Source organism: Hippoglossus stenolepis, chromosome 14 (genome assembly GCF_022539355.2).
Source record: "Hippoglossus stenolepis isolate QCI-W04-F060 chromosome 14, HSTE1.2, whole genome shotgun sequence".
NCBI classification, from domain to species: domain Eukaryota; kingdom Metazoa; phylum Chordata; class Actinopteri; order Pleuronectiformes; family Pleuronectidae; genus Hippoglossus; species Hippoglossus stenolepis.
The window spans coordinates 13670861-13794902 of NC_061496.1; the positions used below are offsets into that span (position 1 = coordinate 13670861).

General features: G+C 42.9%; 2 protein-coding genes across 7 annotated transcripts; one reads left to right on the plus strand and one right to left on the minus strand.

Annotated features, from left to right (window-relative positions):
- Window positions 1–18455: 18455 nt before the first annotated feature.
- LOC118120633 (cortexin-1) lies at window positions 18456–34279 on the plus strand. Of its 5 annotated transcripts, XM_035175751.2 has the most exons (5): window positions 18456–18601; window positions 22917–23459; window positions 23642–23688; window positions 25654–25710; window positions 31686–34279. In XM_035175751.2, exon 5 carries the CDS (start codon window positions 32803–32805, stop codon window positions 33181–33183), a length of 381 nt encoding a protein of 126 aa, XP_035031642.1. In that variant the 5' UTR covers window positions 18456–18601; window positions 22917–23459; window positions 23642–23688; window positions 25654–25710; window positions 31686–32802; the 3' UTR covers window positions 33184–34279. The 5 variants fall into 5 exon arrangements, with proteins under 5 accessions (XP_035031642.1, XP_047199247.1, XP_035031643.1 ...); XM_047343291.1 differs by having other exon boundaries at window positions 22917–23688; XM_035175752.2 differs by lacking the exon at window positions 25654–25710.
- Window positions 34280–34346: 67 nt separating this feature from the next.
- On the minus strand, window positions 34347–101432 carry fbn2b (fibrillin 2b). 2 transcript variants are annotated; one of them, XM_035175750.2, is made up of 65 exons: window positions 101292–101432; window positions 97798–98117; window positions 89035–89117; window positions 88784–88885; window positions 82487–82582; window positions 82022–82117; window positions 73042–73239; window positions 69596–69721; window positions 65553–65678; window positions 61111–61263; window positions 59897–60091; window positions 59617–59760; window positions 59295–59414; window positions 58652–58777; window positions 58441–58563; window positions 57385–57660; window positions 57211–57264; window positions 56982–57107; window positions 55958–56083; window positions 55543–55662; window positions 54434–54571; window positions 54044–54094; window positions 53759–53884; window positions 53398–53625; window positions 52445–52570; window positions 52222–52350; window positions 51935–52060; window positions 51494–51619; window positions 51204–51326; window positions 50873–50998; window positions 50508–50633; window positions 50054–50176; window positions 49811–49933; window positions 49584–49709; window positions 49353–49475; window positions 48831–48953; window positions 48490–48651; window positions 48276–48344; window positions 48052–48177; window positions 47822–47947; window positions 47557–47706; window positions 47120–47191; window positions 46905–47030; window positions 45814–45939; window positions 45008–45133; window positions 44762–44878; window positions 44318–44446; window positions 44113–44232; window positions 43632–43754; window positions 43354–43506; window positions 43174–43236; window positions 42943–43068; window positions 41988–42107; window positions 41761–41883; window positions 41542–41673; window positions 41295–41420; window positions 40183–40389; window positions 39908–40033; window positions 39672–39794; window positions 39306–39422; window positions 39074–39202; window positions 38827–38946; window positions 38012–38243; window positions 37700–37853; window positions 34347–37274 (listed from the first exon to the last, which is right to left on the minus strand). In XM_035175750.2, exons 2-65 carry the CDS (start codon window positions 97974–97976, stop codon window positions 36897–36899), a joined length of 8613 nt encoding a protein of 2870 aa, XP_035031641.1. In that variant the 5' UTR covers window positions 97977–98117; window positions 101292–101432; the 3' UTR covers window positions 34347–36896. The 2 variants fall into 2 exon arrangements, with proteins under 2 accessions (XP_035031641.1, XP_035031639.1); XM_035175748.2 differs by having other exon boundaries at window positions 43174–43239.
- Between the last annotated feature and the right edge of the window lie 22610 nt (window positions 101433–124042).

A 124042-nucleotide genomic window follows, 5' to 3' on the forward strand; every position in this document is an offset into this window, starting at 1 on the left:
CAGCAACGGCAGTGCATCCGGCCGACCGCGGGATATTCTCACATGCGTGTCTTTCTCCAGACACACACACACACACACAAATGCACACACAGAGAAGTGGTGCGAGGTCAAGTCCCAAGGAAGTAGGGCAGAAGTGTCACGTAGCCTCTCCCACTTGATGGGTGAGTGCTGACATCCCACTGTGGCCTGGGATCTCGGCTGGCAGCTGCAGCAGGACTAACAAGCAGGGTGACAACAGCTTAGGAACTTACATAAGAAATCACAGGTCATAGAACATGAATGTTTCTTTTTTTTCAAAATTAAATCAAAAAACGAATTAAAATATGAACCAAACACACAAGCCAAAGAGCAGAAGAGTAAATATCATGTGGTGCCATCGCAGGAACTAAATCCGTCTTCACCTCCCCGCCACTCATGGTAAATGCTGCATTATTCTATGAGCATAACATTAAATATTCATCTTTATATCACGGATGGAAATGTTCCAACACATGTCAAGTGTGTTTCTCGCCTGTCAGACATCCTTTTATTTAACATCCTGCCCATTTCCTTTCTTCCATCTCATCCAATGCTCCATTAACTATGCTGTCCTTGAGCTCCCCTGGCACTGAGCGTTCTTAAGGACAATTTAACCAGCCTTGTCATTTTCCCCCCAGTCCTCCCTCCATCTAATTATCTATTATAATAGAGTTGCTGCTCAGGCAAAAATATACAGGTTAAGCATATTGCACTATTCTCCTGTATCTGATTATATCAAATAAATAGAGGAATATAGTGGCAGGCAACAATACCCATTTTACTCCTCAGAGCGGCAAAGAAAAGACAACCTGCGCGGTATGAATGTGTGTGTGAATGGGTGAATGGCAATAAACTGTAAAGCGGTCATCAAGACTAGAAAAGCGCTTTATGAATACAAACCATTCACCATTTATCACTCTTTACTTCATCTGGAGTTGAGCATCGATGCTACAACAGTTCTCCGATGTGCCCGGGACACACTGCCTGTATTGTATGTTGAAGTATGGGTGCTCACTCTGACCCAGATTCACCGGTGCAATGGAGCACTGGGCCAGCATGTCAATTCCTGGGCAAACACACACACAGTTATACAGTTGGCCAGACAGACGTGTGAGGAAAGGTAAGCAGGGTATCCCAGGGAAAGAGGAATCATGCAGTGTGTGTGTGTGTGTGTGTGTGTGTGTGTGTGTGTGTTTGTGTGCGTGTCAGAGAGCTTCTGGGACACGGTGTTTGAGCACAGGACAGGTGGGAGCCCTTCTCCTCTTGTATACACACTGTGGGCCCAGGGGTTTTAATTATTGTTAAAAAGAACACTCCTGTTGTGTGTGTGAGACACGTGTGATATTCCTTGCTAGTCTGGGCTTGTCCCACTTCCACTCACAGTCATGTTTCCATCCCTTCTCACTGCCACTGCTGTTTTCATCACAGCCTCTACTGTTACAGAAACACCAATTCTGAATCGTTAAATGGATGTAAACAATTTCAATGACCAACCTTTTTTTGCATGTGAGCAGTTCATCTTTTAATTTAGGTATTTTAGAGCCCAGAACTGGTCTAAGTACCCAGTATTTTAAAGTAGTTTTGTTTAATCCCTATGTGATACTTCAAATTAACCTTTGTAGATTGAGAACATAGATGGACGATGCGTCTTCACTACCTCCCACTGTCCAGTAATGAAGTCGACATATCCAAGATACAATCAATGCCATCTTGCACATTTAGAGCCATAGTCTGCATTGCAATGAAGCCGAGGTATCCAGGTCGAATACACACGCTTGATCGATTATAGCACACAACTACTGCCAATAACAGACGCTACTGAGATGCACAGGTTCCAGAAGAACAACGTCAGCACAAGTAGAAATATCTTCTTTATTAATGGACCACTTCAGAGATTTTCTAACGTGTTTATTAAAAGATTTCTTCAAGGCTAAGAACAAATGTACTGCCTAAACTTCCTGTATACATTTCAGCTGACAGGGCTTTTTGGTGTGTAAAGGAGCTCGCAGATTTTCAACCATTTCTCTAAATACTTGTTACAAAACCTCACTTTAGAATGGGGAACATGTTCTGAATAAGAAAGACTATTAAGGATGAACTGACCCTTTTAAGTGTCTAATGAAGCATCTACTGTATTTTGCAATGACTAAGAACTGACAATTTCCTTAATTTTTCTCAAGAATAACACAACAAAGGGGTTGAGCAGCTTTTGTACCTGTGGCTGACGACACTAAAAGATCTTTGAGGCTTTTGTTTTGGGATATTGCCTCACATTAAAATGACATTTCTCTATAAAAAGGTTATCCTCTTCATCTTTTCATAAAGCCCAACTTGTTATTACAGCTCTAACAGTATTCAGGATCTAATATAGAGCAGCCGTGGGTCTTGCTATGAAAGCCAGCAGTCAATATATCCTTATCTCATTTTCATATATCGCTCCGGTCCCATAAGAACAGACAGCAATATCAAACGTAAACGTGGAGCCAAGTTTGGACACGTGTCATGAAGGAATCAATTTACCTTTAATAAAAACGAGAGGGAAGGAGATAGAGGATCATGGTCAATGAGAGAGAGAGACAGACAGGAAGACGAGGTAGAGGGAGTGACAGGCCCGGCTTGTTTAGCATTGTAAATGAGCGGCAAAGCAAGCAGCACATTTGCAGAAGGTCAGGTGTGCCTGTTCAGCAGTAATAGGCAGCGAGAGTGCTCTAACCAGCCACATCTGATCCAAGCGTGCACGTCCAGAGAGCAGCAGGACGTGCTGGAACTCCAAGAACCAACATTAATGCAGAAACGTGGGATGATGGCTCCTGCGGTCTGGCTGTCAGACGCGGCTCTGTGTGTCTGCATGCGTTGGTGCTGATAAATACTCACTCAGGCTGGATGTCACTCAGCGTATTGGCACACACAGGTCACCTCAGGTCATGAAGACGGACACGTCTCTCTCGGATATTGTCCTCCTCTCCTCCCTCGCTCCGTCTGTCTCTGTCACTTCAGTGTTCAAGCTGCCTGATTGGTGTGGCAGATTAAACTGCATCTTGCTGAACCATTTGACTGAGATTAAATCGATGTAACCACAAAAATCATCTAATCTGCTGACTCTGCAAATATCTGCAGTATAATACCATATTGACACAACTGATTATTTCTCTCTCTCTCTGTTCAGATCAATTACATTGAGATTTGCCTTTGGCATGAAAGTGTAGTGAAGTAAAGCTTAGCCAAAGTTTATTAGGGGAGGCCACATCTTGGCTCCTGCTCTTGCACATATTTAAAATTCAAGTCCAATTAGGGAACTTTATCACTAATCAGCATTGTCTTTATAAACCCAATTACCTGCATGTGTAGTGCACTGAAGGCAGTTTCGGATGTTGATGTCACTGATCATCAGTGTCAAACTAACCACCAGCATCACGATGCAGAGCAGATTATCGTCATAATGAAGCATTAACCTATAAAAACCTAGTCTTCTTTTTCTTATGACATATTGAACAACATGTTTCTTACTGTAAATGTTAAGTGCAATTGAATTGTCCCATTTTTTAGGTTTAAAAAAAATCCCAGCTTGGGGTCTTCCCCGTGTCTGTGTTGTTTTCTCCGGGCCTCCTCCCACAGGTTAAATGGCCATAGGATGAATGAATGTGAGAATGAATGGTTGTTTGTCTCTACATGTTGGCCCCACGATACACTGGCAACCTGTCCAGAGTGTATCCCGCCCCTCGTCTAATGTCTGCTGGGATTGGCTCCAGCTCGCTGCGTGTCAGCAGAAGCGGAACAGTAATGCAAGGATAGTTATCCCTGTTTGCAGGGGTGTTTCAAGGGATTTCTGGTGCCCCAGGTAAAAGGCTCCCAGGGGCCCCTACACTGAACCAAAACAAACCCCATAGCTGATCATAGAATTTAAGGGTTCTCAGAAAATGAACAAACTTAATCAGCAATTCTCGGGGGGGGGCCCTCTCCCAGGTGGTTTTGTTGACCCTGTTGCAACATGTGTAGGATTAAATATGTGGAAATAAGGAGGTGCATATGAATTACCAATGAATAAATACATATATATTTGGCAACTGCAGTTTGAATGCTGCTTCTTCACAGTACAGTTTCCTCACCACGAATACCGTTTTTTTGTGTTTTTTATAGGGGGTAATTTTTCATGCTTCCCTTCCTTTTAAATCACATGCATTAGCCAGTTTCCAACAATATCAATTCCATTATCACCTCTCCCCCCCACCCTCAGCCCCCTACCCCCTCTCTCTTCTTCTAAATCGAATGCCCTGTCCACCCGAGACACCATCAGCAGGCCCGCTCTAATTGCTCGGAGCAGATTCTTTATGAGAATGGTTGATTCTGCTGAGAGGAGGGAAAACAATGGACGCAAATGCTGTTTCTATTGATCAGCCGGTGTCTCTGTCCTCCCTGCAGCCAGCTGTGTTTACCGTTCCCATTCAGAGGTCTGATATGTCACAAGAGTTAGTGTCCTAGACGCCCGTGTTCACCTCTGCAGGAAGAATTTCTTTGGACGAGACGAGGGAAGCATGGTTGTAAATACCGGCTGCTCTCCCAGCCAGACGTGCGCGGAGAATCATCAAACACGGACATTAACTTCTGGCCCATACAGTGCAGACAAGAGGGCAGGTAGAAGATGGTCATCACTCTTTTTTTAAAGATGGGGAAGGAACAGGTGCTTATTGGTCAAATAGCAGAGTGTGTGTAAGGAGAGGAGAGGAGGAGCAGTATGTTAGAGTTCAACATAATCAAATTACAGAGTGTATCTTGACTCATATATGTTCCTCTCTTTCACAGGCCCTGTGGGCAGAAGCTGTGACACATCGCCTCACCCCCAGTGACAGCTAATCTATAGGAGTAAATCAGAACAGTGCTCTGGTTAAAGGAGTGCTGGGGGGGGGGGGCTACAGGTGCTGCCCTGCTGGTCTGCTTGCCCTCGCTGTTCATACCTATCAATAACTCTAATGAAGACTGAGGTCTGGTCAGATGAACACTCCTCGCTGTTGCCATGTCCTATCAGTCATGTGGTGCCATCGGACTGGGGAAACGAGTGTTAGCTTTTTGAAGGTTTTCTTTAGCTTTAAGACAAACTACAGACTTGTCTCAGAGTGATCAGACGTCCATCCAGGACACACAGGCCTGATCCACAGGAGTGAAGGTGGGAGTTGTACGTAGTGTGTCTGTATGTTTCTCTGCTTCTAAATGTGGGTATCTCTCTCTCTCTCTCTCTCTCTCTCTCTCTCTCTCTCTCTCCCTCTGTGTGTGTGTGTGTGTGTGTGTGTGTGTGTGTGTGTGTGTGTGTGCGTGCGCGTGCGTGCGTGCGTGTGTGTGTGTGCGTGTGTGTCCAGCCCACAGCACTCTATGGTTGGTTTGCTCCTCTCCCTCCATCAGCATGACAGGTAGATGAGGCTGTGAATAAAGAGTTCCATCCTCTCATCAATAGTTATCAAGGTCAGGGTCAGGGAGACGGACAGGTGAGGTGATTTATCGCTGGAGGCAGAAGGTAGAGCGTGAAAGTGTGGAAAGGTGAGAACAAGCAACAGGAAGGAATAAAAAGCCCATAGAGAAATTTTAGACATCAAAATAGTGCAAATAGACACAATGACAAGGATGCAGGGACACTCCTTCAGTACACTACACTGGGACATTTTTTGCGACTGACATTTTATTGAATATTAGGAGAAAATAAACAAACAAAGGAAGAAGTGATGATACATATACAACTTTAAACTTAGGACTAAGACTTCAACTACATAAAATGACGTAATGGGACCAAAGGAGCAGATGCATGTGTGTGCAAACAGTTCAGCCATTAGCAGTGGTGGGATGTAACTAAGTATACATTTACTTAATATTATTATTATTTTCAGGTCACTTTTACTATTTATATATCAGCAGATATCTGTACTTTCTACTCCACTCATTTTTGCAATGCATTGTGTTATGTGTTCACATTGTTACTCCTGCCAAGGAGGCTATGTTTCCATCTGCGTTTGTTTGTTGGTTAGCAGAATTACGCAAAAACTACTTTACAAATTACCATGAAACTTGGTGGGGGGTGTGGGATGTGTCAGGACAGAACCCAATACATTTTGGTGCAGATTTCTGATCAGGGTTCAGGGTTCATTTCTCAGAGAATAATTTATAGATCTTGAAGGAAAAATATCAGGCAGGTTTAGGGTTAGTGTGTGCAAAACAAAAATCTGGATATTTAAAAGCAAGAACTTCAATGTGAAAATCCAATGTGGTTCTTTACTTACGGTTTTATTTAAGTAAAATATACTTACGTATTTGGCTGTAAGTCACATGTTCGCACAGGGAGAGATAGAGGTCACTTGTTTAGATAATTGCGAGTCTCATAATCAAAGCTGTTCAACATGTGCTCAAATTATCAGTAATTATTAAACCGCACAAATCTCTTCATTAAGGATTAGTGATGTTAGATTGTGTGAGGACTTGGGACTCGGATGACCTGTGATAAGACGCGGTTCAGCGCCGCTTATTAGCTCAAAGGTCTGTTTCTTTCATGTGGCTTTCTTTGTTGCATGACTGTTTGTAATTAACTTTAATCACTGGATTCATGGATCGAGGATTTATAATTAGCCTGAAGAGCCTTTTGAATCAAGTCACATTATTATAGCGTAACTTGTATGTTTCCTGGGGTCCAGCTCTTCACTCGCTGTCCCCTGCCAAATTACACAAGCGTCAGGCTGACAGGGTTAATCCACCGCACGGTTCTCACGAGAATCCTCCACAGGCTAATCATGCTTCAAAGAATAATTGCATCCATTTAAAAGCAATGCGTGAATGGTATTTGATAATATGAGTTCATTCTCCCCGCACACTCATCTTTCCCAGTGATCCTCCACACCCGACTTTCTGCCAGTGGCAAAGACTCTGTGGGCTCTTTTGTTTGCTCGTGATTGTTTGTAACTATAGATGGATGAGAGGGGGTAAGAGAAACTATAAAAAACAATAGATTTGTACTGGACAATACTGATTTATCTGCCATGTGAACCGATTTCTGTTCAGCTATTTGCAGGTGTGTGTGTGAATGACAGAACACTGCAAAGTAACAGCAGAGACACAAGCTGGAGAAAAGAATTAAGATCAATTCACACGAAACGCAAACTGAGGCATTTTGTCATTAAAAAGTATATTTCATAGTCAGTACAGTTCATTCTGAGAGATTTTTTGTACCAAGCTTGCAGCTTCATTTACTTACTGTACTTATATAAGAATAGTATAAATCTTAGGCTCCCACAAATAACCCCCCAGGTAATGTTCTGTCTGTCTTTTCATTTCACTTGCAGAAAGAAAATGTATATGAAAATTTCCAAAATGTTGAACTTCCTCTGTAAGATGCTGAAAAACTGTAAGTTGCTGTGTGGTATAGACAGAGAGACAGACAACATGACAGCTCCCCAAGAGTGAATATTTCAACCACTAGGCTGCCTCATTCACTATTGTAATAAATCCACATTTCTTTTGTAGACCTAGACTATAATCTTGCCTTTATTTACCCTCACCAGGGGTCGACAGGCCTTCACCCACCCGTGTGCCTCCAGGAGAGTGGTGCTCCATCAGATAGGCCGTGCACTGGTCCACAAAGTGACTCGGACTGGCACCAGTATAGGTATTGGTGCACAAAGTAGCATTGTAGCATGTCACTCAGTGGCTGGAGGTTTTTGTCCTTACACACATGTGAATTGTAGGACTTTATAATACACAGGTTCATGCCTTATATGTCCAATCAATTCAAATGACCACAAGTGTAGTGTAGTGACATATCTTTAGTATAATTAGGGTAAACGTGAGGCAGAAAACTTTATAAACAACAGATTTCAGTTTTGATTTTAACTTCAGTTTCCACTTTGTCATTATAAATTATTGAGTGTTGACAGATGGGCAAAAAATTACAATTTTATCCAATTGAAATCAAATATATATAGAACACATTGAGTGAAGAGAACCTTCTGAAGCGACTGTATATTAACTTTGTTCCCTGCATGAGAGGGGTTAGAGACTGCATTTGTTTTTATCTCCTCCACTTTCCATCACACCTCCTGAACATAATGTTCTTCTGTCTCTGCCTCCATCTATCCATCCTTACAAAAGGCCAATCAGGTAACTGCAGAGATGTTTACAAAGAAGCAGCTCATTGCTCCATAAAGTGTGTGACACAGAGTCAGAGTCGTCAAGCCTGGAGTGACGGATTGTCGCAGGCCTGCCTGGTGGGATAAATAGAGGCATTAGCACCTCTACAGCTGGCCCACTACTGCTGAGGCTTACTGGCCTATGAAATGTGCAGCACTGTCCTGGGCCTTGCCACACTGTGATGAATGTCTTATATTCCTCCACAAAGCATATTAAAGTCAGATTGTGTGATGGATAGCAGGCAGGAGACACCAGGAGAGGAGGAGAGGAAGGTAGGAAGGGGGAGGCTTAAGGAAGTGGGGGATTTTTATCAAATATGCAGAAGGAGGAAATTAAATCCTGGGCTAAAATATCAAAACTGATGAAGAGAGCAGAGGCAATTTTGAATTTTTAATGAGCCCCCTTTAGGCCCCGGTGCAATGTCTGGTCTTTATACGCCTCTTACCCTCAACACAAAGGTTGTGGTGCTCTTGCTTCACGTCACACGGATCAGGTGTGCTACCAGAGGCAATATTCAGATTTTACCCATGACCCACAATTCTCTGAATGACTGCCTTGTATTCACAGCAGCCGAATTTGGCAGGGAACCATGTCGCACACATTGATTGAAGTATACTCCAGGAAAACTTCACATTTTTTAATAGTCTTTGCTTATTTTGTAAAATACTTCAGCTCCACCTAATCTGTACTAGAAAATGTTGTCACAGCATATACACTTAGTAAGTATTACTGACCCAACAAGTTGTTGTGACTTAACAAAAACTTGTGGGAATAATTAAGTCAAGTTATTTACATTGACCTGAAATCTGATGCAGTTGTGATGAATATTATGTTGTTTCTTAAATTAATATTTTGACATGCTGGGACCTAATTTCCTTTCTTGCTTATTGTGAGACACTCTCACAATCAATATGAAGCTATATCCAGAAGCTATAATAATATAATAATAATAATAATAATAATAAATAACAACAACAACAACAACAACAACAATAATAATAATAATAATAATAATAATAACTTCTTTGGGTTTCTAATCAAAACAATCTAAGAGTCATAAATTGTTTGAGGGTCAACAAACTGTATAAAACATGTTACAACATTAAAACAAACATGTACGTAATGATTGCAAATCACCGTAGCTACACGAGAGCGGCTGTGGCACTGGTCGGGGGTTCGATCTCACCTCCAGTCTGCATTCCTAAGTTCTCCTTGGGCAAGACGCTGAACCCATAATTTCTCTGTAGGTGTGTAAATGGTGTCTATATGGAAAGAAATCACTGTGTACAAAAACACTGTGTGAATGTGAGCATCAATAAGTGAATGTGACTTGCACAGTGAAGCTCTGACTGGTCGATAACACTAGAAAAGAGCTGTAATTCATTTACCATTTAACAACAGAGTAACACATCTAAACTAATCAAAGATAACGTGGTCAACCACTGGGCCACTGTGCCTCTCTGGGGTCAGAGAGGATCTTAAACTACATTATCGATAAGCGGATAAATCATCTTCCTGAATTCAGATTAGACTTGCTCTGTGAAATTTTGTCTGCACTCCATTTTGAGTTAGTGGATATGAGTTGGGATTAATTCAAAGACCTTTACGAGATTAAGTGTTGGCTTTCCTCATCGTGAGTTCCCTCCTGACATGAATCACTAGAGTTACCAATAAGTCACACTGCACAAACACTTGAACAGCTGCAAAACAGTTTGAAAAAATGATATATATATGGAAAAAATATTTGTAAAATAAGATTACTAATTCAAGAAGGGTCCATTAATTAATTCCGTAATTACCACAGCACCCAAATCCATTAAAACATAATTTTTTCATTATTCATGCTCTCCACCCACCATTACATAATTTGTGAAAATAGTCATAATTACATGGAAATTTCCATTTTCATGAGTTAGCTGTCACCACAGACCCAGTGCAGTAATTGCTTTTTCACGGTGCAGATGTGATGTCAGTGGGATGAGTGGACGGGTTCCATGTCGCCCAGATGCAGGGGAGTGCTGACAGTGATGATGTAATTTACTGTCGAGCCGCTCTCTCTCTGTGGCCGGAGAATCTGGTCCACTGCTCGTGGGGATCCATCGACTGATCGGCAGGAGATCTCAAGAGCTCAATGTGTCAGTCAATCAATTGATCAAACCCTGATATTTTCAGCTCTCTGTAGATCAGAGGAGGATCGATCCTTGACCTAGAAGTGAAGGGTTAAAGCAACCACATCGACCCGCGCAGAGTCATGAGTGTGCAGTTGTGTGTGTGTGTGTGTGTGTGTGTGTGTGTGTGTGTGTGTTTGTGCAATAGCCTGGTCCTATTATACCTTGTAAAGAAATGCAAATACCAAATTTGAATGTGATGCATGGCAGCAGCATGGCTGGTTGCTCCTCTGACAAGGCTTATCCTTCATTCATTATTAATATATTTATTATTTGTTTCATTAATTTATAGAAATGATCAATCACTTTAAATGCAGGCAGAATTAATCCTCCAGCGATGCTAATCGTGTGGAGAAAATTTGAAACGGAGCATCATCAGTCAACTGGCTCCATCAGAGTCTGTTATCTGAACCAAGTGTCCTCTGGTTTTAATTTAATTCAAACTCTCTCCCGGTCTCCCTCTCTTTCTGTCCCTCTCTCTCGCTCTTTCTCGCTCTCTCGCTCTCTTTCTCTAGCTCTCTGTCGCTCTCCCTCTCTCTCCCTCTCCCTCTCCCTCTCTCTCGCACTCCCTCTCCCTCTCGCTCGTTGTTGTTCTCCAGGAATGAAAATTACTTCATGAGGAGGGGAACTATTTTAGCTGGCATCTCCTCAAAAACCTGTCCAATCACTCTCATACTTCTCCAGCGTGATCACACCTTTAGTGCTTCACACTTCAGTTCCAAAGCTGATATCAAATGGTCATCAGTCTTTGTTTATTTTTTTTTAATGTTTTGAGGTAATAAATAATAAGGACTTTTGCCGAGAACAGGGATTGTTTACTGCTGTTCAGTGGCTATGCATAATTAAAAGTCTTATGAATAATAACTATGAGCATACATTTAAATGTGTCACACTCTGCCTCAGGACAGAAAACAAATCTCCAGAATGCTCTTACCAAGGTCAGAGGTTGAGCTAATGTCTCATTAGAACTCTTTTTCACATCATTCCTTTATGAGTAATTGGAGAGTGATGGACCGCCTCAAGGTATTGATCTACAGTTGTTTGTCAGGCTTAAAAAAAAAAAAAAAAAAGACAGAAGATGGAGGTCAGTGGACGTGATGAAAATGACACACACTCAGACACACACGCAACCATAACCAAACGCTGCCTTACATGACACAATGATGTGTTTTTTGGGGGCCAATGCCTATACTGCCCTTATGACAGATACATACAATACTATTAACCATAAACATGATTTTAAATAGCTATAAAAAAAATAGGAAACAATGTGATCAAATATGCAAAACTTCAATTGCGAAAATCTACATAAAATGCAAATTTTCTTTACATTGTTTATGACGTAAATTTTAAGTTTTCATATCGGTGAATATCAGTAAACATGAATGCAGATTTTGATACGTCTATGAAAGGCTCACATTGGCTGATTAAAATAAATAAATGAATTACATTTTAATAAAAACGTATTAAATTTGTTGTGTTTACATTTGAGTTGCTTGTTAGTTTGAGCCACACTGTTGCCATGCAGTGAACTACACGTGTGTGTGTGTGTGTGTGTGTGTGTGTGTGTGTGTGTGTGTGTATCAGCTTGCACAGTGGTGGCACTAGAACAATCCAGGGTGAAGTTGTGAAACTCTATGATGAATGTTGCTCCAAAACAACAACTGAGATGAAATTGAACCTTTTCACCGATCACCTCCCCTGCAGCAAATGAAACCATCAGGGAAACACAACCTCTGCTCACTGCCGCCCCGACAGCAGAGGACACACACATGTATACACACACACACACAATCCAAAAGTCATTTTTCAAACTGCTGATCGCTCTCAGTTTAAACATCAAACATTTGCTAATATTAGCGATCCAAATAAGCACAGGAACATTTTTTATTCTGTAAACCACTCTGACTTCACTGTGTTAAAGTGTTTGAAATTCTGCGTTGACAGCCACATGTAATTATACATCTAATCCTTTGCTTGTTTAGAAGATGTGTCCATGCATGCAAAGAGAAATGTGCTGATGCAGCACCGTGTTTCAGCCAGAGAAGCATCTTTGCTGAATTTCATTTATATTTGTGCATTTAGTTGACTTATTCAACAGCTCGTGATGGATGAGTACGAAGCAGCTTGAGCATCTTGCTCAACAGCACTTTAGTACCGCACACGACTGCCAAAGTATAGACCCACAGCAACTACCGACTAAACTCACTTGAGCAAGGCTCCTCTGTACCTCTTCATCAGCCAAATTACACTAAATTACACACACCACAGGGAACTGACATGCTCGGGCCTCTGAAGGTCACCGGCTACAACACAGCTTGGATTCCCAGAGGTTTGAATGACTTTCACACACCCTGCTCACTTTACTGCTTCCACTGCTTTCACAGCAGCAGCACCCACTGGGTTTTTCCTGCATATAATTGTGATAATACTTGGGCTGGTGTCCAACCTGCGAGGCATTATCGCCATGAGGGACAGCATCGGGCTTCAGGGAGGGGGAGAAAATTGTCACTCTTGGCAAGAACCCCCCCCCCCCGCGCTCCACCACCAGCACCAACATAGATTATCATCTCAGCTGCAGAGTTTACTCACAGTAAAAAAAAAATCCACAACTACTTTATAAATGATGGAAGGTCTTTCTAAGTTGTAACTCTAGACATAAACATATATTAATGAAATGGACCAGCAGAATTCTTGAATCATTGAAGGTAATTTGTAGAATTTAAATTTGAATTTGTAGAGTATGATATTACGTTATTGTGAACAACATGGTGGTGCACCTGGTTGGAGTGGCTTCTCCCAGTTACTGTCTTCGGAATTTGTAGATGTGTCACTGATCTGTGGAGAATGGTGTTTCACTCCTATGTATATTGAGTGTATATTGTGGGGGTGACAGTAAATATGACTTCAGACAAGGTTTTAGAGTCCAAACACTTTTAAATTCACGAGTCTGGACCCACCCCCTGATCTGGATCCTCGCCAAAGTTTAACCTAAACTATACCGCATTCATCCACCAAGTTTCATGGAAAAGTAGTTTTTGCATAATCCTGCTAATCTCAGATGAAAACATTATGTTGCTCTGGCAGTAATTTGCAGTCAAATTGTATCATTAACTATGGTTGATGGTTTATTTTATCATTTTATACACCGATACAAAATTAAGGAATCTAAACCTTCAGGTTTAAGACAAACTACCAAATTATATATATATATATAGATCCAGACAGATTATGTTCTTTAAACCATTTGAAAAATTGCAGTATATACTCCAAAAATTAGGGGGAAAAGGGTTTGTTAAGTTAATCATGAAAGCAAATAACAGAACATGGGGAAAGTAAACGGAGCCTGGTCTCTGTTGTGGTGGCTAAAAAGGTTAATGAGGAATGTGTTCACTCGGAGAAGAGAAGACAATGATGCTCTTTACGGAAGAGGAGGCGCTGCACGCCCGAGGGGCCGCCATAATGACACCCCTCAGATCTCATTATCAGGATTATTGATTGGTCATGCCCACCTGCTCCTCCACCCACACACAACGAACCAGAAACAAACACCAAACACAAAAGCAGAAAAGATGAATTTTTCACTTGCATTCAAGAGGATTACACACACAGACAGATTTATACTAAATATACTCAGGTGAACATCCAGAGAGTCAACAAGCCTGATATGTGCTTTCAAGCTCCATTCAAAGCCTTCACACACACACACACACACACACTGAGACAAACACCTGAGAGCGTGACTCTCCACATCTGTAAAGCACTTATACACACCTACACAGCCACTTAGCAGGGTATGAACACACACACACACACACACACACACACACACACACACACACACACACACACACACACACACACACACACACACTTTATAATACATAGAACAGAATCTTTTGTGTTGCTGCCATTTTGTTCCAAGAGAAAATTGCTTTAATCAAGAGAAAACACATTTTCTAAAGAAATTGTGGTAGGATGGTCTAAACTGAACTGAACTGCTGTTTTGAATTTGTATGAAGAAGCAGCTGCATGTGAGAATTTGCACTAGCATGAAGAGTTGGAAATGTGAACAAGGGATGAAGCAGCATATAGATTCAAATATGTTTAAGATTAAGATAGCATTTTCACAGATAATTTTTACATCCTGTAGTTGTATGCCTGAATGTGTGAATTTATGAAACAAAAAGATATTCTAGTTTGCTAATGTGATATAAAGTTTGCAGCTTCCGCAAAATCTTTGTGGTTGTGTGAAAACATTTAATGCATATAGCTATCATTTGCACCAATTAAAACAGTTTTTATAGCCCGTGAAAAAATGTGTGTATGTGTCAAATTTGTGCCGGAATATATATAAAACGTTGAGGTTTCACAAAGTCTGGTGGACAGACACACAAACGTCTGATCTATGCATGGGATACTGAAATTAGGAGCCACAAGCATAAAGTGTCACCCTGTGTTTACATCTGAGCCTGTAAGCCAATCAGCATGTTTCCCACTTACCATCCAATCAGATGAAGTCTAAATGTCCAATCAAGGCAGAAGACCCACCCCTTCCCTGCCTCTGATTGGACTGAGAGTACCTGGAGGAGAGTGACTCGGCCCTGGCAGCTCAGCTTGTGGCTCCCAGTTGTCGCATATTGGAGTTAATTTAATGTGAAAGAAAAATGAAATGACTCTTAATTCGATTGCGTCCAATCATTTGACTTGATACAGGCCGCAATACATGAAGGTCTAACTCGATCAGCGTAGGGTACAGCTTCTTCAATCTGTCAACTGCGAGAAGGAATCGACGTCTCCCCAACAAAAATCCCATATGCATCTGTTTCCATCTGCCAAATGTTCTCATCAACTCTCACTGGCCTGTGGAGAAAAATGAACATTTTTTATCTTTTGTCTTTAATGGCACATATATTGTACATAACTGTATAATTCAGTTTAATAGAACAAGTGCAAGTCCATTGCAAATCTTTATTTTAAGGTTAGTAAAGGTTATATATTCTACAAGAAAAGTACTGTTGAGATATTGCATTTGACTCTCAGGGACCATTCAAAAAGGCACAAGGACAAGGTGTAAAATAGGACATTTTCTCCTCTAATATTGAAAGTGTTCAAAAATTGCTAGCAAGTTACAAGAGTTAATAAATTCTGTGTAACATAAGCCACTGGAAAATAGCTACGAAATTAAGGGCACTAACTAAAACAAAGAGGTCAAATAGGCAATAATTAACACAAGTTTAACTCAACCAAACATAACCAAACTAACCTGTTCACAAATGACAAAGGGAGCTTATAAAGACATGGACTAGTCCTAAACTCAGAGGGGAGAAACATATCAACAAATAGATTTTTGTGTTAAACAAATGATAAAGAAATCATAAAAAGAAATCTTAAATCAAAGCCCCCCCCCCCCCTTCTTCAGTCTCTGATGGCCTGTTCCACTTCCTGTGGGCTGTCTTTAAAAGGTCATCTTTGCCAGCTTCAGGCTTTTTACCAGGGGAGCTCAGTGAGACAAACAGAAAGGTGAGTGTTAGCAACAGCAACAGCTCAAAAGACCATGTGACAGAATGTTAACTCAGTTGTGTGAACCCAAACTACAAAACAAACTATCAAAGTGAATAAAGTTACATTTGAAAACAAAAGACTGTGTTTTGTCATTATTTGTAAATGTTTGGGTGTAAGATGTGATCAAACCTAAATAACACTGGTGGGCAGCTGCTGATTGACTTGCTCTTTAATTTGAAAGACATGCTTTACATTCATGGTTTTTATGTATATGTTTCACTTTATATAGGCATACTTGTTCTATTTGTCTTGTTTGATAAATACTTAATGGTACATTTAATTATTTTGTAAGAAATAAATGAAGATTGTGCATCGTTTACTCTTTAACTTTTTTAACTTGTACATTTCCGGATGATGAGATTTGTTTTCCTTTGATATTATGTTATACAAATGTATCTGTATAAATACAGAAGTTTTAAATGTCTGATATCTGGTAGTTATTGCTTAACATCATAATCAAAATTCCATGCTAGAAACTGTTTTTTTTAGATAACTGGTAAATCAGTGTAGAGAATCAGTGTCAGTCATGAAATGTAAAAGTTTATTTAATATAAAACATAATTAGCACTTTTGATGTATGGCATCCACATTCATTTAATAGTTCTATCTGACGACATTTCAATTTTGGTTGGATCTGACTTTGCTATCTGTGTTTGTATTGTCATTCTGACATTGGATGTTTGAGGTTTGTTGGTTTTAAGTGGGTTCAAATCCCTGTACTTGCCTGTTAGAAGCACTTGGCTTATTTATTCAATGTAAAACACAATGAACTCTTTCAATTTGGTTTCAATTTCAGGCATTAACGCCTGATGGCATTTAAATGTGATTTCAATCATTGACATTCTACTTGCTTTGATGCGTGAACATTTGGTATTTGCATCTGTATTTTGGTTTAAAGTGGTTTCATGGCACTAACTCATGCATGCATTTTTTTCTTTTAGGGGCAATTCGGGGTTCAGTATCTTGCCCAAGGATACTTCGACATGCAGATAGGGAAGACTGGGATTGAACCTCTGACCGTCTGGTTAGGGGATGACCGCTCAGACGCAGCCACCCCAAGAGCACATGTGTTAATCAAATATTTCCGAATGGAGCATCAAATAAGCTCCTGGATAAAAAAAGTTCTGAGAAGCAGACTGACCAATTCCCCCACCAATTATATAAGTACTGTGAAGATGAGTCTCTGAGGACCAAAAGAACCACACTAGTAAATCTAATTAAGGCCCCTTACTACACTGGACCCATCTGCCGCTGCTTTCTTGCTCCCATCTCCCACCTGCCACAACACTTGTGCCCTGACCATGGGGGCCCAGGTGAGGGGACTGGCAACAGCAGCACCTGGCAGTGAGATGCAGCAGATGGCACGGATGTCACCACTTCCTCCCTCGTGGAAACCTCTGACCGAATGAGAGGGAAGAGGAGGATGAGGAGAGCAGGGTGGATTATGCGCAGGACTAGAAATGGTGGAAGAAAGGGAAGAGGTGCATACTTGGGACAGAATGAAACTAGGGGCAATATGAATAGATGGAGGGGAACAATATGGTGAAGAGAATCTGGAATAAAATTGACAATTTAGATTGAGACTTTTGAGTTTGTTTTTTTTCAATTGAGGTGCGAGGTCACTTCCTGTGGAACACTGAATTTGGATTGACATTTGCTTTTGAAATTAATAAATATGCTTTTTAAACTTTTGCCCGTTTATCCCTCTGTCCATCCATTTTCTATACTGCTCATCCTTTGAGGATCATGGAGCTGGAGCCAGTCCCAGCCGATATTGGACTGGGATACACCCTTGACGTATCAGAGGATGTAGAGACCAACAATCATTTACACTCACACCTCAGTCAATTTATAGTCTTATTTATACTCTGCATCTGTTTGTATTAATTAGTCATACAACAGTAGTTTTGAGGTGCACTGGTTTGTGTTATTTTTATTTAATGGAAAGGAAGAGATGGAACAAGCTGCTCTCAAGAACAAATCGGTTGAAGAGGAGAATAGACAACGTGGGGAGTTTGGCTAGTCCTGCACTACACTGTGTGAAAGAGTCGCATATTAAATAGGTGCTCATTATTAATATTCATTTATTTTCTTTTTCATTTCCCTCAAACTACAGGTATTTTACATTTGGTGTTTTGGGATTTTATCAAAGTCTGTGGGTTCAGAGAAATAAAACAAAGACATGCAAGTGGCTCTTAAAGTGCAAAATTATGTAATAGGTCAATTATTTGTTAGTTAATGGCACCCTAAGGTGAACCTGATTGTGTTCACAGGCTGGTAATCTTCTCACTGCAAATAAATTGTGCAAATATTTGTTTAAAATCCTGCATAATTTCATATTGTTTCCCATCAGCACACATGTGGTCCAGTGCAGGTGCGACTATAGGTAGTTGTGCTATGCATTGATTATTTATCATTGGGATGAGGCTGCCTTTGTGATTGGCTGTGTGCTCTGGAGGAGGCCGGAGTGGGTGGGGAGCTTTGAGAGCCTCTGCCTGTTTCCCGTTGTGTCTCCGGCTGAAGCCACACTGAGCATCATCAGCAGCAGCAGCAGCAGCAGCAGCAGCAGCAGGAGGAACAGAGAACCTGGAGCTGGAGGAGAGAGGGACGAAGAGCCGAGAGCATCCCAAAGTTTGAGTCTGCAGCTGTTCGTGCTCAACACGCACAAGGACCAGGCTACGAGGAGTCAGGTTTGTAGAATTTTCTTATTTCTGTTTGCAAACACATTGCTTATAATGCATGCAATATACAAATCTGCCCAGTTTAAGTTAGTCATCTGTACTGGACAAGTGTTTATGTGGGTGAAATATTGTACACTATTTCTTGCATGTCCTTTATTTGTATTTAAGTGTATTGAAAAGTTTCGGACTGCGTCATTAATTCCTGTTCTTTTCGTGATGTCAAACTTTGGAAGTTGTCCTCTCAGTACAGATGCTCTATTCTCTTACTGCCCAGTCTAATGTGCCAAACCTCTATTAGCTGATCACAAGAGTCGTACTGCCAACAAGCTGCAGTAAATGCTTCTGTAGGTTTGGAAATAAACAAGACAAATGCTAGAGATGTTGGATTGTTGAGGAACACATAAAGATGAAAATGTCAGAGCAAACACCCTAGACAAGACAAAATGACTACAACAATTAGATTGTTGCCATATCAACTATTCCTCTTGTGCTATTTCCAGCAAAATATTATAGTATTATATATATCACGGTCATTTATATCTTCTGACTAATGCAATAATTTAGCGAATAATATGGGATCAAAAGCAGAGAATAAAATGACGGTGTAGCTTTTTAACCAAACCTTCTTATTTTTATATATTTAATATCCCAAAAGCACCAGGTTAGCACACAACTGACCAAATAAATTATGACAATGCAGCTCCAGAGTATACCATCCTTGGACTGCTCATAAAAACAATTTTAACCTTCCAGAAGAGAATGTAACCCTTCCCCAATCACAATGTTGTGTCTTTACTTTGTGATCATCTAAAGTCAATCATAGCATAATAAAAACACAATTACAATGTGGAGGAAAGAGATAATTTTATGTATTTTGCTTATTTGAAAGAAATAGGTTTAAATAAATTTAGTAAAGTTATCTGTAAAGATTTGTAATGCTGCTTTCACTACTTGTAAATGCTTTCAGGATGAACTTTGCAATACAGTTTTATGTTTATGTCGTTTTTAGACAACGACATGTACAGTTACTTTTCTCCGACTGCTGTACAGCTCTGATCGCAGCTGTGCTTATGACATGCATGAGACGCCGCCCGGCTGCTGCAGAGCTGAGCAGATTTCTAGTTTATTCAAAGTTTATTGATCTTAAACGTGTCTCGTGTCCAATTTGTTCCAAATTATAAACCAATTTTACTTCCTTAGTGATTCACCGGCCAAGTTGATAGGATGTTTCCTGAGAAATGCAAAGGACAGAGATTGATTCTTGTTTTATTTGATGTTTCATGGATTAACCATGGTGCTTGGGTAAGGGTTAGATATCACGGAAATCCCTACTATCCTCGTACATTCTGTGTGTCCTCAGTGTTTAAGGCTTAGATGATTAAAAAAAATAAAAAACTGCACATTGATACACTGAAATCGTATAAATGTTTGCTTCAGCTAATAGAACCTCTTACTCCCAGTGTAGTGCCTGTAGAGTTAGCCAGCAGGTAACGTTAGCAGCCAGTTGGTGTTTCAATTCAATGGCTAATAAGATAGTATGTGCCCATATTGTTCGTTCCTTGTTTTGATTAATAGCAACTTTCTTGACGGCATGTGAAGATGTGCTGCGTTGTTGTCACTAGTCAGAATTCAGGCAAACCCAACACTCTCTTTAAATTCAATCAAGCTGCACCAATTTTCACACACTCATAAATATCGCTTCCCTAAATGTGCCTGATTTGTTTTTTTAACAAGATACATGAAATATTCTCTGGGAAATCAGCGAAAATGTTTTTTCTCGCAATGTTAAAGAAGGTAAAAAAAAATCTGCACCAAAATTTTCATGGAAATACGTTGAGTTTTTTTGTAATCTTGCTTACACACAAACAAACAAACGCACAAACCAAGAAACGAACAGGGCTGAAAACATAACCTCCTTGGCAGGGCTATAAACTGCATGTAAAATCTCTTCCATCCCATAAGGGTCTTAAGAAAGAGACCTCTGTTGGTCCAAAACATATTTTGTATCAACGTGTTGGTACGGCATTAGTCTTGAGCTCTGCAGTATCTGTGTAACAAGAAAGAATCACTTCAGTAAAAGTGCACTGAATTACCATGCTGAGATGCTGAGAGGTGTTTTTTTCCCCCCCTGAGCGCCTCACAGCTCATCAGGGTGGGTCAGATGCATACATCCTGAACAGCTAGCAGTACGCAACTGAATTTAATTTAGAACTGCCACTCAGAGTAAAAATCTACTTTCCCCCCATAATGTCCTTTGAATTTCATTTGCTCGTTCAAATTCGCAAACTCTGTAAGCGCTGTGTCGTCAGTTCATTGATCTGAATCTTTGACTCTCATCAGTTTTGTGTAATTTGATCCAGTTTCTGAATAGAGGTGCAGGTTCAGGTCTGTGCTGCTCCGTATCGTTTACCCAACACAGAGCTCTGAAATCTGTGCCAGGCGTTGGATGCACCACTGCCTTGCCGGACTCCTCAATCTGTATTGTCTCACGTTACAGTGACAACTGCTGAATAATTAACTGTCTTGTTGATGGTAATGAGGAGTCAGAGTTTTTTCTTATCTTGAATCTGATGGAGGTCAATGAGGACAGCGCAAAAAAGCAGCCTGAGCGTTCAGATAATAATGTAAAGGAAACCCAAAGTGAAAGAGCAGCTGAACACTCTCAGCTTTAAGGTCCCATATTGTAGAAAGAGAGATGTGTTTTTTTGTTTATACAGCAGCACTATGTACTATTTCAATGCTGTGGAAGTATCAAAACACTCAAGGAGAAAAGCGCCCAGAAGCTGTGCCTTAAAATGGACCGTCAGGACTTCTGTATGTCACAGCTACACAGTCACCGCCCTCAGCCCTGACCCAGACCCGTCAATCAACTTTATCTGATGTTGTTGTTTTAACTTTATTAACAACACAAAGTGGTCGTGCAGCTGCTGAGCTTGCAGACAAAATGTCAGAAAATACTGCAGAATCCCTGGTTTTCTGTGTTTGTATGAACCAGTAGCTTAAGCTTATTTATTCTGAAAATGTGTTTATCAGAATAGAGGCGAATAAAATGGACACAAAAGCCTCGATCTTGAGCTCAAATATAAAACTATACTAGGATCCCTTTTGGTACCAAAACCACAAACATATCTTCCTATGAATATCGAAACTTAGATTAAGCACCTTCAAACAGATGAATGCTCTCATTTACATTGTTTTATTTATTCAACACAGCAGCAAATATATTTAATTTGTATTTTTTTGCCTTTATTTTGGCCTGATGAATGAAGCACTATTAAACTAGTGGCCAACTATTGGGTCAAACCATTACAAACAACAGAGCTTGTGATTCAGATTTCATATGTCAGGCTAAATTACAATAAAAATCGAAAATATTTCATTCCAAAAATACTCACGGTGAGGGAAACTTGATGTTTGTTAAGGAGCTAACGAACATATAAGGGGCTAACCTCAATAGTCACGAAAATGAGAACATACAATACTCTGGGACTACTTTGCCTTATTGACCACTCTCAGTTTACCACTTCTGATAAATACACAGCGCGCTCTGCTGATGCTGATCGGCAGGAAGCTGTCAGTGTAATCATGTAATGACCTGTAATGAGAGGAGAGTTGTGCAGGAAAGAGAAAACCCCGGTGGGTTGAGCAACAAAGCCGTGCTCACACTCCTGTCAGGATATACAGTATTGCATGAAGCACATTAGTGAATCAGGTTCTCCGGCACACAGCTGTCTCACCGTGTCACTGACAATCTCTGTGGTTACGTTCGATATCTTATATCATTTACTCTCCGCTGCTCACCAAGGTTCTCGTTCTATTACATTGTTCGGGCGACGTTTAAAAGCAGCTGAGTGAGGAGGTATAGTCACTGAAGTGCCTTTGCGGCGTCGCTCTGATACATATAATTGAAATTTCATACTGTGGCATGGTTCAGCTCTGAAATGGCTTTTTCATGTGGAACCATGGGACAAGAAATCACCTGTACATTTCTGTGGTACTTCAGTGTATTGCCCCTGAGATATTAACAATGTCATATCGAGCATGATTCAATTTGGCTCTAAATGATGTGGCAACACGGCACATGGGGTCATAAACGTCCCATTTTCTGTCGCTTGAAGAACCACCTCCTGCTCGCGTCAACACAAAACCAGCAGGATGGTGGAACCGAGACTGTGTACTGAAATCCTACATGGCCGCTATCTACCAGACCAAATCCTAACACAGATTTCAGTGCCTCATTTTGGTGCCTGAGCTAAACTGTTAATAGCAAATATGTTGAATTTCAACTTTAGGCACTGATACTATTTTAATCCTATTTATTTAGCACCGGCACCGTTATCCAAAACAACCCAAATGATGCCCAGCTCGAGGTCGATCGGCTGCTGTGGAGACGTCATCATGGATCTTTATCCTTGACAAGAAAGAGAGACACTCCAAGACGTGCGGTTGTGATTTCCATTGAAGATCGCTCAACAAATATTCATCAACCCCATAATCCATTGGCCCTTTGATAACTGACACTGGGCACAGGATTAATCGTCTCTCTGCTCCATCTCAGCTAAAGAAATAGACCCTTAGACCCCAGAGCAGCTCCAAGCAGGAATCTATTAACTCATCTGGAAACACTAAAGAGGGAAAGAGATGAGGCCCATTCACTCTTTGGAATGAAATCTGCTGATGGACCATGAAATAAAGTGCACAGATAAGCTCTCCTTTTCTTTTTGTCCTAAATGTGTTTGGCCTTGACTTTTTTTTTTTGTCTGTGAGGCTTTCGGGGGCCCTGCAGCTTCCCTCTCCTTGCACCCCACTGTAAGCTCAGTAATCAAATCAGCCGAACAGACTTCCTTCACTTCAGTGAGGACCGGTGGTACGTCGGTGTCTCTGTGATGACTTTTCTTTTGTGTGTAATCCGTGCTTAATAGATCAACTGGTGGCTTCTATTTCAGCGGGGATCAGAGCAGTCAGCAGCTCCCTGCCGAGCAGTTCTTTATGCTTCACTGTTTGAATCAGCACTTTGTCAAGTATTTAACACTCCTCTGTTTCTTTCAGATTCACTGAGCACTGCACCCTGATATTGTGTTTTCACATTCATGGCTGTAAGCATAATTCTTTTTTCTGTATTGCTGAGTGAAAAGCATTGTTTTACATCCTGACTCATGACATCTCAGGTCATTTTCTTTTACCCTCTACAGCAAAGTTTCTGCCTTTTCTTCCCTTAATGCTGACTCAAAGCCCTGCCACCTTGGCTTTGAGCAAGTGTTGTGTGGGCAGGGCATGTAATATATATATGGCCTTCATCGTGGGCTGGTTGACTGGCTGGCAAAGGCTCTGTTCTGTCCCAGTGGACGTGACAGAACAACTTCCTGATGGAACAAAAGTGCTGTTTTCGGACTTAAGAGTGCTGACATCTCCATATTGCCTTACCCGGCCATACACCTCCTATTTCTATCCTCCCCAAATCTCATCTCTCTTTTTCTTTCTCTCGCCCTCCTGACTTTCTTTTTGTCTCTGGCTCTTACCCCCAGCTGGTCTAATTTATGCCCCCCGGCCGTCTACGTTTCCCGGGTAGTCGCAGACCTCTGCTCTGTCTGAATGCTTGCGTAAATCATAGGGATTATATTTCTGCTCTGCACCTTTCCTCCATGCTTCTATCGTGGCTCTGCCTCCACTTCCTCTCTGCCCTTCTGCTCCTCTTACCTCATCTTTCATCTGACCACCTCACACCTTGCCACCAGGTTTTTCCATGGTGTTGCGTCATTAGCTGATGTGACAGCAGCACGGGGTCTTTCAAGGTTGAACTATATGGATTGATTGGATGCCCTCTTTCTGTGCATGGTTGCCCTTTTTGTTTCAAATAAAACAAAATAATCCATTTATGATATTACCCACTCATCCATACTTATATCCACTCTCTGGTGACCTGCTGCCAAGCGTGGTCTCGTCTCTTTTCACACTTATCCTATTAATGCCTGGGATTTGTGAATTATAGGATGTAGGTGGATACTATTGTGCTGATATTTATTGAACCTAACTGGTGGTTAGAGAAAGTATGGAGGTGTGGGGATGGCACTTTTAAAAAGGGAGGCAGGGTGAGTATTGTGAGAGATCTTTGGAAGTAATGGTCAGATACAACAGAATTGATTAAGGTGGTGAAAAGGAGAAAAAGGTTGTTTCTTTTGCTGCCAGCATCAGTGAGGTACAGACGGCTGGAAGCAAAAATGTGTTCCAGGACTCTGTCGCCTTTGAGTCAGCCCCCAAGGGCTGCATGACCCGAAAAATCCTATTTATCATGACTCATGACATAATAAAAATCGAAAATAGGTTCACTCTGAAAGAATGCATTTGGTAGGAGTCTTTTTTATTGTGTTTTTATGGCTGACAATATTTTCTGTGGCATGGCCACTTTATTGAACAGAGAAAAACCAACACTCACATCTCATTTCTGAGTCTATAGATTTCCACATTATGTCCTTGTTTTAGGTCTCTAGAGTGAGGTGTCCCCATAAACCACCTGCTGTATTTATGTACTGCTCAGACACAAACAACCAGGGGAGAAGACGAACCAGATTGGAGACTAAATAGGAGCGAGTCCCCCCCTCCCACACCCTCTGATGTCTTTCGATCGGATCTTGCATGGGTTTTATTTCGGTCCGCCTCGGAACGGGTGACCCTGTCAGGGGGAGAATTTCAGCAGTATCTAAATCAGGCCTTGTTAAAACCCGAAAGCTCGTCTTGTACAAAAATTAATGCTGATCTGGAATCTTGAATACTTTGAATATTGATGCAGGAGTGACCTTGAAGAACTCTAAATATGCTGATAGAGAAAATAGACTGCATGTTCATCTGGGCCTGTGATAAAGTGATAGATTGCAGGACTGGATGATGGAATTGTTCAGCTGCTGTTGAGAATCACAAAGGGCTTGTTTTTGTCCCTTTGCTTCTTTCCCCCTTCATCTGTGCACAACTCCCATTTGTCTTCTTCCTCAATATCTCCATCCCCTGTTCATTCCTGCTGCTTCTCCACACTTTCTAACAGCAGCGGGCCACTTTTTCCTCTTTAGGAACGCCTGACAGAGGGATCCATACTTCAAGCTGATGAGGAGTGAGCAGTGGGGGAAGTATGTGTGTTCATGATGGTGGACAGGCGCTTGAAGCATGCATCGATACAAGACGTATTGTCCTCCCTGTTGTGTCACTGTACCTTTTTGTTTTAAAAGGTCAGCAGTCTTGTTTGTTTGCCACTCTCGCAGCACTGCATCCTCATTTGCATGTTCGCTCAGTAAAAGAACAGGGTGCTCTCTCTCGCTCTCTCTCTCTCTCAATGTGTCTTTATATCTGTCGCTCACATACAAATACACACCATTTTGTGCACGAGCCAGTGTGTATGTGGCCAGACGGCAGGCTCTGTCGGTACAGCAGAATATTTAATTACCCAACTTTATCACCATTATTGTAGCTACTCACTGTCTGCCAGACTAATTATGACCGGGGCTATCCAAGGAGCCGGCTGGTCGTGAAACGACTCCACAGACACTTTGTCTCTCTCGGATGCTAAGAATACCTGTAATGTATTGGTCTGCATATTTGCTCACGTGCATACGTACAAACACGTGCGGGTGTGTGTTTCCCTCAGCTGATAGCTGCGCACTCGTGAACCGCAGGTTAAGGGGCACATGTTAAAGTAAGATAAGGTTTGCTATTTGGACAACATTTGTTGTCGTGCACAGCTCAAGGTGACCCGGTCCCCATTGTTCTCATTTGCCACAGACACTCTTCAAATGGCAACTCCCAGAGGTGATGAATGATTCCAGATAAACACCCAGGAGTCACCACGAACAGAAAATCAAACGTATCAATAAGGCTCAGAGATGGATGGTTTCAATGTGTGGCCTCCCACCATCCGCCGATATGTTTGGTAGTTTGTGTGCCGCTCACGTGTGCTGTATGAAAGCTGCATGTTTGTTTCATAAACACTATTACTTCTGATGGGAAGGGGGATACCCACCTGAGCTCGTGTCTCTCATGCAGCAGCTACCCTTTGCATTTGCTTCAGGTCCACTTTATCTTTATAAGGAACAAATTGAAAAGGGTTAATTCAATTCCCAGCAGGCCGTGGCTGAGACTGGGAACATTAACTGTATCCCTCTCTCTCTCCCTTTTGCCACTTGCCCTCTCTTGCTCTTTTCTCCCCTTCTCTTTGTTTCTGAAGTCTAATTACTTTTAGAGAGTGGCTTTACTCAGGCCATAAATAATGACAAATCAAGCCTGTCTCTGCACCGAACCTTGCGGAGGCTGGGTGTGGTTGGAGGACAGTGGGGGTTCTCCCTTTTGAAAAGATTGTGTGCAGCCTTGCATTAGTGAGAAATCGGTGAGACTGTGGGTATTTTAGCCCTGGCATTGGCATTGGGATTTTCTTTCTCTTATAAATTGCCTCTAAACCATAACACGTGATGTAGATGTACATTGTGTGTTGGTGTGTGTATGTGTGGATTCCTGTGAGAGATAACGATAGGTGGATAGAAGAGGGGGAAAAGTGAGACTGGTCACCGGAGAGGTAACTAAATTACTCCCAGCTTCATTTCATTTACCCTGATGAGTTCTGTCAACATGGCTTGACCGATGGCTGTGTGACGAGGAGAGGGCAGTGGTGCAGAGTGTGTGCCTGTGTGTTTCAGTGCATCTCTCCATCTATATGTAGAGATGTTCTAATACCGATACCAGCATTGGTCAAATGCCTCCGATTCTGCCGAAAATGCTGGGTCGGCCATCTGCGAGTATGGGAATCTATGTACCGATCAGATACCACGTCGTATTATTAGTTCCACCTACATAAAACTGCAATTTTCTTTTTCTGGAAATCATGTCTTCGCCGCTCCAAACCTGCCACTGGCAAGTAATGTTTTTAGAGCAGTGAAGACAAGTTTTCCTGTAGATTTGCGTTAGCCAGAAGAGAAGGTAAAATGTCAACAATTTGGCAATATTTTTTGCTGGAAAGTCCCTCAAGTAAAATGGCGATGTGTACCGTGTGCAAGACTTTCAGTTATGAGCTACTTGAAGGAAGTAATTGTTAGATTGTCCTCTTTTTCAGTTTAGACTTTCAAACTAGATATAAAAGTTCAATGTCTTTCATTCTCTGTATGTATTTGTTTTTCAAAGGGTTTAACCAGAGCCAGACCATTAAATAATGATAGCTATCATCATCTCCATTCAGGGCTAGTAGCACACAGCTGTTGAAAAAAGTTGTATTAGTTGATTTTTTTGTCCTGGTATCAGATCTGTACTTGATACACTAAGTCCAAGTCAGAATCGGGAAGGGAAAATGGTATCGGAACATTTCTTCTAGCCTATATGTGCTGTATTTGTATGTGCTACATGTGCTACACTACATGTAGTAATGCCTACTTCTATGTGTGTGTGTGTGTCCATGCCATGATTTTCATGTGAATGAGCTGCTACTGTTGCACTTCTGTGTGTGTGTGTGCATGTGTGAGAGAGGTGTCCACTTAAGGGCTTTTTGATGAAGACTGACGAGCGTCCGCTTCGCTTCCCTTCATCTCGGGGGTCTGGTCGGTACGTTGAGGAAATGTTCTGGTGGGGAAATGGAGTGGGCGAGAACCAATGCGAGTCGAGCGAGACAAGGCTGATGGACGACAGAATGTCTGTGTGTGTGTGTGTGTGTGTGTGTGTGTGTGTGTGTGTGTGTGTGTGTGTGTGTGTGTGTGTGTGTGTGTGTGAGACTGATGGAGGGTGATGGTGGGAGTGAGACTTAACGAGGAGGAAAATAAGCTGAGCAATCTCTGTCCGTCCTCCCTCTACCTCCCAATGACTTATTCACATATACACACCCACACACACACACTTGCACACATCTTGGGAGCCCACGACTGAACTACCTGACCACTGAGTCAGTCCCCCGTCTCAGTTAACATCATGTCTGTCTCTCTCTGTGATGAAGAGTTAGTGAAAGACAGTGGAGAAATGCTGCCATTTGATGATTATAGGTAAGACGGGACCACAAGAGGAGGTTGTGTTGGTGCCTTTTAGCTGCTCATCCCACATTCAAAATGGAAATTATCCCAGTGCGTGGGTTTCAGCAGCAATGTTGTTTTTGCTCTGCTTTTGCTCTCGCTCCCACTTCTGTTTCAAGTATGTTTGTGCGTGTGTGTGAGAGACAGAGAGAGACGGAGAGAGAGAGAGTGGGCAGTTCAGTCTCAACAGGATTAGACTGGTCTATCTGCATATGTACGATTGCTTTCACTTCTGTCAATAGAGTTTTCCCTGTGCAGTGACCATTAGTTGTGAGGAGTTTGGTACTGGTCCTCAGTGTGACAGTGGGAAATACAAGTGTGTGTGTGTGTTCCTGTACTTATATCTTTGTGAGGACCATTCTAAGCATAGACCCTACAGAGTGAGGACATTTTTGGAAAGTAAGGACATTTTGACTGGTCCTCACTTTTTCAATGGGCTGTTTGAGGGTTAAGACTTGGCTTTAAGGTTAGGGTTAGAATTAGGTTAGCGTTAGGGTTAGTCATTGAATTTGGATGGTTAAGGTTATGGTAAGGGAAGGCATCTTGCCAATGAGTGTCTTCACCAAGTTAAAAGTACAAATGTGTGTGTGTGTGTGTGTGTGTGTGCTCTTGTACAGCTTCTTTGTGAGGACCAGTTTGAGTTTACAACCTACGGAGTGAGGACATTTTGGGAAAGTGAGGACCTTTTGGTCGGATCTCACTTTGTGACCCCCTTTAATGGACTGTTTGGGGGTTATGGCTTGGTTTTAGGGTTAGGTTTGGGTTAGGGTTAGGCATGAACAACATTAATCTTAATAAGCCGGAGTTTGTGAGTTTTTGTCTGCAGATGCTGATGTTTGACAGTGTCGGTTGTACCAATGTCCTTGAAAACAGTTTCAAGGTTCCTGACCTATTTTGGGGTTTTGCAACTCACATCACTCAGAGGCAAAGACGAGCTAGAAACACACACACACACACACACACACACACACACACACACACACACACACACACACACACACACACACACACACACACACACACACACAGGGCAGGTCTGTATGTACACATGCAGAAGTGCATATTCATCCACGGTGCGAGTGGAACCTCCCAGGTGTGTCATCCTGCTGCCAGCCTGAGTCTGCTGCACCCCGGAGACACTAGCTGATGAAGTAGCAGATAGAAAACCTCTGAACTGAACACGACACAGAGAGAGAGAGAGAGAGAGAGAGAGAGAGAGAGAGGAAGTATTGAAAAGACATTTTGCCACGGTCATGCAGAGGATAGTCGGTCCAGTTCGTGCCAGCAAACCTCTTCTCTCTCCTCTGTACTGCTGCCTGTTTACCACAGGGACCTCTGCTTCATCCATTCATCTTTACCTCCTCTATCCATCTTCCTTACTTCTTTTTTATCTTATTTTCATCTCAATATTTTGATTTACTTGTCCGTCTTTCTTTTTACCTGCATCATCATATATGTTCTCTCTTCATACAGACGATTACAAATTATAAATTCAACCTGCATTAATCTCTGCACCTCTATTCATTATCCCTCCTTCCTGAAAATTTAAAAGCACTTACTATTAATGGCTCCTCCATTTATCTCTCTTTCCCCTCCCTTGTTTTGCATCCTCTTACCTTTGTGTTTTTCTCTTCACCACCACACACAAACACACAGGGCTCTCTCTCCATATTATGTTTGTTTAGCCCAGCCGCTGTTGCATTCAGATGGGTGAGCAGGTGAAATGGTTTGCATATCGTGTTACGTGGATGATTTGAAACCCGGTTTCCCACAGGAGGTGTGATTTTAGATTATTGATGAGGCTCCACAACACTTTGTCTCTCCCTCCATCACGTGAACAAACAAACAGAGGGGGTCAGCGAGTAAACAAATGGTCCACTGTAACACTGCACTGACAAATGAGGCTGATGTAATGTGGTATCAGTGTTTATAATGATGCATTCATTATTGCTAAAGTGGCTGTAATGACGCCATAATCAGCTGACTAATTGAGTGTCATTACCGGGGGATGCTGGTGCAGTGTTCTCCCTGCACATGGCTAATGTCGCTGTCACTTATTGAGCAGAGGGTCATAAAATCAGATCAAATGATGAAACGTGGAAGGGGTGACTTCATCTTCTCCTTATGGTCGACATTAGAAGCCTTCAGTCCTGATGGAAAAGTCCTGTAGTTTGATTCTGAAAGACTGTTGACTGAAGTTTAAACACAAATTAAATGCATTTGAGCTTTATTATGAAGTTTTTTTGGACAGTTCTCTCCGTGCTTGTCTTTTTTAAAATGTATTTCATAAAGTGTTAATTCAACACATGGAAATACATTTAAGCAAAACATAACGTAAAATCCCCCTCTCCCTCCCTAAGGTTACAACATTGCATTTCATAGATATTAAAAAACATAACTTTGTATAATAGACATACAGATACTGTATTTACAGTTGCAAACGGATTCACAAGAAATGTAAAAGTTTCCAAAGCTTTCTCAAGTTCATAGTTCTCTAAAAATGTAAGAGAGGCTGTGTGAGCTGATTTCTTCTCCACTGTGTATTTGTACACAGCATACAGACAGATTCTTTAAACCAGCGATCGATAGATGAGCTCTTTAGACAAAAAGAAATGATACATCACGCTTGTAACGGACATAAATTAAGAGTTAATATCTTCCCCTTGCTGTTTTAACATAAAATCCATTGGGTGCAGATTAAGAACACAAAGTTTTGCTCAAATAGGGACTAGCACTCACTAAAATCTGGCTTTTGTCTGCAATGGGAATGGATTAAATTGGCTTTCAGTCCAATGATTCAGCAGTAGACACCCGGGTGAATGTGTTTATTTGGCGAGAGAGAGCACCTCGGTTTTGGTTGCGTTCATGGTGTTGAAGATGAAGCACTAGGGGAAAAGGTGATGGGAAAGGAGTCAACAACCTGTCATGTTAAATTTGACCAATTAAAACACCCCCATATACCTTCTAGTTTTGGTGTAAAAGAGGAATTAAAGATTAAGGATATTTGACAGCTGCCATTGCAACTATTGACTGCTTTTCTAACCAGGTGGCTCTTATGTTTGCAGGTCGTGGTTTAGAGGGAGCTCCAGTGATTCTTCGTCTCAACCAGGAACATCTGTCTGTGATGTCAGCCCAACTGGATGAGCTCGGTGAACACATTCTGCATTCAGCGGACTGAAGACTGAACTGCATGAAGCCACTTTTACTTTGTGACTGAAAAAAACGTACCTTCTGAGTCATTTTCTACCTCTTGCTGCTTGTCTTGTCAGGAGAGGCAGTTTTCTGAAGAGATCATCCCAAAGGGAAACAGTGAAAGTAACTTATTACAACACCTGACAGCTCTCTGACCTACTTATCATGCTTCAGCGAGCTGGGCTGAAGGAAAAACTTTGCATTTAGCAGTTGCCACCAGGGAAGGTGGTGCACTGTTTTATATTCAGGGCTATTGATCCACTGACCTCCTGATCTAATTAGCCATAAACAAACGGCCAAGCGGATGAACACCTGGTGTTGCCGGCCTCTGCAGACGCTTTAAATAGCCTCGTGAACACTTGTCTCTGGCTCTCAGTTCAGTGACATAACACACACACACAGACAGCTATATGCAACTGGGTGATAAAAGTCCATCTGTACGTCATTAACTCCCTCAGAGAGTGCGATCAGACATGTGTTTGGATTAGCACGAGGCAGTGTGTCCTGTCTACATTGAGTGAAGGGTGAGAGCTGACGTTGCCTTGATAAAAAACAAAAAAAAACTATACCTGCCCGAGGGTGGGCCACTAAAGCTGGATGCCACAGAGCTTGATTAAATCGCTTCCCTGAAATGTGCGACGGTAAAAAATAGTCCATGTTAATTGAAAAGTGCTTGTGTGCATATTCATGTGTGTCTGTCACATTGTCGGAGCAGATTAAGGCTGGGCCTGTCTGGGTCATGTCACTCTGACTGACCTAGATTTAATTAAATAAACTGGCCACCAGAGGAACATGTGCGTCCCCCTGTGATCAGAACACACACACATCTATTACTGGAGTCGTCTTACATGTTGACAACCTGCTAACTTGGGCTACCTAACTTCATCACCCAACAAACAGGGTCTACAGTATAAAACCTGTAAAGCATCTTTTTTTATTAAGTCTCGTATTAAGGTCTCCATTTTGGCCTCTCTCGCCGCGCTGCCACTAATGAGCACGTTCCCTTTCTTCTCTGCAACTCCTCCCAACACACCAACCTTCCAGTCAGTGTGTAAACCTTGCCTTCGGGTCCCGTGGAGGATGAACGATGTGCCCACCATTGACTACGAGTTGCTGCTGTCCCCGGCCAGCTCCTCCCTCCCCGGCAGTCCTGGCGGTGGCAGCAGCAGCCCCCCTCTGACACTGGTCGGGGTAGACAATGAGCAGCGCACCGCCTTGGCCTTCGTAGGTCTACTCATGCTTTTCCTGGTCTTCCTGCTGGTCAGGTGCTTCAGGATCCTGCTTGACCCATACAGCCGCATGCCTGCATCATCCTGGACTGACCACAAGGAGGGGCTGGAGAGGGGTCAGTTTGATTATGCACTGGTGTAGGGTGGTGTGTCAACAGGGTGTAGAAGAGGGAATATTTCAAAGTACACAGACACAATCTTTTAGGGCATAGTCTAATTCAGAGATGGTGATGGACGGTGTCGATGCAGGGTATTAAAAATGCTCCATAAGCAGTAGGTTTACCTGATGTTACTGCAGTCTGTGCACTGGTGTAAATATGAGGCTGCTGTACCTTATCCTACCACAACAAGATCGGTCCAACCAGAGCCTCACCCTGCAAGATAAACTCTCACCCAAACCCAGAAATAATAAGCTGCACAGCTGCCTTAACCTGAACTAATGTATGACGCGAACATGCCGCCACATAACGACATCACCTTTAGGGCTAGTTTTTCCAAATTCGACTTGTCACATCACGACATAGTTTCGAACCTCAACGCTGCATTTGTGGTGAGAACACGCAGGAAGGACACGGTTTACACTTGAGCAGACGCCCCTTTAAATGAACCACGGTCCATTAAAAAGCCTCCATATGTCGACGTGCTGATCCTGCAGCACAAACCTCACGTGTGTCATGATTTCGGACACTGATCCTCGAGCAGCACCAGACGAGCTCCAGATGCTTTTTTAGAGCCCGAGCACGTAGTTTATGTGTCCATAAAACTTTGTCCGTGTATGTTTTGTGTGTTACTGTCACTATAACTGAGAAGCCATATTGAAACTATATAATCTCTTACACTGCAAGTAGAATTTATGTTCATTGGTTGTGTCCTTTGCTTAGTCGGCCTGCCAAGTGTGGTGATGAAGCAAACAGCGACTTTTAGGGGAAAAAAAGCTTTATTTTTCTATTCCTGACTCAAGTTTGAGAGTCTCCTTTTTGCTATCTTTCTGTCCTTCTCCTCTCACCATATCGATCCTTAGACCGTGAGTTTTCAGAGGTAGTCGCAAAGCAGGTAGCTTTGCTCCTTTGTGTTTTGTAACTACAGATTTTTCTGACTATCTGCTTTGTTTTTGATACGCTGTGCTGAAATCGGTGAAATGATAAGAATTCCTCCTTCAATTACTCTTCTTTAATTTCCACTGATAGATCGACTGTGTGGAAGTTGAGAATGAAATAAAAACGATTACTACTTCTTCATCATGTGTCACATTTGTCAGCCACAAACACGAGGAGGAAAGGAAAGAAAAACTCAGGCACACAAGTCTTAAAAATATAACCCACAATACTTTATTGCCATTTATGTCATTGGACAAAAAGTGTACAATATGATATGAATCACTCTGATCTTACAGACTGCCGTTCCGTTTCTTTGGTTTTTATTTTGCACAAATCTTGATCATATTAAAAGATATCTCATGAAGGCTGACTGATTTATTAATCCTGGAGTAGTAGATGTGCGACCGTGATGATTGTCGTATCAGACTTTGGTATGAACATGTTTCAGGGCTGTGCTGAACATTCCAACTACTGAAACTTCAGGCTCCTTGTTTTCAAAAGCACGCGATACTTCGATGCAAGCAGATGACGACAGCATTGTTTCAAGTTTGACACTGACGCTGAGATACAGTAAGCACACGCAGCACACTGCCTTTTTCTTTTTTTTTTTTTTAAACATAGTGGCAAATAAAAGAAAAATTACAAACTGACAATAAAGATACAAAGTATACAAAGGTTCCCAGGTTAGAAAATGGTTATGAGTTATAAACATCGCCTCGACTGTGGGACAGTGCAGCGACCTCGACTGTTAAGAGAAAAAAAAAATTGCGTTTAAGCACGAGACATCCAACATGGAGATGGTTTTGATGAGGTTGTACAGACAGTGTACGATAATAGACTGTGGGAATGTTAATTCTCTTAAAAGTCTGTGTTTCTAATTTCTTTCTTTTTTGACTTGACTGATGCCTGTGGTTTCAAACGATTCAGTCAGTGATGCCCCATTTGCTTATTTGCTGTTTTGCGTCTTTTTTCCCCCCCTCAACAAAACAAAGTCACCAGCACTAAAGGCCTCCAGTCTTGGCTTCACTGTGAGTATTTGGTTTGGCAGCCTTGACATTTCAAAAAAGAAAAGAAAAAAATAAGTCAACATTTCACTTAAAAATATACAATTTAATTTTAAAAGCAAGTTTGATAATATTGTTTTTTTCAGCAATGAGACAATACAAAAGACAGACGAACGACAACAACAAAACCAAGAAATGTCACTTTTGCAATCCAGATTCAAGACTGCACTTTCGTTGCACAGCGTAAGAGATGGTCTTATCTAGCACCTTTTTCCTCTTTGAGAGAAAAACTAATCGTGAGAAATGAAAGATGACCTGACGAATGTGTTTGTTTTTTTTTTAATTTGTGAGGTTTTGTGTTCACCTGTGCGTGCCCTTACACTGTAAAGCACTACCTTTAGTTACAGCTTAGGTAATGTTGACATGTCATGTACCTGTGAGACCGTTACTGTGTTGTAAACGAGGCTCAGACCTCAGACATCAAGCTCGTGGTGAAGTCAAAGAAGTCAGATAAAGTCAGCTTATTGTCAAGTTCAGCCACCCAGCACCGGTCGTCAGCTGAAGCACCGTTCTCCTGCAGCGTTTGTGTTCAGGAGAAGCTACAAGCGACTGACAGCTGACGGGGGAAAGAAGACTTCATGAGAAGAAGCTGCTATCAGGTCCAAAACCAGTGCACCTGAAGTCTTACATCCCTTAAAGGAGAAATACAAATGTGTCCTGATCTATCTTCTTTTAAGTCTACAGGCTACTAACTGATGTAATCCCTGCTCATGATGGATGCTGAGGGACACTAGCACCCTCTTTTGTTTTAACTCCAGCATCACAGCATGGTGTCCACACTCGGTGAGAGGTGCTGAGGTAACCACACATGACGGCACGCACACACACACACACGCACACACGCCAACACGCTGATCCCTGCTTGCCGCTGCCTGCAGGCAGGACAATAGTCAGTCACAACAGAGCAGAACGCAGCTCGCTGTCCTCTCTCATCTGAAAATGGGTGTGGCATCCAGCTATGGACGTAAGAACCTGAAATGCTGTGTAAATGTTGCAGTCCTTCGTGTTAACATTTTTCAAACAGCACAAATACATTAAATGACACACTACAATACTGAACGGGGCAGACGTGTTAATCCTTGTTCCCCAGTGTTGTGATTTTTTTTGGATTTTTTTTGCAAGATGACAGAGAGGTGAGAGAGTCCTCGGACCACCATGATGGCACCTGACCCCCGATCTTTAGCCTTAATATTCTATTCTTTATAATAGTTTTACAAAAATGACGTCACTTTAGCTCCTGCTCAGTGATTTAAATACCACCCTACATGCTGCATAAAGACAGTTTTGGCCACTCTCAGCACCTCTTTTTCTTTTCTTTTTTGCTCGTCTACTCAAAGTGCTTCATGGACTTGTGGGCCACCTGTCTGCTGTGTCGTGTGGTCCGAGCACAAACACACCTCTCTGCCATCTCCTCCACTGGATCTCTCCGTGGAGAATGAGTGCTAGATCGGGAAGAGGTGGAGGGGGCGCTAGAGGGTAAAAAAAACATGAACATATAATAGCATGAACAGTAACAAAGTGGTGGTAGAGTTGGGCTGATTGACTCAGTTTTTCATAGCCCTTGATTAACCCACTGATGGTGGGGATGGTCCTGCAGGGGGGAGCTGGGAGGAGGAGTTACTGGATAAAAAAGGGGGGGCAGGTTAAAACTCTCAGGCTTTAGGAATCAGTCCAGGGCGAGGCACACTCTGAGCTCAGTGCAGGTGGATGTGGAGCTTGATGCGCAGGGCGTCTCCTATTTCTCCTTGTAGGTAGTCACTGTCATGCTGCTCCTCCAGCTGGTGTAGTCTTCGGGGCCCAAACAGCGGCAGGCTGGCGATCTCCAGCCGGTAGGATCCTCGTGGGGGCGGCCTCTTTCCAAGTCGGAGCACGCTCTTTCCGTCGCGGCGCTCCAGCAGGCGGAAGTGTTCGTTTGCGTTGCCATGGGTGATGACGTAGCGTACGTGGTGCTCCAGAGGCTGCAGGGCGGGCAGGAGCTCGAGCAGAGGATCCTTGTTGCCCAGCGAGGCCAGGGAGAGGTTCATGGGGATGGATTCCTGGGTGTCCACGCTGGCCATGCTCACTGCTGGCTCCTAAAGCGAGGACAAAGACAGAGGGATCAGAGGTGGACCTTTCCTGACCCTGACTCAAGTGCAAATCATGTTCACGGAAGAGGTGATGCATTAAAAGTTGTATTCACGTTATGGAGTGAAATGAATAATCATGATCAAATAAGGGTGACCAATACAAACAAACTAGCAGCATTTTTCCTTCATCATATGTCATTTGCCCCAGACGCGCAAAGCCAGTGGATAAATATAAAGTTGATATGACGCAATTAATAGGCGACCAAAATGAAATGTCCCATTAATTTAAATAAAATTAAGGATTTCTCTGGAAACATTGTTGTTGGAAACAATTTGGATAATGCAAGTACATAAGTGAACAAAATTATAACACAGGTCTGGTCCTTTTTAGACATTTTAAAGAATAACTATTGTATCTTTAGCACATGTACCTGGTTAAGCTCATTTCCATCAGTGTTGCGCTTGTGTCGTCCGTTCTTTCCTCCTCCGTTGATCTTACACTCGTAGCAGGCCTCGTGAGACAAACTGTCGTCCTCCTCACCCTCCCCGAACTGGCCTTGGAAACCTGAGCCTGTGATACAGTGACTGGAGGGAGACAGAGGAAGAGAGGTCAGTGTGGTTCAGCATGAGGAGTGAATATAATCTCAAATTGAATGCTCCCCGCCCATGAAACACTGTCAAAACCAGGGATTAGTCGAAAAATGTCCACCGACACCACTATTCCTTAAACTTTGTTCCCTCACCCCTGTCCAGCTCTGAAGAAACCTCCAGGGCAGCCACACTGGTAGCCTCCATCGGTGTTGGAGCAGCCGTAGACACAGGGGTTGCTGCCTGTGGAACATTCATTCACATCTTGGCATCCGCTGGCGCCCTGCTCAAAGTCAAAGCCAGAGGGACACACACACTTGAAGCTGCCCAGTGTGTTGTAGCAGGAGGCCGAGCCGCACACTGTTCCTCCCTGACACTCGTTCTCATCTGCAGTGGAAAGAGAAGAAAGTACAGAGTCAGACGGTAAAATGCAAAATGAAGACAAATCCCATCTGAAAAACAACTCCATATTTTACAATCAGTCAATGGGGCAGACTCTAGCATGAATAAAAACTCCTATGTACTTCTTCTTCTTCCAGCAAACATTTATTCAGACTGTTTTTGTGAAATGACCATCCTCACATTTTATTTTAGTATGACCCAGGTGTACAATGTGATAAAATATGGACAATAAACTTATATGGACAAAAGAACTTTGTCTCCTTGCAAACTAAATGAGATCAATTAGGAAAAGGTATTCATGATGATGATGATGCATTTCAAAGTAACAGGTACTTTCGAGTAATCAATTAATAGTTTAAGAATAAATATAATCAGTCATTGATTTCCAATTTCCACCATATTTCTATTTATATGAACAGGGCATCGTATACAAGGTAGTATACTACAGATAGAATACTAGAGACGATCATGCGGTTGCAATTGCATAGAAGGGACATAACTGAAAAAACGTATTTGTTCCTTATTGTCATGACAACAATCTCACAGGCTCAGAGTCAGAGTAACTCACCGACACACTGGTTCCACTGGTAGTGCTGCACGTAGCCCTGAGGACAGCCACAGCGGAAACCTCCCAGCATGTTCTGACAGCCGTGCTGACAGCGGTGGTTGCTGCCACATTCATCCACATCTGAGGAGGGGAAGCAAAATAAAGACTTTTCAGTTAAACAACTAAGTGCAAACAGACTTACAAACCCCTCAGCTGTACTCTCGGGAACCACACCCAACCCAACATTAGAGTTAATGAACCTGCTCACCCTCGCACTCCACGCCTGCAGTGTCCAAGGAGAAACCTTTAGAGCATTCACAGTTGAAGCTGCCGGGCGTGTTGACACAAGCGGCCCGGTTGCCACATGCACTGCTCTGAGCCGAGCACTCGTTCTGGTCTGGAAAGAGAAAAGGCCTTTTTTTAATTAACTTTCCTCCTGAAGACAAAACCTTTTTGTTTGGTTGCAGAGGAGCACTGATCGACTCCCGTCCCGTGCTCACCGATGCAGGCAGTCTGGTGCTGGGTGAAGCCGGGGGGGCACTTGCAGGTGAAGCCTCCGATGGTGTTGACGCAGAGGAACTGACAGTTATGCTGCTTTGTTGAACATTCATCCAGATCTGGAGAGAAAGAAGCACAAACACCATATTAAATAAATACATGAAACCATAGAGCTCAATATTTCATTTGCAACATACTAAAGCATTGGTGATTAAGTATTGATCATACTTATCAATATAGTATATAAGCCTCCGTCTTATGAAAAACATCTTCAAATAATATGTTTAATATTCTTTATGGTGCTATTTATTCATGAACAGCAAATTAATCGTTATACACACGAAGAAGTAAATTCAGAGTGCATGTACCTTTGCAGGTCTTTCCATCGGGCTGTAAGCTGTATCCTCTGGGGCAGGAGCACAGGTAGCTGCCTTCTGTGTTTTTACACAGGAAGTTGCAGGGCTTTGGGGACAGACCGCACTCGTCCAAATCTGAAATTTGCACCCAAGAAAATTAGGAAATTTGGGTGGAGGTGCTGTGGAAAATGATTGTAAATCGATACCAGTGTCAAACCAAAGTGAGAGAGGAAACAGGGGAGCCTTACCGACGCAGGAGATCGCAGTGAAGTCCGCTTTATATCCCACGTTGCAGTGACAGCGGAAGGAGCCGATGGTGTTGATGCACTGACCGTTATGACACAGATCCGGCATCACGTGGCATTCGTTGATATCTTGAAGTACAGAAAATGTTTTAGACAACGATCCAGATCAGACACGAGCTCACACTAACAAACACATAATTCAGTGAAGTGTTCTCAAATCCAAACTGTTATAATCTTTGTATGTTAAAACTGTATGGGCCTGTTATAGCGCTCCACACCTCTTCCATCAGTGGTGTAGCCGGGTCCGAGTGGACACATCCTCTTGTACTGTACGGTGCCGGGCAGCGGGCAGAGCTCACACTGAGAGCCCCAGCCTCGGCCCGTGTTGCAGCAGCACTCAGACTTGGTCACACTGTTCCTGTTGGTGGACGACTGCTGGCACATGGTCTGCAGAACCTCACTGTAGCAGAAGCCCTTTCGGTTGTCTGAAGGGGAAAGAAAAGACAAATGAGTGTTTGGAGTTAGACATAGAGCGGAACTATGGCCACACACTTTTAGAGCGGCTCTCCTTCATGACCTTCCAGAAGTAAATTTCCCATTCGCTCTCTACATTGATGTTTCAGAAAATCCTCATAAAAGAGTTTTACGCCTGGAACCAGTGCGACCACCAACAAGATGAATCGTGACCGTAAAACCTTTTTTGGGGGCGCAAAAAAATAGTAAATGGAAAATGGATAAAAGTCAAAGGTACCAGACTGTGTTCATAATTATTTTAAGAGTGAAGGAACCTACGTATCCCATTAACCACTGCAAATGATCCCTTTCCAATGACTTGGAGTGTTTCTTCTTGAATTTGGACTGGTTTCCTCATCTTTAAACAAACGCAGCATGTTAGAGAGGGAAGGGAAATCATGTTTGCTCGGTGGTAAACCTGACCCACAACCATTCGATCTAACCGACATGATTTTCACATTGAACATTACCAAACAGCGAGCTCCACGAACCAAAGACATAGCTATTACACCTGAGGATTGTGGGTAATGTAGAAGTTCTCCGTGACATCACGAATAAAACAAGTTTTCCTTAAGCACAGTTGATATCATACGGACTTGTGGCTTCTGCATATAACAATATTTCACAATCTCGTAGCTTGTGGTAAGTCTACCTCGGAAAGTAACAATATTATGGCTGATAATGAAAAACCTCTTTTCAGAAAATGAACGGGAATTTTACTATTTTACTCCATTTGAGAAAGAAACTTGGATCATTCTTCTCGTGCCGTGTGCAGTTTTTCATCTGACTTTAAAAAGAAATGTGTTTGCACAGTTTCAGTTGGGAAATCTTTACCCCCGCAGTCTGACAACATGTTCTCCAGCAGTAATGATCTTACCGATACACTCAGTTCCAGTGGAGCTTGGCTCAAAGCCGTCGTTGCAGTCGCAGCGGTAACTTCCCACCGCGTTGATGCAGCGCCCGTTCTTGCAGATGCCAGGCTTGGCACGGCACTCGTTCAGGTCTGCCAGTATGTAGAGCAAAGGATGAGCGGGCAAAGAGTGAAGAAAAATCCAGTGACAGCAGAAGCTATCGTGTGTAGACTGAGGTGAACACCTCATATAAGGTTGAACATTTTCTCTCACCCATACACCCCTCTCCGTCCGGTCTGCGCTGCATGCCAGGAGGGCAGATGCACATGAAGTTTCCGATCAGGTTTTTGCAGGTCATACCCTTGGAGTCACAGTCGTCGAGACCCTCAGAACACTCGTCCTGGTCTGGGAGGAGACAGGGAGAGACGGCCAGTGAGGAAACCTCCAGCTACGTTACACTTTGCAAACAGGTAATCGGCCGTGTCCTCTCACCTCTGCACATGCGCAGGTCATCTCGCAGCACGTAGCCAGCAGGACACATACACTCGTAGGACCCAAAGGTGTTGACACAACGGAAGGCACAGAGCAGAGGATTCTGGGAGCACTCATTGATATCTGAAATATAGGGAGAGGGCAACAGGGGGTGGTGTCATTCAAGTTTATGATGCAGAACGGCCTTGTGTCAATGTGTTGAGTGTATTGCTTTGTAAATGTCTGACCTTCGCAAGTCATCATGGATCCAGGTTCAAAGCCCTCCTCACACGAGCACTCGAAACCTCCCACCACATTGGTGCAGGTTCCGTTTCCACATGGGTTTCCTATGGAGCACTCATCAGTGTCTGGAAAAGATGGAGAGCAAGGTTAGAACAGGAGGCAATTAAAAGCAAGCAAACATTTATAATGTACATTTGATTTTATAGACAGTTACTAGCAGTTTAAATGTTAGTCCAAAACACAAGAGTTACTGCTCTGTGGATGTATGCCTCCACCAAAAAGTGCAGTTTCAGTCTACATCATTTTTTTTCCAGACTGATATGAGGTCACAGAGGCCTTTGACCCCTAAAACATGATCACTTAATGTTTGAGTCCAAGTGACAACTGGTGAAAATTAGAGAGGAAATTCCCTGAAGGCAAACTTGTGAAATCATGTTCAAGAGGCCAAGATTCCACAGTGACCTGGACCATTGACCACCCAAACATAATCAGTTTGTCCACTAAAATAGAATCTAATATGTTTATCCTTGAGTCCAACTGAACGTTAGAACCAAATTTAAAGAAACTCCCTCAATGGATTCTTGAGATATCGAGTTCACAAGAACAGACAATCTAAAAAAACATAATGCCTCCTGCTACAAGCTGTCGGAGCCATGAAAATAGATCGGGCTGTAATGCAACTCGGGTGTTGGGAAAATAATATCAGGCCCGGCTGCTAATATTGATTTCAGTGATACATTCTGTGGCCATAAATCCCCAAGAGATCATAGTTTCTAAAAAAGGAGCCACTGAGCCATCGATTTTTCTGCTCAACTGCTGCAGTTTCATGATAAACACATAAACGTGATTCTTCTTGTATGAATCACGGGTTAGTAAAACTGATGTGTTAGATCTGCTGGTGACAAACTATTGATTGATAAGTCTGCAGACTGTGTTCTTCAGTTGCAGAGAACATCTCACCGATACAGTTGACTCCAGTGTAATCCAGGTTGTATCCGAAGGGACATTCGCAGCGGAAGGAACCATCGGTGTTGATGCAGATACCGTTCTGGCAGATGCCTGGGTTATCCAGACACTCGTTCATATCTATGGAGAGTAAAAACATATGCATATTTCAAAATATATATAAGACCACCAATATCGCCACTTCTTTTTTTAGAATCAAGGGTTGTTACTGTGGCAGCCGCTCACCTTCACGAGCATTATTCGGTCCAGGCAGAGCTCCGTGGCCGAAAGGACACAGAGTGTTGAAAGCTGCTGGAGACACACACACACACACACAAACACACACACAAGGTCAGCTTAGTTATTCTACAATATGATTGTGTATATCTCAATGACAACATGTGTGTGTGTGTCTGTGTTACACACCATCGCTCTGTCGGGGGCACAGCTCACAGGGAAGGCCCCAGCCCTCTCCAGGCATGTTGCTGCAGCAGCACTTGGCCTTGGTGGTGTTGAAAGCTTTGGGGACGGAGCATTTGCCGGCGTCGAATTTGGTGAAACAGAAGCTCTCTCTGGTGTCTGCAAAAATACAAATTAGGAGTTAAAAGTAAATCCAGGACTCTCTTGTTCTTCAGTGGCTGTGTCTGTGATCCATCTTCAACGCTCTCTGCTGTGCTCTAATGTTAACTAACAGCTTCTCTCACCGTAGCAGCGTCGCTTGTTGTCAGAGAGCACGAAGCCCGGCTGGCACGAGCACTGGAAGCTGCCGGGGGTGTTGGTGCAGGTGCCAAACTGGCAGATGTTGGTCTCCTCACACTCGTTGATATCTGGGGAGGGAGAGGAAAACGAGGGCAGAGAGGTGAGAATAGAGATGTGTGTTCTCAATGTGTTCTTCTTGAGCATGTGTGTGTTTGGCGCAGATGGTCAGATCACTAATGTCTCTGACTCCCTGATGTTTAATTGTAGGTGTTTATCAGGACTGGCTGTTTGTTCTGAAGCTTGGCTATCGCTGTGAGTGTGTACTTTACCCTTCATAGTGAGCTCTTTTTTTAGAAAGTGAGAAGGTTTAGGTCGGTCCTCACTTGCTGACCTTTAGGTATAAGGTTTAAGACTAAGTTTGAGAGTTAGAGTTTAAATTGGGCTTAAGTCAGAGTTAGGAGGGTGTTTGTGGCTTTATCTTTTTACCTATACACTGGTCGTTTTGCACTTCATATCCAGGAGGGCAGATACATCTGAAGGACCCATCGAGATTCTGACAAGTTCCTGGAGAACAGGTACCGGGCAGACTCACACACTCGTTGATGTCTGCGGAAAAAAACAAAGTTCACGTGAGAAAAAGCTTGTTTGTGTGTTAGTCGGACAAACTTTACTTTTTCATTTAACCGCTTACCAACACAGTTCTTCCCATCTTGAGTATTCTCGTAACCCTCGTGGCAGAGACACTGGAAGGACCCGAGTCCATTGATACACTGTCCATTCCTGCACACTTGTCCCTGGAGGGCGCTGCACTCGTCTATGTCTGTATGAACATGAACATTGAAGAGATTAGGACTCTGAGAAATTCATGCTTTTCCTGTGTCTTATTGTCTTCGTTACACAACTAGATATAAAATATACACTGTAAAATGTGTTTGTAAATGTTTTCCTCATAAAGCCAAAGAAAAGTCAAAACACAGATACATTTTATGTCTCCATATTGTCTCCAAAGAACGCCATGTTTTTATTGGATGTTATAGGTGTAATCTTTAATAACATGACAGCACTTGTTGACCTTTAAGAGAAAGCACCAAATGCTGGTGACCTTTAAAGACAGAGAACGGTAAACAATACAGACCCATGCAGTCGTTGTTGTGTGTCAGCTCGAAGCCGGGGAAGCAGAGACAGTTGTAGGATCCCACTGTGTTCTTGCAGGTGCCGTTGCCGCACGGCTGACGGTCACACTCATCAATGTCTGAAATAACAAGAGAAGAAAATGATCATTCAAAATGGTTCACAGATAGATACTACATTTGCTAAAAGATTATACAGTATTATAAAGCAAAAGTAAAAGTTGTGTTTCTATGTGGAGTGTCCTTCTCACCCATGCACATGGTCTGGTCAGCTGTAGCCTTGAAACCGTTGTGGCAGAGACAGCGATAACTGCCCTGTGTGTCGATACACTCTCCATGGCTGCACACATTAGGAATCTCCTGACACTCATTACGGTCTGAAAGACAGAAAGATTATTGGAAATAGATTAAACATAATTAAAAGAGCTGCAATGAACGATTATTTCCCAATCAATATGTTGATTCCATTTTCATTTCATTGTTGAGTCAATAAGATGTCAAAAAACATCTGACAATCTATTACTATCAATATACACATTATTTTAACCCCACTTTACATACAGTGCATTCATAAACTAGAATGGCACTCAGTAGAGAACCTTAAGCTAAACCCAACAGTCCCCTTATAAAACCACAATTAAAAGTACTTAAAAACATTTTGGGGGGGGGGATCTGCACCCAATTGCACACAATTATAAATATCAGTCCCCAAAACATGCGACATTGATCAAGATCCACAAATTATTCTCTGAGAAATCAACCAAAATGTTGAAAATGTTAGAAAATTCCAGTAGCCTCCCCCTGATCTGGATCCACACCTAACTGTAATGGGTTCTTCCTTGGGTCATGTACCACCCCTCCACAAAACGTCATTGAAAACTCTTTATTATCAACTTATCTCAGCATCTTTCCCACTGTTGAGTAACTGTAAATGCTGATAATTCCCCCCCCCCCACCAATGAAAGCCCCTGCAACACGTTCCAACACAACCTTTCCTCCTCCTTAGTATTTAAAGACGGTAAACCTCCATCAGGCCTGTCAGAGAGGCTGGACTCACCCACACACGCCCCGCTGGGGGACTGTTTGAAGCCTGGCGAGCACTCGCAGCGGTAACTTCCTGGAATGTTGACGCAGTTGGCGTTACGCTGGCACAGGTTGTCCCCACTGTTACACTCATCAATATCTACGCAGGAGAAAGAAAGAGAGACAGCGGTCATCAATCACACGCTCTATAGCTGTCTGGTCAGAGCAGACAGTCAGCTTGTGGACAGCAGGAGAGAACACACAGCGGCGCCATTTTGGCTCCGGTACAGTTCAGACAGTCGCTGGCAGGTTCCTCCTGATTTAAGGATCCTGGCAGGTGCTCCCATTCAGAGCCACTACACTCGTCCTAACAAGGACATCATTCATGAGGGAAGAAGCAGCCGTTTGCTCGCTGAGTAGACAGCTTGTAAAAGGGACTCTCGCTCAGCCAGTGAGTGAGTGTATCTGTATTTATATGTGTGTGTGTGTGTTGGTGCGATGTACTAATGGCAGGTAAGACTTCTTTCCAACCCATAATAAACTGTACGCTATATAAGTGACACAATGATGCAGAAGAGGAGCTACAGTGTGATGATGTAAAAGCAGGGGCATATCCAGGGGCAGGGCCAGGGGGGCACTGGCCCCAGCTAAAATCGGATTGGCTACTGCTGTAAATCTTGTGAAGTACAGGAACAATGTTCAAATGGTAACAGGTAAATAAGGAATGACTTAAATGTGCACCTTGGAATTGTGCATGGATGTTGGACATATAATTGGCCGCTCTGTGTATGTTGTAGCCCCTTTATGGCCCCAGATTTAGAAAAAAACCAGATCTGCCACTGCTTAAAAGTTTGTGTGAGCATTGGTGTGTGTGTGTGTGTGTGTGTGTGTGTGTGTGTGTGTGTGTGTGTGTGTGTGTGTGTGTGTGTGTTGTGAATGACACAAAGGAAAAAGTAAGAGCAGAACTTTGTCACACACCACCATACATGTATTATCTCATACTAACTGTGTGTATGGAAAAAATGACTGTTCAGTTCAAAGTTGATTGATTTTTCCCATGTTACAGGACATGCAGGGAACAAACTGGAAGAGTGAGACAGAAGAAAGCATGCGCCTGAGTTTTACCTTCACATATGAGCAGTATGTTGTTGTAACTGAAGCCCATAGGACATTCACAGCGGAAGCTCCCGATCTGGTTTATACACACTCCACTGGCGCAGATGCCTGGGATCTCCCTGCATTCGTCAATGTCTGCGACAAAACAACAACAGAGAACGTTCAAATGATGCTCGCTGAATAAGGTGCAGATCTGACGTTTCAACAACCAGTGTGGAACTTACCAATCGGTTTGCCAGTGTGGATGTCGATGATGAAACCCGGAGCCTGGTTACCGCACAGTAACTGGTACTCAGCTGAAAGAGTCGGGGACACAAGAGACTCAGTGAATGGAGTAAAAGAGGAGTCTTAAGCCTGTTTTTGTTTACAGCACATCAACAAATCTTGTTGGATCCCGTTGTCTTTCCAGTTTGACATCTTTGCCAGAATCATCTACATGTATGGCACCTCTTTTTCATCCTGAGATGTTTGTATTCTTTTTTTTTTAATGCGATTTTTGTTTGGCATCTCTCGCAAATTAGGAAGGTCAACAACACGCCACAGTGAATCCTCCGGGGATCAGTGCATGTCTGAAATAAGCTGTGCAATAATGTATAAACACTTGTGTGAGTGTGTGTTGGTCTGAAGTTGTGGTTGCTTGGTGTTTTTCATTGACACTCACTGGTAGCAGGAGTAGGACAGGACTCGCACGGCTTGTTCCAGGCCTTTCCCACGTTGTAGGAACAGCAGCACATCTTCTTGGTCATGTTAAACGACAGCTCGTTCTCACACGTGTCGTTATAGTTGCGGTAACACACGCTCTTCCTCATGTCTGTATGACAAAAATGACCAACGAACTTATTGACTTAGAGATATTTAAAGAACTTTTTCCTGTGCACTTTTAGACGAGACAGTGAGAATAAGTGTTTTCTCTCTCTCCCACTCACCCATGCAGTTGTTTCCTCCATTGACTTGCATGTACTCAGGTGGACACACACACGTGTAGTTGCCCAACGTGTTGTAGCAGGTACCAGGTCCACAGATCCCGATGTGAGCGGTGCACTCGTCGATATCTGCACATCGGGATATGATGACAAATCGTTAGAAAATAGAAGTGGTGAGTTGATACAGTTCGACTTGCACAGAATAAATCATCCAGTGTAATTTCGGTCCTCACCCTCACAGATGCGAGTCTCCTCATTGAGATAGTAGCCTGCCGGACACTCACACTGGAAACTGCCAAACGTGTTGACACAGTTTCCACCCTGGCAGAGCCCAGGCAGCTCCTGGCACTCATCAATGTCTGGAAAACAAGTTGTTAGAGCGATAGATGTCACACACGTATTGATTTTACATTGGCCTGTACAGTATATTGATGGTAAAATTCACAAGGTTGTTTACCTTCCAGGATCACAGTGATGGGGTTGGGCCTGAATCCCTCTCCCCCGGGACAAAGAGTCTTATACTCCGCTACAGAGAAGACAGAGCGGTTACAGCAAGTCAGCTCAACTTTTCACGGAAGATGTAAGTGTAACAACAAATCGGACTATTTAAACTCTAACACGTGGATGTGCATTTTGCAATAAATGTAAGTGTCGGTCGAGGTGGCACATACTGGAGTTGGGGGCGGGGCACAGTTCACAGGGGTTTCCCCAGGCTCCGCCCAGGGAGCAGCAACATGACGCTCGGGTCACTCCGACTCCAATCTCAGCACTGCAGGAGATTCCTCCATCGCCGCGTGCCAGGATATCCAGGAAGCAGTTACCGACACGAGTGTCTGAGGAAGACATATATGTTGTTGTGTGAGTCCTCAACTGAAATTAACATTGTAATATGTTTATGTTATATTCATTTATCTCTTATCTCTCTGTATCACTCATGGAGGGCAATAGGTTTTTCTGTATTAAGAGCTTCTTCTGTTTGTTTGTTTGTTTGTCTGCTCTCGGTGTGACTCACCCACGCAGCCCACTCCAGTGGGGTTGAGCTCAAAGTCAGCCGGGCAGTTACACATGTAACTTCCTGGAGTGTTCACACACAGTCCGTTGATGCAGTTGACCGGGTCCGCACACTCGTTGATGTCTGTGGTATAAAGTGACAAACACAAGTTCAGTGAAACAACCCCGATAACGGACAACTTTCTGATTGTATGAACCTATTCGTTTACATGCTGATGTTGAAAGGGTAGAAACCCCCAAAAAATGTATGTACTGTACACCCATGAGTATGTGATATATATGTTTCCGTGTGTGTTAGTATGCACATGGATTATTACTGATGCAGAAACTGATGCTAAATCGTTTTTGAAGGGATTGAACAGATGACTAAAGCAGATCCATCCTTGGCCTTTGCAGAGTTTTGACATCTTTGGTCTGAAAATGTTCAACGGTAATGTGACGCATGAAATTATACTATGATTGACAAAGAAACTCGGCTGTTCTTGTGATTTTAGAGATACAGTTACTGAAGTGTCCCACTGACCAGTGCAGTTCGCTCCACTGCGGTCCAGCTCGTAACCGTCATCGCACACACAGCGGAACATCCCTGGAAGGTTCTGGCACGTTCCAAACACACAGATGTTCTGGAAATTACACTCGTCGATGTCTGTGGCAGAGGCGACAGAGAGAGAGAGAGAGAGGGAAACATTTATTTTAGCAACTGTACCTAAATGAAAAAAGCAGAAAATAAACTGTGACAGAATGCGAGCAGCACCTTGACACGCTTTGCTGTCCTCCGTAGGTATGAAGCCCATCTCACACTCGCAGCGGTAGCCCCCCGGAGCGTTCAGACACTGGCCGTTCTCACACAGGTTCACGTTGTCCGCACACTCATCCATGTCTGAAACACATCAGATCAACGCATCAAATAAAACTCTCTGGACGTGAACGTCACTGTTCACACCCGCACGAGTTGCAAACAGAAAGTTGCGACAGCCTTACCCGAGCACGAGAAGCCGTCTCCATTAAAGCCCTCCTTGCACGTGCACCTGTAGGAGCCCGGTGTGTTGACACAGTCTGCGTTGGGGTTACAGTTGTGGTCCTCGGCAGAGCACTCATCCTGATCTACAGACAGAGTGACACAGACACAAAGTCAAATATTCTGCAGGAGACGGTGTTGCTCCTTTATTTTTATCTTTCAAACCAAACATTTCAAACATTTCAAACCGTTCTCTGTGCACTCACCCACACACTTGATGCCGTCGCCCACCCAGCCGTCTCGACAGCGACACTTAAAGCTTCCGGGAACGTTGATGCAGGCAGCGTGCATGTCACAGTTGTGAGCCCCGATCTCACATTCGTCAACATCTGGAAGGACATGCAGATAAAGTGACCAATAAACACACAGTAAAATGATTATTGCTCTGGGTATTTTCTTGCAGAAGTCTGTATCAAAGTTGAACAAATAACTCAAGGACATTTTAGCCTTAGTTTAACTTTTTACTAACCACAGCAGTTTTACTTCTGTTCTGGGTGTCTATATATGGTATAGTACAAATAAATAATTCATTTCTAAAATATAGACCTGGAACTACTGTATGCATGGATGAACTGTCTCAACATTCAATATCTCTCAGTGACAGCCCCTGATATTTGTATATGTGTATCTGTGTGTGTGTGTGAGAGAGCGTGCACTCACCTGTGCAGCCCGTGGATCCCTTCTTGACAAAGTATCCCAGCTGACAGTGGCAGATGAACGAGCCCTTTGTGTTCTCGCAGTCGCCGTGGAGACAGATGTTTGGGTTCAGATCACACTCGTTCACATCTGGTTCAGACGGGGAGGGACAGACACAGATACTATGTGAGTGTTGTGGCCTTAGGAGGTTAGGGTGACAGATAGTGAGGCTGACAGAGGAGGTCCCACAGGGAGCCAGACAAGCAGGAAAACAGCAGGTCACACACGGGAAGACTCAATTAATTACAAAGATAGGAGAAAAGGGAAGGAAATGCAATGATGGACAAAATGAAAGAGACTAAGATGCCAGAATGTTTTTCTCCTCTCACCGATACAGGTCCTCATGTCCATGGAAGCCATGAAGCCATCGTAACAGAGACAGCGGTATTCCCCAGGAATGTTGGTACACTGGCCTCCGTCGCAGATGTCTGGTGTCTCCTCACACTCATCGATGTCTGAGTGAAACAGCAGAAACACATCTCACTGTGATTTAATATATAGGTGGCAAAACAATATCATTAATAATTTATATTTCATATCGGAGACCATCACAATGTGATTTAGTTGGTTGGTTTTAACATTTTATAAAACTTTTTTCTGAGTAAAGAACTGACTGAACTGACATGGCCGTTCATGTGTTGTATTTTTTATTTTTTTTACCTGCGCAGGTCCTGAGATCAGGCATGAGAGCGTAGCCCTCACTGCAGCTGCACTCGTAGCTGCCCTCTGAGTTGGTGCAGTGGGTCTCACAGCCTCCGTTCATAATGGTGCACTCATCAATATCTGCAAAGACAGGTCCCAGTGACAGTTCAGATCTCTGCGTCAGTTCAATTTCAAATGTGAGTGACAGACTCATAATAGTTAAATATACTGCAAGAGTCATCGTAAGCACATTTCCTAATGATCCAAACTTACATAGTTTTCGAACAAAAGAAAATGTCTCCACTCACCAACGCAGCCCTGACGGTCCGGTGTGGCTTGGTAACCTGTGTCACAGGTGCACTGGTACGTCCCTGGCAAGTTGACACACTGTCCGTTCTTGCACAAGTTCTCACTCAGCTGGCACTCATTCACATCTGAAGCAAAAAGAAAAGTGTAAAGAATTACACATTACATAAAACATATTGTACATGAGCTAAATAGAGACATTTTACGTTCCCTCTTTTGCTAACGAATGGGTTTCCTGAGCCGTTGCTTGAGCCAAAGTAAGAGAATCTAAATTTAGTGTATGAGACAACTTTTAAGGATGTGACTGATGTTACGAGTAGTTGTTAACATACATTTCATTGTGCTGAGAATGATATACAACATCCAGTCAGCCTCTGTGTGAATGCATATATATATATATATATATATATGTGTGTGTGTGTGCTACATGATATATGACCAACCTTCACAGGCAGAGCCGTCTGCGGTGAGCGAGTGTCCGGTGGGACATTCACACTCGTAACTCCCCTCTGTGTTCAGGCAGGTTCCTCCACGACAGAGCAGGGGGTTAGTCTCACACTCGTCGATGTCTGCCATCGAAGAGAGGGGAGGACAAGGAAAAGAGGAGCAAGAGGAGGAAAATATGAACTTAAAACTGTTTGAACTCGCTTGTGATTTCAAATTGACGACATGAATTTAAATTTGTGTTTTATATTTGAAACTTGTGTGTGTGAATGTGAATCCAGCTCACCCATGCAGTTCTTCATCATCATGAAGCCGCTCTCGTAGCCCTCAAAGCACTCGCACTCGAAGCTGCCCGGCGTGTTGACGCAGGCACCGTGACCACACAGGTCGGGTGAGATGCGGCACTCGTCGATGTCTGAAACACAAAAGATGTTAAGAAAAGAAAGCTCTCTAAATATTCACTTTTTTGGAAAATGAATATTAGATCTATTTCTCTCTCTCTCTCATACCTGTGCAGTTCCTCTCTTCAGCTGTCAGAGCGAAGCCGTTGTTGCAGCGACACTTGAAACTGCCGATGGTATTTCTGCAGTTTCCGTAAGTACACAGGCCGTTGAACACCTTACACTCATTCACATCTGGGAGAAAGACAATGGGAATTAATACTCACATAATAATAATAATAACTTGAATTTATATAGCACCTTTCAAGAGACCCAAGGACGCTTCACATGTGTCAGTAGGGACAAAAAGAAAAAGAAGAGAAAAGAAAGTAATTCACAAACATGGACAGATACTGAAATATTAGAATAAGTGAATAAAGTTTATTTGTATAGCACTTTTCATAGACAAGAATCACAAAGTACTTTAGTGCTTTAAGGCCAAATCAGTTAAAAATTTTAAAACAGAAAACAAACTAAATAGAAAACTACAGAGTCCAGTAAAGGGCATAGAGAGAAAGGTTAAACAGGTTATTAACTGTTTTTTAAATGGCTCCACAGAATCAGCAAACCTTTTACTTTGGTGCTACTGTCTCAAAAGCCTTGTCCCCACAAAACCTTGGGTGGTTGCGTGGGATTGGTAATGATTGTCAGATCTGAGAGAGTATATCTATAAACATCCTTTTGACAGCACTGTCTAAATCCACCAAGATTAACTAGAATTAGAAAAATGTTCATGATTTAAATGCAGTTTCCATGTGATTACATGAATGGCTTCATCCGCACATAACATGATGTGGTCATAATAATGCTGACATGAGTGTTCAGTTGCTAAGGGACTTTATTCCTTTTAGACGTTTTTTCGACGCTTTGCACACAGTCACTGAATAATGCATCATTCAGACCTGAACTTTTTCGCTGATGCAGCTTCCAACCCTCTCTGCATCTGGACCACACTGATTCTTGCTCTATAAGGTTAAACTACACTGATGTGACCGTGTTCATTAAGCTGAGAGTTCTGGTACCTTTGTAGAAAGGCCTGCCGGTCAGAATGTCTCCTCTGTTGGCGAAGCCGGGCCCTCTGGGACAGATGGCTTTGTACTCAGGCATGTCTGGTTTGGGACATTCCTCACAGTCAATGCCCCAGGCAGCGCCGACCGAGCAGCAGCACATGTCCAAACGATATCTTCCCGGCAGCGGCTCGCCACACTCGTCCTCGTGCCACTTCAAGAAGCACTGCTCGCTGCGCGTATCTAGAAAGTTCAAACACAAAGTCACCCTGGTTTTTGGGCTACGTTTTGGCCTTTCTACTGAAGTACATTTCATAGCCAGAGGAAATAACAGTTTCATCCGGTGATGTGATGTATATTTTCTTTGTTTACTTACCCACACAGGTTCGTCCCGTACTGTCCAAGGTGAGACCCTCGGCGCACTCGCAGCGGAACGAGCCCTGGGTGTTCATACAGCGGCCGTTTGTACAAACTCCAGGGAAAACCTCACACTCATTAATGTCTACAGGGAGAGGGACAATTAGAAGAAGCATCAATACAAGGTGAAACGCATTCACTGGTTTGTCTTCTGCAGGGACAACATTACGGTACATTAGAAGGACAGAAGGATTAAATGATGCTGGAGAGAAGCAGAGTTCATTAAATTATCAGATATTCTTACCTTCACATACAACGCCCTTCATACGAGCAAATCCTCGAGAACAAGCAGTGTCTGGGGAGCATGAGAAAAGGGACGTTAACATTTTTGTATCAGAAATGCATGTAGAGTATTTATTGCAACTAAATAACAACAATATTAGCCTTTAGTTCATATTTGATAGTTGTCTAGTCTTGCTCACAGGATGGTGCAATGACAAAAAAAGAATGTGAACACAATGTTCAATTTGCATCTTCATTCCGGATCTCATGGATCATTGTTTTATTGTGCTTAAAGTCAGTAATTGCAAAATAGGTCATGATTTAAAAGCAGCAATGATTAAATATCTTCCCCTTCTATTAAACAGATTTTCTCCTGAAAGCATTTTATGAATGCCTCTGTATCTGAACTGACCGATCTCGCAGGGTTCACAGGGGCTGCCCCAGGCGGCTCCCAGTGTGGAGCAGCACTCGGACTTCAGCGTGGCTCCGTTGATGTTGACTTCACAGCGGTTGTCCTGTATCGTCAGCCAGCAGGTGCTCTTCATGCTGTCTGTGGAGCCAAAGAAACAGCAGAGAAGACTTTAATTTCAAGCGCTGCGGAGTTTCCTTTCCCTGTTGCCCACTATGACATATTATGTGCATTGAGTGCAATTTTCTTCATCGATGTTTTGAATAATTTTCCTTTTGCATGTGCCCAGTGGAGTACAAGGCACGAAAAAAATAGAAATCCTCATGATATTGCTTTGGAGCACCACTCGAAGTTCAACTCTGCAGGCTGGGCAGAGTAAACCCCACACGTCATTACACTGAATCCTATGCTGCAGGATTCCTAATGAACTGAAATAGTGTAACGTTATAAAAGTGGCACCTTTCCTCCAAAACCACAAGGCCACCCACACACAAAACCACAATTCACTTTCCTTTTCCTCCCCAGCTGAGTGATGGACTCTAAAACCATAAAACACAAATGCACCAAACCAGAGACATTCGAAGGCAGACCCAGCTCACGCAATAATATGAGTGTGATTATTTCTTAATGACTCACTTTCTCTTTCAATTACAAAAACATCTGCAGTCGTTATTAGCGTGTGGGTTTTCTCAGAATAATTCCCCCCCCCCAAAAAAATAACAAGCCTCCAAACAAGTGGAATATTTAACCTCAGCCGAGTCTTACATACCGCACGTCATCCTGAATCTGCGGTGGATCTCGATGAAGTAAAACAATCTCCATGGGACCCAAGGCCATGCATGCAAGTATTTATCTAATAAATCATGCGTGTGTACCATGTTGCCCAACATCTGAGGATGATAATATCTCTGGACGGATCCTGGAAATGTGACCCAACTCGCTGTTTGTTTACAAAAGTGGACCGTAAGCCGCGATTACAGTGATTAGGCAAAGAGGCTCTTGCAACAATTATTTTCCAGTGACACTCTGTGTGCAATCATTGTCTCACACAAGCTGATTCCCGGACCATGTGGTGCCGCTGTGATTTGTGTGAAGCACTTGGGACGTCTTACCCACGCAGATGGTGTTGGTGGAGTCCAGCTTGCTGCCATGGGTGCATTCGCAGTTGAAGGATCCGGCCACGTTGCGACACGCTCCGTTGATGCACGGGCTGGACTCGCATTCGTTGATATCTGAAACATGTGACAACAAACACCTGAGGTCAGGGCTCACAGGCGAATTCAAACGGATCACTATTTAGCGATCAGAAAAACAATGTGTAACCTGTTTCTTCTTTCCACAAGCCACATGTTTGCTTGAAACTAAATGCAACACATCTGGTATTAATGTCACCTTGTAATGACCTTGACTGTTGGTAGAAAAAAAAAAAGGGAGGCACAACATGTGGATGGGAAACAGAGCAAACATGTGTGAGTGTGTTTTTCCGGGAGTAAATGTGTGTGTGTGTGTTTGTGCGTGCACGCTCACCTTCGCACGTCTCTGAGTCAGGTTTGAAGACGAATCCTTTAGGACAGGAGCAGGTGTAGGAGCCAGGAGTGTTTCTGCAGAGCCCGTTGTCACAGAGCAGACGGTTCACCAGACACTCGTTGATGTCTGTAAAAAGAAAAGATGATCAGAGTCATGTTCATTCATGTAGTTTCTAATTAGAGGGATAAATCTGAAAATCACATATGATATTGTTAATAAAGTTAATATAATATAATATAATATAATATAATATAATATAATATATAGATTTAAATGTACAGAAATTCACTTTACAACATATATTATGGGTAACATTGCACGAGGGGTACACTGTGTTTTGTTTTAACCAGGTTGCCATTAAAGGGTAATTCCAGTATTTTTCTCAAAGGGGTTCTCAGGTGTTTAGAGTGAGGACATGGTCACACGCGCAAATGCATAGTTGCTGCGAATATTGCTGGTCAAACTTCACGAAAGCTGAACTCCACGTGAAGCCACCACGTAATTTGCTTCGCCACAGGAAACGTTTTATGCGCCTCCTCGCTCGCACAGATTGGAAGCGTAGGTTCACCGCTGCTACACTTGTGTATGTGTGACCGTGCCCAGAGGGTCAAGGAGTTCTATTAAGGAATCTTTTTCTGATGTGGATAATGTCGATGAAGCATTTCACTGGCGGTCCCTACTTGTTTGAGCCGAAGTACAGGGGCGAAGAGCTCCTACAAATTAAAGAGTGAACGAGGGGTGAGAGACAGGAACAAGCTGCTGCTGGAGTGAGTGAGACTTCTCATTAAGATTTGCCGCCAGACTCCAACAAAGACCCAGAATAACAAATTGCATGGACTGCCGCAGTTGCCCCATAAGATTACAATGTAGCCAATGCCACCGTGTCGCGGCTGCCGCTGGAGATGATCTACTGGTCTGATTGTGTACTATGTGTTTGTTTACACACCCACATTTATAAACACAGGGAACCAGGTTGAGAAATACTGGAATTTCCCCTTTAACACCATAAACACTATCTACTCACCGACGCAGTTCTTGCCACTGGTGTCGGACTCGTAGCCGATGTTGCAGATGCAGCGGTAACTTCCCCTCAGGTTCTCACAAATGCCGTTCTGACAAATGTCCGGGTCAAGGGCGCACTCATTGATGTCTGGGAGAAGAGAGGTATTATCCAGCAGGTGCAGACAAATACTGACAGGAGTGCCTCTTAACAACACTGTGGGGAAGTTCCCACTCGCAAGCAAAATACTCACCTCTGCCATCAGCTGTGATGCCGATGCCACTGCTGCACACAGCCTGGAACTCAGCTGAGAGATGAGAAGAAAACAGGTTTAATTAGCTTGATAAACTACTTTCTGTTTATTTTACTTTAATACAATGAAAACTGTAAGTATAAATCTATAATAAGTCTAAATATACAATGTTACCTGAGTTTCTGGAGGGGCAGGGCTGGCACGGCTCTCCAAAGCCGTGTTCGGCGTTGGCACAGCAGCACTCAGACTTGGTCACTGCACCAGGGAACGGACGCGAGCACGTGCCCATCTTTATGGCGCCGTAGCAGGTGGTCCTCATGTGTGTGTCCACGCACACTCGGCCGTCTACATCTATAGCCAGGCCTGGTGGGCACTCGCAGCGGAAGGAGCCCTCAGAGTTGATGCAGCGGCCGTTCATACAAATGCCGGATGTCTGACACTCATCGATATCTGGTGAGGAGAGGGCAAATTGTTAATATAACGTTTGACTTCATGAGCTGAGGAACATGAGTTTACATTTATTAATATATATAGTTTATATATATTAGTAGGTTAAAGTAGAATTCCTTCGTTTGCAAACAAGATGAGGAGGTTTTTATTATTCCAGGTGTCATGTAATAGATACAGGACAGTGACTGTAAAACAGCCATATTGGATTTTGTAAATCTTTGTCTTCATTGGTTTGTATTTTCCTATCGGCTACATTACAAAATAAAAGGGGAAAAGGCTCACAGAATAAAAGTCATAAATAAAATTTCTCCCTTAAAATAAGACCATCTGTGAATTGTCTCCTGTGTAACACTCGGGGATCAAAAGATTTGAATAGCAGACTGTGTAATGAGAAAATCAATTCATGGGGAGTTAGCATTATCTAGACTGACGTGTGCTATATTTGGGGTGTGCACCTGCGCTGTGTTATGGTGTGACCGCGATGGAATGACAGCTACTCTGGAAGCTTCCAGACAACATCTCTCAACAGAGACTCATACATGTATCCACTTTTATCCATCTAATCTATCTGTCTTTTTTTTTTTCTGGACTCCACCTAATAGCACCTCGGCATGTTTCTAAAACTCTTGACTCCTGAAACAAAACTGAGCTCCAATGGGTTCAAACCGGGGTCTGCGGGATTTCAAAGAACACCAAATCTGTCAACACTGTTTTGAAGTAGCCTGTTTGAGTCCGGCCCAAGTTGTTATGTCTGTGTTGTACTTCATAAATCACACTCACCGGTACAGTAGCGCCCGTTAGGCGCGAGCGCAAAGCCGGGCTTGCAGATACACTTGAAGCTGCCGTCCTCGTTGATGCACATGCCGTTGAGACACATGTTGGTGGTGGCACATTCATCGTGATCTGGAGGGACAAGACAACAGGAATTAGATCAAGTTTATTATCATTATTATCATATGAGGTTAAAACGGTTTTTGAGCTGGTTTATTACCAATGCAGTTCTTTCCATCTGGAGTCAGCTCAAATCCAGCATTACAGATACACTGGAAACTTCCCTCGGTGTTGACACAGCGGCCGTTGCGACACATCACTCCATTCATTATGCACTCATCGATATCTAAAGAGAGGAGAGAAAGGTTTAATTAACTGTCCTTTAAACACAAATCATAGTATATTGTGCACTAGAGCCTGACCGATTCTGGGGGCCGATGCCTTTACCAATATTAGGGAGTAATATAATAATAGTAATAATAGAGTAATGCATTTAATTCCATCAACTTTATTATGAATAACTCTATAAAAATAGAGAACACAAATAGAACAAATACTGTATTTAGAACTCCAAGTTTTAATGTCAAATATTGACTCAAATGCACATCTCTTTAGCACTGTTCATGCTTTAAAGTACAACTTTTCATATCAGTGCATATCAATAAATATATGGACTGATATGTCTGTGAAGGGCTCATAACAGTCCTAACATTTTGACCTTCCAGCTGATAAATAGATCATTCTCTACTGTGCACCAAAGATTTAGTTAAATGTGTTTATACCACCTCAGTTATATGTGTGTACTAGATTAGTATTAAATAAGCATCTTAATTACAGTTAAACAGGTTGAAAGTGTGACCCACCGATACAGGCTTGTTTGGTTGGTGTTCCTTGGTAGCCGTCGTGGCACTTGCAGTGGTACGATCCAGGTGTGTTGGCACAGTCTCCATTGATACAAGGATTACTCACACACTCATCCACATCTGGAGAGAGAAAAATAAAGTAATTCAAAAATAAAAAACAAAGAACACAATTCACATTTAGGTAGATTTCGCCTCCACTTGTATTAAGTTCCCTACATCAGCAGAAGATGGCAGTGCAGTGCACAGTATAAGCTGTCTGAGAGGTTAGTGACAACTGAACATTACATGTACTCTCATTCAGTGTGTATGAGTGTGTTTTTACCGATACACTCCCCGCGGACATCCTGTTTGTAGCCCATGTTGCAATCACAGCGGTAGCTATTGGGTGTGAGATTGCAACGTCCATTAAGACAGAGGTTGGTAAAATGTTTGCACACGTCAATGGACTCGTTCACAGAGACAGTGCCTGAGAAAACACATAAAGGAGGATTTACCAAAACACAGCCTACATATAACAACACTACATATTACGTTAATTGATTCAAGTTTTCAATTCTATAACGAACCCTTCCAGACACTTTCAGATCCACAGAAAGACTCACCTATGTGTTGATGGTTCGGACGTCCTCCTCCGTTGCCCACATAGCCTCCGTTGCCATTACCGTTAGGTACAATGGGGAACTTGTTGCTATGGTAGAAACCACCATTGCCGTTGTGGGTGAAGTGTCCATTGGGGTAACCATGAGGCAAACCGTGTCCCTGGGGCAAGCCCACAATACACAGACGCCTGTACTCGTCTACAAGAGGAACAGAGATAACAGAGTGAGTGGACTGTTAAAAGATTTTGTTGCAGCCTATGGTGTACGTTTACTAAATAAACTCCAGAAAGGCTGCTGCACTTTACAGTAAATGTTGATGTTCTTTAGTTTAGTTGTTACAGAGCTGATCATCTCCTGTAAGAGTTTTACTAGATTCACATGTGTTTTAACTGGAGCGAAGCCTGACCAACCAATACAAACAAATGTATGCACACTGTACTTGATGATCTGTTCTGCTCCACCTTAGCATGAACATACAGTAACTCTGTACACTATCCATGAACTTGTGTGTGTGTCTATGTTTAGTATGTTTGTTTGTATGTTTTGCTCTTCGTTTGTCACTAAATCAAACACACAGGTCTCTTTCTGTGGTGCCAGTAAGAGAAAGAGAACATTCTGTTACAGATCAGTTATGGATCACATTGTCTCACGCAGGGGAAGACTTTTCTGAATTCCAGCTTGACTGAAAAAGATGATGGGTCATTATCGTCGCACAAATCTTTTCCATCTTTCTCTCTTTGTTTTGTCTTCATGACATCATGCTCATCAGTTTGAGTAAATGCTTTGGCCCCTCCTGTCGCACACACACACACACACACACACACACACACACACACACACACACACACACACACACACACACACACACACACACACACACACACACACACACACACACACACAAACTCAAAGCAGCCTTTCTCAAACAAAGTCAGTCTTGTCTGGTTAAACATTACAGTGTTGAATTAATTTGGCTTGTGAACCATTTACACAGTCATGGCTTTATTTACTGCCTCTGTTCGTGCCAAATTATAGACAATCCATTGTTGGGGAGTGCCAGTGTTTGTCCCCACAGGAAGAGAGTGATGGATCGCTCGCTCACATCACTTTGCTTTCAACAACACAGATGTTGGTATAAGCCTGTGTGATGTTGTCAACAACTGAAAAATGGGATTTCCATGTATCTGACTCAGAGTGTATTGTTTTCATGTTCTCACCAGAACCTCTGACGGGGCACATCTCAGGGATCTGTCCCAACGCCCAACAGCGTCCTGTTTCACAGCAGCACTGCATCTTGGTGAACTGACCAGTCACCTCAGCAGCGCAACGGCCGTTAGCCAGAGCCGAGAAACAGGTCCCCACGCGCTGGTCTGAAAGAGGAGGAGACACATGGACATAATGAGAAGACTGGGCAAGCAACAAACTGTATTTTGATATGTTTTATGTAGGTTATGTTTGAGTCCGTGTGAGTTCCTTGTTTCCCCTGGCTGCATGACAAAGATCAATTTAGAAACGACTACATTAGCGTTACATTTAAGGGTGAAACAGTGTAACACAATCACTAAATGTGTAAGCAAGTATGAGCAAACATATTATGGGAGAATAAACATTCAAACATTATAGAGTCACTAGATCCCCGTGTTTGAGCTGGAAAGTGTTCCATGGAGAGGGACGTCTGTAATACCCTGTTTAGCCTGATGGGCTCATGACCCGACCTTGAATATTGACAGAATAAAACATTATTACAAAATTAGTATAATAATTTAATATAACAATCATTTAACACTATTATTACTATTCCGATTACAGCTTCTCAACATGATGTTTAGTTCATCTTTAAATTTAGCCCTTCAGGTTACACCATCAGTATTATTTCCAGGTCCAACACTTTATTACACGTGAGAAAAGGTGACAGGTAATAAAAGCCCCTCTCAGATCAGCATGGCTGTTGTTCTGCCCTCTCCGTGGTGCCCAGGGAGGAAGCTTCTTTATGGGCCGGCAGTGGGAGAGGTTGCCTGGGGTCTCGACTAACTGCAGGCATCTGAAGGGCCTCCTAAAGGGGACTTATTTGTTACAGTGTGCCAGGTCAGGGTCAGTGGGGAAGTAGAGGGGCCTGGGGTTCAGAGAGCGTGTGTAAGGAGTAAATGGAACGGGAGATGAGGAGACAGGAGAGGCGGGGGGGTGGTTCTGGGTATTTCGGAAACATACCAAGAAAGAGGAAGAAAAAGACGGACTGAGAGAGAGGGGAAAGAGATAGAGAACACACGTGTGTTATTTCAAAGAAGTGGACAACATATGTGAAAATGCTCCTACAGAAAAAAAATTGGAGGAAAAAGCAGAGTGAAGCGAGGGGCGGGGACGGGGGGGTGGAGGGAGGAGCAAAAGTCGATTAAGTCACTAATGAGCCGGCAGTCTGGAATTAATTAGTTCCATGTGGAGCAATTCCTGCCAATTAGACAGAACATGAGGCCGCTGTGCTGTGTCTGGGAGCACAGGGTACAGTACAGACACACATCTACCTGTACACACACACACACACACACACACACACACACACACACACACACACACACACACACACACACACACACACACACACACACGCTTATACAAATACATACTCGCATAAATACACACAAATACAAAGAGACTCAACCCAAAAACATCCCACAGGAATGAGCGAGCTGGAGTCACGGTGGTGGTGGTGGAGGAGGAGAACGGGGCAGAGGGGGTGGGAGGGGCTTTGCTGATGAGGACGATGATGACTTAAATTGGATCCAGACCTCGGTTTGCTCGCTAGTGCTCCTCCGCTACACAAGAAGCATATGCTTTCATTTGGCGAGGTGTTTTCACAGACTGACTGACTGGACGGCTCCTCTGTATTTTTTCCGAGCCTCCACCGTGTGACAGGGCATTAGGCTCTGATTACTGTCAGCCCCCCCCCCACACACACACACACACACACACTCACACACAACAACAACCAGCTCCCACTGGATCGCTGCACCATTGTACAGCACATCCCACAAAACACAGGGCGCAACACCTAGAGGCGCATAGTCAAACTCCTGAACCAGAAAAACACATCCCACATCTTAAACCTGTGGGCAAGCAAAGAAGACTTCATGTTCTGACCACAAACACACAAAGACTTTGGGAAATTTCATCAAAGTGAATCAGGAAACAAGCAGAGTTCATCATGTCTCATTTTCCAAACCCAGTTATGTGCTTAGATGTGAGTTTGAATCCCTGGTCGGGAATAATCAAAACGTTTTCTTGGGCCAGGTCCAATCTAGTCTGGTTTTGTTTGGATTTTCTTATCTCTGCCGCTGTCTCCTTCCAATCTCGTCCATTTTGGAAGACGGACATAGGCGGAGGGAAGGATATATGGGGGTTGTGTCTGGCACCTGTTTTATTTGCTCTCTCTCTTTTTCTCTCTTTCCCTTCAGCAGGCTGCAGAGGAGCAAACCAAAGGAAGCGAGGTGCAGAATCCAGATGTCAGAGACTGGGAGGAGGAAAAAAGGGCCAAGAGGAAACAGTGAGATAGATAAGGAGGATGAGAGAGCGAGAATGCTTCGTTTTTAGAGATAAAAAGTTTGGAAAAAAAGAAAGGAAAACAATAGCCAGAGGAGACGGAACAAGGGAAATCATCCAAACTCAGATAGAGAACTCCAGAGAAAACAGGGAGACTCTCTAATGTAAATCACTGAACTGTTCGCTGTAGGAATGAGCTCTGGTGTGATCCATGCTTTACTACAGAAGAAAAACAAAGAGAGAAACAAAGAAAGAGTGATATATTACTTCAGGGGGAAAAAAGAAGAAAGGGGATGGCAGTGGAGTGGGAGAAAAAGGAAAAATATGGACACGCATGAAGTCAGACAGATGGAGAACCTTTGGGTTTGGGTGAACCACACAGCTTCAGTGTGTGGTTCACGTTCTACAACACACACACACACACTAACACACACACTGTACACACCCACACACACAACACTAAAACACTAACACCAGGCTGCCAGCGTTTATATGACACCATTTATTTCTGATAATCCTTTTACTCCAATGCTCCACTGCTTTGGTGTGAGAAAAAAAACATACAAATATTTTGAATAGTTTATATCTTCCATCACCTCTTCCTTCTTTTCCTTCTTTTTGATCTTTTCATTCTTCCTTTCACTTCTTTTTATTTATTTATTTATTTATTGCATCTTTCCTTTCATTGTTTTTCTGTGCTCTCATACCCTTTGCCTCTCCTCGTCCAGTACCAGCATGTAGACTTACATGGCCAAAGTATATGGGCACAGTCTTTAAGCACTTTAAGAGCTATTTTTCACGTTTTGAGTTTCTGATGAAAGAAACTCTTATTGCTTCAGCATACAATAATGCAGTGCTTCCAATTTTGTGGCTTGTGGAATGACGTTTTCATTTTAGCTATATATAAACACATATTTCCCCCTCATTTAGAAGAACTTGAACCTTAACGCAAATTCATTGTTTCCACATCTGCCAGTCCACTTGGTTTCCACTGTGGTCCTCTTCATGTAAATGTCATCATCTATCCCTGTCTGCTATAGGGGACACACGGTTCAAGATTTGAGAGTGAGCAGACTGAACACATGCCCCAGGTAATATATCCACCTACTGGAATGGAATGTGGGGTCGGGTAAGCATGCATGGAACGCCAGACCGGAGCGAATCCTCACTTTAGTATGAATGGAACCGTGGGCGTGTACATGTGACCAGGACGAGTCTGCAGCTCTCAGCGGAAAGGGAACGCGTAAAGCATGGACAACCCATTATCTAACAGCACCATTTTAATCCTATGTGTAGGAATCACATCCATGTTTAATGTTTGTGTGTCCACATATTTTGGCATATAGACTTCATTGGTTGCCCTTTGTCGAGGTTAGTTTTGCCATCTTTTGTGTTGTGTCTTCCCCTCCGATCATCATATGCTTTTTACCTATAAAGTTAAAATGCTCGAGGCTATAGCTCGACATCAGCCTTATGTATGTGTGTGCACATGTGAGTCTGGGTTTTGGTAACTGGGAATTTTCTCATTCTCAACCCATTTCCTCTTGCCCTTTTTCCAAAACAAAAACAGAGCAGCTTGTTATTTTCTGCAGATGACGGGGAAGGGGGTTGTGTTGAATAGAGAAAGAAACTTGAATACAATGTGCAGTAAAACATGAGCAAACCAGACTGGGTCTCTGATGCTGAGGGGATGAAACAGAAAGACCCTGATCCGTCCGTCTTTTGGGCCAAATCTTGAAATAATATATAAACACCTGGTTGTGTTTGACTGCCACGAGGGCTGAGCATCTCAGGAATACATTAACACCTGGTAGTGTTTCATGGGACATGTCAGTTAGGTATGTGTGTCAGCGCATGTGTGTGTGTGAATGAGTCAGAGCAGCACTAACATTAGAGTAGATTAATGCTGTCAAGGCCAAACAGTGCGTGCAAGTGTGTTTGTCTGCACATGGTGACCACAGGTCTGTAGGCCAGCTTGACTCATCAGAACTCCAGTCACAGGAAGCTGTGATGGTGGGAGGGAGGGAGGGACGTTGCTGACCAGATGTGAGGCGTTAAGCTAGCCAGGGGGTGAGGAAATTCACAAATGAGAGAGTGGAATGCTGGTAATGTGTGTGAGACTCACCCACACATCTGGAACCATCTGTGCTGGAGATGTAGCCTCGTGGACAGGTGCAGACGTAGCTACCGGCGGTGTTGGTGCACTCTCCTCCATCGCACACACCAGGGATGGTGGTGCATTCATCGATATCTGAAACACACAGTTATGTCAGATACAACGTTTATCACACAACAGGACACATCTGTCGAGTACTTACACCTGAAGCCACTCAAACGTGTTCCAATGTTCAAATCTTCTTTGTTTGGAAAAATGCAGTAGCGTCCTGCGGTAAAAGTTTTTTTCACTGGAGCAACGGTTTCTCCTTTCGGGAAGATTAATCAAACTAAATGGATCCACAGTCTAATAAAGAGAAATTACTGGAATTGGGTTCAGAACTGGAAGTTCGGACCAGAGTACGCCCCAGTTAAAGTCAGGCCAGGTTTAGAACAGGGTCCACCAGCAGATTTGCAGGGCTTTTTACAGAAACAGGATGGCAGCAGGACAAATCTTTACATTACTACTACTTCTCTTGTTTGGAATTCTTAGAATGGCCAAGTCAAAATTATAAGTTTAACAAAGACAAATCATCTGAACAAAGGATAATTACCTGGCACAGCTTTTATTTGGAGCTGAGTTTGAGTTGGCCTCATGATCAAAAAATCAAGTGTCTTGAACTTTCCTAACTTTTTCTTTTTTGGAGTGAACATTTCAAACGAAACCCAAAGTAATAACTGGCATAGGAAAATGAGAGAAAAGGTTATAAGGTGACAATAATCAGTCATAGCATTATTGAAATAAAAGAGAGAGAGCAAAGAATATTTAAATCTACTGAATGAAAACTGAGATTAAATATATGTGCAGGTTAAAAGTGAAAGTTATGTATGTAATATTAAATTCCACAGTCATAGAATCTAAGGGGAAAATATACTGTGAATAAAGCTGTCCTGACTTAAACAAGCCACGGTAGGACTCGGAGACGTGGACAATATGTGAGAGTACCTGGGCACGGTACTTGGCAGGGCCCACCTCGGTGTGGTGCACTTTATGACGGTATTAAGTTCTATTATTCAGGGAGCGGGCGCCTCGTTGCTCCATGACGGGGGGAAACCCAAAGTGAAGTTCCAGAAGGTATTGGGGTTTTATGATGTGACACTTATTTATACGCATACGTAATTACTGCACCACTGTGGGGCATAATAACAGAATAAGTGCAGACGTGGTGCATGTGTGTGTATATGTGTGTGTGTGTGTGTGTGTGTGTGTGTGTGTGTGTGTGTGTGTGTGTGTGTGTGTGTGTGTGTGTGTGTGTTGTGTGCATGTGTGCCCTTTGCATTTCGCAGCTGGAAAACGAAGGGCGTGTTAGTGTTAGTCCTTTTAGCAGTAACTTAAACCCTTGTGAGTTGTTCTGTGTATACGTGCCTGCATCTGTGTGTGGATGTGTGTGTGTGTGTGTGTGTGTGTGTTGGAAGCTGAGAGGCTGTGCTTCCCCTGCTGACTTGTGTCTGACAGCAGTGGCAGAAGGCCTAGGTAAAGCTGTAAAAGCCCCGCCAAATAAACCTTGTGTCAGCACCAACAACAGCACGCCAGACGTTACGCTGTGCTCAGACACAGCGCTGCGGGACTGAGCGTGTGTGTGCGAAGGGGAAATGTGTGTCACCTGGATAAATGTCTGTGATGGAGCCATCAAATCTGCAATGTGTGCAAACATCTGTAACACTCTTCAGTATATATATATATATATATATATATATATATAAATAAAAAACGTTGCAATTTTTCCATTTAATCTAAACTCTGATGAAACTTTCTGTGCGTGAGAATCTGCGAGTGTCGGAGCGACAGGGAGGTCTGTAATGAGAAAGTCTCCCGGTTGCTGTAAGTGTTTCTTTGTTCGGCACAAACAGCTGGTTTTCAGCCAGAGGACTGTATTTATGGAAGGAAAATGGAAGGAGAAGCACAAAAAGGCAGAAAGAGGCGGAGGATGAGGGGGAAAAGGAGAGACTGTTGAGCGCAGTCTGAGCTAAAAGCCGGCCATTAAACCAGGTGCCTTGTTTTTGCCCGAGAACGATCAGACACCCATGACATCTTAACTGCACTTTATCTTAACTGCTCCAAACCCTCACTAATTCCTCTGTGAAAGCGCCCAGTGAGGCCGTTTGTGCATTCGCTTAAAGGGCATTTCAATAAAAACCTTCCCCCGGAGGAGCTGCGCTGATTGTTTAAGAGATTTCACTCAACGTGTGTTTCCTGCAGGTCCATGACTTCAGACCCACGTCACAGCCGTTGTTTTGTTTTATAAGCTTCACAAACACAGAACTCTTTCTCTTCTCGCTCCGCGTGGGTCAAATGGGAAAATAGCTCGATAAACCATAAAATCAACAAATCAGTACTGGGACTGAAATGAGGGTTCATTTTTCAACCAAAACAACTGGAAAGGATTAACCTGTTTTCTGAATAAATATACTCATCAATGCGAAAGATTTGTGTAATTTATGAGATAAATATTATGTCATGTTCCGAAACTCTGTGTTTGGAAGCTTGAAATAAAAAAGATTCAAATCCCTGCAAACATTATTTTGTATTTGAGTTTTCCATTTTCAAACTTGAGCATCAGTTTGTTTTCCAGGTTTTAAACTTTGTAAATGGTGACCTGAGCACATTCTTCTTCTTTTTATAGATTAACTGACTAAATTCAAAGTACCTGGAGGAAGATGGGTTTTTCGAAAATTGAAACAATAATTAGTTGCAGCTCTAGATCTGTTATGACCATGATTACCTTTGCTGAATAAAATAAATGTAACACTGAATATAGACTGATGGAAAGCAAGAGTAATGTAGCTTGAAAAATTTGGCGATCAGTGAGAGGGTAGCGAGTTTACAGGACTTTTTTGGAATCCTGAGAAAGTCCTAATCCTCTCCATCCCATCCTAATCCTAACCTGTGTTTCTTTGTCTCAGTGTCCTTGAGTGGCGCGAATATAAACCAGCTGGAATGTGGCTGCAACCTCCACACCCAAAGTTTCTATTAGCTTTGCCCAGCATCTCTGGAAGCGCTCACTCTCGCCTTACAGTAATACCTTAACTGAGGTGGCGTTCGCCCAAAACCTCAACTGAGACCGGGACTGGTGAATTAGTTAAGTCAGCCTGTCTGTTTCCTCCTGCATTCACAGAGACATAAATCACTTTTTGGTGAGTTTTACAGTGATTGCTTCTCGTCAATCTTGAAGGTGGAGATGCCAGTTTCCAGCGAGTAATAGTTGTATTTTTTTCCTGAGGCTGGTACAGCTCTTCGCCATATTACAGATTAATAAAAGGAGAATTCAGATGGAGATTAATGCGCTGATATGCTACGATCACTGGTGCAACAGTTTCGAGAGCTTTCTGTAATCCTCCCTGAAGACTGAGAACACATCGGCTTCAGTCCAAGAGACACAAACGCTGCCTGGCGAACTCTCAGACTGTTTAGCCTGGGCATTGTTTAAATTCCATCCAATCAACACATTGTAACGTGAATCTACTTCACTGTGCGTGTGTGTGTGTGTGTGTCTGTGTGTGTGTGTGTGTGTGTGTGTGTGTGTGTGTGTGTGTGTGTGTGTGTGTGTGTGTGTGTGTGTGTGTGTGTGTGTGAGTGCACATGTTCAGACCTCTTCCACTATGAACATGTCGTCAGCCCTCAGAGATTTGTCAACTGATCAAAGCAAACCCACAGTTGTCACCAAGTGCACGCTCCATGACGATCGCTATCAAATCAACAAAATCTTATCTGAAGGGCAATGAGTTCACAAACTCAAGCTCACTGCATGCAAGTAGAGTCCATGTAGTTTTCAATACTTTAGCAATTCAAAATCAAAGTAATTTTGGTTTTATATTATCTACGTGTTCTATGCTCTTTACTGTATTGGTCTTTTCTATAAATGTTATATCTAACATTGTGCATCTTAACTTTTGTCCAGGTTACCTTTGTCGTGTTGTAAAGCACTTTGGGTCGACTCCTGTTGTTTTTAACGTGCTACATAAATAAATCTGATTCGACTCAACCACTACTGTACTGCTGCAGATCAGACTCACCTTCACACTTGTGGCTGGTTTCGCTCTGACGGTGACCGGCAGGACATTTACATTCATATGATCCCACGGTGTTGATGCAGTTGCCTCCGGCGCACAGACCTGGCACTGCCTGACACTCATCCACATCTGAGAGGAAGGGAAATGAAGAGAAATGGACAAAATCAGGTAAGATCAAAAGTGACACTATGAGTTAACTATGGTTCAAAGAACATTTGCGAGCATGTTTCTGGCACTTATCCTGGTGCTAAAAAACTGATCTTCATTCCCAGACATGTTTTTTTTTTTGCAAAGTTTGACAAGAACAAACTTGGAACCCACTGTGATGTCTAAGAACACTTCCAGAAAGACCCACTTTGATTCTTGTTTGAACAGGAAATGACTTTTTAAATGTACGCTTTTTTCCCAGCATTCAATGAGTGAGTCACCTTTTCCAGAATCAGGGGATATGACAGGGAGGCGGGATCCTATAAAACACTGTCTCTCTGATCCTGTCACACACACATCCACACACTCTGTGGATTTATATCCCGTGCTGCATCAGCCCCTGAGCAGGATCCACACATTGTGAATCTGAGAGCTATGCTCTAAGAAAACAAGAACTTCTGAACACACCTGCATGCTCACGTGCACATACACACACACACACACATGCACTGTATAAACAACCTGTTTATAATCATCCTTCAATCTTTAATCTTTGTACTAAGGAAAGGCTGAGGAACTCTTTATGCCAAAGGGTTCGAGAGAGAGAGAGAGAGAGAGAGAGAGAGAGAGAGAGAGAGAAAGAAGAGAGAGAGAGAGAGAAAGCAACTGGCCAACATCCTGAGTGGAGCCGGGAGTGAAATCCTTACATTTGGATTCATGGTCATGTGCCCTTTGTACTACTGCCAGTAAGACGCTGCTCTAGGCTCTCTGGCGACTAGGGGCCTTTGGTGTGTGTGTGTGTGTGTGTGTGTGTGTGTGTGTGTGTGTGTGTGTGTGTGTGTGTGTGTGTGTGTGTGTGTGTGTGTGTGTGTGTGTGTGTGTGTGAGTGTGTGTGAGAGAGAGAGAGAGAGAGAGAGAGAGAGAGAGAGAGAGAGAGAGAGAGAGAGAGAGAGAGATGGGAATTGGAGAAAAGGAGAAAAGGAGAAAAGGAGAAAAGACAGGGATTCATAGAGAGAAGAAAACACAGGAAGACGGTGAGAGAGTCAGAGAGGAGGAATGTGAGTAACAGAGAGATGAGTGATGTCTGGTCTCACACTGGCATACCTCTAACATATGAGCAGCCGGGTAATACATAGCCACATCCAAGAGGAAAGGACGTAGTGGGGCTGAATACAAACCAGCTACAGATCCTACATGTATTTCCTTTTTGTACTATGGAAAAATGTGCTACATCCATTTGATTTGCTTTAACACGTGTTTGGACCAGATGTTTGTATATCAGTAATCATTGGTACATACAGTTTATTTTCCAGACCCGATTGCTCTTGTAATTAATTGACCTGCTTTCAGAATACACAACTCTTTATGTTTCCTCAAACAAAAATAAAGAATAGATTGAGTGGTGGAACTTCAAATAGCACAGAAAGCCCATTGTAATGTTTTAAACCACTGCTTAAATGATTAATTGTATTTCACAATTTATTACTTACATGCTTTGTCTTTTCGTTATGTCATTGTTATTGTTTAAATTATGTTTTTATGGTTTTATTACTGTATTATTCTACTCCTCAATCTTATTTGCCTTCGTCGCGAGATGTTTTAACCCAGTTTCAACCACGAAAGCACTTTGTAATTGGATTACATACGTTTCACCGAGGTGTTAGAATGCCCGTTTAGTTTCACTTCATTTCGTTTTATATTTGATAGATACAGATGGGACGTGACACTTGGATCCTGCACTTTGTACCTCCTCACTGTCAACATAAAAAAGCGTACCGTCCTTACGCACATGAAAATAGGCTTTTGAAATAAAGTTTACTCTGAAATGTAGGATTATTTTGTATGTACATGTAAATAACACTTGAGTTTGCTATAATCCCAAAGTTCACAGAATAAATACACAAAGTTATCTTCCTCAGCTCTGACACTGCCGAAGGGTCGCCAGCTGCTACAATATAAATACTTCATACCATCACACTCTGCCTCGGATGCTGCTGGGTGTGTCCAACTCAGAGGAGCTGGGATGGAGGCAACATCGAGCCTGGCTGGACGCTCCACATGTGTCACACTGTATATTGATGTAGTCTTATTGCTTAGTCTGGTCAGAGCCAGAGGTTATTAGAAAGGTATGTGGAGAGAGACACCAGCAGCAGGAATGTTAATGAAAAAAGGTGAATCTCAGTTCATATTTGACTTGGTCCCTCAGCCTGAGCTGCTTATGTTATGTCTAGTGAATCTGTTCAGTAAAGAATGATGAGTAGTGAGAGTGTATTGTGTGTCTAATATACTGCAGATGCTTCTTAGGGGTGCTCCAGCAATTTAGAATTACATTTTCAGAGAGTTAGAGGACTTGGAAGAGACGATTTAAAAAAAAAAATGCTTAGTTTAATTCAACAGAGTGAGGCCATAAACACTGGATAGTACTCTTCCCATACTGTAACTCAATTAGATAACGCAATCTTTAATTCGTCCATCTGCTCTTTGTAAACGGCCAATTTTTAAATCTCCACGTCCCCAGATCTTAATGCAGCTTTTCTGTTTGAGGTTTGAAGTCTTTAAGCCAAAACCAAGATCAGAGAAATAAGTAAATTTGTGCTTGATGATGTTACTTCAGAGCTGCAGAGGGCATGACGCACATGTTTTTCTATCAGTCCTGCTCGTCTAGTTTAAAGGTGTCAGAGTGCCCTTAAAACAACATGAAATCCTGGGAAAGAACGGAAATCATATCTAGAAACAAACAAAAGAACATTCTAATTATGGACCATTGTTTTGTGCTGTTTTTGAGCAAAAGGTATCGGTTCTGGCACCGTTTAGGCACCGATACTGTTTTGTGCACCGGTATTGGAAAGAATCCAAACGATATCCAACCATAATCACTAACCCAACCGAATGTGTTTGCTACATGTCTGCTTTACAGAGTACAAGGATAAACTCCTCTCTACAGATGTAACAGATACAGTAACTGACACTGACACATGAATCTATTTACTGTTTTATCAGCAGATAGAGACACATGTGCACAGCTTCTCCTGCAGAGGATATTAACAGGAAACTACAAGTTAGTATCCGGCCTCCTGCTACAAGTAAACACCCTGCATGATGTTAACACTAGTTCGAGGATGTTATGGGTAGGACCTGCAGCTGAGATGATGATGGAAAAATTAATGGTTACAGTGTTGTATGTGGGTGTGTACAAGCGCTCGCCTGTGTGTGTGTGTGTGTGTGTGTGTATCGGTGTGTCCCCTTTCATCACTGTTCAGGTGTGTGTATACAAAAGAGAAAGAGAGAGAGAGAGTATTGACCTTGACAGGCTCCGGTGCGGATGTTGGGGATGAAGCCTCGTCTGCAGGGGTGTGGCTGGGCGGGGCACTGCTCGCAGGGGTGTCCCCAGGCTCGGCCAATGGTGGCACAGCAGAGGGTTTTAGTGCAGACGATTCCACTGAGCTGGCCCTGACACATCTGGTTGTTCACCTGGGTGAAACATGGCCCGGTCCGGTAGTCTGTGGTAGGAGAGAGGCACGTATTCTTTGTTAGCTGATGACTGTTTTACCATGTGAAGTATTAAATGATGAAACGGTGATTCATTTCCTAGAACACATCTGGTCCAGCACTAAATGATACCAGAGAAAGTGCATGAATGAGAAATTGCCTCTTTGGGCACAAGCCATATTTTCTGTGATATTTAACTAAATGACTAAGCGATAAAAAAAAAAGTTGGCTCCACATTACAGGGTGATTTTAGAGAGATGACTCACTGGACCTTTAAACACATTCTCACAGTTTAATTGCTTCAAGTGTTTAGTCTTTAGTGCCGCAATTGGCTTTCAAAGAGGAGCATTTACAAGTAGCAGGTTTTTACCAGGACCTAAGAGGAACAATATGAGAGTTGGTAGCAGCACAAGGGATCGTGTAGGAGCACGAGAGGGCAGACATTATCCTATTAAACTGCTCAGATTAAACTGAACAGCACATCCACGCTGGTTCATTCAGCAGGAATTTTGCAATAGGATTGGAATGACTGCTATGTATTAAATCTCTGTGATAATAAGTCAGCCCGTTGGACTGACACACTGAAGCCCATTCCACGGCTTTAACCCGGAGTTGATGGTGACTGAACAGTGGAGGTTTCCAAGTGCAGCAACAGTCACCTCATGACAATCATTCACTCTAGGCATGAGTGTGACGTTTTAGCGCATCTGTTGTTCTTCTTTGGGGCAACACAATTTTGTGTAACTTTGCAAAAACACACAACAACAAAACTCCTGAACACAATATATCTCGCTTCTAATTCCAGAAATCTCTGTCTGTCCGTCTGCATTAGGAACGTATATCTCGAGAATCGTCCATCTTATCGGCTCCACGATTTACGTGTGTACCGTTAAGGGCCCGAGGAATTTGGTCGATTTGGACATGCAAATATTCAATACTGATCAAATTTGAACAGGTGACCGGCGCTACAAAGCAACAGCGGCTGGGACTCATTGACGTGGCGTTCACGATCACGACAACAGCGCGTTCACGACAAAAGCAAGAACAACTGATACTCTAGTTAGGGAGTCGAGCGTCACTGATCTTTGAAGAAACAGGTGAACAGCTCTTTGTGCAGCAGCTTCAAGGTTCTCTGGACTGAGGCGGCCCAATGACTGTAGGTCACTTTAACAGTTTCAGAAAGAAAGCTGCAACCACAGGCAAAGCAAACTGCCCAGTCCTACTAATTAAACATAAACACATTTCTTACAAAAATCAAAGAGATCCCGTTGTACCTTCAGGGAAAGGATGAGTGAACATAAAGGTAAGTAAATACTTTCACTCATTCAAACGGATGTTGCAAGCAAACAACTTTATATTAGAACAAAACGAGAACAGAATGTTCCTGGCCTCAGCGATCACCTGGCCTCCTCGCTGCCCCCCCTGTTTGCCAGTGAAACTGTGGCATAATCTCGTTAAATGCACTTCACAAATCAGACACAATGACCTCATGCTGAAATCATTTCAGCAGTACGATGTTCGTCCGTTCAATCACATGGAGCCTAATGATGGCGTCCCTTGTGGGAGAAACCCTTATTAAGTCCTCTGCAGTGGCGCCAAACTTAATGAAACCTTCATTAAAAAAAAAAAGAAAAAAAGTGGATTGTTGTGTCAGCGGAGATGAAAGATGAAGTGCATGGTTGACTGGGCAAGGCAGTGACAGTGAGCTGAGGAGAAAGTAGAGCAACCTGTTCAGCTCTGAAGGACGGAGTGGGATGGAAAGATAGAAAACGGCGGTGGTGTCTGGTGGGAAGCCTTCTCCAGACGTATTGCCCTTATTGGTTCCTCGTGTTACATGAAAGGGAATCATAGAGGATGGGGCAAAGAGTGGGAGACGCAGAAAGAAACAGAGCGAGAGGAAGACGGAGAGGAAGAGTAAAGTAGGTCAAACTGAGCATGCAGAGTGCAGGTCGGAGCTCACGGCGGTTCCACCAGCTCATCCGTCTTTCTTTATTACTCTCCGCTCACTTTGGGTCTTCCTGTCTGTCTGTCTTCTATTCTCTCCTTGCATGTCCACTCACTCACACTTGGGTCATCCAATAACATTGAAAAGCCATACAACTGCCAAGTTCAGCAATGTATGCAAGTGTGCTTACATAGAGAAAATGTACACATGTTTTCTCAGACACTGCCCTACTGACTCTGCTGCGCACACACATATGACACATATGTATAAGAATGCAAATACTTGTCTGTGCAGATACACACAACCGAAGACAAACACACATTCTGTCCGAGCTGCAGCAATGAGCCAAACCAAAGACTGGAGCTGGTTCCTTTGAAAGCACAAAATAACAAACAGTGAAGAAAAGCTGCTTGTCTCACTGTGTCCCAATCACCGTGCGTACTCCATGTGTTCTGGCTTTTGTTGTTTGTGTTGTGCATAAATCTGGTTGTGGAAAAAACCCAATTTCATGCGCTTCAGTCAACACTAACACAACACAAAGCACAAAGGTATGCACATCTGTATATTATGCATGTAAATTCAGTGGACACGTGCAATCAAGGGCGCGGGCACATTGGGACAGGACCAAATCCAGCATCCTGATTCAGTCCGACTGACAACATTGGGAAGCAATTTTGTCTAATTACCGTTCAAATAGCTCAGTAGATCAAGAACATTCTCTGTCCCTTGCTCTGAACTCCACCGTTAGCGATCTCTGCGCTCCGTCTCATCCTGACAGCTCTGGTTTCATTCATCCCCACAATGAAAAACATCCAGCTAGCCTCACAGAATGGAGTCCCCCTCCTCCGATAACGAGAACATTTTGTGTCTGACTTAATGGACTCGTCTCCGTTTTACACGATTTTTTAAGGCTTTTATTTTGTAAACATCACCACTTCTAATAAAACTTCCCGGGGGAACTGCTGCCAGTGTGTAACGCAGCCCACAGTTTGCAGGGAGCTGCCGATGCACATCTAACCTCTCACCCAGATCAGTCCACTCCGATTAGCCTGCCATTCATATCAGGCAAACGTTAACAGGGTCTGACCCTTCACATGTGATAAAGTTTTTGTAGTCGAGCCAACCAATGTCTGATATCTGATACGGCAAAATAACGTGATCGCTCATCAAAGCCTATTACTGTTTGCTCTGATGGGAACTGGATCAAACGAAGAAAAAATACTGTAAAGGCTAAGGTGAGAAAATGTTTAATCCCGTCTGGAACGCAAAGCCTCCAGGAAAGAATTTTCCCATCAGCCCTGTCCAGCTGTGGGATCAGAGAGATGGGGCAGAGCGGTGACCTGACCACTAGGAGGAGGGACAGAGGAGAGGAAAAAACCCACTTAGGACTCATTAATAACTGCTGAAGTATTTATAAAACTCCCAGGAGGACAAGTCTGGGTAGATAAGGAACCTGAAATATGAGTTGATTACATGGAAATGAGGCCATTATCATTTGTACATACTTTCCTGTGACAAGGGGTCAACAAGTCAAATGAATTAAGTGAAGTGAAATATATGCATACACAAGACCATGTGTGTGTGTGTGTGTGTGTGTGTGTGTATGTGTGTGTGTGATGAAGCTGAGCACATGTCTGGCGGGTCTTGTGGAATTTCTGATTGCATTGTGGTGTTTGTGTCCTTGTGTCCTTCTGCTGCTGTGGATAAAAATAAATGATTCAAATGTGTGGGCTCTTTGTTTGGATGGGTCTCAGTGTGTGTGTGCCTTTGTGTGGCTGTGTGGGGCTGTGTGTGTCCGTGTGTTTGGTGGGTTTATCTCCATCTTGGCCAACCATAGCCGTCTCTGTTAGTCTTATCAGCGCCATTATCAACAGGCTTGAAATCTCCCTTTTCCTTTAGACATAATCGTTCCTTAAGGAGTTTGCTCCTTTCATTTTTGCCACACCGAAAACAGTTAGTCGAATGTGAGCAAATGTGTAACAGGGCACAAACACACACACACACACACAAACACACACACACACACACACACACACACACACACACACACACACACACACACACACACACACACACACACATTTAAGGGGGCCATAATGAGAGGAGATAAGCCCTCTGCAATCTACCAAGATCCAAGAGCTCCAGCTAACCGCTGTGTGTGAAGGTAACTGCATGGATCTCACATGACTACGTGGAAGCAACTACATGACAAAGCTGCTTTCAGTTATACACTGAAGTTCGGACATTTTCCTGAAATGTTCGGGAGGGGCTCTGTGTGAGAATGCAAATGTCCAAATCAGTTGCTCCAGACATTTCCCAGAACCTTTCATGCCAGCCTCCTTGTAAAATGTCCAAAGTGCAAGTTAGCCCATGTGAGAAGATCGGTTCTTCATATCCATATCCAATTTTGTGAACATTTTCCAGAGTTCACGTCTAAAAAATGTCTTTAGCTTAAAAAATTATCAGGCATTTAAAGCATGCTAATTTTGAAAATTTGTTGACTGTGACGTTACGGTATCAGTCCGTCAATCTTGCAGTTCCTCTGTCATTGTTTCTATGTTTCAACCATTGTACTGTAAAAATCTATCTTGACTTCTATGGCTATTTTTATCTGTTTTGGGAAACTTCCTCTCACAATAGTGTCCAGCAATGGAACAATAACGCAGACTCCATTGAGCGCAGACACAACGCCAGGCAAAAACACAGCCAGGCAAGCAGGCTCCCGGCTCCATCAACAAGTACCACTCATGGGATGTGTTATTTATTCTGTGAAGGGAACGTTTTTCTGTAGTACTGCAATGAGAGTAAATCAGCCAGATCAAACACGGCCTTCATCGCCATCCTGTGAGCCAAGTCCGATGCTGATCTGAACCAACCAGAGACTCTGAGTTTGACCTGAGCAAATTTCCTCGGCTTTTCATTTATGAGATGGATCATCAAAATTCAGTGCTCCCATAATAGCAGACACAAGAAACAGCTGGTGAAATGTGACGTTCCTGATTACACCGAATATATAACATTTAATTCAGAACATATAGTATTTGGACGAAGCACGAAGCTGATTTCCAGACCTAGGTCACACACTGTGTCTGGTTTGAATAAGACTCTCTCTGATATTTGCTCCTTCGTGGTTTGATAGAGGTCATTATGTACCCTTTGTGGAAAAGAGAAATATGGAGTCTCCATTGTATGGCAACGTCGTGCTGCATTGGTATATGATTTATAGACCTGCTGCGGATCAAATTTAGCACGGCTCCAAAGTGGCTGACTCAAACTAAATTGTCATCGGGGATATTTTCCACCGAGTGACCTGTGCCTGCCTTCAGGTCCCACCCATCTACCAGCTCTGCCATGCTTGGTTCGGTCTTACCCAGGATCAGAGAATAGAACAGAAATAAAACAACTTCCTTCACTTCAAGCACCTTAAAATGCCGCTGACGTCACCGCCTGCTGGGGGGGAAAACTGGTCCTCTGTGATAATTGATTTATTTAGCCTGGACTGGTGTGAGATTGAGGCTGATGTCAGAGGCTGTGTGGCTCCACTGGGACACTGGGACTGGGTTATTACTGGAGCAGAGCTGGCTTAATGGGCCAAAGCAAGCGTCATTAATTTTCCAACAATGTGGTTATTCAACCTTATTGGACAAAGGAAAAATTGGACCTGAAGATCTGAATCAAAATGGAAGGTGGTGAGAAATTTCACCTCAAACCAAAGATGTCAACCTGATGGTAGGACTAGAGGAAGAGTCAGCAGATCACCTCAGTCATGGGGGTTCATCTTCACAGGAACATGAACGTCTGTACCAAAAACAGCATAATGCTCAATCTGTTTAATTTCAGCCTGGACCAATGTGACTCACCAACAGAACCCATACAGACTAGAGAGCAGCCTGTGCCGCAATTTTCTGTCCATATCTGACTAAGCCCCAGAGAAAGCTACCCGAGCCGCACCCAGGTTGTGCTTAAACCTGACCAAAGCCTGATGTTTCCCCCGATTACCGACACAGGCAGGATGAAGAATCAAGGAGAAAGCTCAGCCACAGAGATCCGACCTAAACCAAATATCATTCCACAATTTATGTCAGAACCCGACCTTAGCATGTCGGAATCCACACTCTTATACAGACAGAGCAACATTACCCCTCCATCAGTATCCATGCATGAACACATATCCATAAACAAAACTGTGACAAACACATAGTAGCTGTTGAATAATGACAGTGTACTCGTGCTTTTTAATTCAGTGAGGAAACCCTAACTCTGACCATATTTCATCCTAACCCTAACTAAAGACAGCAAGCCTCAGGCACGCACAGACATAAGCTATTCGCACATAGCTGCACCTGTACACACACCCGAGACATGCAAACACACAAGGGTTTCCCATGACTCCATCCCACACAGTTCCAAGTTTTCCCCGTACCAACTGACTTTCACTGCCTTCATAATTGCAGTTCCTCAGCAGTCCTCTCACTGAATCACACAGTAAATCTACTGACTCACAGCCTCCGTCACACAAACTCTAAAAACCACAATATGCAACAGACGTAAGAAACGCCAAAGGTTACACAAGGGAATCTGTAGCCCTTTTGGACAAAATCCAAAATAAAGAAATGAATTAGTCGCCTATTGGAGAGGGGGGGGGTGCCCCGCTAAAACTCGACATCGCTATTTTCTGGATAATTGACAGTCAAATGTTTAATTTCTTCAAGCCCAGTTCCCAATTATCCAGTTGCCAACTAGTTTTAAAGGTTGCCAGATCGGATCCAAATCGCATGCAATCAGCAACCACCAATCGCTGTGCATGAACTCAATTCACAATTCGAGTGGCTCACCAACATGTCACAGAATCAACAACAACAAAATTTCTAGCGAGCTAAATTTATAGATGTGTCTGTGACAACAACAACCAACCAGAGCGCAGGACGGAGCGAAGGTGGTGATGGTACATGTTGTGGTAAGTGGCCCCCCGACAAATCTGTTGGAGCTGATTCATTTTTTAAATGTTGAGGTCCATTTCCAATTTTCAAATCCACTACACAGTATGTGTGTTACCTTTGTTGTCGCTATGACGATTTGTAACGAATGATGCAACTTGTTTGACAATTTTAGCTCATGTCCTCTTTTTTCTCTGAAGGAAATTTAGCATCAAAAACACAAAGATTTATGAGAGTTTTTCCTGTGACTACCAGCCGGTCCAACGTTCTACCCGCTCCTCCAACATGGAGAGAAAGAATTTGTATTTTCTCCCCCTGTGTACACAGCTGGGGAGTCAATTTTCATTCTCACCCTATCCCTCCAATTTTTCCTCCCTCCTCCCCTCCATCGCTCTCTCTCTGCCTCCCTACCCAGCTCCACATCAGGAAATGTCCACAAAGAAAGTCTATTCTGTCCGTCCTGTGGGGAAGTTGGGGAGAGTGGATGGGGCGGTATTTGTTGCCAGATGTTTTTAAGACAAACTTAACCCCCCACATGTAGTTTTTGCTTTTTTTTTTCAAGCAAACAAGACCCCAGAGTTCTATGAAGAAACGAGGGATGGAGAGGGAGGGAAATGATTCAAATGTTAAAGAATTTTATTAAGTGGTTGCAACGTTTACATGAATAGAGAAGAAAAGAACCAGACAGAGGAAGACATGAGAGAGGAAGATGAGGGATGAGTGTGGAGGATAGTAGGGTTGGTAGCTGTAGCATTGATACACATGTAGGTAGGAAAAAAATTATACGGAAGAAGAGGAATGAGGTGGGTGCAATTACAGGGCAAGAACTTTCCTCTACCTCAGTTTAGGTTGACAGCAGGGGGGAGGAAGAAAGCGAGGGAAGGAGAAGGTAGAAGGTGGAAGGTGAGGGTCAAGAAAAGGTGAGATTGGTAACAGAGAATATCTGAAGGCGTATAAAGCTCTCTCTCTTCCTCTGAAAAGGTGAACTGAGGTAAACCGAGACTAAGAGCAGCCATCAATTCAGACATTTTTTAGACCGTACCACCTACTTCCAGCACCCTGCAATCACTTCCCACCGCACACATACCTCAGCCCTCTGTTCAAAGCCCAGGAGGCGAACACCCACTGTCTGTCTGAACTGTATGAAGTCATTCACGCTAGAAGAGCCTGCTCACCGAGCGCTGGAGTAATGAAATAACAGAGAACGTCTGGACTGATAGGAGCGGCACTTCTGACTCCTTGGTCACATCAAAGTGTTCCTGCAGTGATATTTTCCTTTACACTTGTGTACGTATCTCACCTCACCAATCTAGCAACTTGGTGTCCATCTTTTGGCCAATCAGATCCTGGCCTGCCTAACTTTCCAGCTAGAGAAAGGCAGTTTTAGTCTTTTCATAGTTTTTGCCATTATTACTAACTGTGCTACAGTGATTGCTGGGAATCAAACCAGACAAGTCACACAAGCTGTCGGTCCTTCCTTCGTGTGCCACGTAGACCGCAAAGGACGAAACGAAACAAGAAGGTTGGCAGCCTTTGTCGGACACTGAATTAGGACACAGCTTGTGTGTTAACTATGGAAAGTATGACAGGTCAAATTTAAACCCAGAAGTCAGTGTGCAAATTGAAACAGTTTTGACAAGTTTTTTGACCAGAAAAGGTAAAACAATGGGATTGATCGATATTCGATATTCTGCTGGACCTCACTCTCCTATGAGTGACATCAACTCAGCCACACATAACAATACATGTGGTCACTATGGAAATGAAAAATATAAAACTAAGAACAAAGTTGTAAAGGTTTCTTTTTACACTGTTTCAAGCCTCTTTGGTTTTACCATTAAAATACCAGTAGCAGGCCTCTATCATATCATCACATACAGTGTCACTACAGAAACGAGGATGAGCTCTCACCTCTCTCGCACTGTGGGCCGGTGAAGCCGTAGACACAGGCGCATCTGTTGGGCCCGATGCAGCGCCCGCCGTTCTGGCAGCCGTTCTCACACACGGCTACGGGAGAGACAGGAAAAGAGAGTGAATCACAGGGCGGCTTCACACTCTCCACTCCTCTATCACAGGTTCACAGACACAGGTCTTTCATTAGGCTTCAAATGACTTCACCTTGTAATCACTTGCATCACTTGCACATAAACACACATTGCATTGTATATTTGTACAACAAACAGACCTTTAGACGATAACGTCAACTCTTCTTACATCACGCCCTAGTTTTAAACTTTGCGTTAACCCCCAAATATTGGCTAAGCGTTTAATAGAGTTGTAATAGTCTGAAAAAGTCTTAATGATTGGCTGAGATCATCAAATCTAAAAACAGAAATGTGATGAAAATGTGTCAGTGCTGCAGGATCTGTCACTCACGTTGTCCACAGTGGCCTCCTGTGTAGCCCTTCGGACAGGAGCACGAGTCCTCCGCACAGCTGCCTCCATTCATACACCTGATGTTACATGACTGAACTGTTGGAGACAGAAAAGGGAAATGAGGGAAATGAGGTTAGGCCACAAAATGAGATAGAAAGATGATCGACAACAGATGCGCTTTGAAAATGAGCATCAAACCTTCACCTCACTTGTTTTATCAAAGGGCACAAGCTGCGGCATTGCCACAGAATTAAAAGGACTCAAAAAGGTTTTGTTATTTACTACCCGTCATTATCGAACAAAGCTATATTTTTAAGAAAGGAGAGTACGGTGTTTTTAATTGATCGACTTTAGCTTCTTTTCATTAAAGTCTCACCCAGTCAAAAAGCACATTAAGAGCTGAGACATCTGAGCTAAAATAAATAACTGTGGTCACTTTAAAGAACCTCTTTACACTTCAAATGGGGGTTTGAACAGTGCTGGCGTATCTTTGTTTCAGCAGACGACGGCTCAAAGGCCCCCAGGCCACAAAACCAGAGCTAATCAAGCAGACTGGGAGTAAAGGCAATAAGTCGAGCCAGCTGTATGCTGCAGTCAGTCAGTCATTCAGGAATTTGCTGAGAGGAGAGGGAAAACGGGTGAGGGGTGGGGGGGGTGAGGGTAATCCAAACATGCCAGGATGCAAAGAGAAAGCATTCCATTTTGAGTAGTGAATAAACAGTAGTGATGCGCGGATCGATACTCAAATATCGATACTTGCGATTTCAGACAGGTCTGTTCTAGGATCGATTCTCATGATTTAAATGTGTATTTTTTCAACACGGTAGAAAGTTGCTATGCTATATGAACAGGATCTGTTACTTCTACTTCCGCCCGTCGCAGCAATAGCAACTACGGCTTGTTTGCACAAACAGGCACGTTGATGATGACTGAGCAAAATGTGTGGATCTTTTCCAGCTCTGAAAACAGCAGCAAGGCTGTAAATGATGTGCGTGGTAGGATGTTGAGGCACCGTGGCAACACCACCACACTTGTTAAACATGGCTATAATTTGAAAAAGCCTACTCTTTATTTCCCTTTTCTGAACACAAGCTTTAGCACAAAGTAGCATGTTGGTATCGGCAATGCGACCCTTGGTTTTACTTGGTATCAGATCAGAGAGAGTATTAGCGGTAACGCACGTCACTCATAAAAACAACAGAGAGGGATGTAGTATTTGCTGTTATAATTTGAAACAGGACCTTCTGGCTGCCAGAGTGTGAGAGAACCAATCTGACAGCATCAAACACGTCAGTGCAGCTTCTTTAAGAGAAACCTGTCCTTCGTCCTGGCCAATTTCTGCTGCCAAGCTTTTACTGTCCAGATAATGAGACACCTCCAGTGCTGGATGCGAGCAGCCTGTATTCCTTCCCTACATCCTGTTTTTCTTCTATCCTCAAGGCTCGAGTGGATATTTTACTGTCCTTCACCCTGCGCTTTCATCCCTCTTCCTTCCTCCACTCTTCCTTATTCCCTCGCTGCCTTTCATCCTCCTCTGTCTATATCTTAATCGCAGGTTCAACATTAATTTCCTCTCTCTCTATCTGCTGCTCTCTCTCTCTCTCCCTCTCCATGTGTCTGTTTATATCTCTTTCCCACTTTAACATTTCTGGCATGTGGAGCAGAGGGGAAATGACTGGGCTTCCCCCATAGCTGAGGTTGTTGTTTTTTTTCAATGACACTTTCTAAGTTGCCAACATGAGGCATTTGTTTCAGCCACTACAACTCACCCACTTGCTCTGACTGTGTCCAAACACACTAAATATGACTTGTGTGTCAGTGTCGTGTCTGTGAGTAAACACCCTTTAGGTAGTTTTTTGTTTTGATAACCCATATGTCTCCTTATGCACAGACTTTGGTCAAAATGAGTCAAAGCCCAATAGCATGCATCTTGGATCGGTCCCCTGGGTAGTTTCAGTGAATTCAACGCAGCGCTGTAATTCACCAAGCTTGTCAACAAAGCTTTCTTCTCTCCATATACTAAATGCATCTTAAGTCTCGAAGTATTTCCACTCAGCTTTCTCATGTGCAACACTTGGCCGACTCTATGTACAGATTTGGCAGAAAACCTCATGGCAACATGTGGTAATCAATTAAAGCAATAGTTTGGGACTCTGGGGCACGCCATGTTTATAGGTTAGAGTACGACTGTGCTCTTTCCCCATCCTTCTTCTTCACTCCCATGAGAGATCAGTCAGCTCTTCCTCTCAGGTTTCATCCTCGGCTCTAAGACATGAGGTTAGCGCCGTACACCCCTCCGACTCGCTCTTCTTCCCTCAGGCCAACAAGAGGCGCAATGATGTGAAACATCTCAGAAAAATTATTGCAGTAAGTAATTACAGTTTTCTCTCCCGCTGCGGAGTAAACCTTGGAGCGTGCTGTAAACCACACTCTCCCAAAGCCGAGGGCATCCTGGGTAAACTCATCCATTTTTCAACAAGTCCCCCACCCCACAAAAACATATTTCTAAATAGGTCAGTGGAGGGGGGGGAAGTATGGGGAAAGAGGCTGAGGTTGACGGGGGAAGAGACTTTGCAGTAAGAGGCTCTCTGTCCGTGTGTAGTCAGTGATATCTGCGCCCTCAGGAATAGAGAATGATGGGATAAGTGCTGAAAAGATGGGAGATACTGCAGAGGTACACAAGCGACAGATTAAGTTCATGACGTGTGTTTTCTCTGTAACAGTGACTAGATGGGATACGGAGAAGACGGAGGAAGCAAACAAGCACATTTGGAGGCAGAGGAGGATGATCTCACTTCGCCCGGCGCTCCCCCTCCTCACGCCACTCTGCCCCCGCAGGTGGGGAGAGATGGTCTGCCCCAACGACCTGTGCCTGGAAAGTTGCACGTGCATAGTAACAGGATGGGGGGATGTGCGTGTGTGCGAGCATGTGTGTGTGAGTCTTCCACATTCTGAGAGGAAGGAGTCGGGTGTGTTTTTTGCGGCACCACAATGCACCTCTGTATTCTGGTAGTGTCGTCGGTGAGCTGCTTACATCTGGGTGTTTTTTACGAGAGGCTGCGAAACACAGGAAGTCCAGGTTTGTGTGTCGAGAGTGTGTGTTTGGGTGTGTGTGTGTGTGTGCACATGTCTGATGGAAAGCTGAGGAGCTTTACAGCCGTGTTTTGTCCTGATTTACACACACAGACCGCAGGGACCCGGGGACACGTCAGCTGCAGCTTCAGCAATAACTTGACGACGTAATGAAACAGAAAGCTGTGTGAGATGTTTTCATCGCAGGTTGGCGTCCACATGCAAACATTTTAGGAAAGTCAGAGTCCCGCACCTTGTCATTTGGGGAGTTATTTCTGTACCTTACACACATCATCACTCTAATTTAGGTATTTCCTTGCATATGTCATAACTAACAGGTCAGAGTGTTATTTAGCTGTAAAGATTGGGCTTATAATTAGGCCTCACCAGTGTTTCCAGTCAATAGCCCACGGAGGCTGAAGTCCATGTGAAGACAGCTGTTCCTCAGCATTGGGGCAGGAACGTCCGTGGTAATGATTTCGTAATTACGGTTAAAGGAAGATGGGGTAATAAAGATGACCCTATAACATCCTCTGCACAGCTGCTCGGCTCTAAACTGTGCGTTTCTTACAAGGGTGACTAACAATGCTAACCCCTTGTTGTCTGGGAAGTGACATACGACTGCAAGTTGTAAGTAAACACGATTGGTGCAAATTACAAAGCTACACTGGCTTTGCAAATATTTCTCTTTCTGGAGATGAGTACATTTCTAACTGTCTACTCATCTTTCCACAGAAACACATGCTTGTATTGTTCACTGGCATACAGAAAAGATTCCAGGAGAAAATCAGAAATCTGTTGCTGATTTATCTAAACCCCGGCATTCCACAGGCAAGACGCAAGACATAAAGATGCTATCTATAACCCGGTGAACCAGGGTGCGAGAATCAGGCTGTGTAATTAAGGCAGAGGAAATTGCCGTTTCCAAGCGGATCTGCATCGAGCTGCAATCTGTTCCCAGCTGCACTGAATTATCCTATTAAAAGGCAAGACAAGATCTACGATGAGGTGTGTTTGCCTTCTCCTGGCACGGCCTCAAGCCTCAGAGACAGATAATGTTGTGAAAACAATTTTCGACTTGGTAATTTGTTTAACACCCAAAAAACGGTGAGCGTGTCTCACGGGGTCGTAAGGTTCAAAAACGAAGCCTCGTAACCAAATATTAAATGGAGCAAACGTGAGGTGTTTAGAAGCAGTTAAACATAAGTCTGTGAGCAAAGGAACAGATCATTCTTATAGGTTGGGTTATAACTTCATGTTTAAAACCAATAACTGACTGTAGAGATGGCTGAGTGTTAACTTCCACGCAACGGAGTTTGTACGTCATGTCCTGCCTCCTGTATGTTCTACCCAGGCGCTACCTCTCACCTAAACGCTCCGACATCTTCCTGTTGTTGTGAACACGTCTGACCCGGACAATCTACTGCTGAGTTTGGGCAATTGTGTCTGGACATTATCTTGAGTTCATGTCTGAAAACAGCTTGGCAGAGAAGCCAAAGGATAAACACCACTCCGCCGAGCCAAAAAGGCATTCTTCAAAACTTCTAATGAGATGCTGTATAATCAAACCGATCACACAGCATCTCAGTAGCTTCCCTTCCTGCCTCCCCGCTGCCTGTAGCCAGGTTGAAACACCGGCATAACCCCCAGCTGAGGAAAGCTGAGAGTCCCAAAGTGTGACGATCAGCTCGGCCCCAACTCTCCAAAGCGCTCGCTATCGCTTCACTTTCTTGCTCCAGTCTCCGAGGAGCATGACTGTTGCCAAAGCACTGACTCTGCAGGGGAACTGTGCGTATCCTGCCACACAGGTCAGAGGCTGTTTTTCTCCACCGCTCCCTCCGTGCCCTTCCTCTAAAGGTCGTCCTCTCTTACGGCTTTTACATCCTCTGGGTCGCGGCCAACTGATGTTCACTGTGTGTGGTGTGTGTGTGTGTGTGTGTGTGTGTGTGTGTGTGTGTGTGTGTGTGTGTGTGTGGTTGCATGTATGTTTTTTCTGTCTGTCTGTTTAATACGAGTGTGAGTGTCTACATACGGTGTTTCTGTCTGAGTGTGGGTGTGGGTGAAAATGTGTGTTCGCGAGCTTATTGGAATGTGAGCATGTGTAAAGTGTCTGGCAGGGTCCAGGCGTGACTGACAAGCTGACTTTGGCCTATTGAGGCGATGGAGCTGAACACACTGCATGCTACACACACACACACACACACACACACACACACACACACACACACACACACACACACACACACACACGCATGCATGCATGCATGCTCCCTAAGTGGTGCTTTGTAACAATGTTTTCAGCATGTCATGCACATATTAACTTCATATTTAAACCCTGCAGACATCACACTAATCTCACTCAGACGAAGGTGACTTCACACACTCGGCGTGCGTACAGACACTCTCACACACACACACGCACACATCCTGAGTGGTCTGTAACGCAGCCCAGCAGACTGAGCCGGAGCAGCCAGACTCTCTGCTATAATCCTGACAAACCCTGTGACCTGCAGGCTGCAGCCGAGGCCTGGGACTCCATATTCTACTATTTCACTGGCTGCAGTACAATTCTGGCTCCCGTGAGAGAAGGGTGGAACCATTAGCTCTGGAGAGCCGCAGAGCATTAGAGCTATAGGAGCTGAAGCTGCTCAGTGTAACAGGCAACATTGTTTGGTCAGTAGTTTGGGCCATTCAGCAGGATTGGAGGATAATTGATTGAAGATTATTTTAATTTAATACATAGCATTACACCAGCGGTTTATTCTGCCAATCCTTGTGTACAGTAGGGAATCAGATATGGTGACGACTAGACAAAAAGCTTTAGCCAGCTGATCGTAAAATTAGATTAGCACAATGACTGGAAACAGGGAGAGACAACTATTTTCGGATAGAGCAATGCTAAGTAAATCGACTGCTGGTTGCAGCTCCATATTGATGATGTAAGACTCTTCACATCTGACCCTCCACCAGAAAGGAGATAAACATATTTTCCCAAAACGTCAACTTCTTTAATCATTGTTTTTTAAGTGATGATTATTTTCATTATCAATCAGTCTGGTACAGAGGAGTAATAGGGCCATACTGAAGATAGGGGGAAATGTAAGTCGTTTTGGACAAAACTGTCAAATGAATGTATGTAATGGATTGTATGCAGATAAAAAGCTGTTATCTATTGCAACACTCTGATGAAGTTATTATATGTGTGTGATGAGCGGCACTACTGACCTCCTGCTCCTGCTCCACAGCTGGGAGAGAGCTGGCCATTCGAGCATGTACACATGTTGGGTCTGGAGCAGAAGCCATCGCCGCACGAGTTCCTGCAGATTGCTGGAGAGGGGAAGAGAATGAATTTGAGTGGCTCATTCATTTATTTGTTATAATGACATAAGCAGAATAATCCCACCACTATTTGTTATCTTTCCCACTGGGCTTTGTGGTATTTGTGGTATCGAGGATTTAAGGATCGAGGAACTTACGAACGATACACTGGTTCCCTCCTGGCAGCGTCTTCCAGCCGGGACAGCAGTATGAATGGAAGCGAGAGCCACACACATTGGGCCTGACGGAGACAAAAAGATAGAACAAACAAACTCAATACTCACCCAGACCTCCCAAACATATTTTAGTAAGAAAAAAAAAACCTAAACAAATACACACAGTTATGAGTTTGTGAGCTGCCCAGGATCTGCACAGCCTCTGCTTTGAGAATAAACATAACAAACTTTGATACAAAGCCTCCTCCGGTGATGGATGGAGGTATTTTCAGAGAGGGGAGCGAGGGGGGGAAGTACGAGGGGCCTGAACGACACAATGAGGAAACGACTTTTGTTTTCATTAAAGGCTGAATTTAAACTGGGAAGGCGAGATAAAGCCCTGCTCTCTGGCTGATTCCCTGCCTGGCTGTCCTGTTCTCTGGCAAATATCCAGAGATCCTCCCCATCGCTGCCCGACCCCGGCTCTGATCCTGACTGCTAGAGGGCCTATACGCTGAACTTTGACCCCATCTGACAGATGTAAGAGTCATAACAGTGCTTGACTGGCCTGACAGGTTAGCCACAAAGTTTTAGTCTCAGGAAATGGCTAAACCATATCTAGAGAAGACGCTGCTCACACACACACACACACACACACACACACATAAACAAGCAGCGGTTCTAAAGTGCAGCTGCCTTCCAATCTAGCGCAAAGTACACCTCACTTTCACTTTTTATTAGCCATGAATAATTACACTCCCACTTTTAGCTCCGTTTAGTTAGAAGTGGAGTCAAACTACCAACGTGCATCAATCCCAAAACCCAAATCCACATATTACGAGGAAGTGTGAGTCATTGTGAGTGAAATACACCAAAACGCTTCATTAAGCTGTGTAACAAGCAGAAGTGATTCCAACTCCGTGGTCGTACTAATGATATCCTTACTGACCTTAGTGTGTAACAGTCAGTATATCTGAAGTCATCAGCCCTGGTGGGTTGTTGTTTGCGTTTACTGGCGGAATGACGAAGAACCCAGGGAACGCAGCTCAGTAAATTGGGGGAAAGCGTGAGACAGATGCTCATGGTGGAGCCATTTACCACAGGGATCACATCTCCTATAGTCTGGAAAATTTCTGCCCCCAGGACATAATTTATGAGTGTTTAAAGTAACACTGGCCAAGGTCTAGTCGAATTACAAAACAACTTAACAAGCATTTAACAAGGGGAACCCCAGCAATTTAGTATTGCACTTTCATAAAGCTGAGGGACGTGTTAAGGAAAGGCAAGGTTTGAGTATAACGTTTCAAAAACACTTGGTTCTACATTTACCACAATGCAGCTCAAATGTTAATTTGCCTGTTTCAACCTCCAATATTAATAATCTTGATGATATTAAATGAGTTATTTCTTTAACTTTGCAGAGCTGTCTCACAAAGGACATCTTCAAATTTGACAACTTGCTGGCACATTTACCTCTGGAACATTCAAGCTTGGTGTGAGAATGTGGTATGGGTTCTCTTTTGGAGCAGATTTGATTAAGTCCAGGATTTTATTTTTTTCCATAACATTTCACAATAGGGAGGGGGTTAGTCTTGGTGTAGGTTGGCGCTCTACAAGCAATAATAATAATAACTTTGTTTATAGAGCACTTTTCAAAATTATTACAAGAAGTTCCCTTCTAGTGATCATTTCTCATCAGTTAGTCAATCATATCCATCGCAACAATGGAAAAGTTGCTTATTTAGTCAAACTAGCCAGGCCAACAGCCAAATCAACAGTCACTTGAGAAGTGACTGTTGATTTCCACTTGTTGAGTGACTTTAAGGAGAAATTATAGGATGTATTCTCGTTTTTTGGAAAGGAAATGTCACCTTCTTATTATTATGACTTATCTTTGGATAAAGGTTTGAACTGAAGGAAACAATAGCCTGACTTTGTTCAAAATCCACATTCCAGCATCTCTAAAGCTCCCTCATCAACGCATTATATTTAATTTGTGGAAGTCGTGTAAAGACCAAAGAAAAGAGAGCAACAATTCCACATTCCTCAGGGAGTTATATTCCAGATTATTTCTTGAAACTGCTGCTTTATACTCAACCAGCAGAGACTCTGGGAAGTTATCGGTCCAACAGCTCATTTCCTTGAAGTTAGAACTATTCATTGAAACAAATATATCAGAAATACATTTTCGATAAATAGTCTATTAATTAGCAATCGGATTGACTCATTATTTGTTTGCCATGAAACCAAAAATAAAAGTCAACATGACAGTTAGCTTTTTCTTGAACAGAAAGGAGCATCAAAACGAACAAAGTGGTGAATAAAGAGTTCGTTCTCGTGAACTTCTGAAGTTCCTTCTGCGTGAAACAGATGACCGACCTCCTTCCTCAGCAGACAGTAGACCGTAGTAACCGCGGGCTGTCACCAGGGAGATGACAGCTGGGGTTTGAATCTCTGATGGGATGAATAACAGGGCACACCTCCAACCACATTACCAGATGGCATGGTGGGGGGACAGAGAGACAGACAAACAGGTGGGCAAGCAGACAGGAGATATTTACGTAGGCAGAAGTAGTGGTCGGACTGAGAGGGAAGAGAAATAAAACAGACAAAAAGCAGAAACTGAAACGTGAGGGTTGACGTTTTAAAGAGAAAGTGTCAAAGGCAGTGAGGGGAATGGCCGTTAGGATGGGGAAGGGAAAACAGGACGGTGGGAAAGGAACAGGAGATCAGTGGGAGGCAAAGCAAAACAAGTTTATGTTGAGAAGAGGAAGAAGCAGGAGGAGGAGTGGGAGCAAAGAACAGAAGATATGGAAACGAAGGAGAAAGCCGTATAAGCAAGAAGAGGCCAGACCCTCGGTGGGGGTTGAATTTCTGGGGAAAACAAACAAACTAAACTGAGCTTTGAAAAATAAAAAAGCATTAGAAATGCATAGAGCCATAGACATCAGCATTCCAGCACATAATGAGCAGAGAACTTAATTTCTTCCTGATCTATTTGTCTGCAGAGCGTTAAAGATTTTCCACTGTTACAGACCGGGGGGATGTCAATATATGAAGGATTACACGGGGCAGACCCCGAGGTGCTCTGGTTTGTTATTCTTCCTCTCTCTCTCTGACTTCTTCTATCACACAGAGCAGGCTTTAGAGGGTGAGCTGAACTAAAACAGACTGAAAGACAGCCATAAAAAAATGGAGTTTAAGCCCCGGGGGTTTTCCTCAATATTGAAATGTCCTACTGTTCTCAGGCCTCAATCTAAAGGAGATTAACTCTTCTGTGGCCATGTCGCGGACTTTGAAGTTGCCTCCTGGCCCGTGGATCGCTCATTAACCGCCATTAATAGGAATAAAAGGAAAATGGCTGCCACTGCGTCCAAGGGGAAATGTGAAGAATGGAGGAAAAGCGGGAACTGAAGTTAGGGCTCAAAGGAAGGACAGTATCAGAGAGATTTTTGGATCGGACCTAAGTAGTTTTTGATTCTTGGTTAGATAAAACAAGCAATATGAATCAGTCACGTTGGCCACTGCTCAAATATAATCACCGTTTTCTGCCAGACAAAACAACACATTGATTAAACATCTATGATTGTCTTTGGTTTTTTTGTGGTTTCTTTCCATTTTAGCAACGAGTTGTAAAATTAGAAACTGCAAAATCAACAAGCCTGTTCGAGGCTGTGGCCTGAGGGTCCTCTTCCCGGTGCAGGAATCCACAGGGTCAAAGGGTGAGGCAGTTCAGAGAAACAGCCTCCTCTGACCTACAAGGAAGGGCAGCGCTTCACGCAGGCATGCGTGGAAAATGACTGCAGACAGTTTCCATCAGGACACAGAGCAGAAGTTCACAGGTGACAAGGCTCCAGGTCAGGTGTCTGTGTTCATGTATGTGTGTGTGTGTGTGTACTGGTCATAGGTCAAAGGTCATGTGCCTGGTATCTGACCCTCCCTCAGGAAAACTCTTACGTAGTGCTGTCTTTAGCAATAACTCAGCCTGCTGCTCAGACAGAGGAGATCATACAGAAATGTAGTGTATAGTCAACGACTCAACTACATGGTGATTAGGGCGATGGATAGACATATTCCACACTAGTTATTGTACTTCTATGGAAAAAGAGTACAGATCTATATTTGGATCTGCACCAAATTGCTCCTACTCATAAATATCAGTCCTCTTAACGTGACAATTAAAAAAAAAGTCTTCACTGACGGGTAAATATTTCATATCTCCCGTTGTTAGTTGCTCGTGCTTCAGAGAAGCTGGAGGAAGCACTGGAAGAAAGGAAGGACAGGAGGTAGAAAGGCGGTAGAAAGGAGGTGAGCATGAGGGGAAATGAAGGGGAAATGAAAAAAACAAAGGAGAAATTGCAGAGCATTAGAGGAGAAGGTTATATTGCAAATAGTTTGTGAGTTTGGTTTATGTTAACTGTTAAATCCTAATCGAGGATAATAACCGGACCCGTCGGATAAATGTCCTTCCCACCTCAGAGACGAGAAACAGTGGGTACTCTCTTGTCCTGGCAAAACATTCTCCTGCTTAACTCACCACGAGAGAATTGAACGTGAATTGAATTGAGAAACAGATAAAGAGGGAAAGAGTGAGAGATTGTTGGCCGTGTAGTGGAGGAAGGAATTGGCTGTGTTTGTTGAGATGACTCTTCTGGCTGAGAAACAACGGGGAGATTAAGTTCTATATTATATTAACTTAAACTGCGGTCGACCGTACAAACCCAAGAAGAGATTGATTGTTTTTCTTATCCCTGAAAAATACATGTGATAAACGCCGAGACCTTTCTTGACTCGGATGATTTGTGGCGGAGCTAATATTGTTTGTGATCGGCAACAGAAATAATTGTAAATCAAACACAGCTCTGCACACAAATAAGCTGGTGCGATGCCTTTATGTGTTTGTTTTGTGTGCGCGTCGATGTGTGTGGCAGCGTCAAATGTGGGAAGTAAACCAATGGTGAAGCCTTTTTTTTTTTATCCAGTCTGACATTAAACAGAAACCACTTTATTCACAGACCACATGCCAATCAGTGGTCCCAGATAATCCTGCCTTTACTGCTCAGCCTTACCCTGCACGTACAGTAAGTATAAAGCACAGACACATAAAAAAAACTAAAATGGAACCTAATGCACATAAAAGAGAAATCGAGAAGCTGGCGATTCTTCACGTGTCCCAAATATAAATTCCTCCCTAGCTATTTTGGGGCTCTTTATTCCTTTCCTTGTCCTCAAAGCACTCCGAGGTAAGGAAGTTTGTCCTGTGACTTTGAAAAACAGGGAAATGCTTTTCCCTTTCAAAATCATGCACATGCCAAGGCCAGACTATAAATAGAGGATCATATCCAGGCCATTGGGGTGGTATTGACGTTAAACTGGAGGGGACTGGAGTAACCGAATGTGATTCTCTGCTTCGGGTCTGACTGTCAGCCAAGGTAGCCAGGATCCAAAAAAACGCCTCTCCTCAACAGAGCAGAGCGGGGCCAAGTTAATAAGGTGGGTGGCTGGAACGGAAAAAAAAACTTGGCTGGACTCTTCAACACGAGAGATTGAACTATGAATTTTTAACTCTTACATTAGAAAGAAAATAAGAGAAATCAAAAACTCGCCATCTCTGCCTCATTCTTTCCTTCTCTTTCTCTACCAACCAGACGCTCAATCATCCATCAATAGAGCAGACGCTGCAGGCCGCCAGGCTAAACTCTGATCAGATGCTGCCCTTGAGTGGACTGGTGCCAGCCTGTAGTGTGGGAGCCAATAAATCAGAGTCAGTCAGCATAAGACCAGGCACGACCAGAGACAGAGCAGGGGATACGGAGCTCCAGCCAGCAAATAAACACTACACCACAGCCCAAGGCCAGTGTAATGGGCATCATTAAAATAACCTCCCTCCATCTCCCACAAAGAGAATCTGTGAAAACCATACTGAGTTACTGACAGTCCACCGTGACTGGTGCAACTCTTGCACCTTGTACACACAAATGCGGATATTTAGCACAAAAAAAAAAACTTGTCCACATGCAAACGTCGTTTAAATCACTAAAACTCTGGTTTCTGTGTATCCGTGTGTACATGAGAAAAGGAGCGCTTGGAAAACAATGACATCCTACTTTGTGCACGCCCACTGTTGCTTTGTGTAATGAGCCTGTGCCAGAAACAACAACAACAATGGCAGCTAGATAACCACATTCGCTACGCTTGGTTAGCACTGCTTGGTCAAATTACAAGTTAATTACATTTTCATTACTGCACAACATTACCAGCATTCACAGGCATCTGCCCCGCCCATTATTACTCAGAACACAGCGTTCTTCTCTGGTATTTGACTCATGTAGACTTTATCGCCAACTACTGGCACGTCAAGCATTTTTTGTGTTCTTCTTCATTTGGACGGAGATACTTTGTAAACATCGTATACATATAGATATATTTCTTGAAAACGGAGGGGGAAATATTAGATCAGAAATTACAGCAGTAGAGAAGACAAGCTCTTCGCTGAAGGCATTACGTTAAGACACAAGCATTTGGGTTTGCACGTTGTTTAGTTAGTTGTCATGAACAGTCCAATTCACTGCTTCCTGTGTACGATACATTTGGCCCACACCACCCAAAGGCTTATCAACAGCCACAACACTTAACTTAGTCATTGCAAATGGGATTTCGTCACCCTGAGGCTTCAGCGCAGCGGTGGTTAGATGACTAATTTTACCCAAATTCACTTGAACTGTGATCGTTTTCAGCAAGTGACGCTCAAACGGTTACTGAAAACAAATTCAACACATTAGATTTGTTTGCTCTGGCCAGCTCGCCACAGCACAGGGGAGGTCGCTTGAAAAGTCTCCAAAATAATTCAAGTGACAGTTACGAGGCAACACCTAGAAACCCAATGAAAATAATCCAAAAAGATGTCAAACAGTTTCGGTTCGGGGGCACTCATCTTGGCCTGGAGCCCGTCCTGTTCAACATATACCCTGATTTACAAAGATCCTGATCACCTCTTTACTTCGGTGCACAAACACGATCACTGCATGAGCATTTCATTCCGAACACAGTAGTAGTGTTTCCAGAACTTTTAACAATGTAATGGAAAAAGTCTGCAGGCTTTTGTTTCTTGTTCTCATGAAACCACACACTATTCGATGGGAATAATACTCTATTGTGCAAAGTCTCCTGGTTTCTCTTTGCTCTCTCTCCACTGGCCTCTCACTTGACTGTCTGTTTGACAAACTGTGAATGTGAATTATTGCTCAGTCAGATCACGCATTTAATGCATCCAGTTGAACGCCAATCGCCTCAATTGTGGTGCGGTGAGCGCTCGATGCAGCAGACAGGATAATGGTGGCTGTGAACAGTAAATGATAAAGGGCTTCCATGCTCGCTCAGTCTCTTCTATAAAACATCTTCTTTAGAATAAGGTCTCAATGAGGACCATTTTCTTTATTCAACATGGACAAATGCCTTCCATATTAAGCAAAATGAGGCAGTCAAATCTATTTCCACTACGCAGCAGGAACCCTCCCTGAGCGTGTTTGGAGAGAAAACACCAGTTCTAGACTCTACATGGGCTTTAGCGTGCGTTAGCAATAAGCCTAAACTGAATACAATTCAAAGAGTTTGGTTATTTGTCACTGTCACTATCGCTACCAAACTCGTTTTCATCTCTTTCACCTCGTTTCCGTATTTCCTTCACCTTTTCCTTTATACTTTTCTTTAACTCTTGTTCTGCTGCTTTGTCACCTACAGCGATGAAACAAATGCCCCTTTTCATACCCCCCCCTCCACCCCAGGGTGATACGAATACCTCATTTCCTGTGGCTTGGCACTGGGGGAGCCGTAAGCTGGGACAGATGGGAGTATGATTGGAATAACTGATGCCGACACTGAAAACGGGGGCCCCCAACAAAACACTCTTTGTTTTGTAGCGAAATATACAGTGAAAAAGTCTTTGCTGCACACTGACATACATCCCACACCCAAATTCATGGTGTTTAGTGAAAGAGCTGGACGGCAGCAGGAGAGAGGGAGAGAGAGAGAGAGAGAGAGAGAGGGGACGCAGGGGGGAGGCAGGGATGGGGGAGGTTGCAGCTGGTGAGAGGTGATGTGATCCCTGGTGCTTATTTCACTGGATACTCCCCACATATGGACACTCAAATAAACAACACCTTTAAAAACATACACATGTATGTTCATATGTACCCACACACACACACACACATGCACCGTTCTCCCCATCGCTTGGTTCCACTTCGAACACCAGGGGGCCAGAAAACTGCCCTCAGCCGTCCTGAACTACTTTCTCCAGCTTAAGTAATACCCATTGGGGAATTTGGGTCATGCTTTTCTCTCATCATCTCTTCATGAGATGTAAAGGACGCTGCTTTTTCCCATGTAAAATGCCAAATTGCTGTAAACAGACTGTGTGGCGAAGCGGCCTGTTTAAGGTTGAGCATGTGCTGTTTTTGTGAAAACAATGTGGTAGTATTCAGCAGCATAATTTGGTATAAGGCGAGCTTGGCTACAGCCCAGAGAGCACAGCAGTTTGAGAGAGAGCTGCCAGGAAAGCAGAGAGGGGAAAGTCATTTAGATTTAAAATCCTTCTTCTCCGGATAAAGCAACAAATGTTCTGAGTTGTGTATGCAAAACCAAACTTAATGCACTTCTCCTCATTTCAGCCTTCCTCTTATGAATACTTTTACAGTATAATATGAACCAAATCAATACCAAACTGCACTGCTGTTTATTTAGGTTTTGACAAAGACACAGCCCTACCCTCTTAGAGTCTCCTGGCCGCGGCGTCGGACCCGCTGCGCCTCTCTCTGGTCCACGGGGCTGGTCACGCGGGTCGCTTGGTACTGTCCATTCCCAGTTTGTTCAGACGCCACATGAACCGCCGCAAGACACACCGCCGCCCATCGCAGCAGCATCTGAGCCAGATTCCCTGATCCCATTGGTCCGTCTGGCTATCCCTCCGACCGGCAGCGCCTCCGTGTTAACACTTACTCTCGGACTCTCTGTTCACCGTGTGGACCCAGGCTGAGCAGAGGGTTCTAGACCTGGATCCAATCCTGTTGTGCACGCCAGAGTAGGGGCTGTAGACGGAGGAAGAGAGGAGGGAAAGTTAAGAAACACACAAAACCTTTATTGGACATAGACTGAAAGAGAAAACTTTTCTGTCATAGGTTCCACCATAGCCTTGTCAGGTGGGTTATTAGCATCATTAATGATATCAGAGTGGCTACTTTAACAGTTTGTCGTGCGACTTGGTAAAGTAAAGTTTTAACCATTTATCCATAGTTTTACGCCAATTTGAAGCAAAAACTGTGAATCCTACTACGTAACTATGTTACTACGTAACTTTGTTATTTTTAGCTAACAACCTAAACTTTTCAAAACATTCTCAGTTGCACCATTGACGTGTACTGACTCGGTTTGATTGCCAAATTTAGTTCCTGGCAGAAGTTCCCCACTGGGCCACAAGTACCTCTGGTTGGAAATCACTGATGTTATGGATCAAATTGATTTTACCCCTTGTTATGCAGCTCACATCACCCTCACACATTCTCCAATTTGAAAAACCCTGTGAGAAGTACACACTATACCAGCGGTGGTTATATGGACTAAAGAGAAAACATATGAGCTGCTCGTGAATAAAGACGAACAAGCGAGAAAATAGACTAGACACTTAAATCCCAATTTCCAGCAATCTGTTTTCACTGTACTGCACTTCAAAGCATGTCTCATAAGTGGTTATCACTGCAGACGACAAATACTGTGTATTGACGGCAGACTAGAGAGGAAAAAGTCATAAACTGACTAGATAGACATGTTCGGTGTCACCGATCCAATGCTGTTAGCTAAATGTTAAATGTTTATCGTCTTTAAATTGGATGATAATAAGGATCGTACATATACCATCAAACAACATATATATTATACAAATATATATATTTGGAATCGCACACTGGTGGTCAAACCCCTGGAAATATAAGAAGATAAATATCAGGCGTTATGAGAAGCAACATTTATTTTAGTTTTACTTTATATTTTCTCTTTAGTTGTTTTTTGTTGTGACAAGAGGTCATAGCTTTGATGTAAAAGGTCACATGCAAAAAAAAGTTGTGACTCACTGCCTTAAATCATAGCTGTTGCCTAGAGGGCGCCAGAGAGACAGACTAGATGGAGGCTGCTCGAAAGGACAAGAGTGAGAGTTAAGTAAGAGTTAAATGGTGATGTAAAGATAATCAAGTAGCTCAAATGACTCTCTCTCTCAGTCGTACTTCCCAGATCAGTTACTGATCTTAAACACACAAGAATCACCCCCCACTGCAATTCCGTGTACAATATGGATTCCTAAATCTAATTAGTTCACATTTTCTAACTCCATACTGAGCATACACTAAGTCTTACAAGCCCGGCCAAGCTGCATTAACGTATATGAAATTGAGAAACATCCAGGGTCCAGCTGGGTTGGACCGCCGTGAGGTTTATTTTCTCTTCTCCACCTCATTATAGACTTCAGGTTTAAGAGTGAACTGTGGGCCCCTGGTGATATATAACCTCAGCAGACCCAGCCCTCCAGCCCTCAGCCCTCCAGTCATGGGTCCCAACATATTATCTGGGCTGGACAAATAAAGGAAAAGAAAAGAAATATATGGCCCTATGCACATCACACTGACTGAGATGAATTTTAAAGGAAATAGGAGCTAGAGTAGACTCTATATAGCACGCAGAGAGGAGGAGAATGATCCAGACAGGAAGAGATGAATGTGAGTATAAGTGTCCATAATAACCTCCCCCATGGAGGTTACGTTTTCACCACTGTCCGTTTGTTCGTTTGTGAACAAAATGACACAAAAACTACTGGATGGGTTTCCATGGAACTTGGTGGAAGGATGGTGTATGGGTCAAGGGAAAAAGACATAAACTTTTGGTGCGAATCCAGGTTTTCTTATTTAACTTTTTTTAACATTGCGGGAAGGTTATTTTTACAACATTGTCACCAATTTCCCGGGCAATGATTCATGGATCTTGCTAAAAAAAATCTGGCACATTTAGGGGATTGATGTCTATGAGTTCGCGGTGCAGCTTGACTGAATTTAAGAGGACCGTTGGGCCTTTGCGGAGGTATGCACGTTACTGAGTGCCATTCTAGTGACTCCACAAATCATTTTCCCCCATTTAATTCAAACCAAAATAACTGTATTCAAAATATATGACTGGAACAACTACTTTGTGATGGCTTAATTCACCCCTTAATAAATCTTATTTATTTTTATATCTTTTTATATTCTCCTTTAAGGACAAGTTCTATATAAAAACACACATTTTCCCCATTCAATCATGACAAGTAAAAGCTGTGGTTGAAGCTGCTTGAAGGAAGCGAAGTAGATGGAGGCAGGATCCATGGTGAACAAAAGAAATGCCTCATCAATTAAGGAGTAGGAGACTTCTCCCTCTGAGGGTTCTGTCAAAGTAAAGCATCCGTGCATCCTGCATTATCAAAGAATCATCTGCACAATGGAGCATATCAATAACAGAATATTTACTGTAAAATTGAAACTAAATAATCTCAAAGCACAACTTTAAATCAGTAGATTCATATGCAGGGTCTTGTCAGATGCAAAAACCACACAGTGAAATACATTTGCAGTGGATTCGAGCACAGACACACTTCAACAGCCACTTCTACTTACACAGTATAACCCCCTGTACATTAATGAGACTTTTTCAAGTTGACATAAAGACAAATGTGTTTTTTTTCCATAACACTGCAGCGAAGACACGAGCTCCGCTTGTCACCACAACTTTATGAATGGAGGGGAAAAAAGCGCAACATCCGCTCCTGTGCGCAGAAACGCGAGTTAATCAAAGATGGCAAAAAATTGGTTAGTGCGCTTTTTTATTTCTTTGAAAGAGGAGACTCCGCTTCACTCGACAGGAATTAATCTTACCCCAAACTATGGGAACGTCAGCAAGACGAGCAATCGGACTGTAGAATGTGACCAGCCTGTCGGTGGGTTTCTGTTTTTTCACGCAGTTTCCCCCCCAAAAAAGCCGGTAAAAAGTGCAAACTACGCGCATGGACGCTCACGGGAACACATGTGGAGCTCACCATCCACCTCGCTGCATGTTAGACTTGCAGCTAAGCAACAGACATGCATGAAGAGATAATGTGAAACAACGGACTTCTGAAACAATAGTCAGCATCAAACCTATTGATAAGTTGATCGTTAGTGTCAGGAGATCAGCAATGCGCACGGTACCTTGCAACAATTGGAGTGCCTTGGCGTCGAGGAGCCCAGAGTCGGAATATGAGACAGGATATGTTTCCCCAGAATGGAATATTTAACTATAGCCTTGTGAGAAAAAGAGAAAAAGTTAGGGAATTGCCCTGTTTGGGAGAGAGGGGAGGGGACACAGGGAGGGAGAGAGGGGGGGAGAGAGGGGGTAGGAACGGACTGCAGGACAAACCCACATTCCTCAAGACTCCTCGAGTTGTTATAACAGGGGCCAAAGCAGCTAAATCTTCACACTGATGCTAACATGGCTTCACCATCATCCCCAAAAGAAGAAGAAAAACACCCCTGCAGGCTTCCTGGGTGATGACACTAAAGTAAATGATCTCTGGTGACTGCTAAGTGGCATTTGCATTAACATGAGGCTGAGGTGAAAAGAGCCAACAGTTGAAAATCAACAGGGAAATTAACATTATCCATGTCATGCTGGTAGTTTAGGAAAAATAAAAGTATTCAACGGGTTAATAGAAATTAAGAGTAACATCTTATTCCATAACCTCAGGACTCAATATATATATAATAGAAAATGAATTACTTTTTTAGCGTAGTGTTCTCGTAATCCATTTTTTTTTATCATGTCTTATTCTAGTTTAGTCATTTAATCTTTTTATTTTGTATTACTGCGTTTTATTCTGTTGTTGCATTTTAACTGTATTTTAACTTTGCACAAAAAAAGTCTTATTTGATTTGATAAATGAAGTGGCAAAGCCTAAAGAGTCAAATTTACGCTTGCTATTCAAATAGTCCTCTGCTATTTACTGCCTCGGCCCACCGCTGCTTGTGATTGACACATCCTTGTGCTTTGTTGCCACAAGTGCTGATAGGAAGTTAACATTGAGAGTGGCCATCTGGGTGGTATATTGGTGAGGACAGCTGAGCACATCTCAGATGCTGCTACCCACTGTGCTGGTTTCACCGCTCTCAACAAGAATGGTACAGTGTGGATCTACAGGGGAGGGCCTTGTTTTCTATTTGAACAAAATGAGAAAGCAAAAGTGGTTTGGAGCAAATGTATCGTTACTGTTTTTAAGTAGTGCAGCTTCATTTCTAACCTTGTTCTGAGCATATTCAGAGTATGATGGAGGCTGTGGAGAGAGACATCTACTACATATGCAATGGTACTATTTTGACCCTACAAATGCTCGGGTCCACGACATTTTTCCGAAGGGGCTGTATGTGTGAAGGTAGTTACGTGTGAAGTGTGATGAAGCATTTTGATTTATGTTTCACCAAGGGATATGATTACATCATTTTTGACACAGCAAATTCTAATTCTATCTGTCGCATACACAAACCTTACACAATACAACATGCAGTGAAATACCTTCTACGACCCCACTTGACATAAAGATAAGACAAAAAAAAAGACCTGTTTGCTATTGTCACTGGTCTAATTAACTGGTCACAGGCCAAAACAACCAACAGGCCACCAGGAAATGTCCCAGTTCTCCCCATTGGGTGCCTGCTGTGCTTTAACAGAAATGGTATATAAGAGCGATCAAAGCTAAAAAACCTATTTGAAAAAAGCAATCTGATTGTTAAAAGAAGAGATGTTACATAGAAACCACGTATTGTCCTGTTAATAGCAGTAAAGAAGCTTCTCAGTGTTCTTTTGGTTCTTCAGTCAGTGATGAGCAACATAAAGTCTGAAGAACCTCTGTTAGTCAGAGTGGAGACTTGTTTGTCATTGGCAATTGACTCATCTTTGGGGGATAACAGTAGTGTGCTGAGGACAGGGACTCTTGAACTGTCTCACACACACACACACACACACACACACACACACACACACACACGGGTCATAAATACTTTTTTACACAAACAGACTTGAGAGCTACCTGGAAATCGTCTTATTTATCCTCCCTGACATCATCTGATGCGTCGACAAAGGGCTGAGATTACTGCCTTTTTCAGTTTTCAGGACAAAGATTTAAAAAAGTTGGGTAACTACAACCAGGTGCTTCATGCTTTTTGTCGAGGCATGATTTAGATTTACCAGAATGAATGCGTGGATTAGGATTTCCGGAGAAGAGATGACGCAAAGCTACATTTAATTATAAAGAGATTCATTCAAATTTCACTTGAAAACTTGAACATTTCCACATTGTGCTCACTGATAAATGAAAGTTCAGCTTTGTTTCCACCACATGATTTAAACAGCACTGAAACTGACTGAGTAGATTCCCATTAGAGAAGATTTTAGTATTGATACATGGACACATACACGCACGCACACACACACACACACACACACACACACACACACACACACACACACACACACACACACACACACACACGTCAAAACACAACCAAACACACGTTCGTACCCACTCCATCCCAGTGAGCAGGGGAATTCATTGTAATGGGGACCACGCAGCACACTGTAGGACCAGCCTTCAACATGCAGCAGAGTCATACAGGATGATATGTGGTGTGCTGCAGAAGCTCTGAAGGAGTCTCACAGTCTCACACTGACACCGTGAAAGACGGGATAAATGTGAACAAAAAGAATCGGACCCTGTAGGAGTTTCAAGCCTATGTATTTGTGTGTGTGTGTGTGTGTGTGTGTGTGTGCGCGAGTGTGTCCTTTCTCTCTTTCCTCCCTCTCTCTCCCAGCAGTCCCTCCCTCTCCCCTCTAAACAGAACCACATTTTGCCATGCAGTGATCTGGCTACAGTGAAAACACACCACTGTCTGTGTGTATTGTGTGTTCAGAGCCCGGGGAAATACTTTTACTAGCCCTCCCCTTCCTCTCTTTTCTCCTTGCGCTCTTCCTCTTACTTGTCTCCCATCCCTTGTCTTACCATTACATACATTTGTATACACATATGTAAACACTCACGCACACAGACGCACCACATGTCGACCTCCGGTGAATACAAGTGGGTCGAGGAGCCATGTGTGGACCCAATGGCAGCGTGTGCCGGTGATGTCACAGATCTTTCCGATCAGGGTCATTACAGTAGAAGAAGTTCTTTTGCTTTCGTGTACTGGATTCACGTTCGGAGGTTTGGCTCGCGACACGCTCGAAAGTGCAAACATGCGACACGAACATGTGTTTTCAAGATAACTAGTTGTATTGTCCGGCCTAATACTTGGTCAAAAAATGAGTTCTAGTGAGACTTGTGGCGACAGTTGTGTTGACTACTCGGGCTCACGTGGATAAAAGAAGGCTATTTGTTTTACATGGACCAGACTACATTATTATTGCATGTGCCAGGAACGCGGGGGCTCGGTCGTGCTGTGCTTTGGTCGCTCGTAGCTCACGTGGTATGAGAGGAGACAAGCCGGTACAGAAACCAGCTGAGAGTTGGATTGTCCTCACATGAACACATCGTTACACACTTTTACATTTGCACACATGTGTGAAACCGGTCTACCCTTGAAATCCCAGGTCTAACTCAGATTCCATGTGTCAGCTTTGATTATGAGTATCATTAACAGATAAGGAGAAGGATACACTGGAATGCAATATCTCCATGAGTGTATGCAAATGAAAATGATCTGTCCTTTAGTCAACACTTGTAGTTGAATTCCTAAAACGATGCCTGATCTCCCCCAGTGCTGGAAGAGAGAACCATGCGAGACCTCCAGTGCCTGGCAGGTCGGGGCTTTCAGACTGTCTTCAGCCCCAGCCAGGAGAGACATCACTGAGCCAAATCACTTCCATGACAGCCTCTCAGCAGGGAGAGATGCATGGCCAGTATTAGTCATACTGTACTGCTGCCCATATAGTGGTGAACCATTGCACATGTGGTTCACTGAATGCAGGACTGGAGGAGTTTATGGTGAAAGATTCAAATTTGTCTTCATAATTTGTTAGTTTTTTTTATATTATTCTCATATATATATATATATATATATATATTCTCATTCATGATGTAAAATATACCACTTGATACAGAAATTATATTAGTTTTTTCTGAAAAACTCTTTTAACAAACACATGAAAGTACATTTTAACCACAATTGATTACTTTAGAAAAGCTGCCACAAGATCAGAAGCACTGAAGCACATCAGAAATCACATATTAACAGAGCTCATAAAGCTGGAGACCTAACAATTAAGTTATGTCTCTACTAGGCTAGTGTTAGGTCATTGCTTCCACCAACGGGGTTATGTTTTCATCTGTGTTTATTTGTTTGTCTTTTATTTAGCAGGATTGCACAAAAAGGACAGGAGGGATAACCACAAACCTTGGTTGAAAGATGCGGGATGGATTAGGGAAGAACCCATTCAACTTTGGAGGGGATCAGGGGGCGGATCCAAGAATTCTTTTCACTTTCTTTAACATTGAGAGATAGGAGTGTTTTCCATGTTTTAACCAATTTTGCCAGGGAACAATTTAATGGATATAGATTTGGTGTGGCTTGAATGAATTTAAGGCAACTGTTGGGCCTTGGTGGAGGCACGAACTCTATTTAGTGCCATTCCAGTTGCGACATGTGAAAGTGGTGAATCAGCTTTCAGTGGACCTTACGTGTCTTTGCCATGTATTTACAACAAGATGAGAAATATTAGTGGCATTGATGTGTTAAAACTACGATATGGAAAGGAGAAAAGTTTCACACTTTAGGGAAGACATGCTTGAATTTGCAGGGTTAAAGAAAGAGAGACATACGAGGACCAATAGGTTTTAGTTAAATGAAGCACTAATGTGGTTTATTGAAGCATCAAAGCAATGAAATAAGGATATCAGAGATCCTGTTGTTTGGGCACATCGCTGACTGTAACAGTTCCCACTATTCCACACTGGATTTATTCACACGCCGGGTCTGGAGCTCGTAGTATGTTTTGGCAGAGGGTAACCTTAAGGTCATGAGAGCGTGGAGATGTGTGTGTGCATACATAGTGTCGGTGTGTATGTGTATATATACATGGTAAGGCGGGGCTGGGGGTTTAGCGGTTGGTTTTGTAGTGTCATCATGGTCTTGGGGTTTGTGGTTGGAGCCTGTGGGGTCAGGGTGGAGTGTGGCTGGGTCGAGAGATGGTCCCAGCTGGAAATCCCGTGGTCAGCCGGTGGTTTTTTTCCTGGATGGATGGAAATATGATCTCTGCACCACACACATAAAGAAACAAACAAACGAACATGTACACCGTCTGTAAGTGGAAAACAGAGACAGATAGAAACTGACAGACAGACAGACAGACAGACAGATCTAGATAGATAGATAGATAGATAGATAGATAGATAATAGATAGATAGATAGATAGATAGATAGATAGATAGATAGATAGATAGATAGATAGATAGATAGATAGATAGATAGATAGATAGATAGATAGATAGATAGATAGATAGATAGTTTTTCCTCTGTACAACCCTCCCCCTTTCCCTCTGTCACAGCTCCCACCATACCTGACTTCTTCCATCTTTCTTTCCATCATTTGCTTACATGGTAGTCATTTCTTGCCTCACCATACCTGCAGTGCTCTTTGTAAAGACCTGTGCAGCTGTGCTGCCCCAGTGATGCAGTGGGAGAGGAATGTAGAACTTCAAAGTTTAACACGAATGGAGACAAAGAATGGCAGTGTTCAGAGGGGATGAGAATATGTGATCTCATAAAATGGCACACAAACACATTGGTCCTTTCATGCAAGGTTAGACTGCTGAGGATGAGGAGGAGGTGGAGGGAAGACCTGCCTCACATGTTCCCTGCCTGCTTTGTGGGAACCAGAGGAGGAAGAGGCGGACCCATGTACACGTGATGTTGCTCTCCAGTGAGCGAGCACATTGTAACTCTGCACAGCTCGTTTGGCCATGGTTAAATGACTGTTAAAACATACAGTGGGGAGATGGATGGAGAGAGGTTTATGGCAGACTCTGGTTTTAGTGGGCCATGGAGCAAACGCTTCTGGAGGAGAGTTTTGAAATTCCATAACCCTTGTAACTGCAAAATTCAAAGGTTGGAGCCCCTGAAACAGAAAGAAATGAAAAGTCAAAAGAGGCAAGGAGAGAAATGCAGCGAGATTCCAAGAGAGCGGAAAGAATCCTCAGACTGCTTGCTAAAAGTTTGAGGGACTAATGGTTTTCAGATGTGTACAGCGACTTTTGTATTTTCAAAGAAGCATAAAACATTCTCTCTCAGAGGAATCCAAACAACGGCTGGAATTCACAGACTTCAAATTCACAACATCAGTTATAGCTAAATTTTTATCACATGATCGCTCGTGTTACTAATATTATGTGTCTTACATCCACAGACGAGCCTGTATTTTTTAAAAACAATCTTTCAGGTTTGGGCTCCATACTTTTCTGTTGTGTTGATTCTTTCTCTCTGGGAGAGCTGTAAGTTGGTGTGAGGGGGTGGGCGGGGGTGGTGTTCCCCCTATTTCCTGTTCAGACCTTGAGAGCTGGGACTTGGACGAGGGGAGGTCATTTCTCGCTCCAGCTGTAAAGTTGAGACTCCAAAGAGAGGAGACGCTGGAGTGCTGTGGTGTCCCTAAGCCACATGCACAGTGTGGTAACTGTGACCGACCTGTTTCCATTATCAGAGGGTTTATGCCACATTTATAACATCATATTGAATTGACAGTAACATGTAATGTAAATAAAGAGTTGAATTTAAAAAAAAAAAAGTTTGGTATCCAGGCAAATAAACACATTCCTTTAATTTTGAAGTATAACTTTAAACAGACAAAAGCTGACAGTAGGACAGATGGATGCACAGTTATTGAGTAATATAGATCAAGATTGTGGTATTATTGGTATGGAAATAAATCCTCACTGTTTGTTATATTGCTTTCATAAACCATCTGCCATTCTCATATCCAAGAAGGAAGACATTTAAAAAGGCTCCCAGGTTTTTTCTTTTTATCCGCCCTTTAAGACCTCCTTCCTGTGTCCTGACCACAAAACCACTTTTCTCCGAATACCCATCATGCATGTTCAGTGATTCAAGGCCATGACGGTTCATCATTAACTCTGGAAAATGTCCAGAGGTTTGCCTTTCACATATGAAGAAGGCAGCAGGAGATTGTCCGGGTCAGACGGATTCACAACAACAGGAAAATATCCGGAACACTCCGTTGAGGTGTGGCCCCTGAGTAGAGCAGGCAGGAGGCAGGACATGACATACAAATTCTGCTGCATAAAAAGTTTTTGTTCACAGCACATCGACCCCAGTGTCAGTTTTTATCACCAAAAGCTTTTGTTTCTCGTAGTCCCTCCAATTTGACATCTTCATCGGCGTATCCTACGTGTATGCTGTCAATCCTTCAGACACTCGCTCGGACATTCTCTGGAGATTTTACCAGGGGCCTTGCAGGAAACCCTTCATAATAATTTCAGGAAAATGTCTGAAAGCAGCATAGTGGTTCTAAAGTGAAATCAAATTCATTTTAAATCTGTTTTCTTGTTCACAGTCTACCCAAGAATACAGCTATACTGCAGACAAGTCATGGGACTGCAGTGGGATTGCATTAAAACCTTGTGCAACCTACTTTACTGTAATCCTATTCAATAAATAAGCTCAGCTAATAAAACCCACCAAGAATTTTCCCCCAACCCTTGCCTCTGCGGTGGGTTTGAGGCTGCCCGTACTGAGGTGTGGTCCTTCAAACTGGCTTACACAAAAAGGAAAAGGGTGAAAAATGAAGCCATATCCTCTTTCTTTCATTGGCTCTTGGAGATGGGGGGGGGGGGATGGGCAGCATCGGACATGGTGTCTGGATTATAGAGCAATCTGTCAAGCACAAAGTGTAACAACCTTGATATGTCTTTCCTCCCCTCCTCTTTAAATCCTTTCACTTCAGCACGATTTTCATAAACTTTCCATTTCTATTCCAGTGGAACCATAATGCTGAGATACATATACAATTGTATGAGCTAAGATTTATTGTGGTCTTAGGTTAAAATACTTAAATTTCAACATTTTTAACATTTAAAAGAAGATTTAATCAAAGAGGTTTCTGTATGTACAAGACGTGGAGGAAACAATAATAGTCCAGACGTTAGTTGTCACGTCCTAATGTCATCCTGTCTGTGACAAGGTCTTGGATTTCACACTGCACCTTTTGGTTCAAGTTTATCACGGACTTCTCTACCCTTGAGTATTAGTTCTTCATAGACTCAGCCGAGGGTGACATTGCACCTTATGCCAAATTATACTGAGGATCCCAAAAAGTGCAACGTATTAGCTGAAGTTTTTTGGATGAGTCGTTCTCAAGAAAGCTTCAAACATCGCATAGTTGACGCAACAGGTTAAGACAAGTTTTCTTTATTCACCTAAAACTCCCTTGAGTTAGCAGCTTCAAAGACACCATCATTGAGAACCTGACTGAGAACAAATGGAAGTGTTTCATAAGGAGGAAGCAACAAACCTCTCCTGGTGACGGTGTGTTGCCTTTTGTTGGCTGGACTGCAAACACAGAGCCATATGACGTCTGTCGCTGACTGACTGTGATGAAGCTATGCCATTGGTCAGATGAATGCCACATGACTGAGTGGTGAGGTTATACCATTGGTTGGCCGTTCGAGTATTGGACCTTCTCTTTTGGCCATTGCTCTTTCAAAAGGATTTGGTGCAAATGTTTATATTACATCACCAGAGGTCATTTACAGGCAGTGTTGGCAACTTCGCACTTCTTCCCCTGAATCTACTGAGTTTTTCATACACATTTAACAATTTTCATTCAAACTAGCACCTAGCAACAAATATGGCGACTTTTTTGACAAACCTGAGCTACTTAATGTCCAAGAGAGTATCCACAAGCAGTCTTACATTTATTAATCTCTGTATGTACCATGCTAAACATATTGTAACAATACTAATATGAAGACACTTAAAAAGCAATATCATGAGATAATTAATATATGAGAGAAAATCACTTTATATAACTCATTGCTGTGATACAGATAGGTCGATAAACTAAATGCCGACTGTGAGATTGGATTCCCAGTATTAAATGTGAAACTGGCAGCTCAGCCCTGGAAATGAAAATGCTCTGCCAAGTAAAATTTCTGTCTAAACCCTTTACCAGAACAATAAATGCAGGCAAGATTGACCAATTTGCTCCACCTGGACACTGGATGTCTCCCATTACAAACACGTTTCGATCTCTGTCAGCTAAGAATAGATGTTTATCTATAAATGTTGACTTGCCGTCTGCAGAGCAGATGAAGATAACTTTGGGAAATCTGATCATCAAAGCTAAAGGATTGAACATAATGTGATTTCCTTCCAACAGTTTGAACCAATATCTCATCTTCTGAATCCTTCCAGCCCACTAAGCCAATTTATAATCAGGCCAAATAGCATGAAAGTTATGCTTCACCTCATTTTGCCTGACCACAGCAACAGGCCACTGGGCATCTGTGTGTCCACTCGAGTGTGTGTATGTGTAACTATAAGCCTGTGCACGTGCATCTGTCTGTGCACATATTGCATTTGTCAGTGCATGGGTCGGAAAAGCCACAAAAAGCGTTTAATGAGTCGGAAACTCCAGTAAAGCAGGTGTACTCGGGACAAATGGGGGAACAGGACATCTAGCATGCAGCCGGCCTGCTACTCGCTCTGCTCTGCTGCGGCTGCACTGAGATCATTAGAGGTTTGCACAACAGATGCTGAGATACTTGAAACATCCTCTTAACCTACCTGTCTATCAGCATTCCTTCCACCTTTCATCCATCCCGCTGGTCCTCCCTGCTGTTGTCTTCCTCCTTGTTGGGTTGCAGCTGTTTTTGCGGGGAATAACAGAGGTGAGGACAAAAGCAGAGGAGGGGCAGGTGTGTGAAGTGCTAACCCCAAAACAAGAGGATGAAGAGTGGGAGAAAGAGGGAAGACAGTGATCAAACATATGAAACAGATTCTTCAAAAGACAAAGTCACACTTGCGCTGGAAAAACAAAACATAAACAGTTTAAGTTCTAATAAAACAAATCAGGAAAATCTCTGTCTTATCCTCTTCATGAGAAAACTGAAGTCATGTTCCACTCTCAACACAAACAGATGCTGTAGTTCCCTGTGACTAACTGTGACACATTTGTTTAGGGTCAAACCTCCCTTGCTCCGAGACACGCAACAGAGGCTCGTATCAATGGACCACCCAGGATTTTTACACAAACCAACAAAAGGAAAAGGAAGAGGGGGGTGTTTAGTCTAGAAACACAGAATAGAGCATATGTAGTGGCAAGTGGGAAGATCTGAAGAAATGACGAGTGGATTTTCACGCTCGGATCTGCTAATATATACAAATGGAGCCGTCACATATGTTTGCATGCGCTCACACACACACAGTACAAGGCTGCGTGGTCGTAGTAGTGTTTCTTTTTCTGTTTTTTCTAAAGGTCAGTTCGGGCTGAAAGCATCAGGTGACCAGCTGTGTGTGCATCATGATATAACTTACGTCCTCCACCTCTCTTATGAATTCGCAGGTTATTTTTAACCGTATTTATCTCATTAGTCAGTCAAAGTCATCAGTGGTCCTGTTGCTTGAAGGACAAATACCTCTATCTACAGCTATGTTCAAATATCTTGTCTGTTTAACCGAGTTCCATTAAACCTCAGAGTTCGGAATTACCAACTCCCAAGTCAGAAGTTGCAACTGGAACGCCCCCTCATGTCGGTTTTGCTAACAATGGCTAGTTGGCTAACGTAGCTAACATTGTTCCTGTGCAACTGCAACTAACCCTAACCCCAACCCCAACCCTACGATCAACTGGGGTTATTCAGGTGTGACGTCATCCCGAGGGCAGAGCTCCGAGGTATTTCCTTTTTCATTCTTGATGCTAACTGATGCTAACTGTAGCATTTCCAAAAAGAGTCTGGTTTGATTAGCTTGCTTCTAGTTTTTTATGCTGAGCTAGTTTCATGGTTGGATGATATGCTAATTATATATGCTATACAGTATACATATTGTGTTCCTTGGCAGTGGCAAAGTGATAATGTAAGATGGGATGTCCCACTTTGGCTGTGAGGAGTTATGGTGTCCAACGCTGCACCCTATGTGGACATTAAACTTATACAAAACTGTCCCCCGTGTCCTTGCTTTACCAACAGTAGTAAAGTAATTTCTAGTTATAGGTTATGAGGAAACCCCGGCTTACACCAAGCTTAACTTCTTCTTACTGTAGATAATATTGACCAAAATACAGGTGAGAGTGAATGATCTTCGCGGCAAAGTGAACAAGTGCTTTTAGTAGTGAAATCAATCTTCTGCATTCAAAACATTTGAAATATCCTGTGTGTTATCTTCAGATATCAAGATGAAACCTCAAAATGTCACAGTCTATGAGTAAGGCCTCAGATTACTGCTGAAAGTTAGTGAGGTTGAAAGTAACACGTAAAAATATGATTTCTTTGCTGAGCATGTTAAAGGGTTTTCAAGCGTGCACGTGGTGAGGGACGTGACCATGGACGTAACTTACAGAAATGCAGATGTGCATGATGGTGTCTCCTTTTTGGAAATGTATATATTGACCACACAAATGAGGATAAAGGAGGACAGATAAAGATACTGTGTGTGTGAAAATGCACATAATGTCTCACTCACTCACTCACTCACTCACTCATTCAAATCCGAAGTCGCTCACACCCGGTCCGCAATTTGTTTGTTTGTTTGACATTGACGAGTGTGATCCTGCTCAGCTCTGCTCGTCACCCCAATGCAGCTCCCATGTGCTTTGAAGTGCTGAGACCCCCCCACATGGAGAAAGCAGTACTGTAGGTGTACAGGCAGACAGGGGTCTCTGGGTGGGAGGGGGGGGGGTTTCTCTCAGGATTAAGGGCGGTGCTGTAGCAGTCCAGCTGTCAGCTCTGCCAGCCAAACACCAAGGAGAGACACAGGATCTGAAAGAACCAATATTTGTTCCTCTGTATGTCTGGCTGAGTCACAGATAAACTCGGTGAACTCCTACAAGAGCCTGTGAGGTCACAGAGCAGCCAGTTCATCATTTTCTGTGGTTCTTCGATTGGTTCTCTGAATTCCTGCTTCTCCAAAACTGTGAAAAACACTTGAGAAATGTTTCTCGATACAGAGTAAACTTGGCATCTTTCTGTACTGTAAATAGGGAGGGATAAGAGCTGAGATGCGACAGCGGAGGTGTGTGGTCTTACTGAGGAAGTGTGTGTGTATGCCTCCCTCCCTCGTGGTCTCTGGCGTCTGGTACTAGTTGAAGGCTCGTGGTTCGATTGTGTTCTGCAACGTTAGAAAGCTGCAGCATCACTGCACTGTTTGACTTAGCTGGCGTACGTTATTTTATAAATAAAGGTGTGTAACATGTAGCTGCATCATAGCTAATGTAGAGGTATACAGCTGACAATGACTGTCCCAGCAGCAATATAATGAGAATAAGGTCATCATATAAGATTTTATGAGAAAAAAAGCAATAATATAATGAGGGAAACATCTTTGGGGGGAAATTACCAGCAAGGAGAACCTGGATCACCTACTGAACCAGTCCAAAACCTGTTTGAATATCACACAGTAGTAACCAAAGATATCCTTACAGTTGACTTCTACCAAACATTTTCTCCTTCATAAAAGAGGCAATTTCCTCTGAGTGGTCTGTGTGGTTCTTTCTTCAGAATAGACACAGTTTCTTGTCCAATCTTTTCAAATTCCTGATACTTAAGTAAGTGTTGTACTGATTTGACAAAACAGTAAGTATTTCTTCATTTGTGAAACCTATACAAACGAATGATTTAACAAGATGCTGCAAATTCCTCATTTTAATCCAGGCGACAGGCTGATGTTGTGAAATTACCCCTATAAAATGACACAGAGCCTAAAATTCTGACTTCATTCTTGTAATATTCTGACTTTATTCTCATGATAATATCTCTTTGTTCTCAAATGTAAAAAAAAAAATTCCCTTTAAGAGGACCTAACACTTCCAACAAGATTTTTCAATTGAGAGTGTTTTCAAACCTGAAAGGCCGAACCCAGGTTAATGTCTTTGTCACATAGTATACATTTGTTGTGGTTAGTTTTTACATTGTGTCTCAAGGTGTGCACTGAAGACTTTTGTTAGTACGTCCTGTCATCAGTACCTTCGTGGGCTGTACCTAACTATACTCAACACTGATTAGTTTGTAGACAGGTCTGTGTCTGATGTTGGCGTGTTGTAAATTCAGCTTTGTATTCACTAACTTTTTTGAATAAAAACCATCTGTTTGACTGAGGAAAATGAAGGAACACGTTCACTTTGTTAATTCCATTGCCACTGTAATATCTTTATGGTTTTACTACCAGCAAAATTAACGTCTTCGTTCTTCTTTGGTCCATTGGTCTGAACCGTTATCCGAGGCATCTTTCACACTTGTTATTTTAGTTTGGACTAAACCGAAAAGTCAGAAAGTCCAGACCAAACTGTGAAGGTGTGAAGCCCCCTTAGGGAAAGAGAGTATCTCTACTTTCAGCCTTTCTCCCCCATTTTCCAGGCCTGCACATGCTCATGAGGAGCACACACCCTGTATACTCGTGTGTTTATATGTCTGAGTGTGTGTGGAAGGGAGAAGGTTTTGGGAAAGATTAGAGGGGGTTTGTGATTTCCGTTTAGAGTGCACACTACAAGGCTTTCACTTGGAAATAAGGTTATTGTAGGTTATGTTAAAGGTAAGGATTAACGTGGTATGGTAATACAAGTGGGCTTGGATGTGTGTGCACTCACCACCATCGGAGGACCGGCTTCAGGAATGCGACTCCCACTGTCAGCTCTCTCTCCAGCCCGTCCATCTTCATTATGGTCATTCCCACATACTGGTCATGTGATTTACAGCTACGGGCCCCAAACTCTGCTGATATAGGGCAAATTCCTGACCAGGATCCGTCAAGTTTCATACACACAGCAGGGGTTAGCAGCTTAGAAGTCAGGAGGGATAATACACCAAGGACAGAGGGGAGGGGAGATAAGAAGCTGAAATTGGAGCAAGCAAAGGAAACAAAACCAAACTTAAAGGAAAGGAGATTACCTAGACAGTGTCTTAATTGGAGAAGTAACACAGGACATGTGTAATGTTTTAATAGACAACAATCAATTGGGGAAGAAAGAGTAAAATCTGAGGAAGAGAATGAGACCGGGGGAAAAAGAGCTAGAGTCATTTCCCAGTCCAGGGTTTTCTCTGAGAAGTGTGAGGTTTTACTGTGTTTAAAAATCTCCCAAGTCCTGTTGACATAAGACCTCAGCAGAGATCGCAGGCCAGCTCAGGGAAAGAGTAATCTGAACACCTCCGCTGTATGTTCTGGTGGTGATCACATTGAAATATAACATATGTCATTCATGTACGCAGTTTGGCTTTTATCCGAGAAGGTTGTTCACCATTAGAAGCGATGTCAAAGCCAAACGTCACTCATCAAACAGATTTACAGAGCTTTACAGAAAACCCTAGTGGATAAATCCCTGCTGGTGTTACACAGAACTGCAGATTCATCAGACAAATAGGTTGATTGTAGGTTTAATATGTGCAAAAACAATGAATAACGGAAAGCCATGGCAGGCCCACCCTCCTGCTTCCAAGTAGCAGGGCTGTGAAAAACAATGTAGCAGGTCTGTAGCAGCTACAACACATTCCTGCCTGTCGTTGCTGATGCTAGATAAGAACGCAGCTGTGGAGTGACCATTCCTGTCATTGTGAATGGTCTGCTCGAGCCATTGTAAAAAAAAACCCACAGTCGTTACCTAGTCAAACAAAGCGTCGGTCATGTAACACGTGAGATAATGTTAAAGATGTCGTTTTCAAACCACTTCGAAACTGAAAGGGCAAATAAGTGTGGCAGCGGAAGGTGGAATCAAATCAGCAGCTGGTGATCGGGGACTCAACAGTGTTGACGTCGGATAATGATGATAAGATGATGATAAAGTTGATTTATTATTCATGTAATGATGATAAAAATCCAACAAATGACCGTAGTGGTTTGTGACATGTGTTGCTTTTTAGGCCGTGTTCAGACATGAGCTCTGGACAATGTCCTGAAAATTGGGTCTGGACAAGGTTAGATTTTTATAAATGAAGAACACAGCAGGACATTCTTCAGTTCAAACGTGTTCAACAAAAGGGAAAGTGTCCAGAACATTCAGGTGAGGAGTGTTGTCTGGGTAGAGCATGCAAGAAGCAGAACATCATGTATGAATTCCACAGTGTTGACGTCTTCTACACCTCTTGTTCACCCTGAAGCATCCTTTTTTTTCCAGTTTTGTGTCCACATTTTCTGGATATGTTCCTGCTGAATTCTCACATGAGCTCTTACAAAATGTCTGGAACAAGTGAGTTGGATATTTGCGTTCTCACATACAGTCCCTTCGGGAAATTTCGGGAAATGTTTATAGTTCAGTACATGTCCACAAGCGGCTTTAGAGATACAACCGTTCAGCAGCTGCAACACTTTTCCTCTGGCCTCAAAACTATTCACCCTGTAACCCAGTGCCTCTCCACCCTCCACCTCCTGTGCTTTCACATCACCTAAACCTGACGTTTTCTCCTGTCTTCCTCGTGTTATCACCACAGGACAGGGAAAGGAAGTTAGCCAAAAATGATGCAGTCCGAGAGACCTTAATGGTGGTATGATAATGATAATCATTACAGAAATTATGATGAAAGAGGGGATCCTGTGAGTAATTCAATGATGTCACTGGAGGACAATGAGGAGCTGAGGTGGGGGGAGAGACAGATGTGCACGTCCCAGCCTGTAAAGCGAAGGGGGCAAGGCTGAGGGGCAGCTGGGGATGAAGGCGGACTCACGAGACAGAGCGAGCAGAGTTCATGGAGTGTATTAAAATAGTGGTATCTATTTAAATATTTATCCCGTGTGGTTAGTATGACGTGTGGAGCCGTGCACGCTGTTGAAGGACATGTTACAGAATGACTGGGTAAAGAAGGTAAAGGTATCTGGGGCAGCAGGGGGAAGATTTTCTGCGAATGAGAACACATTTTCACATTAAGACACAGACAAATCCCAAAACGAAGCTCATCTGGGAATAAGCGCTAAAAGGAACAATGTGTGCAAATGCAACATGGCAAGCAGTGATGGTTTCCATTTGCTTTAAAGTCTTGGTTTTTTCTGGAGTCCAGATTTGAGGTTTTCTTGCTTCCAAATACTAGTGTGATCGCCCTAAACAATATGAGCAACACATGAACACACAGGACTGGCTTATTCTGCCAATGCAGTCTGTATATTTTCTTACTGACAGCAAATCCCTTGGAAAGACCCGAACCAACAATGATCCGATCCTTCGAAGCCAAAGCATAGCCGATGATCCAATGTGCCACTGATGTCTCACATTATTAAAAACACACCCGTGAGCTACATCCTGGCACAAGATGGTATGTTCTTTAATTACAATAACTAGGACCACTGTTGTATATTATGAGACAATGTCATGGCAGAAAATAGTCCCAGACAAATTTATTAGAAACATCTGTCAAAAACGTGATGTTTTCAGAAAAGATTCATTCATTTTCGAGTTTTTAAAGATTTGTTAGAAAACACATGAGTTTGCTCAGACAGAATAGAGGAGTCAGAAAGAAATATGAGTCTGATGAACGCCCTTTTTGTGAGCTTTGTTCATAATGAAAGTATGAATCATACCCCCGCCAAGGCCCAACAGTCTTCTAAACTTCAATCAACCGGCACTTCATTGCACACACTCGTAGTATATATGGCTACTCCCCTAAATATTTCTTTCATCAAGATCCATTACTCCCTGGGAAATCTGCAATGTCACAATGTTAAAGAAAGTTATTTTAAAAAATCCTGGATCCTTTGTCCAGATTTGAGCCAAACTTTTATGGGTTCTTTATCGACCCAATGGCAACATAACCTCTTCGGTGAAGGTTGAATAAACTTCAAAATTGAGTGGTGAGAAAAATTAAAAAGAGAGCATGTACCATATGTCACTGTATAGGCAAGAGCTATGTTTGCATTTTTACCGAGCTGAATAATGTCCAGCCAGACAAATTCAGTCTCATTGTGTTCAGCCTCCATTTATCTTCTAATAATGTCCGTGGGAATGTGAATAAGAAAAGTGGACTGACCGACTCGGTTGAAGAAAATCTCAATCTGTCAGTTAAGGCTCTCCAGTTTTCACGAGATCTCACTCAAAGAAGAGAAGCACAAATAAATCAAATCGTAAAACATGGGACAGAAGCGAGTGTAGCTGAGGAAATAGGACAGCAGTCCCTGCTGAGGAATGCCACGAAGCAGACCTGTATACCTGTGACCTTTGACCTGAACGCCAGCTGTACATAATAGCCGGTCATTAGGGAGGTGTACCGTTAGCTGGGAAAAGGGGCGATGGCTGAACGCAGTAATTTTACTGCTCAGCTTCACCTGGTTTCTCTCTCCAGAAATGTTAGGGCTGCTGGGTTGAAGGCCAGGTACAGGTTAGGTATGAAGGTGTGGCTCCTCTGTTCTCACCTCAGAATCAGTATCCAGTATCCGTATATCAAACATGTAAACCTGACTCAGGTCTTATTTAACTGAGCACAAACTGGTCCTGAGTGGGACCTGTACCACAAGGAAAATGACATGATATCAGAGGATATTTATAGAGTCACATGGTACCATTTGAAATTGTTTGTGATGAAACAGTCTGGCTTTGTTCATCGTGTCTGATACTGGTCATGATGTAATAAAACCTCACACACCTGTGACTCATGTTTCTTGAAATAAATAACACACACACTCAAACAGTAAGTATCTGCAAATGGAGGGTTTTGGACCAGAGGGGCGTGAAGGACATTACACCCTCTTTACTGCATGTTGAGAACAAAATAATGACCTCATTTTTATGTGAACTGATTTTAGTCTAATGCTATTTATACAAGTGTGGATTACAGTATATTTAATAACCTATATTTCATCTTTTTTTTTTTTCTACCTTTTTTAATTTGTGAAAAAACGTGCCTTTTGGTATCAAAGGTTTATTCCACTTCGAATATAAAACATCGAAGCATCTGGTGACTATATGTTTTCAAAAACAATCAATCAACTGTGATTAAATGATAATAGGCTACAAAATAACCACATATAAAAACTTCAAATAAACATAAAAATTCTAATTCAATATTTGGTTTAACATCAAATATTCACTATTCAAAATAACATCCAATTAGTTAATTTACTGTTATTTATTTGTATAAAATAATAATCCAGCTCAACCCTCTGACCATATACAAATACATTAAATATATCTTTTTAATAATAAAAAATTTAGCAAATAAGATCATCTGAACTATAAATAGCTAAATTAAAGAATTGATATTAACGATTAATCATTAAAGACTAATAACTAATAATAAATTTAGAACATTAAACGATGTTGCAAAATGAAAGAATAGGCTATAAAGGGCAGACAGCCTCCCTCTCCTTACTTTTCATAGAGTTATCAATAATGTTATATGGTTTTCAAGACATTTCCATCACATGAAGATTCTTTGGTCTTTTTTGTGGTTAAAACATTAACATTTTTTCGTCAGGTTTCATGCTTCACTCGTTTTTTGAACTGAAGCATGTTTTCCTCAACCACTTACAATGTCTTTTCTCTTAGTTTTTTTTTAACTCAATTTCTCTGTTCATAAGAACAATAGTTTCTGAAACTGTGCCCCATTCTTTCCGACCAATGACGCCATGACTCAGCACTGTTTGGTTTAGTGGGAGGTTTCATGACCTCAGGGTCTCTTAAATACTTGTGGGGTGAAGCTATGAGGCGCTGACCCCCGGCCTGACACGACAGATGACATAGCCTCCATCTGACTTGGAGTTTGCCTGTTAATTAAGCCTGTAAACAGGTGGGGGACAGAGGCTTTGTAGCTGGCTTTGTGCTTGACAATCAAACTTCCTCTTCAGGATGTTTACCTCTTCATGTCCCGCCTTGAAGGATGGAAATGTTCCTTTGACCGAGCACACAAACACACGTCCCAACGCAGACACGCATACAGCTGCTTGTTTTATTACAGCAACTGTTCTTTCTATCTGTAGTTGCTTTCACAGCAGAATTTTATCGGCAAAGATTTCATCTTGGTCTGATAATAATTTGGCTTAGTGTAAAACTACTTGGAAGATGTGGTATTTTCTGCCAGTTACAAAAAACATGAAGACATCGGCTTTTTGCTAAAATTGCTATAAGGCTAACGCCCTATCTGGCCGTGTTGAAGAAATCCCCCCAAATATTCCTGGATCTGTCCGTTTATCCGGATTCACTCCAAAATGTAATGGCTTCTTCCTTTGATCTTGTCCCACCCCTCCACAAAATGTCAGTGCAGTAAAATACAAGCATATGCCAATGAAAACAATAGAATGGCACAAAAGTGCATATACCTCCCCTCTGCCCAACCCAAGTCAACCAAATTTCACACACATCAGCCCCTTTAAGTATTTGATTTACAATTTTTTTCATCAAGATCCATGAAATGCAAAATTTTGAAAAGAAAAAGTATATAAGATCGGCCCTCAGTTCCAGTGTCAGGACAGGTTGTGATCGCTCCATCAGTTAAAGGTTAGAGCTCAAACACTGAAAATCCTTCAAGCCAGTGGTTTAGTTTGTGAGACAGTTGGTGCTTGTGGGAACAAGTTGATGTCTAATGTACGTGTGAACAGTGAGTACTGTGAGACTGAGATCAGTTTTCCTATCTTATACCATGCAGTGTCTCACCCTTATTATATCTGTCACGCTGAGAGCAAATCAAATTGAAATGTTGAAATGTAAAAATCTATAACATGCACATATTTTGAATAGATAGCTAGTAAATATTTCCTTGATTACTTGAAGTGTGTGGGACTATAATGTGCCTGAAGAACAGGAAAGAAGTGGAGTGTGGAGGCTCCTAGCAACTGCTGGCACTACTGTTATATTACGATATTCACATAGTTAGCTATCTGAGGAGGCTGCAATATCTGGCGCCCTCTGTCGGAAGAAAGTGGCATCACAGTTTGGTCCTTTAGCTGGAATTAGGTCAAACCTTGTCCATGAGGGAGAATTCCATTTAACCCAGGAGCCCCGTTTTCACTGTATGCCTCCAGTTGTTGTCTTAGCCCTGTCTCAGGCAGAGAGTGTGTTAAGACTCGGATGCCTCGCACTGTTGTCTTTGAGCTTACAGCTGGAAAGTTAACTGGCTTCACTCTGGGGGTCTGAGGGACAACTGACGCCAAAAATAACAGACAAAAAGAATGAGAAACAACAGCCGAGAGCTCGAGGAATGCTCCAGGAGAGAAATTAATAGAGCAACAGAGACAGAGAGCGCGCATGTGAGAGCTTCCCAGCATTCGTCCACAGGGGGATGAGAACAGAGCCTGTGTTGTGTTGGCAGCCACAGGGGGCCGACAAAACACCTGGCAGAGGGAAGAAGTGGATGACAGGGAGTGTCAAGGCTCACTGAGACAAGGGACAAGAAGGGGATCACGAGAGTTTGTGCTGATGAGAGACTGTTTGTGTCTGTTTGTGTGTGTGTGTGTGTGTGTGTGTGTGTGTGTGTGTGTGTGTGTGTGTGTGTGTGTGTGTGTGTGTGTGTGTGTGTGTGTGTGTGTGTGTGTGTGTGTGTGTGTGTGTGTGTGTGTGTGTGTGTACATGGAGAAAATCCGATGAAAGACATATGAATGCAAATATATAAGCCTATCTATGCCCTTGTACATCTGGTGAAACAGGTAATGGGTAAAAGTGGGACATGAGTCTTGGTATTTATGCACGTGTGCTTTTTCCTGCACTGTAATCTGCAGTCAGGGTCCCGTGGGAAAATTCAGAGTATGTGTGTGTGTAGGGTTAGAGCCCCGCCCCAGACCTGGCTGAAACGTGACTGTGCTCCAGCCAGGTCCTCAGCAGCTCAGCTCAGCCAGGCTCAGAGCCGCCATGGCTGCTGCTGCTGTGAAGCACTGGTTTCCTGTGCACATTCCCCACCTCACCGCCTGTGTTATTGTTGGCCCAGACAGAGGGGTACACAGTTAAGAACCAGGGGCCTCCTGAGGCCCTTCACGGTCCTTACGACTCATGGCCTTCAGAGCCCCATTGAGACCTGGCTGGATGTGAGTGGTGGATCCTCTGCAGGGAGAGTGGCTGTGTGCAGCAGCAAAGTTGGCCAACAACTGAATGGGCCACTGTGGACTGCTAAAACAGACATTCAAGGCTCCCAGAGGATAAATCATCATGACAGGACTTTACCTCTACAGCGCCACCAGCAGGTTGACATGTGTAGTTTTGAGTGAAATGTCTCACAGATGGGTTTCCATGACATTTGGAGCGCATGTTCACTTTTTATGCAAATCATTTTCATATGCTGAAGCCCCCTTGTGGCTGCAACATGGCGCAGGGTATTGGCCAGATCAGTAGCTGGCTTATGCAAGGATACAGCTCCGCCAACTTAATTTCATACCTTAACCTACACCATACTGCAGGTCACACCGAGAACAAAGTGCATTCAGTCGTAGAAAGTAAGGGCAAGCTTTTATCGGAGAGGAGAGGATGGTTTAAGGGAGCAGAGCTGAACAAGGTAACAGAATACAGCTGTGTAGGTCATTGAGACTCCACAGGGAACAAAAAAGGGCAGCGGAGAATCCAAGTTTCTGAAAATGTCCATAAAATGTTTATTAATGCAGACCAGGCTACTTTTACACACGACTTTAAGTCGAACAAATTCAAAGTGCTGTTCTGTATGTTCAGCAATGATTAATATTTAGTACCTTATCCGTTGTGCTGCATCTGTGCATCAGTTGTTGTGATTGGCTTCAAAAGAGGAAATGAACTCACTGGCCGTCATACTTGTTTGAAAACCAATTTTCCACTCGTTATACCAATTATGCAGCAGTTATCCAACATACACACGCACACACACGCACTCATACACACACACACACACACACATACACACCAAGTCCCACTGAGGCATGTCTGGGCACATACACAAAACAACACCAGCTTCCATGTGAAAACCACTCTATAAAAACACATGGTCTCATTTCAATCCATCCCTGATTTAAATTTTTTGCATTTTACAAAATATTGTAGAATGTTCATTATATTCAGTCTGTGTTATTTTTTTCTCTACATAGTATGTGTGTGTGTTTTTTTACTTTCTACCAGCCTGATCGACAGATTATAGTAACTTCTACTACTCCAGACAGTCCACATTCCTCCTGCAGTTTAAATATCATAATCATGTCTCGCAGATAAAACTACATGGAAGTAAAAAGGGGTCAGGCATGTGCAAAAGAGTGTGTGTCTGCACTTTAGTGTACATACACTTTTATGCAGTAGTGAGGTCATGGCAATCACTAGCTGTGGCATGTAAAAAACACAACAGGCTTGTGCAGCGATAACAGAACACACCCAGCTTAGGGACATTTCCCTGCCATTATTTGAGAGATGGTATCATCATGGCACCTAACGCCTGTCAAGATGTCTTATCAGGGTGTCACAGAGACGAGTACTCATAGTTCTGAAAACCAGTTTTTAACTGTAGTTTTATTTGCACTTCAGGGCCACCGTACTGCAGCTTTACACACATCTAATTGACCACTACTTTGAGAACTCCAGACAGAAAAACTATACCTCCGCTAAAAAGTTTTGATCGATTTCGTCGAATCTTGAACTTTAATATATTAATTTTGATATAACATTAACACCTACATTAGACCTATATAAATCGAATCAGCTTTTTTACGTGACCATTGATTGATAAATGATATCAGTGAAATATTTCCATACTGCATGTCTTTCTGAAGCATTACATTTAAGAAAAGGAAAATTATACATGTCATTTAAACAGAATATATATGGTGTGAAAGAA

Excerpts from the sequence above, each read along its gene's own strand:
- LOC118120633 (XM_047343291.1), top strand. The coding sequence starts at position 32,803 with ATGAGCACGTTCCCTTTCTTCTCTGCAACTCCTCCCAACACACCAACC.
- fbn2b (XM_035175748.2), bottom strand. The coding sequence starts at position 97,976 with ATGGGATCAGGGAATCTGGCTCAGATGCTGCTGCGATGGGCGGCGGTG. Across the intron at positions 58,778-59,294 it reads AACCAAACAAGCCTGTATCG|ATATCGATGAGTGCATAATG; the intron begins GTGGGTCACACT and ends TCCTCTCTTTAG. Across the intron at positions 41,884-41,987 it reads ATCCATGATGACTTGCGAAG|ATATCAATGAGTGCTCCCAG; the intron begins GTCAGACATTTA and ends CCTATATTTCAG.